We start from the raw sequence: 138,768 nt of genomic DNA, 5'->3' as shown, positions 1-138,768 counted from the left end.
GTGACTCTGTGTGTGTGTGTGTGTGTGAGTCAGTGTGTGAATTGCCGGTCATGCCTAGAGTAGCAGATGGGCATTCTGTATGACTGATGGTCTTGTGAAACATGAAGGTGTTGTGTCAATAAACGATGTTCCACCCCATCCATCAGCTGCCACCGACAGCAACATGTGCACATTTTTATCCGTTATACCTTGTGCATACCAGGCACACACACACACACACACACACACACACACACACACACACACACACACACACACGTTGACCTACACACACACACACACACACACACACACACACACACACCCTCTTACAGTACCTGTGCAGTATATACACAGGAAACGCCCGTGCAGACCAGATGCAGCACACACACATTCACCTCCTCCTGTACTCTCCTGTACTGCGCTGCGACTGTGTCGCTGCATCGATACTGTTGCATACGTGTGGAAAATAAAGCCCCGAGAGGTAAATCTTGTCCAACAGAGCGTGAAGGTATAGACTTCTCCACGTGTTCTTGTATAGTTTCAGCAGCGAGGGGACTTGGACACCTTTACAGCGTTGAATCTCCTGAGAGAATCAATTGTGTTGGTTTTCCCTGCGTCGGAGCTGTTTCTCTTGTTTCGAGACAGAAATGAATCCTGTGCCGTACATCAGTGTCTTCAGGGTTTTCATGTTTTGGTGTGTAAATGATTCATACCAAGCAAAAGTTTTGGAATCGCTCCAGCAGATCTCGTCAGCTGGGCAGATGCAACACAGCTGTAACGTGCTGCTGCTGAGTCCTTCGGGGCAACTCCGACGTGTAAAGTTACGTCCACAAAAAATGGCTGGTTTAAAGGAGAAGTCTCGCTCTGAAAACTGGCCATGTGAGCTGTTGCCTCATCTAGATCGCCAAAATCAGCTGTAAAAGGTCAAAACTCTTAAAACACCGGCCCCTTTTTAGATAGAAAAGGTGGCACATTTGCAGCAAGGTAAAGCCTGCAATGTGCTGCTTTTTCTCTCTAAATGTGACGTGTCTGTCTCTTCCAAAAAGCCGCCACTGGGGTAGGCGCCTTTTAATTTGAAAGTAGCGACCGTTAGTAGCTTACCGCTACAACAACAAGCGAACAATGAAGACAGCTACAGAGACCGAGGAGATGCTACATTTCCTGGATCTCAGCGGCTGTCCAGTTGCTCATCTTGACATCTGTGGATGAAGTGATGGACTGACTGCTGTGATCAGCTGTTTCCTGGTTTTTAACACCTCCGACCATCTCATGCAGACTTATAGCAATGGAGGTGGAAGAAAGCGTACCCTCCGAGGCGGCAAACTGGTGGACCAAAACAGACCCCCAATATTCCACCTTCTGTCTAAATCAAGCAAAAAAGACGGCAAATTAGTGGCTTGCTGCCCAGAATAAAAATGGCTACTGTCTCATGTCTCATGAGATTTAAAAGTGAGACTTCTCCTTGAACTCCATTTTTGTTTCTGGCTACAAAAAGGAAATTATTATCGAACAAAAGTTCTATATCTGCAGAAGTTGTTTCCGTTAATGTCGGACAGTTAAAATATGAAACCTCAGCTTCTCTGTGGCAAAAACAAACACAAGCACTAGTGGATGTAACTTTGATAGTTGTAGTTGCCCCAAAGGATTACACTGCTGCCAGCTGAGGCGATCAACTGGACCGCCTCCAGAACCTTTGGAGTCGTGTGAATCATTTACAGAGCAACAAATGTAAATACAGGGCCCAGGTTTAAAAACAACCAGAATTCCCTCTAAGCTTGTTTTGTGGTGCCTAGTCACTGTTAACTCATGCATTTAAAATTAAAGGAACATAAAATCTGTCCTCAGATCAGCACATCATGGAGTCCAACTGTGATCCAAGAGAAACGTGTCCAGAAGCATTAAAAACATCTCATGGACGCTTTAATCCGGCCGTGGATTGATTTTCACCGAAGTGGTCCATTAAGACTATTTCTGCTGCACAAAGCAGAATAAGTATTAAGATTTGTTGGTGTGAGGACAAACTTTGAAGCTCACTGCTGAAAGCAGAACTGTAAGCTGAATTTAATTGTATTAAATTGAATGCAAAAATATTTCTTAAGCTTCCTCTTAAAGGCCGACTACAAAGACTTCAGTGGACTTTATTTCCTGGTCGTAATGACTTCTGTGCACATTCCTCAGACGACTTCTCGACTGTAACAAACGGAGCTTCGTTTGCGGTTAAAGAAAACAGAAAACTCAATATTCTCTGAGGTCGTTTAAATCTCTCGACTGTCTGTCTCTGCAGATTAAATCATCCTCCACATTAGACAATGCCTGTCTGTTTGCTGTTTCCCCCCGTGTGTTTCAGACAAAAATACACCCACAGCCCCGTGACATTATTACTATTATCTGTGGAAGTCTACTTCCAAATGTCAGCCCCATCCCTGGAGGAATGTCATACGACCTCTGGCCGAATATTAGATGAGGAGGAGAGCGTTTGTCCGACTGTACAGACGACCCTCTGACTGTTAATAAAGACCAGACAATGCAGTCGGCTGCTGCTGGATTCTGACTGAATGTTTTCAGCGCGCTGCCAGTCGAGATTACAGCCAGAGATTGTTGGACAAACCACAGCAGACACACACACACACACACACACACACACACACGAACATGAACAACTTCCATTTCTGCTTTCTAGAAGAAAAGCTGCAGATCAATTTTGCCGTTACATGCTTTTGTTGTGGTTTCACTGCTCGTCTGGACCGCGTCTTAGCACCTCGCCGACCACACACACACACACACACACACACACACACACACACACACACGCACACACGCACACAGCCGACATGTTCAGACAGACGGCTCAGTAATATTCCCAGCGATTATCACTAACAGCATTACTTCCATTACACCTCCATGTATCATCCGCTCTAACTTCATCCCTCTTGCCCGTCCACATTAGCAGCCATATTGATCACCTGCGATCCCTCAGTGTCTCCTTCCTGCCCTAATGGTCATACTTCATGATGGAGGGCTCACCTGAGTGCTTTGAATGGGTTTGTACATAAAAGAAAAAAAAAGAAAAAAAAACCTCTCTAATTTTCTGCAAATACCCACAATGTCTCATAATACCACAACAGAGTGTGAGTAAAGGTAAATGTTCTCGTGTTGTGTGCAGACGGTTATCACAGCGGTTTCTGGGAAAGTCTGGTGATTCAGACAGAATTCAGATGTAGCCATTTATCCGACACAGCTTTGGGTTTGTGGCGTAGAATATGAAATGTTTTCATTCCAATCAGAAAATGAAGATGTCATCGCGGTTTGGTATTAATATTTAATCCTCCCGTGGTGCTTGTTGTTGTTGTACTCTTGGTTGTGAGAACAAAAATGTTGGTTTGATCAAAGTGGTGTAAAAATAAAAAGAGCACAGTAACAATATCAATCAGGGTACAAACCCTGGTTTTCTTGCTTTCTCATAATAATAATAATAATGATGTAAAAATATCAAACATGACTAGGTCAGTGCTCGTCCCAAACCTGATCTGCACAGATTATCTGGTAACGTGACGGTTTACAGATCCAGTCTTAAGCCTCCTGAGCTGCTCACAGATTCATCCTGCTGCCTCGACAAGATCAGACCTGTTTGATATTTACTATGTAACCTGGTTGATTACGTCGGTACTTCCCGACCACAAACGATGAATCAACTCATGAAGCTGCCAAGCAAAGATTAAACCTTCTAATTTTGAGGCTAACATTAACTAGCATGCTGCTGTTGATAGAAACCTAAAATATTAAGTATAGACCTCTTTGTTACGTGAGCACATTACTTCCTGGAGTTGTTGCACCATGCTGATGTCCATCTTGTTTATGTCTGCTTCCCCGTGAGATCTTCTGAGGCCTTAGCAATTAGCCTGCCAAGTGTGAAGTAGATCAGCTGAGCCAGTCTTCCAGGAACAACACCAATACAAGCTGGACTGGATCAGTACTGTTCTCTGAATGTTTTCTAGCAAGACCCAAAAAAAGAGCAATGTAAAAAAAAAACCTTATTATATAAATTTATAGGCCATTGTTGGCTACACCCTGTAACCCAACACAGTCAAGGTGAGGTTAGCAGTCTGTCATCACCAGCTCTCATAATTCAGCAGCACACGAAACCTGCGAGGACACGGCTGCACCTGAACGCTGCTCAGAAATCCCCCTCAGTCATGTGAGTCAGGTTACCGACTCCGTCTCTCTCAGTGTCGGTGCAGTGGGAGTTTGTCTTGCAATAAAAAAAAAAAAAAAAAATCAACTCACCTTGGCTCATTCTTCACCTCAACACTATGAGACTTTATCCGCCAAGAGCTGAGGTGGCCAATCAAAATGGGTGAGAATGCACATTCCTGTTAGATTAACGTGTAACCTGAACGCTGTAATTCTACTGTTTAACTTGAAGATTGTCATGACAGAAGATAACATCGCCCAGCTTTTCCCGTCTCTCGTCTTATAAACTGTGCTGGCGACGGGGGCTCGTGGTTCCGCTACTCAAACTGGACACCGTGCCAGGGTTGCCAGATTTGGGGGGGGTTTGACCAAATGGTAATCCAATAAATCTGCCTCTCAGTTTTCTTGAGTAATGACTGAATACAACTTATGAATACAAATTACATAAATACATATAACGAAAAAGTTTAGCCATAGCACTGTAAAAGCCAGTATGTGCTCGGCTACGTTATGCAGCTCCATCCCTCGTTATCAGTGTTTCTTATTTTCAATTAGCTTAGCATTGTTTGCCCGTGAATTGAAGCCTACACGACCAATTATAACAAGTGCACTGCTTCAACTACTGGTAATATGAAGGAATATGAATTTGAAAACCCAGCTCTGAAAGGCCTTGGTCTTCCTGCTTTTATTCCTCAAAGCGCTTCCTGTTTTACCTTGACTCGCCGAGGTGAAGTGTGCTGCTTAGTGATGCATTTACACACCTCATTGGGCAGCACCATTGGTCCAGTGCTGCTCCCAGCCTCACAAATGTGTGACATGTAGAAGCAGAGCGAGCAGACAGATGGACACCCAGACTGTTTGGACGATCCCCCCCCTCCTCCTCATTAAATCCTCTTCGTGCAGTTGACCCTGTGTGGCCGAGAGGACTCTATTCTGGCACTGGCAGTTTATGCAGCAGGACTGGGCTGCCATTCATCACTCATGGCAGGTTAAACCATGTGCACAATCTGTTTATATCCATAATTATAAGGCATCAACCTGCCCATGGACTGTAAAGGGGTTCAAGAACATCTGCTTGGAGTGCCTCAGTAGGAGGACGGGCGGGAGCCGGTGAGGGTCTGTGGGTTATATACAGTGTCCGGTGGGAATAAATCTACTGTGATACGTGTGTGTGTGTGTGTGTGTGTGTGTGTGTGTGTGTGTGTGTGTGTGTGTGTGTGTGTGTGTGTGTGTGTGGTCAGACCAGCTGAAAGACAGAGTGAACATCTCTATCTGGCCACATGGAGAGAGAGCAGAGTCCTCCGGAGGCGTAATGATTCTTCTGGAAGGTCGGCGACAAACTGGGTCGTCTTCTTCACTGTTTTCACGACTCGGTTTCTCTCCAGTGATTCTGTCTCTCGTCTTAGTTAGTGTGTCTTTCCTCGAGTGTGATGATGGACTCCCAGTGGACGCTAACAGTGGCTGCAGCTTCCAACATGATCATCTGGTTTTCAGTGGCTTTTTATACTTTAAGTAATGTTTTGTTACTGCTTCTTAAAAGAACCCGACACCTTGCAGTACCTAATGTATCCTCGAGCTGCGACCCAATACCAAGAATGAGTGTTGGCACTGCATGAACAATGGATATGTGGAACTATGTTTGAAATATTGTACAAGACTTTACATTTCAACGTTACGTTATTTTTTGCAGGTTTAACCACATTTACAAAACCTGCATAAACGCACCTTAGATTTGGTGCAAAAACAAATGGTATTTAAAGTGTAAAGCGTGTGCTGCTCGTCTGCGTGAGCGTGCAGCCTTGGCTTCTCTGTTTCAGCTGCATTTTAATCAGGCAGTAATTTATTCCTCCCTTTGCTAACAGAATACATGACTAAGCAAGTCAACAGACAGACTGACTTTAAAAAGTGTGTTTTTCAGATAAAAGCCACATAAATATCTAAAAAAAATGAATAAAAATCAAGGTCCCGCGGCACGCTTGTTAAGAACACATCACACCATGGCAGAGCTCCACTTGTAACACGGACGCCCTGATTCTGCAGCTGTAAAAGTCCTGCATGTTGTGAACCTACATCCAGTGTTTCTTTGGTCATGTGATCGGCATTCAGAGCTCCTCCAGCTGGCAGAGAAAGAGTGGAAATAGGAGGAGAGGCCGAGGGATGTGAACGGTAAATGCTAAACAGAATAACACCGAGAGAAACGAAACTCAGAGGAAACAAAGCCACTTAATGCACGAGCCAGCGACTACATATGCATCCTGGAGGTGGAGCGGAGTGAGAGAGAGACGCAGCCTAATAGCATAATGATATTAATGAGGGACCATTCATCATGCAGACTCATCACTTAAGTTGATGAATACCAGCAATTTAAAGTAGAGACTCAAGTGGAACATGCCTCTCGCTGCTCCACTAGCTAACCTTTCAGTCTATTATGCCACGTGTCTCCCTGGACTCAGCGCTGAATGAACCGACGCGGCGGCTGCTCGGCGTTCACCCGAACGAATCGGCAAACAAAATAAAACAAAAGCCAAAAAAAAAAGAGAGAGAGAGTAGCAAAGCATCGGTGGAGCAAACTCAGAAATTACTCCAAGTGCTTTTTTTCTTCTCAAAGACAATCAGGAATCCAATTAAATGCGGGCGTGCAAGCTCTCGTGTTCTGGTGCACGAGCCTCCCGCGCCGATTCAGAAACAACGAAACAAACACCTCCACCCCCCCCATCTCCCTTCTAAATGCATTTTAATTAGATATAGTTAATTAATTACTCCCATCCGTGAACCCTTACTGTGCGATCGCTAAACGCTGATATATTCATTACTATGGAGGAATGGTAAACAGATGCACAAAGTTCAGAAGAGATAGAAATCTAAAACGATGGAGGCCTGGCTAATTAAAGGGATCTGACGTTAGCTGATTAGGGAGGAAACTTGAACCCTTATCTGGAAACTTCAGTGGTGGAGAAAAAGAGAGAAAACACGTGGGATAAAAAAAAAAAAAAAGAAGAGTGCTGTGTTCGGCCCTTGTAGCAATCAAGAGTTCAGTCGTACATGAATTATTCATCCATAAAAAGCACTTGTTTGTGAGTCAGTTGTAATATTTAAGGGATCTAAGTGTTGTTGTGTTTCTAGTCTCCCTCCTCTTTCGTTCTTTCTTTCTTTCTTTCTCTCTCTTCATCTTCCTCTTAGTTAAAAAAGATCACAAGCAGCTGCAGATGTGTTTTTCTGTTTGCGTTAGCTCGAATCCTGTTTGCCTCCACGCGGAGGGATTTAACCGAAATAAGCTTTAATGAATGGGACCGCGTGACAGAAGAGAGACAATTTACATACAAATTGTAAGTTTGTGCTGACACATTTAAAAACAGACAGGAGTTACTGTTTTGTTTTTTTCTTGGGTGGGGGGATGAAGGGATGAGACGCCACACCAGTTCACCAAATAAACAGATGTTTTTCTGTTAAACACGAGCGGAGGAAGAATATTTGTCATCAGCAGAAACGAGCCTGCAGTTTCTTCACCGTATAATAACTTAATTCATTAAAGCACAAAAAATATTTGCATAATTTTACTTTCCAGGCTCCAATTTGCATCCCTAACCCAATCAGCACTAATGTCTCTGCTTTTTTTTTTTTTTTTTTAAACATATTTTGTATTAAACATGCCTGGAGATAATTTCCATTTATTAAATCAGGACTATTAAAGACAAAAAAAAGGAAACTGTCGCTGTGCTAATTTGCTCAGAAATGAGCACATTTGTAGAAATGTAATTTTTTTCCCCAATAATCCAATCACCTCCTCCGAACAATGCGTACGAGGTTGTGTGTGAACAGATAAAGATGAATTCATTCTGAGAAGTGAAACAGTCTCTCTCTCTCTCTCTCTCTCTTTCTCTCTCCGGCAGACGAGAATCCATCAATTCATCCGAAGTCTCAGAAAATAAAAGTCAGGTGGAGAAACTGTTTCCGTCTGGGAGGCAATATTTCAGCGTCGGACCAGTAATAACAGCATGTGGGAAGAATGCGCTTAAATCACTCAAGCTCCGGGGATACACATTTTTGAACACTGGAGTCCGTCCAGACAAGTGTTTTTCTTTTGTGTGTGCAACCGGCGAGACAATGTTGTTTTTTTTATTTTTTCATTTTTATTTTTTCCTTCCCAAGCTCCTCTCAGTCGCTTTCATTTCATCCGACAGCACTTTACTTTGAGCACTGACAAAAAGGCACAAAGACACACAGAAAAAAAAAATAAAAAAAATGTCACAATCAAAAGATCGTGATGTTTAGATTGTACACCGGGGTGCTGACAGCTGAGCAGAGCGCCGTGACTACAGTGAGACGCACTTTCACATTTCCCTTCTGCCGCTGCTTCCTGTCAGTCTGCCGCTGTCATCCCGCCTCTCTCTGCATCTCCGTTTCATCACTCTTCTCTTTCTCTCGCCATCTGTTTTTTTTCCTTCCTCTATCTCCTCTCGGCGCTCTGAGTTTCTTCCTCTAGCAAACACGCACAGATCGTCCTTTATTCCAATGTACCCGGTGATTCTTGCAATTGCAGTGGGCGTGCTATCAGACCCATTAGTCCAATATCCCGGTGTTGAGTGGGGGACGGTGAGGAATGGATCAGCGGTGATGCGGGTTAGCGTGCACTCCTGTGAGGTGTGTGTGTGTGTGTGTGTGTGTGGGCAGCAGTGAATGTGATGAGTGTGTGGTTTAATGGATGGCTTGTGAAGAGTGAGTGGTGGAGAGAGGGACGGAGAGGAAGGAAGAACAAGACAACAGGAAGCTAATACGTGCGGGTGATATAATGGAACATGTATGTATTTCGGTGGTGAGGAGGTGAAGATTAGTCACACAGAGAAGTTTTTAATATTTAACGATGTCAGCCTGAACCCGGCTCATCAAAGACCTTAAAGACCTTAAAAAAAGTCTCTGTTTCAAAGCAAACAAGCTAACTACATCTGGGTTATACAGCTCACTTTGTACTTTAAGACTTTATATACAAACTACCGCGGAGGCCTGCGCTCATGATGGTCATTAGGATTTATTAGCGTGTCCCGAGTGGATCTGTAATGAGTTTTATCATAAGTTTCAGCCTTTTTTTGTTTGACAGAGAACAGAATCCCGCTGCCTATTTGATCCGGTCCGACAGCGCCAGAGCTCCGCTAGTAAAAACGTCTTCAGTCGTGCGAGCGGCTCTGGAAGACTGCACTGATCATTATAAAGGATGTTTTTCAGTCTTCAGAAGTTGCAGAGGTTATGGTTAGAGTTATTGTCATGAGAGCGACGCATAAAAACTTATATTGTTCATGTGTTCGGAGTCAGTTCTGGAGCTGATTTGTTACTAACATGCAAAGTTAGTTAAAAACGGATGAGAGGGCTGACGTGGACAGATTCCTCAGACGTCCTGTGGTGAACAGAGACTTGTTGAGATCCTTTTCTCAGGTCATCAGGAGCTGCTGGGCGCACCTGTGATGTTCCTCAGCTGACTGACTGCAGGCAACTGGGAGTCTTTATAAGATGGCTGGAGTTCTCCTGCTCAGTGTTTCCAGGGAGTCAACGCCATCATTTGACTTTCCTTTGGTTTCTTCTGGAGATTTTGGCCAGTTTCTACACATTTTGTTTCCCCCACTTCACCTTTGGTTTTTGGGTCCAATGTCTTTTGTTGGTTGGTTTGTCATTTTAATAGAATCAGTGGGTGGGTGTGTGTGTGACAGGGTTTTTTCATTCTGAAGGTACATGACATTAACATTTAACAACACATTATAAAACAGGAAACAAACTACTTTCAACCATAAGCCAATCAAGGCCTGTAGGTATGACTTACATTTGTCGACCAACCCGGATGTTGACATGACCCAGACTCCCTCAACAAAATGCCTTTTGAGATTTTGGATTGAAAAAATAAGCTCCATGGCAAACACAAGCTTTTGATACTTACAGGTTTGGTTCAGCAAGAAAATCTTCCCAGGCGAACACATTTATTCTGGTTTTTATGGTGGTAAAAACAGACTAAATTACCACTAAGCTTCTTTCTATCCACATTTTCTAGTTGAAGTTGTGAACTGTGAAACATGTCAGCCACTGATGCGAGCCCACAGTTGAGGTTCAGTCTGATATTTAGAGGCGATTCGTTGCTGCTGCAGACAGATTTGATTACTAAGGAAGGCGAGATTACTCAAACATCAGACATTTAATGTTCATTTGTTCAAGTGCTCTGGTGGGATGAGCTGATGGTGCCACGTCATGGACTGAACCATAGAAGAAGTTCTTGTTCATGAATCCTTTTTTTTTTTTTTTTTTAAGTGGTTTTGATTTGACTGGTGATTCTCTACAGCTCTTTTGTTCTGGTGACCATTTAAAGTAAAATGGCTCCCTCTCACTCTCTCTCCATTCACTTAGATAGGGGCCTTGTCAAAATGGCTGCCAAAGTGACAAGACTTGACTAAAAGCTGCATGAAAACTTAAATTTTGATGTGATCATGAAAGACTGACAGGAAGTTAAGGGATCTTGCTTTTTGAGGTATTTAACTCGATTAGTGGAAACCATGACCTGCCGTCAGCTCCAGAGGGAAAAGTCAGGGGATCATTAAAGTCGTTATGATTCATCCTCTGGCAGCAATTAACATCTATGCAACGTTTAATTGTAGAATCATCCAGTAGATATTCAGATCAACTGACTGGGCAGCACTGCCATCCCCAGAGAGCCCTGCTGGCATGGCTGCTTAAATGATCTGATCCTTTTTTTAAAAGCACTGGAAGTGATTGTAAATGTTTCTAAAGGAAATAATAACAGTTACTGTACAGAGTAAAGCATCACATGCAGCAGCAGCAGCCAGTCTGACCAAATACACAAAGAGAAGAAGACAAGGAACCTACAGAAAACACACAAATCCAGGAACATGGAGCAGATTTCTCTCTGATGGGAAGTGAAGTGCTGATCAGTATTTTCATCAATGAGCAGCATTGAGAGATGAGACGGGAGTGTTTCACACACAGCGACATCAAGCTCACATTCGGTATTTAAAATCAGCTGAAGTCTCTCAAACAACACGAGGAGCCGAGTGCAGTTTTGCTGATGCGTGGAAAAATGCTCTCCAGACGATAACAATATTTATTTCTACACAGACTTTGCTGAACAATCATCTCACCTAACAAAGTCATCCGAGGCAGAAAAGGACTCATTTGGAAAATAATCAACAAGAGAAATAGTTCCTGATCGAACACGTTGTACAAAACAATGAAAGAATTAGAGAAAAATGAGAGTCTTTATGTTTTTCACTGCATTTTCTGATGATGATGATGATGATGATGATGATGATGATGATGATGATGATATCTTTGTCATTTCTGACCACTCGCGGCGCACTTGTTGAACACAGTTTTCACATTATATATTTTTATTTTCATCACACACACTGTCCAGGATTTTCTTCCCTCTCGCCGTTCACGCTCATACAGCTGCGTGCAACATTGCCGTTAACAATGCGGGACTTAAAATATTCAAAAGATCAGCTTGATGAATGTTTTATGAGGAACAACACAAACACTCACTTCAACATGCTAGTTTACAGAATGTCGACACGGCCCGCTTAGCATGAGCGGCACGTTTTTTTTAAGCGGAGCCGCTTCAGCCCTCCGTCTGTGTCTACACGGGATGCATTCAGGCGCGGCGCTGAGCGTTTTCTGGTAGCCGCCGACAGAAAATGGCCGTAGTTCGGCACGTAGAAGTGGGAGAACGTAAAGTTGTAGGCGTGAAAGTATGCCGCAGGTTTGGGTTACACGCCTTGACTGCGAGCGACACAGCAGCCGTGTGTAGACAGCTGTGTTGATTAAATAAAGGCTGATCTGCTCCGTCAGACTTGTGTGAGATGGACATGAGAAAAAAAGAAAACGTGGCTGAGACGTGTCCTGTGGACGAGCCGTCGGAGCTCGACGTTACACAGAGTGAGTCGGTGCAGAACGCCGAATCCAAACACGACTTTTGTTTGCTTATAGAAAAACCTCCACAGGGCGCCTTTAATTTGAAGTCACGTTCTGCAGGAGGCTTTGAAGCTTTTTAAAGAGTCTTTCTGTAGAGGAGTAAAACTTCCGTGACATAATGCGAAACTGTGCAGATTTCTTTTGTGTGTGTAACAGCATACGTATGAACCCGGATAGAACGGCCCTGCGGTGGCACATACCTGCCTCTCTCCGGTCTCTCTGGTGGGCGTCTGCGGCGTCTCGGTCCGACTGAGGAGATTCTGCTTCTCACTTCTTCCTCATTTATCACTTCTTACAGCAATGGAATCTTCCTCTGTGTTCAGACACATCCACCGGCTCCATTACTCACTCTTCAGACGGTTTGACAGCCCGGATGAGTGTGTGTGTGTGTGTGTGTGGCTGTGTTGTGTGTGTGAATTTGTGTGGGCCATCTCTCAGCTGTGTGTGAGGGTCTGGATCTGTGTGGATGTCTGTGCATTAAGCTCCCCTCTCACCACACACATGCACACAAAGGCCTTTCTGTTCCAAAAATGTATCACAGTTTCCTTTAGCGAGGACGTGACGGGACAGGTGTAAAAGGCTGGAGGCTGCGTCTGGCATCAGGGAGAAGAGGGGGGGGAATAATGTAAACCGCCAGGAATGTGATCCACATCACAGCGACTGATTTAAGAGAGGGGCTTGGCGGGGTGAGAGGTCACCCACTGCACTGCAACAAAAGAAATGAAACATTATCCCCGTGACAATCAAACCCTACTTAAGGGACTCTGTTTTTTTTTTTCAGCCAATTGCCATTGTCTGTCAACTTCCCGGGCGAGTAATGGCTGCTTTTAGCTTCGCTGCTGATTTATGTTGGCTGATGGTGTTACTGAGAGCTCACCAGAACAGAACATGAAGGTTCTTGTCAAACACAGTGGGGGGGAAAAGAATTGGCAGTATAATAAAAGATCAGCTCATCCAAATTCCAATGAAAACATATTTTGACTCATCTCTTGTGCAGTCTGGTCCTGTAAATGATTTTACTTTAACAGGTCTAGATTCTGAATTAACAATGTCTGACACTGGAGGATCACAACATTTAAAATACGGTACTTCAAAATAAATCTACTTATTATACCTCATTATGAACAGAGTTAACTGGAATAACTCTCCTCACTGCAGAGGAAATAAATCCACAGACTTTTTACAGAAGCAGTAGTTTATCTGCAGTAGCTCAGATTGTTTCTTGAACGGTGTGGCTGTTTTTTTGAATCTCTTCTGATTTGATCTTTTTGTTTTAAGACATTGAGATGTGGAACTAAATCAAGCAAAATGCTGCATTACACTTTGTTCATGTCTTTTAAAAATATTGCAACTGAAGGAACAGCACCATGAAAACACACAAAAAAAGAATAAAAATCATTTAAATAAAAAATCTGCACATTAAGGCCACTCGAGGTTTACTTGCTTTAGCAGATGTTATTCTGCGTCACGTCTCTGTTGACCTGATGCAGAAGACGCATATCTGATGGAATCGCAGGGTAACATTCACATGCTTCAAGCTCTGTTTTTGTCTCCACCAACTTTTGAAAGAAATATATTTAACAGCGTAATGTTCACTGTGTTCTTTAGCTAACTTTATCTCCTACAGCGGGTCATCAAGTTAAGTTCTGAAACATCATATATTATTATGATATTGACAAAGACGGTTTTAATTTGAATATTTTTCAGTTTGGTGCGACAAACACACACACACACACACACACACACACACACACACACACACACACACACACACACACACACACACACACACACATCCGTCTTCAGTTAAGGAGGAGTTCAGTGGAATCAGTACATTAGCAATGACCAAAGACCCTGCCTTGATGAATCTCCTTGCCCTGCTAGCTCATCTGTTTAGACTGACAGACCAAAAGGGCAGGAGGATTAGTCGCTTATTAAGCAGGGCGAACTCGCTCTTTAATCACTGCCGTTGTTTAGCAGACAGGAAAGTGTTGCCGCTTCTTGGTGCCTGCAGCAACAGAACTAAACTAAACACTAAACATCTAAACAAATGTGTGTGTGTGTGTGTGTGACAGAATAAGTTGCACATTTTTGGTGTTTGGATGCAGCTGCAGCTTTATGTGTTCATCTCAGTTCTCACCTGCCTGCTTTAGATGCCGCTGCAGCCCATTATCACTTTGCATCCCGGAGCTGGTGAGAAATAAGTGTCTGAGGAAGAAAAAGCCACATATAAGGCGATAAAAAGGATGTGCAGATCTTTTAGCTCATTACCTTCTGCACCTTTAGATTTCTGCCTCCTTAGCACTGACAATGTGTTGTTAGGAACAGACCTCCTGCTGCGGTGAAGTGACTGCAGCCCTCCCACATATATCCTGGATGCATCTGGAGAAGGATTCCTGTGCACTAAACATCTAATTACCACTAAGAAGATAATACAATCTGTGGCAGTTGAGGGTGTTTGGAAAGCACTGCACTGAGAACATCTGCCGTGCAAAGGTGTCTCTCGGTGTAATGAGGACCTGGTTGTCACAGTTACAGAAATTACGTATGCGGATGGATACATTTTTGTTGGATCCTCATCTGGATGGTTCTTATTTGCTAAAATAAATGCGAGGGACATGATATCTCCAGAAATGGAAATATGAATTAAAAAAATAGTCACAGGAAACAGCAGGAAGGGAAAAAAAAATGACGTAAATGCTAAAAGAGCAAGTTCAGTGTTGTGATACTAAACGAAAAGCACGACAACTCAGTTCCTCTCTGAGATGAACCGCAGCGGCTCGACGGTGTCTGTTAATGCTCGCTGTCCTAACTCATTTGACTGAGACGAATATGAGAAGTTTGTCATTATTTTAAATTCTGGGATATTTTTCTACAATATTTAACATCATTCTCCGTGCAGGTAATTACTGACAGCCATCTGGTTGGAGCTGGATTGAGACTAATCGCAGTGGAGTGTACAGCAGGATGTTTGGTCGAAAGCATCTGCTGCGGTTCACTAAAGTTGGGTCGCTTACAAGACAATGATTTATTTTATTTTTCAGAGATTCTTTAAAGTCGCTTGTCTTTGAGAACATCACTCCTCCACCTGAATTCTACATGATCCATGTTCGGTCCGTTTCTGTAGCTACTCCGCTGCAGCTCCACACACAGAAACAGCAACATAACATCCGGGTAATTTTCAGAATAAAACACTAAAAAATGAGACAAAATTCAAGCACTCCTCCGGTTAGGAACACTCACCTTTTGTCTGTTGTATTTATAACAACATGGCACCATTTCTATCTGCTGTCACGTCTCCATTCTGGACCAAATATATTGTGTTGCTGGTCGTTGTGACTCTGAGGAACATGAGGAACACTCCAGGCGTCTTTGCAACAGTGACGCTAACAATAACACAACTTGTGCTGAAGGGAAAGTTGTCCACATTTTAACCTCTTGCTCAAATATAGGTCGCAGTCCACTGTGTGAAATATGAACGGTCATCATCACAGTACGGTGTGTTTGACTGCACAGAGGGTTGTGGGTCTGGTGCAGGAAGGAAAGCGTACTGGCTTGCACACTGCAAAATGCTACTGCATGCAGTAGGATATCATGTATTGGGACATACTCAGTCTTTTCCTGGCACAGTGAATGGTAGTGTTGGTACTGGAACACAGCCTGGGGAGACGCTGCAGCATGTTCCCTGTTTTACTTTTGTGATAAAACCATTAAGTTAAGTTAAGTAAAGCAGATGTAAGACCTTATCAGTGTCAGTTTAACAATATAAATCCTCTGAAATCTGGTAAGGTAAGCTAACACTAGCCATTCCAAGACAGTTGCAGCGAAACCACTGAGTGTATCAACTTGAATATTTAGCTTAATTATAGCTTAAATTAAGCCAATGATCTCATCAAATGGAGAAAGTTTAGTTCTCCATGAAACAGAAAACTTCCGATGGTCGGAGATAACTAGATGCAGCACACAGAGAAGCTTTGTACAAGCTTTAAAATAATAATTAGAAAAGTATGCAGCACTTACGTTAGAATGACAACTTGACAACTCCCTAATTGCAAAGGGCCTGAGAACTGTGAGACCTACAGAAACGAGGTCAAGGGCCACAAACGGTGAAGAAGTCTTGCGCTGCAGCGACGTGAGGTTCAAGCCCAGGTTAAGACTTAGTGAGTTATGACTGGCAGGGCGATGTCAAGTTTCAACAGATCTGTGTGCGGTGAAACTGTATCAGCCCTTGTCACAGATGAGAACAGGTTGCCTTGGGTTTGGACGTGTACGGTACTGTAACTCTACCCTGATGGCACTTTTAAACTTCACAACATTGAGTTTTGTGTGAGACTAAAAACCGGGGAGCAAGTCTCTGCGCGTCTCTGCTCGATGACTAAACTCAGCCTGCGAACACGCCGCTGACATTTTACATGTGAATCCACTGATGAGTTCCTGCTCAGGTGTGCTGGTGGAACATGTCATGAAGTCCAAAAGAAAAAAAAAACAAAAAAAAAAGAAGCAGTATGTACTTAATGGAAGCTTAAAATTCTGATAATTATTCCCGGTGCATCCAGAACAGAATCGGGGCAACTCGGCTTTCTGTTGGCATTGCTGACAGCGTGATGACAGCTGAGGCGGAGCCGGGACATCAAAGCGCAGGTGGAGAGTCGGTAACATAGGGGCTGAGCAGGATGAAGGGATCACATCACCTGAGATAAAAGGCCAGGCGTCGCACACACACACACACCGAAAAACAAGACCACCGCATCACCAAGGCCCCCAATATCTCTCACCTGTTGCCTGCCGACCTTCAAAAGGTCTTGTTTTATCTTTTGTCTACAGCGTGTCTGGCAGTTTGACTGAGGAGGGATGTGTGCTGCCTGCAAGTGTGTGTGTGTGTGTGTGTGTGTGTGTGTGTGTGTTCGGCGTGTCTGACGCATGCAAGTTTGTGCTTTTTCATGCCGCAGATGAAACGTCAGAAAATCTGAGAAGTGCGACTGAGCTCGCGGTGCATGTTCTCAGACTCCTTCTCTTTGTTTGTGCATATGTTAATGGATTTTTTTGCCTTCACCTGTGAAGCTTTCCCCAGCCGCTCTGCCTTTTTTATTTTTTTATTTTTTTTTATTTAAGGTGACTCTGAGGCTCAGAAGCCCCTTTGAGGCCAGACGAAAGCAAACCATCACACAGACAAGCCAGGATAAGCTGGGAGCTGTGTGGAAGCAGATCTGATCCCACCTCTGCCCTCGCCGTGACTCCATCTCAGCACTTTGATGTTCGGCTGGACATGGTAACAAAATGTTAAGATCATTTTAAATTCTGAACCAGGCTTTCTATTAGTTCATACATATATATATTTTTTCCCCCCGGTTGGATGCCGTAGTGGACCGAGCTGATCGTCTCACCTCCTCTCAATCATTAATCACTCAGGAGTCTTGCTGCTGAAGATAGCTCAATCTCGAAATGTATTAAAGTTAAAACCCAGTCTGGCAGGTTGATGAATTAATAATAATGTTCATATGAAGGTCTATTCAAAGTGGGATGGGGAAAGTGGCAAGAATCGAGATCCTCCTCGCTGCTATCACTTTGGACTTATAAGATCCGCGTGAAGTGTCTGAATAAAATATGACCTTGGGAATATTTAGCATGGATCATTTTGCTAATGTAAAAAAAAAAAAAAAAAAAAGTGGCTAGAGTCACATCAAACAGGTTCTACTGGAAATGTATTTTTGGATTGTGAGAAGTGTAATTTTTAATGTGCTTCGATGCTGCTCGGAGCTCCTGAGGTTCTGGATTTACACTCCTCACTGTAGAAATGTTCAACAGAGGGTCGTTTCTGGGTGTTTTATTTGTTTGTCTATCGTGTCCGTGTGGAAGGAAGGGAAGGAAGAACGTCCGCCCATTATCTGGAATATATTGACGACACCGAGCCCGGATCGGACGGTTGCTTCCATGGAATCCATTAATTCCTGATAATGGACACCTTTAAAGGGCCTTACCCTCACTTAGCCAACAGCTTCCGTAGCCTGAGGGGTTTGACTAATTAGCTGGAGCAGTCATTACCATCCCATAAAGTTCAAATGCAATGGAGACGTCGTCCACTGCCTCAGTAAATAGGATGAACCTCAGATGTGATTTAGCAGCAGCTGTAACTTCTGCGTGAATGTAATCCTGCCGTGTGTTTGACAGCTTCCTCCCACTTTACACAGATGAAGCCAAAAAAAAGAGTTTTATACATGAGTTTGTGATGTCATCAGTGACCGGACCACGAAGGTACCGAGTTTCAGTCCAAACACCTGCTTGCTCAGTCAGTCGTGCAACACATCCCCCCTTTTTTTTTTTTTAATAGCATGTGGTGAAAGCCAAACTTTATCAGGAAATATGAGCTTGTCAGAAAGCATCTCTGGGAAGGTTTTCAGTCGGACATGGAAGGAGGCGGGATCCCTGACCTGTACTGCAGACATGTGGGGGGTGATTGAAATGTTTTGGCCTCACTTTTGGGGAGCGCTCATGTCATCCATCTTTATATGCGGTCAGCGGGCTGCTCTCAGGGGTTTATTACAGCTATTTTTGGCTGGATGAGATGTCCGGCGAGCACAGTATCGCTGTAAATGTCACAGCGATCAATCGAATGGTTGTTGAGATATTTCAGCCCTGACAAACGGACTGAGTGACCGGTTTAATGATGGTCGTGAAGATGTGCGTTTGTATCTGATCCACACTGAGGGACCCTAAAGATTGTTTTTGTTCTTACAGTTTTCTAACTGTACGAGCTTGAAACAAGACTACAGAATGAGGCGTACAGCACGAAGGTTATTGCAGCTAGAGGGACGACCCTGCATGGCGTGATTCAGCTTCACAACTTGGTTCATCAGCAGGTACAGGAGACGCAGGGTATGTCGGCTAAACGGTGGGTGACCGACCGTAATGATGCTGCTTTCAGTACGGCTCTGTGTGCAGCTCGAGGCGCCCGACTGCTACAGCCTGTCTCAGCATTTCTTCTCCATCTGTGGGTGGTGCTGCGTAAGAGTCAGTTTGGCGGGGATGAGGAGAGGAGTGAGGTGAGGAGGGAGGCATTAAGTGAGGAAGATGTTTTTCTCCATGGTTGGAGGATTGTTCGGGGGGGGAGAGAAAAATTTCTTGTGAAGGTCAAAAACTTTTTTTACACAAGCCGGAGTCGTTCCAGTGCAGCAGTGTTTTTTTTGTTTTTCTCTCTTTCCGTTGCTTTTCTGAAATGATCATTGTGACTGAAAGGATTTATTTGGCAGACGATGACATACAGCCATCAGAGTTTCACCTTTTGGATATAACATGTCAGAGCACAGAAACGTAATGACATACTGACATAGGTAGCACAAAAAAAGATCAATATCAACTCCATATATTCCTATAAAAAGGCCCCTCCTGTCATGCTTGATGCACATCCAACAGTATGCTGCATACCATCACGTGGACTGGTGGGCGGATGATGTCGGGCTGTAGCAGCTAACCCTGAGCGACGGTGTGTTTTTAATACTTCACTTTAAAGTGCGTCCCTGAGTCTCGGCTTTAGGAGAGAGTGTTTTACCTTTTCAGATTGTATAAACTGGATCGTCTAAGACTGTTAACACGTGACGCATTCTTCAAATGGAACAGCTGGTCCCGTCTCGTAAATTTAAATAATATCACGGTCCTAGTCTGAGCTAGAGGCCCCGGCTTTCTGGTTGCATTTTCCAGTTTTGTATGCACTGCAGAGATGCACTGCTGGAGGCACACGGTTGTTCTACAGGCAGGCTGACAGCTCTGAAAAAACTGTGGATGCTTCTTCTTTTCAGTAAGAGAGCTCTGAAAGCTGCAGCGCCTGCTCCGTTTGAATTGTTCTGGCTTCATACGACTTTCCTCCTGGAACAGGGAAACCTGGGTGCATGTATAAATAATCCTTAATGCTTATTTAAGACATTTTATTAATAAAACTTAAAGTTAGTAAAGTGCCGTACAAAGGTAACACTACACAAGCCAACAATACAGTCTTCCATAAAATGAATCCAGGATTAGAACACGGTCCATCGCTCACCAAACAAAAACACGATTTCTTTCAGAGGGAGCCATGATTTGTTCGTCCTGTCCATTGTTGTCACGCACATTTGTTTTCTTTATGTTCTTGCCTACAACATGAATGGGTCAAGGACGCATGAAGCGCTCTCAGATTTTGAAGGCCAATCGGCTTTAATTGGTTGTCAACAAATCAATAAGCCATTTTTCCTCTCCTGCTCTTTTATATAAGCTGGTCCGTTGGGTTCCTCCGGAGCCGGTTCGTTACGGTGCGAACTCACATGCGATTTTTTGTCGAGGTCCGTGAGACGCCTGCACAGGACGGTACGAGTCAAGAGACCAGATTGATTAAAGGCTAAAGGGGTGAAATGTTTCCCACATTACACAACTGTCCTGTCCAAAATCTGTTTAACCTCCCAAATCCTTTCAATTGTCTCTCTCTACAATTTTATTTGATTCTCCAAATCTTCCCACTAATCCGAAAAAAACAAACTCAGTATTGTTTTTCATTTTTTTTTTTAAAATACCACACAGAAATTCCCAGCAGCAATTTTTAAAGTAATGTTGGAGACCTGAAACAGAACATTTGCACAGTCGGGTTTACGCTGTTAACAAAATTGCACAATAATAGCTGTGTGTGTGTGTGTGTGTGTGTGTGTGTGTGTGTGTGTGTGTGTGTGTGTGTGTCGGAGCTTTTGTAACTTGTTTATCTGAGCACAAAAGTCAGCTCAACTCGGGACGACACAGTGAGCCAGTAAACCGTGATGATTGCGCGCGTTAGTCAGCAAAAATAAAAAAAAAAGAACAAAAAGCGAGCGGAAAGATTACAACGGGGGCTCGAAAAAGTGAAGTGAAAGGCCCCGAGGAAACCAAAAATAGGTGTCTTGTGGAGAGCCTAATGGAGCCCTGCGATAAACAAAATTACAGATCAGCTTGGCGTCGTCTCACATTTTCAGGGGAGCCGCAGAAACCTGATTTCCTGTTTATCTAGATGAGTAGATCAGCGAGAGTGAAGCCGTAATTTGGGTCCATATTTCATGTGAGTTTAACAAGAGGTTTTTCCTGACTTGACATCTGTGTGGTGACATGCACACGGCCACTCATATGACTCATTAGTGTGGTGTGTGTGTGTGTGTGTGTGTGTGTGTGTCATAATGGGTTTGGGGTTAGGCTGCCTGCGTACTGATGTGTGAGCCAGCGTCTGTCAGCTCGTGATGTATGGGTGGATGTGTTTTTGTCCACATTTTGAGCGCTGACATTCAAGGTTTATGGTTGAAGATTGTGTGGACAGGAAGACCTGCAGGGCATTTTTTTTCTTGCGGCTCCCCTGATGAGCTTTTTGCTGCGAGTTTAGATGGAGGAGAGTGACGGGAACAAAGGGGGAAGTTGTCAGAGAGTCGAGGTGAAAGGAAATATACTGTAGGGGAGATAGGAGCTGGGAGAGAAAAGATCAGAGCTGACGTGAACCCGTTGAATAAGGTCAAGGTGGCGGGAACAAAACGCAGCTTCTCAGCGCAGATTTCTTGTCAACAATGGGAAGTTTGAGTGACCGGTGGATCAGCACGGAGAGCGCACTTTATTCACCGCGGCGACGCTGCAGTGCTACACTTCATCGTGCTGTTTGCCACCCACGCTGATTCTCGTCCTTGCAGTCAAATCAAAAAGGTTGCACGTAAGTACTGTCTTGCAAATTGCCGCCTTGAGCTCCACTTATGTTAAAAGTAAAGCCGTAGCCTTTTTTTTTTTTGTTTTTTTTAATTGGTCAAAACACCTGATTTTTATAATCTGCCTCGAAGCTTTTCAAAATTTATCTCAAGAACTTTCAACCCAGGAAAATTCCTTGTTGGAAGTTTTCCAAACCTCACAGGATGGCATGTTGAGCAAATACATGTTCTGAAGGCAAACAACCGCACACATGAACCTCATTAATTAGCCGTGTGCGCCGCAGAGGACGTGAATGCTCCATAAACTGCAACCTTGGAGTTGGTGTGAAAATAATCTGCAGAGGCAAAGAGTTAATTACAGTTTGGGGGGGAGGCCTCACAGAGCCGCTTGTGTTGTGTGACAGAGGTTTACGCAATCAGTCAGAAATGCAAAAAGGTGAGTTTCCCCTCAGGCCGAGGCTCTGACAGCTTCAACTCTCACTGCTATCAAAATACATTGGCTTTTTCCTGAGTGTGGGCCCGACGGCTAAACACAAGGCAAAGTCGCCCAGACTCCTGCATGAAACATTATACAATAGCCAATAAATTCTGAACCCAAGGCTTGGCCTTAAAACCCTTAACACATGAATGTAAAACGACCTGACTTGTCAGGAAACACCCTTTTAGCACCGGCGGGATGGAGTGGGTGGGTGGGACGGGGTTGTTGAAGTCAATCAAATGGACTTGGAAAGGATTAGACCTCTACAGGAGGAAAACAGCCAGTCTCCTTAGTGTTCATTAATAAGTGAGCCAGACAGTTGAAGGGTATCTGCTATAGTCGTGTACAGTAAGTTAATACGGCGGTTCACCACATGAAGAGTCCTGCAAATTAATTGTGTGTTCGTTTTGATTGTTTTTGAGGTGGATTTTTTCAAGTATCGCTAAATTTAAGCTAATGTGTTTATTGCCCCAGTGTTTTATGAAAGTCAATGTGCATGTAAAACTTCTTAAAAGATAAAAAGGTTAAATCTGCCCCAACAGAAGCTCATCTCTCCCACAGAAAACACAGGTCCTGAAACGCCTCGTCAGCAGTCCTGGTGGCTCTGCGACATCGGTCTACATCACCAGTAATGCCTAGTTTTGCATGTAAGAATTGATTTAGCACAGCAGCTCTGTGGTCGTTAATGTTGCTGGGTCAGGCATGTGTGAGCTGACCAATCAGAGGGGGGGACCACAGAGCTGCAGCAGTGGACGGAGAGAGAAACGCGATGTGGTTTTTTTGAGCATTAAAGCTCGTAAAACTGTTCTAGTACTGACTCCAAATAAAATCAATAACCTGGAAATGAGCACTGAGTCTCTAAAACCTGTTTTCATGATGCTTTTTTCAGGGCCGATACTGATTTATTTATTCATCTTCCACCTCACTTCATCGTTTTGATTAGTTTAGTTACCACTAACTGTGCAGACTTTTATTTGTGACATTTATCAGATATTATTGTGGCCGCTGATTTAAGACTAAAGAATGCCATACTTTAAACTAGTGAACTAGCTAAAACTTTCCAGTGGTTTCCTGTTAGCTGACCAATCCATGACTTGTGTTTAACAGTGTTTGATTTCTCCTCATCTTTCACGTGTCACTCAGGTGAGTAGAGGAAGTGACTCTGCTCAGTCGGCCTGTTGTAGCTGGTGATCCTGACACTATTCTATTCTTATCTGGATGTTTATATTCTCTCTTAACTACAAATGTTGTGGAAATATTAATCAAATCACAGTTTATGTATTTCTAAGTGGGCTGAGCTGCTCCAGTCTTCCCACGTGCCCCCCTGGCAGCTGCAGGAGTTCCCCCCCGGGGTACGAGCGCCCCTGGTGCCGTATCACTAATCTATCCACCAACTGAGTAAACTGAACCTGATTCGTAGCTTCGCCCTCTGGGAAGATCGGCAAACAGCAAACGACATCAAATCGCTTTGTACCACATGCTCCATGAACTCGACACCATTGATTGGTTTATTAGACACAGCCGTTCTTTAAGACTCTAAGATGGGAGCGGTGCAGCAGCGTGCTGCCGCAGGGCAGCGCTCGCTGTGAGAACAGCGACAATAAATCAGCTGCCCGCTCTGTATCTCCGCGCTGCAACAGCAGTTAACAGGATTGGAGAGTGACAATATTCCATGTAGCATAATTACATCAATCTGATTAGAAATGATGCTAATCCTGTTACAAAAGAGTGGTAATTGAGCAAAACGGAGATACTGTGACAGTCATTTGACACATTCAGAGAGCTGCAGACATGTTAGCTGTGATGTTGACAGGACCATTCGGATAATACTCAGAAAACTCGAAGATTTTGATGATTAATCTTTTTGCCTTTTTAGACCTTTTTTTTTTTCTCTTCAAACCACCTGCCAATATAAGAGAAATGCACCGCTGCTGAACCGGAGTGATCTAATAATCTCGGTGCCAAGTAATGTTTTAGCAGGTAGCAGCAATAAATTTCATTCGGAGAGATGACCTTGCCCTGTTTCAGCCCAGCCAGCAGCTGCTCAGTCTGTCAGGCTTTTCTCCGTGTGCCACAGCAGCAGCTGAGGAGCCATTTTGGGGCCTGATGCATTCAACAGCTGGTGGTGCCAAGCCCAGGTTGGGCGTAGGAGCAGGAGGAGGAGAGAAGGAGAGGGGAGCACAAGGTTGTCTGTCTGTCGAGCCGTGCAAACATGGGACACGGAGCGTATCGGACGACAGGCACGCAGCCAAATGGCAAAACAAGGAACGGCACTTGACTCTCGGCGCTCCTCTCAGGGCTGACCGAAAATCACATTTAAACTGCAGCTTTAAGCATCCCATCACTCAGACGGCTGTGTAATGCATGCCATGAGAACACTGCATGTAACTCGGCCATATGCTGCGTGTTTTTAAGAACTGGACCTCCGCGGCTGGCGTCGGTTTGTGGCCTAACGTGTGTGTGTGTGTGTGTGTATGTGTGTGTCTGGACATAACGCAGCGTTTGTGAGACTCGAGCTTCACTTTACAGCAGTGCGAAAAAGAAAGGAAAACGTGGATGGATTCCCATTTTTTTCTTACGATCCCCGGATGTGTTTACATAAAATCAACCTTGGCGGTGTCAGGTAATGGAAAAATCTCTGCCGGTTTGACTGTTTACAGACACTGGAGGATACGAGCGGGGAATCATTTAGCCGGTGACCTTTTTTGTCATGAAAACTCTCAGACCTCTAACTGCACTTCCTTGTAGCTCGCTCACCCTGTGATGACGATACAAAAAAACTCCACAGCCAGATGTTCAAAGTGCTTTTCTTCCCCCTTTTTCTTTCTCCGTTGCCATTTGGACTGCTGCGGCGTGCACAGAGGATAGGTTCGGTTAAGATGGAGTAGAGAGGACGCCACATGAAGGTGGAGTTTCCTGTAAAGTTGTTCTCACATGTAAATCATCCTGCATCTCTCAGCTGACACTCACAGACGAAGCCAACTCCAGCTTTGTGTTTCGCTCGTGTGTGTTTAGTGTTTCTCCTCACTAATTATATGCATCCTTTGTGACGTCTGTGTGTTTTCTGGAGAAACTACAGCGATGACAAGACAGCTGAACAAATGAAGGAAGAGATAAACATTTGGACAGGACACACCAGGTGGATGGCAAGTAGTATCCAGATGGCTCTGTGACGAATCACCCTGTGTGTCAACTTCTCACCATCTCCTGCTCTCAATTCAGGTCTCTGCAATTCAGAATTTCAGGGGAAAATTCTTAATTAGGATGTTTTTTTTATAAGACATGTGTTACCATCAAATGTATAGCGTGTCATAATTTCATCTCCTGCATCCGTCTGTGTGATTATCTGAGCACAAGACGTCCTGAAAATCAAAAACCAAGCCTGTAATTTCACTCCACAAACAAACGTCTCAGATGATGATGCACCAGTGGCCCCTGTGGTAAATACCACGTCACACAAGCATTTATCCAGAGCGCACACACAGTCATACACATGGTGACAGAAGTACATTTACTCAAGTACTGTACATTTTTACTCGAGTACTAATCGTACTTGATGGCAACGTCGGAGTGTGAAGATGCAGCGTCAGGCTACATTCTAGTTTTTTTTTAAATCCGTCATTTTGTTTTAGCTTCATGCTGAAACACTTACTGCATATGGCAGAAAAAAAATAATAAAATCTCATCAGCATTGGAGAAGACAAGCGAGTGTTTTGGATCAAGAGCAGTGGACCAACCTGACCAGCTGGGCCGCCCCGGGGAGGAAGAGAGTCGGGACGAGAGCCACAACTTATCCAGCCTGGTTTAAGGCTGCTGCTGGCTAATCGCAGGAAATGGACCGACTTGGACTCTGGCTGGTGAAAACATAATGAAATGGGACTGTTGTGCTCCCGTCTTCACTGAAACCCGTCTCCATCTCATATCCTGGATCAAGCTGTTGCACTGGACGCTGCTCTCACAGTCAAATGTGATGGATGGTGTCGAACTTTGAATATGAAGACACCCACAGACTGACGTAAACCAGCGGACCTGCGCTGCTAGCAAACCTCTCTTCTATAAGGAAATGAAAGTGAAATTCCAGACACATCTTTTCCCATTATGATCAAATTCTTTTCATCAGACAGATGAGCAGTGCAGCTGTATACAGATATAAACCTCACTGAACTGGTGTCAGACGAGAGGTGAGACGTGTGTCACGGTCGACATGAATAACACAGAACTTTCCTTCCCTGCACGATGACTAATCCGCTCTGATATGTGATTGTGTTTGAGTGGGTTTCAGTATAGCTCCCGTTTTTTAAATGTAGCTGGAATGAAAAGAAGGTGTCGGCGCATACGAGAATAATAATGAGTGCAGTAGGAGGTCAGCTGGAGCTCTCTGCACTGATCTTATAGCAAACACAGCACATGTTTTAGTTCATAATATTGTGCATTTGTATGGACTGTTAGATCAACCCCTCAAAGCGATTACTGAATCATAATCGGTCCTCTCTGTTTTCTCCATTCAGCCCGGTAACACAGTCGTGTCTGGGTTTCGATGATTCACTGATTAACCTGCGTTTCAGTCAGGCTGGATGAACAATGCTGCCATATCCTTATTTGACACACTATACACCTCCTCTGGTGCACCCAAGGTGTGCCAATGAATATTTCAGCAAATCTAAATGGATATTACTCCTGAGTCAGACGTGCTGGCACAGGCTGCAGCGCTACAGGTGGGGCATTAGTGCCAGGCACGCTCGGAGCGCAGGGTAATGTATCGAGACATCCCGGGCTCGGGTCACTGTGGGTTTTTTTCTCTCCTATTCTGATAAGAGAAGGTTTGCGTGTGGACAGTTCAAGCTGCTGACTTCTTCTAAAAGGTTACGGCGGCTTTTTGCTCAGCAACCACGAGCAGCTTTAGCTCTGACAGATGGTTCAGCTGCATCAGTCTGGAGCTCCGTCACTGGATGTTTCGATCCGAACACTTATGACCTTTATATCACATTAAGAGGGAGAGAAGTCTGAGTCAGGGTGTTGTTGCAAGTGCAAGTTAATGTATGTAAATGATGTAGCTTCCATTACGTAAGTCACGTGACTGGATGTTTTCATGAGCCTAACTGAGTGTTTTCTGTGTTTAACATTTTTAGATTAACAGTCCAAAAGTCACAATATTTTAAACTGTTTGTCAGCAAGCTTTATTTTGAAAGTCTCCCTCAGTGTGTTGCATGTTTGACTAGACTGCTGAGCCGTTCTGGTGCAAATCTGACTCTGGAGGTGTTGGTGGAGCGTCATAATTTGAAGACATCTGAATATTCAGCACCGACGTCTCTTCTCAGAAATCAGGATCCACTTCCTGAAGATAATCCAGTGACCTAGCTGTAAACATTTATCATGTCGGAACTATTTTGTTTCAGCTGAACTACGTCCACCAAGCACATCCCTGGCAGAGGAAGCGTGCGTTGACTCACAGACAAGAGGCTGGTTATCTTACCTAACTAAGCTAGCAAACATTACAGCTCAGCTGAGCAGGACACCGACGTTAATGTTTGTTTGCATCCCGCTGCGTCACAAGCTTCTCATCAAGTCCTGTTTACTCCAGCGAGATGGAAAAACAGCTCTTCACGTCAGAGGAAACACTAAACAAAGAGTTCATTGTGTGTTATTAGTATACTTAAGCTATGACTTTACTTTTCAGAGATATACTTAGCAAAATTATGTACATACATTGATATGTTTACTTGGCAAAATTAACATGAGGTATACGTCTTGTATTTGGGGGTGAACTGTCGAGGACTGTGCTGAGATCCATCCCTCTATGTTGATATAAATGTTAAATGTCCAAATTTTACTGGGTCACATCCATTCATCCACCTGCGTATGATTAAAATATGCTGTTATGAACATGCTGACACTGACTTCAAGCGAGCCTGCAGGTCACTCCAGATTCCAGCTCCAGATGTTTGTGTGTCTTCCAGAAAAGCTTCAGGCAACAGATTCCTCTCATGGCTCATCAAAAGATAAGCTCCTCTTACAATTCCCGTATTATAGCCGAGACCTCTCTTCCCACAAGTATAAAGCCGAGCGCAGGAATTGCCTTTAACCAGTCACTGTATAAATACTTTGACTTCAGCCACGCATGAAGGAGCTTACTTCTTCCCCCAGCAGTGTTTCATGAAACAGAACGCACGTAGAAAATGTCACACTGTGCTTTTTATATAAACCCCCCGAAAAAATCAATGCAGGCTTAACCAGTGCTAACACTGGACTGGCTAAACTGTGCAGCCGTGATCTTTATAAGGACGTGCAGGAAAAAAAAACCCCACACAGCAGCCAGAGTCTTTTGACAGGAGATGCACATGATTCTTTGCTTCTGGGTCTGAATTTGCTGCCGCTACAAAGAGGCTACAAACCCTATTCAGTGTTTCACTCATCCCTTCCCCTCTCATTCATGACAATACTTCATATTGTTGCGTATCCGTCTCCTTTCATGTCTCTCCTCAGGGACCAAACCAGTATCATAAGAAATGCATCAAATGTGGTTCTGCCCATTTATTTTCCATAAGACTGTGTCAGTCAGGCTCAAAAGTAATAAGCCAACGCTGCTGCTGCTGCTGCTGCTAAAGACATCTGCAAAAGACATCTGCAAAGTAAATAAAGACGCCTTCCTGACACCACAAACGTGTGTCTATGACTGCTGTCGCCATGGTACCGGCTGTCAGCATCGTTGTCGCCAGTCTCGTCACGGCGCTGTGGACTGATGTTAATCTTTTCTGCGAGTGTGACAGTTTGCGGTCGGGCAGAGAGTCGAACTCCAGGAGCAGGAGGAGTGTGGTCAGTGTGTCAGACGGCTACTGTTGAGGCAACAGATCAGGAGCAAGTCGGAGGGCCGAGGACGGATTCTCTTTGATTTACAAACATTTAATGTCACCATACTACTGATGGTAATGTAGGGTGTTTGGTCGGTCTGTCATTTCTGACTAGACTGAAATCTCTCTGCAGGTATGATTCTCAAAGTATACATGATCTTTTTCTAAACGTTACCAAGCAGTTTTGGAGCCCTAACCTGACTGCAACAGCTTTATTTTGAGGGATTAACCAGCTGTAGTACATCACGTATTATTGCTGTTGGCGATATTGACGGTGTAGGCAGAGCGTCACTTGTTTGCAGCCTGAGGCCACGGACTGAGCTCTGCTGTACTCAACCAGTTGGATTAGCTGTGCTTACAGTGAGCAAGAGCAAATGTCAGACTGCTGATACGCTAAACTGAGATGGGAATCGTTATGCCATCACGCTCACCGTAACATCGGCACGGCCTCAGCATTCAGCTCGGTACAGTGCAGCTTCTTGGAGCAGCCTTGTACTGAATCGATCCATTCAGAGCTCCGTATTATAACACAAGCGTCCCTTGTAAACCATGTTCAGCGATCGGTTGGTGTTCTGGAGGAGCCAGTGAAGAATATGAAAGACATATTTTCTTTCTATTTGTTGAGTTGAGCATGGGACACATCTGGGACGGGACAGGTCTGGACCGGTCTGAGCATGTGTGTGTTGGATGGGGGGGACCCACTGCAGGGAGGACTGGGTGCTGGAGAGACTCATTATTGTTTTCTTTTTCACAAGCGTGGCCCCGAGCAGGTTTACATTGCAGCTGTGCCACACGCTCTACCGAGGAAATGGGCTTTATTAATACGTTTAAGAGCACGTCAGGCTTTGGTGACTTATGGGCTGTGTAAGCCGATGTGAAGGTGCATTGTCGGCAACTTTTCACAAATAAAGACGGGGTAAAAGGGGAAAAAAAAAAAAGATGGAAAGAAAAACATTCTCTGGGGGCCTCTGAGGAGCAGGGGACCGGCCGGTTTCAGGGAGGAGGGGGGAGGCTGTTTTTAGCCGAGCCTCTGTGTTCCAGGTGTTGCTTTTTAATTGGCAATTCTGTGAGCAATAAAGCATTTCACTTACTTTCGCTTGTAAAGTGCTTTCATTCCATCTCCAAATGATGTAATTACCCCGCTGTCCCTGGCGAGAGGGCGCCGGAGAGGAGAGGTGCTCGCTCTCCCAGCAAGAAGCCTGGCGAAGGGTTTCCTGCAGTATGCTTTCGTTTAGGAACCCAAACACCATAAAGTGAGGTGGTGGTGGTTTGCACGGTAAATGTACACTTTTTTTTTTTTTAATTTCATTCCCCCCGCTCTGTGTGTGTGTAATATTTATGAAAACACAGAAAACATGTAGGTTTGGTTGTTTGATGTGTGAAGGGCGGCGGGAGATGTTCTTTGTTCCTGGAAACAGATGGTCATTGATTTTGTTTGTCCAACATTAATCTTTCGGTGGTTTTCATGAAGCTGCAGGAGCATATTTTTGTTTTCATCACAGTTTGTGCTTGGCTCCATTTTTAAAAGAATATTTCAATGCTCAAACACGTTTTTGCTTTGCTTTTTTTTTTTGTGCATTTTTTTTCTTGCAGCGACACAATTCGTGTTCACAACTTCGGCTGATCCAGTGCCAATGCAAATAAGTTTGAAAAGTTCCCTGTTCTTCACCCTTGCAGACAAGAGGTTTACGATTACAATTATGCTAATGAAGTCAGCTAACCCACGGAGTGATGTTATCATTTGAATTTTTATGGGAAGAGGAGATTTTTAAGGAACTTATTTTCCTGTTTGTGTAGCGTGGAATTCCCCTCGAGACCCAGAGAGGTCAGAACCAGCCGGCCAAGCGTGCAGAGACTGTAACACTAACCTGAAGTCATTTCACTAAAACGGATCTCCAGGTCCACCTGAGGATTGTGAACCCTGAAGAACAAGTTCAGCCTGTCAGCTCGTGGCACTGAGCGAGCTCTGAAACATAAACTCCATGTGATCAGCATCGCCCAGCGACGGATGAAGCACAGTGAATTCCACTGAAGCTGTGTGCCCACATAACTCAGCGTGGATGTAACAACACACAGGAGAAAGTCAAAGGGAAAACATTCTTCTCACATAAGGTCTACCTGGCAACGGTTTTGCATATCAGACCTCCCCAGTGCCTGTCAGTATTCCAGCAGCGGCAACATTGCCAAAAAACACAAAAACAAGCTGTTCGCTATCACTGCGGTTCCCATGGGAACAGGCCCGCAGAGGGTGTGCCCGCTCCGACACTCATCTGCACAAACAGTGTGCAAGCCGACTCCCCAGCATGCCGCACAAACCTGGAGGGGGGCGAGGGAGATGTGGAGAGCGCTGCTGGCCTCTTTCTCCCAGAACCGGGGCCTCCTACAGAACCCTGGTATCAGTGTAAGCGATTAGCAGGGCCCCGCTTGTGAAAAGTGCCACAAGGGGGGAAAAGGGATCAAGATTCCTGAGATGTCGGGCCTGCAGAGCTCGTTCGCACACTTCCTCTCCTTTTTAATAAAGACCACACATTCCCAGCGGCTGGAGCAGCGCCGGGCCGGCAGAGCTGCAGTTCAAAGCCAGCCGGAGCTGCAGACGTCAGGGGGAGTAAACAGCAGAGCGATGGCCGGCGTCACAATAAACAAACACATGCCGAGCAATTCAATTAACCACAGCTATTCTTGTGACGCAGACAAAACCATTGACGGTGGTATCATTCGAGGCACAACTGTGTTCTCTGCCTCAGTTTGTTATTGGCTCGTGTTTTCAGGTGCCATGAGTTGGAATGAGCGGCCCCCCTGCTCACACCTCCGCTGCATCGCCACAGGTGGTGCTAACACCATATAATTAGTATAGAGTGTACCTGCTATATTTTTGCATTGCGTTACAGGAGCGCATGCAAATGAACAAAAAAACAGGTGTCAGTGACAGGAACAGTTCTGCATTTACATATTACAGCTCGGAATCACATCTAAGCACAAAGTTTCTTTTTGTGAACTTTTGACCTTAAAGTTGAGTTTTTTTTCTATAGTATTTACATAAAGATGGAATGAAACAAAACAGTGAGGAGGGCAGCGAACATGAAGCGATACAGGACAAACTGTGCAGAGTGTGAAGAGAGGGACCTTCATCAGGTGTTTATCAGGGTCATTTCTCTGCAGTATACTCTAGTGAGTATAAGCATGTTCATTAACAGGGCGTTTTGTTAATTCTATTACCTATATTTCATGCTGTAGTTCCAATGAACTTCACACAAATGCAGAGACCAGCCTTTCCTTTTTAAGTCCATTTAACAAGGCCAGTGTTGCCAGATCAGGCAATTTTCTGCTCAGTTGCTCAGTTTTTTGATTACATTGTTAGAATTGTTTAAAAAATGTATTCTCAGTATTATGTAATAAAATATGATTTGAGCTTTACCTTTTTTATTATCATTCTCCATTTTTAAGGCAGTTTTGTTGCACAATGTAGCCGTCTATGTTCTGTGTTAACCCTCAAATTATTAAGATGAGCCAAAATACTATTAATTAATTTGTATAGTTTATTATAGATCCTGTTTGGGTAGTTATTTGGCTGGAAAGCATCAAACTAATCTGGCAACATGAACAAAACTACAGATGTGACCCACGTAGCCCCACAAGCCACCGACGACAAGCTCCGGGCGTTCAGACATAGTGGCCAAACTGTGTAATTACAACATCCACAATGCACTGGGGCCCGAAAATACTATTTCCCACAGGCTTACATCATGAGAGAAGTGGCTGTAAAATGGTGCTACTCGGGCAACGACACACACGCAGCTCTCCTTGTTAATACTTCAATTAATTTGTGCAGCCAAACCAATTAATGCCTAACCTTAACCTGACCCCAATTAATAGCTCAGCCCTGAACCTAATGAGGACCTCAGACATGTTGCCGTACCAGGACATCACTTTGGTCTCCATGACGACCACTGGCCCTGACACGGTCGGTGTTTTATGCCAGAAATGGTCCCCAACACACACACACACACACACACACACACACACACACACACACACACACACACACACACACACACACACACTGGTTGCTGTTGCCACCAGGATCACACTAACGACAGCTAGCGTGGCCAGTTGTGCTCTGGACGGTTGAGGCTGACACAACTGCACCGCCGTGAAGAAAAAGAAAACAACATTTTGAAGGAAAAACAGACTTTTGACAAAAGAAATTAAACTCTGAAGCTCTACAAAGAGGTTCCCGATTGCACATTGTTAGCTCGCTGTTTCCTGCACATGGCAGAGCTGCTGTCCTGTATTAGATCTGCTGGGTCAGAACCAGCTTGATCGTCTTTATCCTGCTCTGTGCTCCCTGCAGGAGCGTTTACTGAGACTATTCGTTTTTTTTAAAACTTGCATTTTACCGATTTGATCCTCCTGATTTCAGGCCTGAAGCACCGTGTCACAATCCGTCCACGTGTTATGTAAATACGAGCATTATGATTCCTGTGATTGTGGTCACCCTCATTAGTTATGTATGTGTTTTGATTTGTATAATTCATATCTCTAACCCCAGACTGCTGAAATGTTGAAACAGCAGGCTTTCTCCCCGAGGACAACACCCTGCTCTCTAAGTGAGCAATAAATCTAGCACTTAAGAGAGGTTGTCCGTGTGTGTGAGTGTGTGAGTGTGTATTTGAGCGTGTAAATGTACTCGGTGTCCTCGAGTCTGTGGCCTCCAGAGCCGTCAAACGTTGCCCGGCCCCTGCAACTTCCGTAACCCGTGACCCCTGTGACTCCTGTTTTGTTCTCGGCTCTCCAGGCCCCTCAGATATCCCTCCACTGGAACTCCCCCTTAGATGACAGACACCTCCTCTCCTCTCTGTTCCTGCACACTAGCCCAGTAGCCTTTGACCTCCCTGGCACCTCTGCCTCTCCGTGAGCCTTGCCCTCGCATTCCAGCAAAGGCGCTGAAACCCGAGCCAGCGGTGAGCTCATCGCCGGGCCCTGGAATCAAGAGTTAAGTGATACCAAAAAACAGAGAGAGGAGAGAAAACTGAGAGAGAAGGGGGGGAGAGGCAGCCGCTGGTTGGTGCAGGACAGGTCTGGAACTGGTTCTGTGCGTCTGCTCGCCGGGGCTCTCCGAGGGGTTAAGTTACACCGGAGAAAACGAGGAGGAAGAGGAAGGAGAAACTGCTGGCATCTCTGAATCCTCCCTGCTTTTGTCTGTCTCATTCTCGCCCTCTCGCTGCTCTCTCAGCGGCCTGACCGACTGCCGCCTGCAGTTTCCCCTCTTGACACACTCCAGCGAGCCGGCCGCCCTCCATCCGCGCTTTCAAGTTAACGAGCCCCGTCGGTCTCGTCCTCGTGTCTGGGAGCCCGGGATGTGAGTGTAATGCCGCGAGGTCGCGCTCTCCCCTCTGTCTGCGTCTCTGTTCGTCTCTGACCCGGCCATGACCGCTAAGTGTCCAAAGACGGTAAGTGTCCCTCTTCTAAACTGCCGGAGTGTGTGTGTGTTTGTGTGGAGCGTTCGGGGACTGTGTGGCTTTTTTTTTTTTTGTCTGTGAGTGAAAGAAAAAGTGAGAAAATAAGAGGAATTTCTGCTCTCTTTCTAAATGTCACATCTCAGAATCATTGTGATTCATGTCTCATATTGTGACGAGTGCCATTTAGACGCTTAATCACAGCAAACATAATTAAACCAATCAGAGTTTCTCTCAAGCTGAGTTCTGAGGACGACTAGAGCGAGTTAGCGAAAGGGGTTTTTTCTTTCTTTTTTTTTTCCTCAGCTGAGAGCGTCTCCAGCTGAAAGCAAAGATCAACTTTTAAAAGTTTTAAGAGTGCCATTAGATAAACCTTTCATCCATGCATTATTCATGGCTGCCATGTTTCTTTCTAGTTCACTGCCTGTTGTTCAGCGCGCCTCTCTCTGACCTTGTGCAGTCGTCTCGTCAACCTCCGGGGTGACAAATCCCTTTAAAACAAAGTTTTGAACGCGGTAATGACTTTAATGGGTGGCCTACAGGAGACGCCAAATAAAAGGTTGAGTACACTGTATTTAAAAGAGAAATAATAACAATAAAAAAAGAGAAGAGAAACAGTCTTCAGGGGTTGTTTTTTTTTAAAAAACCCAGAACAATGTAAGGGCCAGTTTACATTCTGCCACCTGCTCTTCCTTTCAGAGCAGAAAAGCAATTTAAAATAATTGTGAGCGTTTCCAGCAATAACTTTAAAAATGTCTAAGGTGAAACAGTTACAATTATCTCCGACATCTTGTGCGATGGTCTCATTATTTAAATGGGTGTGAAGTGCTCCATGGCTCCTCACAGGTAAACACACCACGCGTCTTGGGAAATAATGACATCTCTATGATCAAAAGCTTTTTTCTTTTTTTTTTCTTTCTCCAGCCGGGGACCGCTGCCCTGCATGCACTTAATTTACAAAGCTGTTTTATTCACAGGTTTTTTACTTAACAAACAGCCAGCCATGCCAAATCCCAGAGCATGACTGCCAATGGATGGAGACTAATGAGTAAACATTACGACTTATAGAACAATCGCAAATATCCTGCCGGCATTGACACAAGCGCTAACATTTCATTAGCTTAATAAATGCCTTTATTTTCAAGAGATGTACAGGCTGTTAGCTGAGGGCCTGCGAGGAGCAGATGTGCTGAAATGATTTCTGGGTAACACTATGAAGGAACATATCATATACGTACACTAACTTATGATTTAATGCGCGCATTCTTGCAGGATGTGTCATGACTTCCTGTTGCTCGCCGTGAACAAATGATGGAGTTTCTGTGACTTTATGTGTTGAGTTCACACTCGATGAATCATGCAGTGAAGGAATGTTAATTCACAGATGCTTCATACATTCATTTATATGCATCAAGTTAACAATTTCACTTCATTTGTGCGGCTGTGTTTATGCGTCTTAATGTGTAAGTGTTTGCATCTGACGGCCAGCGGGATAAAAAAAAAGAATAGCTTCGTGTTTCTATGAGAACACCGACACCGAGCCTGAGAAAATACTGGAATCCGGCTAATTTGGTCGCATATCAATTATCGTTTGAAGTAACTGTGAATTAACATTCCTGATCTGATTAACTGTGAACTAATCACACAAAGTCTTTAACTTCATCACTTGTTAACGCTGAGCAACAGGAATCTGCTCGTCCTGCATGAATTCACGCATCGCGCCTCATGAGTTCTGCATTAGTCGAGCATCACTGAGGAGTTTTTGATTTGATTCCCTTTTTATAAGTAAAGTTTGTTCCGATAGACAGGAAGCTAAAGGTCACCCTTGTTGTGCGTTGTCAGGGAACATTAGCGGCTCCCGACCTGCTCAGTTTGATGTTCCTGTCGCTGCTGTCAGGTGAAGTCAAGCGCCTCCTCGTCAGCTCCGACCAGCGCGTCCTCTCTGAGCTCGCTTCACGGGACTGTAAAGTGGACGTTAAGTGACGCGGCAGAAGAACTGTATCTGGTTAAAAATGCTTGGATTGTTGAGATGGACTTGTTTGCACTATTTTTTCTACTACTTTAGTTTACAATTTCACCAATTTATCTCGTAAATTAGACGGTTTCAACCATTTGTCTCTGACGTTAAGCTGATTATTAAAACTGCTTTCAGTATGGTGGCACTTAAAATGAGCAACATGAGGCTGTAATGATGAGACAACTTCTCCACAAGTAAAATTCCTCTATTGAAGAGAGCGTAAAGTAAAAATACTTGTCATGACATTAGAATTGCTTCTGTTCAATGTTTAAATCAACATTTATCAGAGTTTCATTACTGACAGATTAATATGTGAGAAGCATTTTAATGTTGCTGTTGATGCTGGAGTTATTTTTACTACTTTAAAGACTTGTTCTAGTCTAGTCTAACTGACCGTCTGACTGCTGGTCAGATAGAAACAGATGCTCCTCATTTTTTATGTTAAATAAACCAATACTGTGATAATTCTCAGATAAATAAGTATTCTGTAGTTGCACCCTTAATTTATAACATCTCATATTAAAGGTTAACAGTCTTCATCGGTAAAGTAGCTAGCAGTCACAGCAGTATAAAAAATGCAGGAGAGTATGTCTTTCTTTTTTTTTTTGTTTTAATGCCTTGCAGTTGAATTGTGTGAGCTGACATTCACCGATCCTTCAAAATCACTGCAATTTTCACGCTTCATCATTCGTGAATCAGTTCTGAAAATATGTCACTGAAGTGTCGGAGTGGGTGACAGCTCAACATGCACCTTTTCTTTTTCATTTTTTTTTTTTTTTTTTTGGGTTCAAGTGCTGAAAAGGAGCTCCTTCACCTATAATTGCTTTAGGGGACAGGCAGGTAGTCAGCAGCGGTTTCATACGGAGGCACATGAATGAGCGTATTCGACAGCTGGAATGTGTTTTTGTGCAGCGCTGGGGAAGAAAAAGAGCCGCAGATCCGAGCCTCTGTTTCCAACTGTCCGCTTTAAGACGTCCAGTCGCCAGATTTGACATCATTATTTTGACAGCAATCATAACTCACTTTGTCTGAATGTATCAGATTTAAATTATAAAGACAGATGTGATAAGAGGATTTTTTTTGTGGAATTCTTGGCTTTTATATATTAAACTGTTCATTGAAATTACCTTCTTATTTAGGCACACTTACAGGATGCTGGAATCAATTAGGCGTCGGTTGGCGGGAATCAATCCCCCCCCAACAGTCCTATAGTACTATAGAGTCAGCTGACCCGGGAGCAGACTGAAGGCATGAATCAGACGTTGTCTGGCGCTGGACGCGGCCCGAGGGCAGAGCTCAGATATGCAGCGACAGAGCAGAAGGAAAAGAGGCTAAAAAGGGACCGTGAGGAGAGCATTGAGAAGGATCCGAGGGTGAGGAGGGGGGAGACAGACAGACAGAGAGAGAGAGAGAGAGGAGACCATCGACTGGGTCTCTGGCCAACTGGGAGATCCAGCACAAGGAGAAGCTTGTTCCTGCGCTGCCTCGCCGTTCTGTGGGCATGTAGCAGGACACGGCCTCCCTTGGATGAAAGAAAAATAGACTCGAATACCAGAGGATAATGTGATTACAGGCAAAGAGGAGAATGGGGGTTAATTGGAGTTAAGTGTCTATTTAAAAAAAAAAAAGAACAAGCCTATATATACATCTGCAAGTTAACCCGCGTTCTGCCTACGAGGCTTGAGTTCCTCGTGCCTCCTTTTTAAAATAAACACAAAGCTAAAGAATGTCACAAATGTATATTTTCGGAAGATAATACCTGGACGTTCAGAGTCCAATCATTAGATTATAGTCAACGGCTCAGACACGTGATTGAAACAACACAAGGACCAGCGAGAGGAAAAAAAAAAAAAAAAAAAGCCGACCTCGCTTCAAGTATCTCACACGTGTCCGGAGGCCTCGACAGAGCGATCCAACACCACACATGATTAATCCCAGCAGTAGCTGTTTTCATCAAACCCTCGTAATCTCCCACTCGTGACCCACTCAGGCTCGGTTTGTGTCGGACCTGTCATTCACAGACGCAGAACGCCCTCGCAAGGGTGAACAAGAACACTTCACCAGGACAAGACCTTGACCTCTGAGCAAAACACGGAAAAAGGAAAAAAAACCCTTTACTTTACTTTCCCTTCGTCTGCCAGAGTGTTTTTTATTTTCATAGCGAGTGCGTTAACATTCAGTTTCATGGTAAACGCCTCCCAACACGAGAGGTGACAAATGATTCCTTTTTTCTTCAAATGAGGCTCTGAACATTTACGCACACCTCCTGATTGTTCTTTACACAGCGGCATAAAAAGGAAAATCACAGCTTTGATTGCTGCGGTAACAATGTTCTGAAAGCGCTCTGCAATTCAAGCCACTTAAGAGACGAAGAAAGCCCATAAACATACAAAACAGCCATTTAAAACCCGACTCGCGTTGCCCTTCTGCATGGAACCAGAACCAGGAGCTGCCACTCCGTAAATATGACATTAACCGACTGGCGTGTAATTGGGCTGGTTTTGAAATTTGTTTTTATGATGGCAATTGTGGAAAAGACATGACTGTAACAAGAACGAGCCTGTCGAAGTGAAATCTCTCCTTGTTGCTAATAACTACATTTCCCTGATTTCAGTCTGGACTTGTCTTGTTATTTAGTACCTTTTCTCAGTTTGGTAGTTTCAGTCTTTCTGCGGGTGTTTTTCGCGATATCACTTCAGGTGCAGTGGACACACAGGTAGATAACCAGCCGCTGTTGATTCAGAACTTCAGAGACATTTCAGAAACACATCCAGTCTCTTTCTGAGCAGACGTCAGCTCCTCTCTCTCGTACACAGTCAGGAAGATGTTTCAGGGAATGTGCCGTCATGTGGCCGTCGCTCAGGAGATACACGAGCATCTTAGTCAACTTGTTTTGTGACCTGCTGTTTCAGTCAGATGCTTGAATTAGATCGTGTTGTTGCTACAGCAGCTAAATGAGACGACAGAACTCAGTCTGAGATATTAAAAGTCATCATGATGAACACAGATAATCATCTTCTCACTACTCTGACTTTCCCACTTCTAGAATGATCGATTTATAGTATTATAGAAATATTCAGACACATTTTTGCACTCCTGGTTCCCTCGTCTCAAAGTCAGCGGGTTTTTTTGAACAAGGTTTTCGATTAAATGCCTGAAATAAGATGTGTAGTTACTACAGGCTGAAGATGTTTTGGTGTACAACACAAAATACATCATTAAATGTCCCACAGTTTGATTGGAAAGGCTTTATGTTGTCTTTAAAACAGCGGTTGCTAACGAGTGGCTTAACGCGACGACAGAAGTTGTCCTTTTCACTTCTGATGTTTGCGTTTCCAAAATCATAAAAGTGGTTTCTGAAGATAGTCTATATGTTGAAGGTCCGAGGGAGATGCTAACTTCCAGGTTCTGCTTTGAAAACAAGTTGAAAACACTAACTTTAGATTTTGACTGGTATCATGGAGGAGCGTTTACAAGACTACTTTCACATTAAAGAAAGACCAGAACTGCTGCTTTCAGGTGAACACAGCTGTTTAAGTGTGTGCGTTAGCGAGCTTGGCTAACAAGCGTACCCATTCTGAGTGGATGTTAGTTAGCCTGGCTGGCTAGATTCAACTTTCTGGCTGAATTTTCATCGAAACGTGTCCTTAGAGCCAGTTGTCGTGACTTAAAAGTCTATGGGTTTAGACAAAGAAGGGAAAACTGTCATGTATCAACGCTCGCAGGCTACAAATGGCAGGATTGTGCTCCGGTCAGTCGTATATCAGGCCTGACAGCGTGTCTCAGATATCAGTTAGCAGCTGCCATGTCTACACAGCAGTCTGAACCTGAGACGTGTCCACACATATCGAAAAACTATTGTTCTATATTTATTTGCTAACTGAAAAGCTAAAAAAAGTTACGCACTGCAGCCACAGTGCTCACTTTAAATGTCCTTACACTAAGATTAAAGATGGCCTCCTGTACATTTCCCTCAAACGTATCATCATAACTTGGAATCACTCGAACGTTCTGTATCAGTTTCAAAAGCGAATGTAAACACTTCATGCCATTTTGAGAAGTACAGTGCTGTGTGTGATGGAGTGAGCTGACGCACAAGTTTTACGGCCCATAAGCAGGGCACTTCTTGTTTGCTTTGGAGCCCTCTGAAAGCAGCCAAAAGAGCGATGGCGAATGCCAGCCGCAGCAGCTGCCAGCAGGCGTACGAGCAAACAACACAGAACTCTGCCTCCTTGATTTTCTGCTCCAGCCACACTGAACTTTTAGGAGGCTTCTTGCTGCTAACGCATTTTGGAGCCAACCGACCCCGCCGAGCTCACCTCGACCCCCCCCCTTATCTTAAATTTTATGTTCACACCTCATAAAAACTCAATTTGTCTCGTAAGTCTGATCTTTCGGACTGAAAAACCTTTTTTGTCATTTACGAGCGATGGCGCATTTTGTGTTGGGGCATTGTAAACCTATCGGGATTAGTTCTCGTGGCAACGACGCTGCTGCACACACAGGGAACTTTTTTTTTTATTTTTAGAATGAAACCAAACAGAGAACTGCAGATCAGACGAGGAGTGGAAGGAAAAGCAGCGGCGTGCAGGCAGCGTCAGAGGCGAGGAGGCTGATGTGGGCCGCCATGTTTCATGTGGAGAGCAAACTACATTTACACCAGCACTGTATTTGTACTTTTAGTCGTGCATTTCCAGTATATTTCAGAGGGATCGCTGCTTTTCAGATTACAATCAAAACCTTTTAGGGCTCACGACTCCGTCCAGAAAGCGTCGGCTGGGCCTCCTGATCATGTTTCATGCATCCGCGAGTTGTTAGCGGAGTGATTCTTCCACTTCTCCTGCAGGTTTCAGATGGTTTTCGTTCTAGTGACTCGTTTTAAAATAAAGGGTTCATTGGCAACTAAACATATCTCCATTTTTCCCCAATCAAATTGCTGATTGTTCCAGGGAGTATCAATCAAACTGGCACTGCGCTGTTGTGCTAACATATCTTATTTAAATGTAATCATATTTTGTTTTATTGAGCACTTAAAGGAATATCTTTCAACCTCGTGTCGCCTTTTTTTTTTTTATTATTATTTTAAGCGTGGCATAAATTAACTCAATCAGAGAGAAGAATGGGAATGAAATGATAAATGAATACAGCTGCGAACGATTACAATCAACACTTGCGCCTTTTAAACATTATTTGTTACGGACCGCTGATAGTGCATGCAGTGTATCCTTGGCTGCTTTGACTTTCATACGCACATCATCATCATCATCATCATCATCATCACTGTGCAGCGGCTACACGACTGATTTAAATTCTAATTCATTTTTCTCCTGTCGCACGCTAAAAGTGAGCAACATGTTGACATCACAGTCGTCTCTTCACCCTCACTGTCTCGATATGCTGCTTAACACATGGATGCTTCCGTATTAAAGAAACAGTTCACCCTTAAAAAGATCACGTTCAGTCATCACAGTATCTACTCACCTCCAGGCTTCACAGCAAGTGTTGCAGCATTCTTCCACACACCTCGAAGTAGACGAGCACAGAGATAACATCTAAAACAAACAAACTTTAAATGCGTCTGTACAGCTCGTCAGGTATCGTCCTCATCTGGTGAATCCCCCAACATCCTAAACTGATGTGAAACAACGTTATCGACATTGTTTTCGCACAACGAAGCCTTAAATAACATTTTTTTCTCAAATTAGTTTTGGATCTCGAGGCTTCACAAGGCTTGAGTCAAGCTGCCTGAACTGCTTAGAAAGATTTTATGTTCTTTTTTTGAAAAATCTTTATGATTTTTTTTTTTTTAAATTTAAAACAAATTTCTTCCTACTTCAGTTGTTCTAACAGTATCTACAGACGTTTATCTGTCACAGAAGACGCTACTTCATGATTTAAATACATTTCTCTGATACACTTTCTGTACTTCTTCTCACTATAAACAGGATTTTCAGTGCGTTTTCACTTTGTGTAACTGGTTCTCAACCTAAGTGGTGACTGTAGGCACCTCCTCCACTGTCGGCCAGATGTTATGTCACCGTCATGTGTTCTGTGTTATTGCCTGACGTAAAGGACAGTTTAAAACCTGATTTGCGTGGCTCGCCTCCATCGTTTTAGGATCTGATTGAGTCAGATTTCGTACCACCTACGGTTCCACTTCTACGCGTTCCTCGCCGTCCGCGCTTGATAAAAAGGCAATCTGATTGCAATCTGGATACGGCGAGGAATAAGATTCGAGCTGCCAGCGTCCGTCTTCACCCATTTCTCCATCTTATCTCCCCTGAGGATCCGTCCTCAACCCTGCTCTCTCAGGCTTTGTCTCACCAGACGCTGTCAGTTTCGCTGCTGCGTTACTCAAACACATGACTCACGGACGTGGGTTTGGATCACAAGTCTAGTCACAACAACACAATTCCAAAACCATCCAGCTTATAGACGTTATGCAACTCCCTGGACTTCCTGTTATTGCTCACCTTAAACTTTCTTTTCCTTTTTATTAAAACTCTCTCAACCGAATAAAAATACACTGCATAATATCAAGAAATGGACTCATCCTTTTCATATGGGAACACATTTAATCATTTTGTTTATATGTACTGCTTTAACACCGCCTGGTTCATGATTCACCCTCAGCAGAACAGCTCAGAACATGTTCTGTCCGGGTCTGAGGCTTCCCTGCCCGACCTGTTTTCAGTCATCCAGGCTCTGAGGCTTTGACGGCGCTCACTGGAGAGGCTGAATATGTGTTCACTTCTCTTTGGATACATCTCTTTTTGTCTGTGTGTGCTGCTTTCACCTGTCTACACGAATTTGTTTTTCCCCCTTCCTCGCGTTGCCCTCTCCTCCTTGTTTATTCTGCGCTTTGCACGGACGATCTTCTCTTCTGGCACTCAACACCGTTATTTTCCTATTTTGCATGTCGCTTGCTGAGTTAGCTCACGCTGTCAGCTGCCCTGCTGAGTGATGCATTCCCCCTCTATCTCAAAAAGCTTCACAGTAATTGCCGGGTAATTGTTTGTCCAGTAGTGCAGCATGAAAAAAGCCCCGGCCGTTCATTACGTCGCTCGAATGTTTTCTTGAAACAACACACGGTCGGACGGTCTCTGCCTCGCGGCGCGGTACATGTCACGTGTTTCCAAAAACCCAATTATTTAAATAACCTGGAGTGTATTGAAACCGGGAGGAATAATCTCTCCCAGGTGACGTACAGTTTTCACTTTGTTTTTAAGAAAAATAATCTTTCTTGACTCTCACAGCCTCTGGCAAGCGTCCAGCTCAGCCACATTCCACGTTCACATGACCTTCTCTCAGACCCGGCCCGGAGCGGGAGCAGCACCGTCCGTCCCCGACCACACCTCCGTTTGACTGGCCTAGTTATTTTAAGACCTGCTTATCTCAGCTTCTTCTTCTTCTCCTCCTTCTGCCTCTGCCGCCTCCTCCAGTGTTTACAAGTTTGAATCAACTCCAGATATGTAATTGGCTTGTAAATTTCATTTATGTGTATTTACGGTTGTGTTTTACAAGGACAGATACATCCCCCCCATCCCGCTCAGACACTGGGAGCCATTGAAACGGATCGTGGTGTCGAGATATTTTCAGCCCGTCTGAACACAAACGGACAGTTTTAACGTCGGGAATCAATCACACATAATGCTGAAACAACTCGTGGATGTTTGTCTAATTAACTTTGCTGCTTAAAGGATTACCTTGATGTTTAAGGGAAAAAAAAGCCCGTGTTTGCTTTCTACTGTAGCTGAGAGTGAAACGACAGGATCGATGCCTCTCTCATGTTTGTCTGCTGTTTAAATATGAAGCTACCACCAGCAGCTGGTTAGCTTAGCCAGTGGGAAACAGCTAGCATGGCTCTCACAGGTGAGAAAACCTGCCAAGCACCAGGTTTAAAACCTGCTGATGAACACACTGTATCACATAAATATAATACTCTGTGGCTTTACAGTGTTTATGCTACGCTAAGCTAAGATAATCAGCTCCTGGCTGTAGTTTTAATGGTCCACTATGAAGATTTCAGGGGATTAGTTGCAGAGATTAAATATGATATACATGATTATGTTTTAATTAGTGTAAAATCACCTGAAACTAAGAATCGTGGGTTTGTTAAGAGTTTACGAACGTTATATCTGCAGCAGGGCGTCGAAAGCCAAAACTGTTCAGTGGCACATAAAGCCAGAAACGTTTCACTTCATGGGTATAAAAGTACCCCGATCTTCAGCTGGTCTGCGCCGCCCTCAGAATTTCTTTTTATTGGGGGTCCATGGAGTCCAACACCATCTTTCTATGATAGCCCAGAGCGGACAAACCAAACACTTTAGATTCTTCTTTTTTTTTGTATTGTATTTAGCAGCCACTGTAGGAGAGGGTGGGGGTGGATGAGGGATGTATAGTTGGTTCCAATCTGCAGCCTCTCTGCCGACAACTCGAACATACCGGACCTTTTAATATTTATTCTACCGGGTGGCAGTGACCCTGTTTCACTCTCGTGTGTGCACATTGCAAAATGTAGAAGTAGCAGCTTCAGATTTGCAGCTTTTTCTGTTTTATTAATTAATTCAAGGCTTATTTAAATCTCACTGAAAACAGAAATACGCCAGCAACAACAACAGCACCCAGTCAAAAACAGTCACAGTTACATAAAGGTACAGCTGCGTTACGTTTCATGTGTGGCTTTATTTTAAAACCCTAATATTATCAGTAATTTAGCAGATAATGAATATGATTATTATTAATAACCTCACTACACCAGCAGCCCTCCTCTGCTCTGATGTTCCTGGACTGAGATTATATTTACTTTTCCGAACAACAGAGCGGCGCGACGAGGCGAGCTTCCAAAGCAGGAAATGGAATTGGCTTCTGCAAACGATGCTGTGTGTGTTTGTATTAAGGAGTCGGAGAGACAGAGCCACGCAGCACTTTAATATCCCCAGTAACAGTGGAGAGACGGGGCATCTGAGAATCCCACATCAAACGAGACGCCATGTCAGCGGAGGGTTATGCATATATTTCCCCTCGCTGTTCCCATCCAGCGGGAACAGGCGGGCGTGGAGGGGAGCGCTTGATGAGTGGAACGAGACACACTTTTGATCAGGACTAGAAAAGTAAGGACAGAAGAAACCCAACAAGACAGGACACACGAGTAAATAGAAAGATATGGAGTCCAAACATCCGCGGCGGAAACTCGCAAATCAATTACGTTATCAAGGTTTGCCGTTCTGTTCTGGTTCTGTGTGCGATTGCAGGCGGGGATGTTGTTTTCCCGCGAGGGCATCTGGAGGAGATTAGGGTCCAACCTGACACTGCAGCCCCGTGAAACATGACTCAGGGATGAATGGAGGCTTTTAGACTGGTGTCTGTCTTCCCACACGTTGTTCTGCTATTCTTTATTTGTCCGTCACCCAATAAAACACGCCTGGCGTTATCTGATACCCTCACGCTCGCCCGAGCAAACAAGGTTCTTCCAATCTGGTCCCCTCGCTTTCGAAACAAGCCTTTATCTCCGGCTCGAAGCACAAAGATGTTGTTTTATCATGCGAGAGAGAAAAAAACAAGACGTCACTGGCTGTATTTTTAAAATTTCAAATCAGCTGTGTGCGCAGACTGTACATCACTGTGAGAGAATGCGAGTCGGAAGGTCAGCGAATGTCTGTTTTCTCTCTTGTTAAAAAAAAAGGAAAAAAAAAAGTGGCGAACCAGAGAGCAGGACAGGGCGCAGAGCAGGCGGCGTGAGGGAATGTAACAGAATAACATGAGTTCGGACCCAGCTGAGGCCAAATTACCTGCAAAGAGAAGCGTATTCAGAGCCCTTTGTTTTGATACAGTCTACAGGCAGCGGGTCGGACTCCTGTTAGACTCGGCTCAGACGAGGCCCTCCGACTGCCTTTATCCGGTTACGGCTGGCCCTTCCGGCGGTCCGGGGAGCTCGCTGTTTGCTCTCCGCCTTACGGGGGCGGAGGGGGGCTAATGCATGTCGCCGACGCCACCTGCAGTTTGAGCAAACAGAGCCGACCGCCACGCAGCTGGGCACTAATAGAGCAGGAGAAGATGGGAGGCGAGACGCCGACCGGCCCAGGTTACATGGCTGAAGGATACACCTCCACGTTTCAGCCGCTCTCAGGACTTCCTGCGGGCGCTTCGTGCTGCAGCTCCACATCTCTCTGAGAAAGCTCTTTTGTCGACTTCATCATAATTGCGGCGGCTGCTGCTGCTGCTGTCAGTCGTGTTATTTCTGTTTTATTGTGAGGAAATATGCGAGCCGAGGTGGTGACAACTTAACATGAAGGTTTGACAAACACTTTCTGTGTGAGAGGGAGAGAGAGATTCAGCCCAGTGAGCATTTATTCCCCTGAAACGACGTTCGACAGGTTTGAAAGTGAAGGTTTTCTTTCACTGACGATGTTCATTAAATGTTCACATTTGGACTGTGTTTCGCTGGGATCTGCTGAACTGAGAAATCTGAATGTGGTTTCTTTTCAGTCGGCCTCTCAGATGACGATATGCTCTTATTTGCAAATTATAGATGATGATTATCCTGTCAAGCCACCGCGAACGCTGCCATTGTTCTGGTTGAAACCTTGTATTTATTTCGGCAGCTCGTGAAGTCTGCCCCACCAGTCGCGGTTCGGAGGAGTCGGAGCTGCAACGCTCTGAGAACTTTTGCATGAGCCTCATGGCAAGCAAGCGCAACGTCTTATTTTACATGAATGTCCAAAATTGCTCCCATCCTGATGTCCTGGAAGCTTTGCAGGTTCAGTATGACGTTTGAGACACACCTTGACAGAAACCGAACAAATTATCAGAATAATTAGAACATTTGTGTTTTGTGATAAGTTGTTTTGAGGCCTTCAGACCCGAAATGAGCCAGATTACAAAGTTGAACTCCCAGTTTGTGCTCACTGGGAGGATTCATGTGGTTTTTTTTTCTCCATTTCACCAGCTACTAAAATGGCAAACTATGTGGCGCTGTTCTGCTGGAGAGCATGCCACCGTCCCCGCATGGGTTTCAGTTTCAACACCCTCAGCACATCAACGACGCAATTGCTTCCTACTGCAATTTATTACAGGCAAATTGAGAAATTCCAAGGTGTGAGTCAGTTTGTGTTGGCCGGGAACGTGCAGGTCTGGGTACTTACTTACTTACTTACTTACTTACTTACTTACTTACGCTCCTTCTCTCCGTGTCTTCACATGGCCGGAGCTCCGGCTCGTCCCCCATCTGGGTTTGTGAGAGCTGTAGTTCTTGTAACCGAGGAAGGAGAAAAAAAAAAAAGAAATTGCTGCTTTTTTTTTTTTCCAAAGCAAATAGCGAGGATGGCAGTGGTCCCATTAGTTGACCCCCTAGGCGAGCTCTCTGGAGGCATATAGACTTACCGGTGTCAAAGCATAAGAGTATGCAGCAGGCTGCATCAAAGCGCAGCGTCGGGGCAGATGATAGCTTGTGGTGACATTGTGCTGCAGGGACGGAGCACTCTCCGCCATCATTACCGTGGATCCCTCACATCGTCTATTTATAATCAATTTTCCATTCGGAAACATGCCGAGTCTCTGTCTCCCATATGGCGTCTGGGGGGGAAAAACGGAGTAGAGGGACAAAGAGGAGGAGGAGGGTGAACAGGGAGCTGTATGGCTAACACCGGGGAGGAATGACACAACAGGGACCGCTCACATAAATGGACCCAGACGTGTAAAAGCAACAGCGGTTTCGCAAGGCCGTTTCTTTAAAAACCAGAGCTCAGACGAGGAATAAAACCACTCAATTTGCACTGGGTCATATTTGGGAATGATCCCCCCCTTTTTCTAAATTAGCCAGTAAACTGGGTGAAGCCGCATCATTATTCACAACAAAACAGCCTCATTTACAGGCACAAATATCAGCAGTCAGTCAGTCAGTCAGTCAGTGTTGTTCTGCTGCCTCCATCCTCCTTTTTATTACCGGGGGGCTTTTTTACACTCTGATTACTCCGAGTGTAGTCTTACACATTTATTCTTGTCCATTGTAAAGCACTCATGAGTGGAATTTGTTTTGCTTTGGTTAAATGTCAGAGGAGGCGACTGTCGAGGGAGGCGCGCTGCTAAGACATGCACAGGGTGAGGAATGGAAACGTAGCCGTGTGGGAGTGTGTGTCCTCACTCCCCCTTCCTGAAAGGATGAGCTGCAGCATTCTTGATGGAGGTGATGAACCCACACTGCAATGACATTCTGTCTGAGTGTGTGTGTGTATGTGTGTGTGTCTGCATGCCCGCGGTGTTATGTTTTGTCTTTGACACACACTGATTTGCTAAAGGAAGTGGGGGATCAGCCCGGGCACATGACGGCGACAGGGAAATATGACCAAACGCGGAGACAATAGAGGTTAAGTGTTCTCCTTTCCCCCCCTCTCCACCCGCTGCATCCTAATACCTAAGGCTGTCTCAGGGACACGTGGATGACGTTCGTGGCCTTGCATCGCCACTTTGCGCCCAATTCTCCCGCAGTGACGGTAATAGGCCCGCAAGTGTAACCGGCTTCAGAATTGATGCGGGTTAAAGGAAAGAAACGGTGGGACCGACCTTTGTGGTAATCTCTCTCATTTTTCTGCTGCTTCAGGTCCTCAGACATGCAGCTCACAGCGGCATCACCCTGACCTCCGAGGCTCGCAGTGTTTCATTAATGTTAAAGTAAGAATCTGTGACATTTGCTGTGGATTTTGCAGCATTCACTGATGTAAACATGGTGTGACGAGAGCGCTCGCCACACCCGCTACACTTCCAACTGTCCCGCAGATACCAGCAGCAGGTCGGAGCCAGGGCTTCAAAATATATCAATATTATATCATTATCATGCTATAAGGTTATTTAGTGTCTAAGATTTTGGGATCATTATATCAGAATTATGTCATAATAAATGTTCTGGTTTTTAAGGCGCCATTACAGTAAATTGATGTTATTTTCCAAATTTATCAGACATAAATTACACAAATACATAAATGTATTATTTATCAGAAATCTAATGGTGTTAATATTTTGATATAGTACCAACAGTCATCTCCACAACACTATCACATTATTCTTTACATATAAATATATATATTTAATTTTGTCGCCCAGTCCTCGTGTTTACAAAGAGCTTTTGAGGAGATTTTAAAAGATCGAGATATAACTGTGTGTTATTTGAAGACCATATTTCTCAGTCGTAGTAGAAATTAAACTTACATTAAACTCACACAAAGAGTAGTAACAGTTTTACTTAATGATATTTAGTATGATTACTAATTAAAGGTGCAATATGTAAGAAGTAACACAATAAAGTAACATAAAAAAATAGCTCATGTTGAAAAAATAACAATCTGTGTATTGTGTTGCAGAAGTTAGCATGCTAGCCAGCTAGCCCTAGCCTGTTGCTGTGCTAGCTGTGTAAATACCAACAATCCTCCACTGGGCTGCCAGCTGCACAGCAGCTACGATTAGCAGTAACTCTGTTCATATGTTGCTGCCTGTTTATTTTGAGTATGACCTCAAAAGGATCTGCAGCTTTTATCTGTGTTTTAGGGTGAAGGTAGAGTTTAGCTTTTTTGGTTAATACACATTTGGTGTTTGGAGAACTGTGATGAGCATTTTGGTTTTTTTTTTCTGACGTTTTACAGACAAAAAGTAAGTAAAAAAAATAGACAAATTAGCTATGAAAATGAAGAAGTGTATAACTGTTGAAGTAAAAAAAAAGAAAATGTACGTGTGTTTATCTGCAGTTAGAACATTTAAAACGCTAAAATACAAAAAAAAAAAAAAAAATAAGGGAGTTGAAGTCACAGTTGGGATGCATTAACTCACAGCTGCAGGAATGTAAATGGAGGAGAGAGGCTGAGGCTTCAGTTGAAGTGACGAGAGCTGAAAGGATTTAAACATTCGGGGTGAAACTGAAGCACTGGGAAGCGTTTAAAACAGGGTAAGTGATGGATCGGGCTGGAGGCATCGAGTCCTGGGAGAAATCCACGTGGGTTCAAGTGTATATAAACTGAACGATGTCTCTGAGTGTGAAAAAAAAAAAAAAGGAGCTGAAGCAACCGGTGTGTAAACGGTGAAGGTCGCTCGAGCAGGGAGAGGCTGAAAGACGCTCCTGACCCCGAAAGAGTTTGAAGCGTTTGAAACGTAAGCAACACGAGCAGATGGAATGTAATGATAATGAAAAAATAACATGTGCAGCAACACTAATGAAGATCATCACAGCTCCTCACAGCTGTTTCAACTGCTCCTCATAAGCGTCTTTTACTGGTGAAGGTCAACGCTTCAAACTGTTTCTGCTTCAAATATAACACGTTACCACAAAGTATTGTTACACAATATAAAGGGTGAGATAAACACAAGAAAGCTGTAGTGAATGCAGCCTGCAGCAGAGGGACGAGCACGTCTGTCACCATCAGAAAAAAAAACAAAAAACCAGTAAAGTCAGAAACGGATCAAAGACGTCACAGAGCTGAACATGTTTGACTGATTGACAAGTGATCTCTGAGGTATTGGAGGGGAAAAACAAACAGTGGTGTTCCTTCAAAGACATTACTGAAATAAAAATACGACAACAAAAATAAGGATTATTATTTTTAAAACTCAATCAAACCCTTCAAAAGAGTCGATGCCAAACCGCAGTCCAACATGGGAGCAGAAAGAAAAAGAGCATGAATGTGACAGCCGAGACCGAAACAAACTCGAAACCGAAGAAGAAAAAAAAAATAATAATAATAATAATCTGTGAAAACTTCTGCTGTGTGAGTAGAAGAAGAACAGAAGAAAACTGAAGACAATGGAGAATAAGATCAACACAGAAACGTTCTAAAACAGGGGAAACTATTGGATTAATACACAAAAAAAATGTTTTAAATTTAGTAAATGTCTCTATTCTCTGACAGGATTTATTATAAATAATTTAAAAAGTTTCCTGAGTCTTAAGTTTTACACAGACAGGCTGGAAGCATCCACCTGAATGAGAAAGCGTTGAGGTTACCTGCTAACACCTGAGGACAGCTTCACCACTAATTCCTCTCTTATAGGGGACCATTAATATTTTTGACAAGGAGCTCATTATACATGGGATAAATTTGCATTCACAACGTAAAACTTCTTAGAGGGTTTTCCCTTCAGATCTCTCCCTCAGGACGGCAGAGGTCTGACTTAAATATGTTCCAATAATGAAGATGAACCTGTGAAGATATAAACACTCGTCTTAACGTCGCAGTTTTCATGTTAAACATGGTGAAACTCAAGTGAGACTTTTCCTCCTTTTTTCTCTCGAACCTTCTCCGTGAAAAGAAGCAACAAATCAGCATCTGCTAACACTCGTCACGGCCGGGCTTCCTGGACTCGGAGGCCCCCCCCCAAACCTGCCCTAAACTCTAGAATTATGTGACTGCTTGATGAGTAGTTGTGTCGAGTTGGAAGGTCCTTGGCGAGAAGCCTTGGGCACCACTGGAAGACTATCAGAGTGCAGAGTCATTAGAAATCCCTCACTCTCTCTCTCCGCTGTGTGAAACGGGCCGGCGGCCTCCAGCCGAACGAGCCCTGAGGAAGGATCACCTCCGTCTGGCTGAAACTGGATTGTGCACGGAAGAGGGGAGCCGGAGCGAGCGAGGGAGCGCCGGGGAAGAAAAAAAACGCTATGTGGTCCTATTTATTGACTCTGCCGCAGAGATCACTAAACTGTTTCAAAGGAGAGTAAAGTTTGGGGAGTTTTTCCCATAAGCACTGCAGACATTAGGGGGAGAGACGAGTCGCCTTCAGAGGAGCCTTAAATAACTCTGGAGACGAGGAGTTGGATTGAAAGTGAGCTTAAACCCACATCAGGTCAACAAATTAGATTTTTCTTGTTGTGTTTTTATATAGTCAGTTGATCCGAGGACTGCAGGTCCCTCAACACGAGTGTAATTGCAAACTACTCATACTGCTGGAATAATGTCTTAAGCTTATTATTTTTTTTTTTTAAAAAAGAAACATGACCCACAATAATAACCATCAGCAACATCTGCAGATGTTCTCACAGATATTAAACCACGATGGGATAAGTCTTTAAGTATATCTTCTACGTAACGTCCTCTGATTCAGCGTTACCTCAGAGGAAGCTGACTGGAGCAAGAAACCCTCATTTACACTGAAACAAATAAAAAAACCTCATACATCAGATCTAATGTGTTTGTGAGGACTGAGAAATGTTCTGTACCTCTGCAAAAGAGTCAGAGTCGCTCAGCAGCTTTACACTCACAGCTGTTTTGAATTATTTACAGATTTGACTGATTTCAGAGAAGATGCCTGATAATTAATTGGCAAATAAATTTACATTAATTCAATAAGTCCAAGGTGCATTGAAAGACCATACATTTAAAAATGCACTGATTGTATTTAATATATAAAAAAATTAAAAAGTATAGATTTTAACATGAAGTCAGGTGATTGTAGAGCAGCTAACATTAGCACAGCCACGAGTCATTACACCGCCCCACTCAGAACAAACCCAGTTTATTCCTCAATTCATGAAGTAAATAAATCTGTGGAAACACTTTTATCATATCGAGAGTTTCTGATTGTTTTTATAATTTTTTGGCTGATGCTAGCCGACTTCCTCCACCTTCAGTCCCTTCTCTTCGCTGAGCAGAGATCAGTTTTACTCCCTGTCAGCTGGACGAGAAGCCTGAACCTTGAGTGGTTAATGTGACCGAGCATCGCCTGGAGAAGTGTCTGCGACTCTTTCACTGAACATTGTATACACAAAAACTATTACTCTGAATAACAGCAACTATAACTATAACTACAACAGGTGGTGTGGTCACCTGACTGATGTCTCCTCTCGGACACAGAACCAAACATTTGGTTTCTACTTCTTGTTTTTCGCTCTAACGTGAATGAAAAGCAGCAGGCCTGTCGGTAGAGAGAGGAGTTCTCTCGTGTGATCACTCCTTTTTCTTTAGTTTTCTGCTTCGCTGCCGCCGAGGGCCTGACGTTGACATAATCTTTTGTGGAGAGTGTCGAGCAGACGAGCGCACCGCCGTATTTTCCTCCAGCACAAAAACTCCGGAGCCGGTTCTTAGATCCCAGAGACACGGCTCCCGCTCGGAAGCTGTTATTTCTGCGAGAGGAATGTCTGCTTTCATACGGCATTTACAGTAACACATGTCCACGCGTGACCACAATAACTGCACTTACAATAACTTCAAACCCACATCCCACGTCCCAACAATAGAACTGGAAGTGGAATCTGCAGCGACTGCGTGTGATCGCCTCTCACTGGATGTTTCGTTTCGCCAGAGTTACTGAAACCATGTGCGTCGTAAAAGCTGCTCGGCACCGGCAGAAGTGAAAGTCGTCCTCGCTGGAGACGACAGCGGCCTGCGTGATGAAATCACATGAGGAGAGAAAAGATACAGTACGTGTGTTGTTTTATAAATGATGGAGTGTGTCGGCAGGCGCTGTCATGTTTTAATGTCCTGCGTGCTGCTTTTAATGGACTCCTGGAGACAACAGGATCTTGTGACTTGGTGAACAGATAAAGCTTCTGACGGCGGCAAACAAACAAACACACACACACACACACACACACACACACACACACACACACACACCGCTGAGCTTTTTAGATTTCTCCGGCAATAATGGCAGGTTTGGTTTTCACACAGAACTGAACTCTTTGTTTAGCCGCGTGCCGAGAGCGTGAGTAATGCTCGTCCTCAGGAGCTGTATTTTACACATACTGGATATGCGATTATGTTTAAGATGTGCACGGCCGGCCAAGTTAGCAAGAAATGAGTGCGTGCATGAGTGGAAGGGTGATCGCTGCCCTGCAGGAGAGCAAGTGTGAGAGGTCTGCAAGACAAAGACGAGGCAGAGAAACAAGTACCTACCTAATGCTGTTTGTAATTAAATTCTGTCAAAAAGCCTTTTCATTTCTGAAGGCCATGCTGAGAGAGTAGCAGGGGAAGGGCCGGGCGCTGCACTTTGTTCAAGCTTCACCACAGAGTCAGCAGAGAGCGGCAGCCAAGGAGGTGACAGAGCTCTCACCTCCTCGTCTGCTCCTGCTGCTTACTGCCCTCACTGCCATCAACGATCAGGATCAGTGATCAGGATCAGTGATCAGGATCAGTGATCAGGATCAGTGATCAGGATCAGTGATCAGGCTCCGGCCTCTGCTCCCTTTCACCTGAATTTGCTTCCCTTCATCCACTTTACGACCACCTATAAATATCCAGATTTATGCATCTGCGTATGCGATTCCATCTAGTCGTCGAGCAAATTTCAAGCAGACTTCAAGCAGAAAGAAGGAGAAAAATTGTAACTAGATACATTTCCATAAAGTGGTTTTGGAGTGACTGAACTTGTCGACACAAAGCATAGTTCTGTTTGAAGATCGCAGCGTTCGCCAACCTTACGCAGGATTTTAATACACAGAGCAGAAGAATCGGAGGTCACAGACCGAGACAGAAAATCAGTTGTTTGCCAAACACCAATACAGGAAAAAAAAAGAGAAAAGAAACCTGGCCGCGGCCATCGTGGGAATGAGTCTGGGGATGGGAATCTTCTCCTTCACCTTCGTCTCCTTGCTCTCCTTCTCCTCCCAGTTTCTATCAGTTATTTGTTCGGACCATGAACTCAACAGACGGCAGCTTTAAGCCTGATCTCTGGCTCCTGTATCTGTAAGCTTCGTGGAGCTGACTAACAGTGCGCAAACACAGATGTGAAGAAAAATAACCAGACTACTTTATTCAGCTCGTCCTCAAGAACAAACTGTCAACAACCACGACAGTCACAAGGATCTCCAGACGGAGACCATTAGTCGTCCTGATGGCGGACGGCAGGTTCACAAGTGTTGTCGATCAATGCCACTCAAGCTGCTGTCATCTCAACAGGTGCTGGGATTAAAGCCGCGCTAACAAGCAAGGCGGCCAATTCTCTGTGATTTAGTGTGTGAAATCTACGGGGGGTGGACGATCGATAGTCTTTGCTTTAGTATCAATAAGAGCTCTCGGATCAGAAGAAAAGAAAAGAAATTCTTTCGTGCTGTGCACACGAATATGTCACAGAAAATACAACTGTAACACGTCTGTAGGAGAGGAAGTTAAGTCATAAAACACAGTGAAATAACAGAACTGCCCGATGTTTGACAAGTCATCCTTTAAGTCGTGGGGTTCTGGGTGGCTGGGGTTCATGTGCCCACCCACCGGGGACACGCCTAAACTTAGACAAACACACACAAATCTCCTGCATCTCTCTCTCTCTCTCTGCTGTCCTGTATTTCTGTGCATAATTTCCTCCTGGTCGAAAGAGTCAGTTTCCTCTTACTAGGAATAATAACAAGCTGGCTGTGTGTGTGTGTGTGTGTGTGTGTGTGTGTGTGTGTGTGTGTGTGTGTGTGTGTGTGTGTGTGTGAGGTGCTGCGATGAGAATCTGGAGGAGCATTCCTGATGTCAGCACTGCTTTTGTACCTTGTGGGCTGTGTGTGTCCATTTGTGTGTGTGTGTGTGTGTGTGTGTGTGTGTGTGTGTGTGTGTGTGTGTGTGTGTGTGTTTATTGCTCTCTGGCTGCTGTGTTTGTCTGTTTGACTGTGGGCTTATTGGTCGCCGTGTGTGTTCGTATTTGCATTCGAGTGTGTTTGTCTGCCAGTCGATTGTGTGTGTGTGAGTTTATTGGGATATTTGATGTTTTCATTCCTGTGTCTGTTCTGCCGTCTGTGTGTCTGTTGATGTTTCGGTGTGTGTGTGTGTGTGTGTGTGTGTGTACAGCAGGAATAAAGCGCCCCATTGATAAGAACAAGTTCTTCTTGTTAACGTATCAGTCGAGCTGGACCGAAGCCAGCGCTGAAGTCCCAGGGGCGTATTTCTACACAACCCCCGCTATGACATGGCAGTTACTATACTGCAACCCCACACACACACACATATTCACACACACACACACACACACACACACACGCACACACATGCTGGGCTAGATAGCCAGGGAACTGAACATGTGTTAACACTCTCTTTGCAAGAGATACATTGAAGAGGACGTTGAGCAATGTTTCGTCTTACATCTCTCCAGCGGCCGCCTGCTCTGCAGTCGTCTAAAATGCTTCCATGTGCCGTTTCTGCATTCCGACTACCTTTCTGAGGCATTTCGAGACTCTCCCTGAAGATACCCGACACCCAGGGGAAAGCAGATAGTCATGAGAAATACCTGCTAGCTCTTAGCAGTTTTAAATAACAGGAGGGGGAATTTCTGCCATCCCCTCGCTCTTCTTTTTTTTTTTTTCTTCTTTTTTTGCAGCACATGTGCCAGCTATTGTTTTCATCCTCTTATACACTGAGGAGATGGAGCCAAGGCTGTTTTATGACAGTCATAATCACCACCCCTGGCTGCTGCATAGGGACATCAGCTCCAATCGGCTGTTGCGGGGCACACCTCGATGTCAAATAAAAGTGTCTGGATGAAGGTCGGTGAGAGAACAAAGGGGTTCAGTGTGTGTGGAACGAGCACCTACAAACCTCTCACCGCTCGGGCGCGTGCACGCTCCGCCTCTCGCCTGTTTGTTTAAGCACTGCACACAGCACGGTGGATGTTGTGGAGCCAGGCCGCACACCCTCTCTCTGACAGCCGGGCCTATCGTAGTAAATCTGTGCAGAACCACACAATTAATCACTACAGTGGGTCGAGCGAGTGGCTCGGCGTGACAAATGCGTGTGGGCAGTGCACGCTGGGAGCCCGAAAGAAAACGCTGCATTTAGCGTGAGAATTACATACATCAAGATTGCATTTAATAAAAAACAGGTCACTGCATTGAAAAGTAAGGCGCACACACGCCACGGTGTCGTTAACATCTGTTTTCGTAGATAGATCAGGAAATGTGAGGGCGTTCAGGGATGAACACAACCACAATGATAGACAAGGGTTTTAGTTTACTGCGTCTAAATTTAAAGTCATCATCCCCGAGCCATTTGAAGTGCAATCGCATAGAACATTTGCATGAGCTGATTCACTGACTTGCCCCCTCAACACAGGATGTAATGTGGAAATCCAAGAAACGGGTTTTAAAGAGGCCGAACACGCTGTTTAAAGACAAGCGGGGACTTTTATACTCCAGATGGCTTTGATATAGATCATTGCGGTGTCACCACCAGAGCATGCTTTCCATTATGACGATTGTTTAAAAGCTTTACCTCGTAAAGTAAATGCGAAGTGACAATCCAAAGGGGTTCGGACAAAAAAAAAAAAAAAGGGTGCTCGGTCTTACAAATGGAATTGTCCCCCTGGGCAAACCGCATTATATTCGTATCAAACCTGATACATCAACCACTTGAATTTCTAACCGTGCAATCAGGGGCTCGGCCAAGTGAGTGAACGCACCCCTGATCAATGTGACGATAAGCGCGGACCAACAGGGCACCGCGGCTTTGTTCGCTATCAGACAGCCTGAGTCGGTTCAGATGTACAGCGAGCCTGCGAACGCCTCGTGTGATGTAAAGCCAAAAAATACAGAAAAATAAGAAAATCATTCCAACGAGCGCTACAAACTCCACTCAGCTCTCACATCAACGGTCTTCTAGTAGGAACATGTCGGGGATTCAAACACAAGTGGAGCGTTAAGACACACCGAGCATCACATCGATATCCTGGAAGTTCAAAAATGCCCCAACACACATTTATGACATCAGCTGATATGATGTGGAGTCATCTAGTTAAACTAGTGGTGGAATTTGGGAATCTGGTTTTACTTTCACTCCGACCACATTCATCCGTGATGCTCCAACAGTGTTAACATGCTCTTTGAATTATGATGAGCTTAACCTTTCATGTTGTTTACATCCAGGAAGCTGGCTCGTAGAATTTATGGAGTCTTTTTTTTATAGATAATCATATTTTTACTACTCATACGAACATGGATGGCAATTTCGGTCTGTTGGTTGGAACCCAAAGATCTGAACGCTCATGTTTCCCTGACTGTACAACATGTCAGCATGCTGACACACTAAACACCTGGTTAAACATGATACTGTACCTTTAACATTAGCTTGTTGGTATTGTCACCATGGGAACATTAGCATGTTGGTGTTAGCATTTAGCGCGTTCCTCAGGGAGCGGTGAGCGTGACTGCAGCCTCTCAGTCTCGTTTGACTTGCTTCCATTTCCAAGATTGTACACGCTGATTAAAACTGGAGGGATAATTCTTCAAAACTGAATATTGTCATGAATCCAATTATGATTTGTCAGATGTTTTCAATAAAGACATGGAGAATAATCTGCATGTTATTACTAAGAAATGATTGTTGTGGACAATCTGCAAACATTTTACAACGCTTTGTTTTTGTATTCATTAACATAACATAAAAGAAATCTTATTTAAAAGGTTTATTGCTTGTCCATAAACATAGAATAAGGAGAAATGCAAAAAACCATTAAACCATCACTGGGTTACATCAACATGTGCCAAGATCCATGAAGACGAGCACACCTTCCTCACGCTGCCTCCACTGTGCATGTTGTTTACATGGCAACCTGGCTGCGCTGACAGCGAGCTGCCCGGGAGAGCAGGACACTGATGCTGATGTCACTTTGCTCAACATTCATCACTCCTTCATGTTACTTCCCCAAGAGCGCCGGTGCCAAAAACCCACCACTGCCGACGGTTCACCACGTCCCTTTTTGTTTTAGTGCTGTTATTCTGGGCAGTGGGCCTTATAAATAACTAATAAAGACCAAAGCTCTGACGCATTCATCTTAATGCTCCACGGCATCGTGGGACAGGTGTGCCGGCTTCTTTTTCCTACCTTTTTGTACGACACCGCGATTAATCTGCTTTGTGCCAAGTTAAGAGCAAAAAAAAAAAAAAACGTGGGGGGAGGAGGTGGTGGACTGTGGAGGGAGACAAATGGAAAAAACCAAAAGGGAAAGTCATGAATTTTACAGTGAACCCAAAGCGATGAGCAGCTGACCTTGACTACATTTACACTTTCTTCTCTCTCTCTCTCTCTTTTGTGTTGAGCAGTACTTCCTTTAAAAATAAAAGGGGGGCGGAGAAGGACGAGACGTGAGTGAGGTGGTCTGTTCCTGAAAATAGAGCTCAGGCGAGGATAGGTGATGCTCGCGTGCGCCCGGAGAGAGAGAGAGAGGGGGGAAGTGGGGAGATATTAGCCATATGTGATTCATTTACAACAGCATGCTTCAATTAATCTGGGCAGGGTGGCAGGCGCCAGGGCTGGGCCCTCGCCACCTGAGCGAGCGCGAGGGAGGAAGAGTGATCTGCTGCTCGGTGAGGGATGAGCAATGAAAGCAGATCCCCTCTGAATCGATACGCCTTACATTATTGCTCACACCAAACTCATCCCCGCCACTTTCCCTCCCCTCTCGCTGACTCTCCTTACCACGGAACCTCTCTTGCTCTTTTTTTTTTTCCCTTTCGCGGAACGTAAAATGCTGAACAAGGGCGAGAGGAGCAGCGTCCCACCTAGAGACGCCCTCGGGATGTTTTGCGAGACGTTTCTCTAACTGGGGCGGCATGCTGCGGCAGTAAGTGAAAGCAAATGGGGGGGACAAACTGGCAAGGGGCAAAAACCACAGTGACCAGATGGAACCGCAGATTGTTTTAAAGGGGGCGACTGCCTCAGCAAAACCATATGGGGGCAAAAATGCTATTTAGCAAAAATCTAATTTTCTGTTTTTCACGACATGGTGAGCAGCGCTGGAGGATCCTGTAAACAGAAGATAAAGTACTGACGCTGTCGACATGTGATGGAAATAATAATAACAATAACAATAACAATAATGATAATAATACTCCAGCAGCTTCATCTGCATCCGTGTCTCCGCGGGGCATGTGGCGGCGAGGAGTTCTATTTCAACTCGTGAGCAATATTCCAAAATAAGAGCAGATGAACACGCGCCAGGCTTGAATACCGCGAGGCATCAAGTTACAGCCGAGCTTGCCAAGGCTAATACTGCGATTGTTACTAGAAGGAGTCACCTGGAGGAAAAAAAGAAGAAAAAAAAGCGATGATGATGAATTAACCAGAGAAGAGAAACGTATATGAAGGCGGCTGATAAGAATATTAAATAACGACACAAAGACAAAGAATGGCATCAGTATGGCAGAGGATCAAACGCTAGCTTAGCGACGTCTGACGCTATGATTATATTTTTAGCCGGTCTGTTTTGGGAGCTGTTTCACCTGGCTTCTGATGTAATCTGGATTTATCCAAAATTCCTGCCTCGTGCACCGGAGGGGGATTTTTCACACTGAGAAAGACAAAGAGGGGGAGGGCTGAGACAGATAACGCACGCCTCTCACACATCCATTACGCCGCACGCCGTCTGCCGCGCTGCAAAAACCAAAAAAAATGTCTCTTTGCTTCCCAGGCAATTAAAACTTTCCGCGAGGAATAAAGATTGGCACAGCGTTTAATCTGAGAGCAAAAGACACGGGAGTATAGACGTAAAAGCGAAAATGAACAGCCTCCATCTTTCCTCCCCAGAGTGAGTCTGTCTGTTCCGAGCAACTCTTTAAATTAAAAAAAGCAAACATTAATAAAGATAACAGCGATCGTCGCCTCTTTACTTTGATTCAGGGTCAAATAAACAAGCAGGGGTTTTTAAATTATATCCCTCTCTATATGACGGTACATTAAAATGCACCACATTGTAATCGTCTCTAATTAAAATCTAATAATTAATAAGTGTCTCAGGTCATGTGAGTGTAAATTGTTGTGAGACGTTCTCCACTCAGCCCTAATTTGAAATCATGCAATAATAAATCAGCTGCAGGGAGAAGCTGTCAGAGAGAGAGAGGTTCAGGGGAGCGTGGTGTTTCGGTGTTTCAGGGCTTAGTTAATTAGCCGGAGGAGGGGGAGTCGAAGATAAACACAGACTGTCGTTGGAGCGCCGATGCTTTCAACAGCTGTCCACAGCTGTACGGGCCCGATCCAGTCAAGGTGCTGGTCGGACCCGGACGACCGTGCAGGGTCAGGACGTTCACCGCAGCGTGCATGTGTTTAATAACTGCGCTTTCTTTATTTCAAATGAAATAATACATGGGTTTTTTTTTTTACTACTTCTGTTTACCATCTAATTACTCTCTGAATGTCTTTTATCTGCTCTGTGCGACATCTGTTTCTTGTCTTCATCTGTTTCTTTTTCGACTATAAAGCACTGACTTGTATGAAAGGGTTCTGTAACAGATGAATGAACGGCTCCAAAGCTGCTCCGAAACTTTAATTTAATGAAAATATTCTTCAAAAAAGCAAACAAACAAGGGGAAATGATAGCATGTGGCTGCATTTCACAGCGTCACGATCACAATGGCCATTGTGCGAGCTGAATAAACATTTCATGTCAAATACGCAAATCTATGAGAACTATTTCTGTCTTTCCTTTTTATTTTCATGATGCTAGTTTGAACAAAACAGCCTGCAGCAGCGGTTTACAGAGGGGTTTTTTAGTTTTCTTTTTGGTCGGGCTGGATTTAAGATCCAAGAAGCTTTATTGTCTATCACATGGAGACAGATAACTACCTTTGGTCAGGGCTCGAACGACATGAGATAAAAACATGAGACACTTGTAAAAATCACACGACAGTTAAAAGCACACGTGTGCAACACGACGGTAAAAGAGGAATAAAAGAGTTCTTGTAAGTTCTGCTTTTCGGTCAGACGTGCTGTGAAGCTCTGGGGCTGTGACGGATTTGAGCGGTGCCAGTGATCTTCGCTGCGTGTCTGATGATTCTGGTGAGTTTGGGGTTATTTTTTTTTGGTGCTTTTTTCTTTTTTTTTTTTTTTATCCGACTAAGCTGTGCATGTAAACATACTGACCGTGTCCATCGGGTTCAGCTGGCGCTCTCAACTCCCCACCTGCACTGGTCCAAACTCTCGCCCACTGCGGCGCTGAAGCTCCTCAGCGACCACCCGCTCCGTGCACTTGCAGAGGACGGAGGTGGTGTTTCCATTTCCACAAAGTTTGGGGAAAATAATGGAGAGAAACTGAGACAGCAGAGGGTTGTGGGTCGACAGCACCAGGGTTATTTTCTATTTCTCTCAGATTTATAAGACCAATAAAGCAGCAAAGCACCGACTCGTATCAACGACTCTATAACAAACGAACGAATGCCTCAGAGCCACGTCTGAAACTTTAACTCGTGTTGAATATTCTTCGAACGCAAAAAGAGACAATTAAAGAAGTAAGGAGAGCTTGGTACTCTGTGAATCCTCCAGCAAATTACCACAATACTCATCATCTTAATAAATACCTGCACACGGCAAGATTATTTTGGTGAAACATGAACTGTGTCTCTGCGGTTGTACTGATGTCATGTTTGAACAGAAAAGCCTTTAGCAGCAGCACCAACATGTTTGGGTTGAACTTCCATGAAGTTTAGGGACTCAGAGGAAGCAAAGGTCAAACCGGAGGCAGCGGAGACGTCCTGACTTGTTGTCCTCAGAGCGGGTCGATGGATCCTCCTCATACAGAGATAACTGATGATATCATCAGGGTTATCTTCTGACTGTGATTCTGTAACAGCTGGATGAATGACTCAGAATCTGCTCCGAACCTTTTATCTGATTAAAGCTCAATGTTCTCGTACTTCACTTCAGCAAAGTAACAGGAAGTAACACTCGAGATCGATGCGGCGGAGGCCGAGGTGTCCTGACTTTTAGCCTCCAGCCTGGGTCAATGACTGATGACATCATCAGGGTTGGAGGACTTTACACGGCTGCTACGTAACGTGTTGTAAATCTGCAAAAACAACCATTTTACAGGATGTGCAGTCAAACATCATATATTAAATACTTTAAACATTTTGTATCTTTACTGTAAAATGTGTTTTTGATTGTGTTTTGGCAAGGCTGATGAGAATTTATGGGCTTTAACAAAACACCTCTGGATCAGTGGTTCTGCACCTTTATTTGTTTTCTTCACGTGTGACCTGGAGACACAAAGCAGCTCCGACTGTGGGGAGAGAGATTTTTGTTTCATCGGAACAATTTTCAGGCCTGAGTTGGAGAAACTGCTTAATAATTCACTGTGAAGAAATTAGAGAGATTAGAGCAAAACTCTAAATGAAAAATAAACATCATTTTTTTCGCGGCAAAATGAGATTTTCTTTCTTATTTCCTCTTCCTTTAATCATCCCGTGACCTGCTGACTGGGGCTAATTCTGCACTGAATGTAAACATTGTTTCCGAGTCAGCAGAGTAATGAGCCGCTGGTCGGGAGGTGGTGTGAGAACGAGTTTATCTGGACGTGTTTTGTGTTTCTCGCGGCCGACACCTCACACCTCCAGCTGGTCGGACAGGATGAAACTTACCTACTTGCTCACATGTTGTGTCTGAGTGACTGATGGTGATAAGACGATGGTGTCAGTGCAGCAGTCGGCAAAGATCCACCGTGACGAGCTCTGACTCAGGGCCCGGCTATATGTTTGTTCACTCCTTGGTCTACTGACTCACAGATCTACAGTATTTGTACTGTTTAGCCTGGGAGGCAGGAGCGGCCCGCAGCCCCCGTCCACCCACCCAGAAGACTTCCTTTTTGCTCAACTCAGAAGGGGAAATTTAGCCCAGATGTGACTTCAAACAGAAGAAAAGCTGCAGGGATTGGAGGTGGGATCAGGCCCATCTTTCGCCTGACCCTGAGACCTGCTCCTTCCTGGCATCTGTCTATTTTCTCTCCTCTCCTCTTCTCTTCTCTTCTTCCTCTGATGATCTCTTGTAAAGTTGCCGTCTCACGGGTCCTTTCGCTTTTACTCCTCAACAGCACAGCTGTTTTTAGCACATCTTTAGCACTCTGTCATTCTAACTTCAGCCGTGTAGTTACCCAGCGTACAAACCTGATAAGGAAAATTCTGTGTTTCACCAAATAAGGTGAAATTCTGGGATTTCTAAAGCTCTCAGGACGAAACAGTAAAGCCTCCAGATAGTAAAAACAACCACAAGGTGTTTCACATCTCTCAGCCCTGTGTCGTATCGCTCTCTGATAAATATATTACCAAATGCAGACGACATGATGACGCGGCACTTCTTCCAGGGAAAAGCTTCGGTGAGGATTAGACTGAGAAATGTTTCGCTGTAAAAACATCAGCGCTAATTAAAACAACAGGTCAGAACAGATAACGCCTGGGGACTGTTTCTCTCGCCACACTTGTTTTTTAAACTTCCCAATGAACAGCACACAGATCTGTTCCCAAGAAAAGGACTAAACTCATCCTGGAAAACAGAGGATACGATTCGAATGAAGCAGAGTTACAGATGTTGACTGAAAGCATATATGACAGCGTGTTGCATAGCAGTGCTTTAAGCTAAAGGCTAACGTCAAAACGTTGAGCAGCGCTTTAATGTTGATCATATTCATTGTTTCACTTTTGAATGTCAGCTTGCTAATGAGGGCTGAACAAAGCTCAGTACTGCAGGTATTTAGTGGAAAAAGTTACCTGTTTGTGTCGCTCGAGGCAAAGTCAGGTCATCGCAGATCAAACGATGGATGTCCGCATTAAAATTAATGGTCGTCCATCAAGTACAGACGCTGAGAAATTTCCCTGAATGAGCAAACTTTTAAACTTTAAAAGTCAGGAAATCACCTAGAAAAGTTGCCAGGATTCATCCTCTGGTCACCATGAACGAGAACCAAATGTAATATTAATCCATCCAACATTTATCAGGACGTGTTACTGTAACAAACACAAACATCAGGCTCACTGTGATGATACTGGAAAAATCATAACGAGAGAGTCAGAAGGGCTCATCCTCTGGGGACGATGAATGTTCAGCTACAGCTGAAAAAATGCACAACTTAAAGGGTTAAATATGAGATTTAAACATGAACACAGCAGCTAGCGACTGTTTCACTTTTTAACATACATTCTATGAAGCATTATACTTCAAAAGTAATGGATTACATATGGATTACTTTTATGTAAAGTACTTGAAACATTGCATCGAATCAATTCAAGCAGTCTGAGTGATTTAAATCGACTCAACATGATAGAAATACTTTAAATGATACTTTACGTACCACTTAAGTAATTGAATATATAATTTATGTACCTGAAATAGATAAAGTCAGTGTTTAATGAGGGATTGTTTCTTAAATGTTAATTAAAACAAGTACCAGAATCGTCATTCATACCTGAGCAGTTTGACTTCCTAGTTTGACAGTTTAATCCAAAATCACAATCACAATCAGCCTCGATGGGCTTTAAAACGACGCTGTCTGCTTTATGTTTTCCACCTCTACTGAGTGAGCCGTGTTGGCTTTGTTTTGGTCTGAGATGCTGCTGGTCGAGTCCAATATCTGCTGGTGATGAATATTTAATATTTAACCTTTAACAGACAGAATATTTCCTCATCAGAGAGGTTTTAGCATCAGGTCCTCAGCTTTGAGCCCCGCAGATGTTTATATTAAAGTGAGACCTTCCGACGGAGGATCTCTCCCCGGAGCTGCTTTATTTTTTTTCGTAGCAGAGAGCGGCACGTCAGCACAAAATGGCCTCCACTTATCTAAACAATTACACGTTGCTAAGCAGTTTGTCTGAGTTGTTAAATCTGAAGAGGACGAGGGTGACACGGCAGCCGCATGTCAGACACGACAGTAATCCTCCATCCCCTCGTCCTGTCCTCTTCTGAGTGATATTAAACCTCGTCTTCTGCCTCCATGTTCCCCTCTCCCCCTCCTCCCACGCTGCCTCGCTCTCCCCCATCCCTCCCTCAGCAGAACTACAGGGGCTTGCTTGTTGTCAAGTCAGTGTTTTTACAGCCTGGCATTAGCACAGGGCAGCATTCAGGCAGGACACTGCATTCACTTTGCCTCCCCTATAATTCACATGCTCACGTGAGAACGCGCTGCCACAGCTACGACTCGTGAAATGACCCTGATTGAGCATCGCCGGCCTTCTGACAGCCCGACGGACCATTTTAATCTTCTTATAAAAGCAACTTGGAGCCCACAAATAAATCTTTTATACATTTTAAATGCCACGTATAACACCCAACGTGACGTTAGGAACCCCGAGACGCTGCAGGACCCTGTTGAGCTCTCTTATACGACAGTGTGGGCTCGATTTGTTCGACTTTAACAAGGAGGGAAGCCGAGGAGGAAAATGTTTAATCTGACTCCGTAGCTCTCACGAGTGTTTTATTTCATTTTTGTTGTGTCTCTGCTGTGTGTGTTGTGTCTGTCAATCACAATATGTTTACATAGAGACAGAGCAATAAAAAAGAAAAAACAAAATCTGAAAGAGGAAAGAAGAAATGAATTTTTGGTCCAGAGGGGCTGTGGAGCCGCTGCGATCCTCTTCCTCCTTCGTCTCCTCGCGGCTCCATGAGTAAAATATACAGTTTGTTGTCGGCTGACTAGTTTCCCGAGCTGTGAAAACGCTCCGCTCTCGTCTGAGATCCCCGCTGCGACATCAGATGCATGTAGATTGATAATCGACGGGGGTAAACATAATTACATTGCCTTGGAAATTAATGAAGGCATTGATCGCCCACTCTAAACATTATCAGCATATTTCTCTTTAAGCCACTGAATTCTCGAGGGGAAGGGCTCGATTATATCACGGCTTCAGCGATTTCTTTTTTTTTTTTTTGTGCAGGGTTACTGTGGCTTCCCCGCAGGCGGTTCGCTCAAAAGATTCCTGCCAATACTGGCGGGGAGGATTTTCTTTTTTTTAAACACTAATGTTGTTGGCGCCTTTTGAAGTGCTTTTTCAGTGTCCAGATGTAAATTCGAGCAGAAGGGAGAAATGTGATAAGCTAATGATGTCTCCGAGGAGTAGAATACACATATCTGCATATCTGAGTCGACCGTCTCCCCCCCCGCGCCCTTCGCCGCCCCGTCCTTTAACGCCGTTCGGGCGCCTGAGCGAGGAGGGGGCAGATGGACGGACCGGGCTTTGATGTGCTCTGGGGTCATGTGTATCTGCAGTTTTTATCAAGGTACACAAGCGTGCAGAGTAAATACGCCACGCCCAGAAAACACTGTGGTAAAGGTCTCTGGGTGAAAGTGAGGGGGGAAAAAGGGAATTTCCTCTCTGAGATTCAAGAGCGGGCGTGGACTGAAGTATTTTGCTGTGTTCATGTAACATTGATGTTGGAAAATAAGCTTCAAACTCTGCTCTGGAGGACCTTATTTTCCATGATCCGTGTTGGAGCCACGGAGATGATCATGAGGACTCAGTCAGTGACGATCTCTCAGTGCCCCCTTATTTAAAAGTCGTTCTGCAATTTCATGTCCGACTCTCTCTCAGTCATTTTGCACCGAACAATATCAATTTAACACGCTGAAATAGTGGTTTGAGCAAATTCCCCCTATATAACCGCCGCCCCTCGCCCATTTAAGTGTCTTGTCATTTTATCCTCCGTCCGCCCGCCTGAATAAGAGACATTCCATAATGCGGCGGCAGCGACCGGGGGGAACAGAGAGCGCTACTGCAAAAAACATGTCCATCAAGGAAGGGAAATAAAAATAGGCTGTTTCCCTTCTAAATTCACTCAATCAATAATTCATGGCGCGCACAGAAGCTTGATTTATGAAGGAATTAAATGTTGTGGACTGGGCCTAGCAACAGCCGTCCATCTTGGCGACGTGGCAGCCCAAATTAAACATGAAAGGCAAACACTGAGAACAACCAAATCATCTCGACGGAGAGAGTCGACGGACGAGAGGACTTCAACGGGCGAGCACGCCGGACTGGTGATTTCGAGAGACGGACGCGTAATTTGTTCGGGGAAATTTTCTCGACTGATGTGCAGGACGCGGGTCACCGAAGGCCAAAAGGCGACATTAATACAGTTTGGCGAGCGGAGGTGGAGATGAAAGACAAACGTGCACCTGCTGACCTGCTGAGGGATCCCGTGACTCCGACCTCGACTGTGGCTATAAACCAAACGTGGACAACGCAAGAAAACATGACAGTTTTAGCATCGCTCAGTCAAAACTGAAATCTGAATCCTCCTCGCTGAATCCTCCCTGAAGTCGTATTTTCTTCCCCCTGTGTAGGAAAGTAGGCCATACCAACTGTAAAACAATGCTGCGGGTGTTGTAAATATTAGAGGAGGATATAAAGTTTTGGACATATTGAAGCTTCGAGCCTCTGGGGAGGGATCTCCCACGAGAGGGACGACAGACAGCATGTGACGGCCATCGCTGCTACGCTCTGTCAGCCTCCATGTCACACTGTTGACTCGCACCTTGAAACGGTGATATAACCAGTTGGTTTTTCCCTCTTTTTCAACATGCACCCCCAATTTCAACTGTCAGCTCTTCTCTCTTGATAACATGCAACATTTGGAAGGAAGTGTTTCATGCAAGCTAATGGAAGCCACCTGCAGTTAGTCTGGATTTTAAATGTACGTCCTCGAGGAAGAACAAAGTTGGGCGTTATTTTACCGTAACTCTGATCAGGTAACAGGCCGGATGTCACTGAACGGCAACTGACGAGACCGCAAGATAAAAGTAGGAAGAGTCACAAAGTTATAAAGTTATAAAGTTATAAAGTTAATTCGTCAGTGTTGGAAATACAGCAATATCTAGTTCTGTCTTATGTTTGCTAACAGTAGCCACACTGTGCTAGTGGTGGCACCAGTTGTAAGAGCAAAACTACCAGTTCAGCATTTCATGAGGATGACGCTGTTGTGTTCCTCTTTCAAAGGTCACACAATCTTATTTCAATTTCCCTTTAACGTTCCAGCTCAGAGTGGCTCAGTGGAGTGTTGCTCTGCGTTGGAAACCAGTAGTTAGTTTATTAGTTAGCTACTGTCGCTATCTGTTAGCGGAGCACTGGGCTGAGGCACTCGAGACCGAGTCCTCCACGAAGAGATCCACAATCCAGCCGCTTTAAACAACTTCAACAAACCGTCCACAGCCGAGAGGGAAACGGGGAAGGTCTCATTTTCGTCACCTGGCTTTTTAATCTAGCGAGTGCTTGTGTTTAAATATCCTCAGGTGAAGGCTGAAACCTCTACTCGCATACCTGAGTGTTTGTGTGTGAGAAGCAGGAGCACGGTGCCGCTGAGATCCGACCCGGGAAACTCACAGTCAGATGTGTCTCCTCTGAGGAGGAGTGTGGGCAGAGCTGCTGAATCAGTATTAGCACCAACCGAGCAACGTAGTCGGATGAAATTACTTTGGCTGCGTCTAAATGCTTCAAATCACTGGAAGAAAGAGGGGACGGAGGAGGGGAAGTGAAGACGAGCCCGTGCTTTCCACTCGGGGCTAATTATCCAGCTGTAATTAAACAAAAAAAAAACACACAACCATTCCGAAAATAAGTGGGGCGAGTGGTCCTTAAAGAATCTCAACGCAGGCCTGCAAATATTCCAACAAAACTGAAGCTAATGAGGCCCTGCAGGGTCCCTGTGTGGCCCCGGGGACCCCCTCACACAGCCGGAACCACAGGAGCAGTAAAGGTCTGTGGCCTGTTTCTGTTGACTGTCTGACTTCAAGACCTATTCCTTGGATTTTTTTTTTTTTTTTTGATTAAAATGCAAATGAGAGATCAGACATGGGGGGCAGGCGGCGGGCAGGGCGCACATAGCATGTAGGAATGAAGTGAGCAGAGAGACAAAGTATTTTCTGCAGTGTGCGGGCAGCGGGGAGGATCTGTGGCTTAAAGCCATCACGGAGCTGCTGGAGGAGATGCATTCTTTATTCTGAGGAGGGGAGGAGGGACAGAGGGAGGGAGAGAGGGAGGGAGAGAGGGAGAGAGAGAGAGAGAGAGAGAGAGAGAGAGAGAGGTGAGCAGAGCACACACGTCGCACTATCAACTGAATCCATCTAAGAAAACAACTCGCAGGGAGTCCGGCTCTGAGCTGCGTTCACACACACTGAAGGCAAGTTTTGAGCTCCCCATCGGTGAAAAAAAAACCAGAGCGCACCGGACGGACGCAGCTGGCCGTCATGGCCCGAGGCGGATCAGGCGGCGGACACTTCGGCGAGTGCGTCCTCACCGTTCGGTCAGAGTGTGGAAGAGGAAGCGGGCTCTGCTCTCACCCTGCCGCCGGTTTCTTCGGTCCTCATGCGCCGCAGACGGTGCTGAGTTAAAGCGGAGGAGCTCCGGGAGCTGGAAACACCAAAAAAAAAAAAAAAGAAAAGAAAAGGAGGAGAGAAAAAAAAGAAAAAGTGGTGGACAGCGGTGCGGACGGACGCGCAGAGAAAGGGGGAACCCATGCAGGGAAATATGCTGTTCCGTAGTCTCACCGGGTTCACGCTGCTGTTCGGAACCGACTCGCGCCAGCTGCTTTGCCGAACGGACCTTTACGCACGGGCTTCTTACAGCAGGACCGCATGAAGGACGGAGGCTCGGAGGAAAAAAAGGGGGAAAAGTTGAACGCGGTCGCGGGTGTGTAACGGATGAAGGCTCGCTGAAGGTACAGTGGCTGCTTCTTTCTAACGCAGGACGGAGTCAGAGGGGGAGAAATCTCAGGCCTGAGCTGAATATCAAGCGGCTACTTTTCCCAAATTATTTATGAGGCGATCTCCTCCAAACAGATCCACAAACACTGTTTTCACCTCGAAACTCAGAGCTCACAGCATCCTGCGAGCCCAGACAGCCACACACCGGCATTAATCCGTCGATTCCCTCTGACTTACCCTTATTTTTATTGTTTTTAAAGATGAATTAAGTAAAGAAGAAGGTTGGTTCATTTATCTGTAGGTTAATGAGATGTTGGAGATTACTGCGCCGCAGCGCACAGCTCCACATTCCTCAGCCCGGAGAGAGGCAGACTTTTCTTTCTTTTTTTTTTTTTCCTCCTTCTTATTATTTGGGGTGGGGGGGCTTCTTCCTCTTCTTCTTCCTCTTCTTCTTCTTCACTCTCAATGCTCTGCACGCTCTTCATTCCCTCCTCCTTTGAAATAATCCATCCAGATGAACAGCGCTCAGTGGGCAGCGTGTTTGAAGTCTACCTGATCCGCCTCTTACCGCCTCTGAAATACCCCCTCTCTCCATTTTAAACTTTTTAATTGCGTTTTCTTTTCTTTTCTTTTTTTCTTTCTGTCGCTAAATCCAGTTTCTAATCGGATTGTGGTCCTGGCCACATATCACAGCGTTCATCTTGTGCTCCGTCGGCTGGAAATTAAATAATAAAAAAAAAAAAAGAGAGAGACAGAGGGGGGGAAAGGGAAAAAGAGAGAGAGAGAGAAAGTCTTTCTATCAGTTTGCCTCCTTCATCTGCCCACAACCACCATTCATCACCTCGTCAACTTGACGTCATCCTTCTCTTGTATTCTAAGGTTATCATTTGGGGCTTCTCACTGACATTTTATTTATGCAGCCATAATAATTTTGATGCTGCTGCCTTCTGCTGTTGACTCTGCTGCTGTGGCAGCAACATTTTATCGCCTCATGTGGTTGCTCATACTCTTCCTCCCCCTCCACCTCCTCCTCCTCCTCCTCCTCCTCAAGCTTATTTGATTAAATTTAGCTCTTTCAATTTAGAGAAGTAGATCACAGATGTGTGTCAGAGGATTGTGTCTCCATCTCTGCCACAAAGAGCCCCGATGCACGGAGTCAACACACAGGCAGCAGGGGCAGGAAGGCAAACAGAGGGATTATTTTAATTGCTGTTTTTTTAAATTTCACTGCTTAATTCGATGTCACGGCTGCCAGGCATGACCAAAAAAAAAACACAGGAAGAATCAAAATTTAGCAGGGAGTCTGATTATTTCCCTGTGGCTGCACCTCGTCCCCTGCAGGACACCTTCACTCCACGCTCACGGCTGTTTCTCTGTGTTTAACATTCAGCCTGTCGTTCCTGTTATTATGTGTCATCCAGCAGCGTCTCGGTGCGAAAGCTTCGGTTAAGATGAAAGCTACCGATGACAACACGTATCTTTCAATCATGTGAGAGAGGAGAGGAGGAAGGAGGGAGGAGGAGGAGGAGGAGGGGGTGAAAATGTTTGATGGCTCATAAAACTTAGAATAATGGATGTGGTGGTTCTACTGTAATCCAATGGCCTTGTGCTTTACTACAAGGCTCTCCATGTTGAAAAATAGCCTGTATCGATCATTTATCGCAGGTGGAGGGACTAAATTATTTTCCAATCCCATTTCGTTTGACAGCTCATGTATGTCACTCCCGGCGAGAGGAGGAGCTGATATGCAGGGTTTTTATTCCTCGACTGCCTCTCCTTTTGTTTTCTGATTCCACTCTTCACGGCCCTTAACTCTCGGCATGGTGGTGCTGCTGCTCAGGCCTGCACCTAATAACGAGCACGTCCTCAGGCCTGCAGCAAACACAACTGGCTGTGTTTACAGTAAGCACTCGTGTGTTTACCTCCGACCCTGACGTCTGCTTCACGGACAGACAGACAGAAAGACGGTCGTAACTTATTTTCTCTTCCATATTTATTTTTTTGTCCTCCTTGAAATATTTTCTGCTCCCGTGTCGCCGAACAAAGAGGTGATGTCTGTATTAGCCTTATCTCTTCTCGGCCTGTTTGCCATTAAGCAGAATTGACGTTTTTTGCTCCGAACCTCTGCGAGTCCATGAGAGTGTGTCCTTGCAGTCCTTCTATTCCCTCCTTTGATAGAGCGGATCGGGATAAAAGCCTTCTTTATGTCTGTGAAACCGGATGTGCAGGGCTGTTCTGAATATTTATCAGATGGTTTGACTCTCTTTCTTTTTTTTGTTTTTTTGTAATAGCCAGCGTATAATTTGACATGAGCAGTGAACGATATGTTCTGTGACACTGTCTCTCTGTTTGAGAGAGAGAGAGCGAGAGAGGGAACGACAGTTGGTGTCTGTGTGTTTGTATTTCAAATAGAGAGACGGAGGAAGAGAGGCCTCTTTTTTCCGAGAACAGGCCACCCCTAAATATACTAATCCGCCGTTTCTTTGTTTTCCCACAGGTCTCTGGATCCAAATGTCACCCCCCTTGGACTCTGCCCCAGCCGGGGACCAGCAGTGTGTGACGGACAGGCAAGTGGAGCCTGCGGTGGCTCTCGACTGCGTGTCTTCAAATTGGCCCTGGCTGAGCTCTGCATGGAGCTACGAGTGAAGAGTCCTGCTATGGTCTGATGTCTCAGCATGGATGGAGTCAGTCAGAGGACCGGCCACCACTAATGAGGCCATCGCTCTTCAGCTGAGGACTAGCATTTACAGGATTACTCCCACGGTTTCCTGCTCGTTTGCAGCTAACTGCATCGTTACCAAACTCTCCTAGGTGGACCTTTCGTGGGTCTGTTTTTTTTTTTTTTTTTTTTTTTTTGGTGGATATATACGTCATTGCCTTTCTGATTTTTGTATTTGTTTCATTCCTTTTTTTTTCTTCCTTTTATTGGCTTCCGTTTTCCTGTTTTGTTTTTCCACTATGGAGTTTCTTGCTGGACCCTGGAATAAAGATTGGGCTTCATTCCTGCAGTTTTGGTTGACTGTCATCCTAAGCCTCCAAATGCAATTCCGCCCGGGTGCCTCTTGCCCGGAGGAGTGTAGATGTGACATCCAGTATGTGTACTGCAATGAACGCAGCCTGACATCAGTGCCTCTGGGGATACAGGAGGGCTTCAAGGTCCTCTTCCTACATAACAACCAGATAAATAATGCTGGCTTCCCTCTGGAGCTTCACAATCTGGCTTCCGTCGAGACTGTGTATCTTTACGGCAATCAGCTGGATGAGTTCCCCATCAATCTGCCCAAAAACACCAGGGTCCTGCATCTCCAGGAGAACAATATCCAAACGATCTCCAAGGCGGCTCTGGCCCAGCTGACTCGGCTAGAGGAGCTGCACCTTGATGATAACTCCATCTCCACAGTGGGGGTGGAGGAAGGAGCCTTTAGGGAGGCGGTAAGCCTTAAACTCCTCTTCCTTACCAAGAACCACTTAAGCAGCGTTCCCATTGGCCTTCCCGAAGACTTAAAAGAGCTGCGGTTGGATGAGAATCGCATTGCTGTCATTGCAGAGGAGGCCTTTCAGAATGTGACACGCCTGCAGCGCCTCTTGCTGGACGGGAACCTGCTTACGGATGAGGGCATTGCACCAGGGACCTTCCAGGACCTGGTCAACCTCCGTGAGCTGGCCCTGGCCCGCAATTCACTCACCTTCCCTCCACCCCTCCTGCCCAGCCAGTCACTGGTCAAACTCAGCCTGCAGGAGAACCAGATCGACAACATCCCTGTGGCAGCCTTCGCTGCTCTAAATAGGCTGGAAAAACTGGATATCTCCAGCAACCAGCTGCAGAGTCTCACGCAGGGCGTGTTCGATGGCCTGTCCAGCCTGAGGCATCTCATGGTGCGAAATAACCCCTGGCGTTGTGACTGTGCTGTGAAGTGGGTGGTGGTGTGGCTCAAATCTTTGCCTTCCGCTATCAATGCCCGAGGTTTTGTGTGCCTGAGTCCAGACAAGGTGCGCGGCATGGCAATCAGAGAGCTCACGCTGGATATTATAGAGTGCCCGGTTGATGCTGACCTGCCGCCCTGGCCCACTCTCCGCTCCACACCACCTCCCCCTCCCACAACCATCCCGATCACCACCATGATCTCCACCCTCATCACCACATCCATCCCTTACTACTTTGACTCACCCTCCCCTCCCTTACCCCCGATCCATAACAACCCTCCCGGTCCTCTCCCTCCTTACGAGGACCCCCTTCAGATCTCCTTCCACGTGGTCAACTCCACGAATATCGAGGTGAGCTGGGCTTCCTATTTCACCGTCACAGCCTACAAAGTCACTTGGGTCAAAAGGGGCCAAAGCCAAATAAACGAAGGAATGCAGGAGAGGACGGTGAGCGGGGACCGGCGGCATGTAAGCCTCACTAACCTGGAGCCCCGGGCTGTGTATCGGATCTGCGTGCATGTGCTGGACACCCTTAACTCCTACAGGCCCGGAGAGGATACTGTATGCTCCGAGGCCAGGACCAAGCCTGCCACGTCTCCCAAGACTCCTGGTAAAGAGCAAGCTCCTCAGGAGAGCATGAACTCCACGCTGCTAATGGCTGGGATCATTGGCGGGGCGGTGCTTATCATCCTGGTGCTGCTGCTCAGCCTGTTCTGCTGGCACATGCACAGGAAGAGCAGGTCATCTTCGACCAAGTGGAAATACAACCGGGGCAGGAGAAAAGACGACTACTGCGAGGCTGGAACCAAGAAGGATAACTCCATTCTGGAGATGACTGAGACCAGTTTCCAGATAGTGGCGCTGAACAATGAGCAGCTGCTCAAGGGAGATTTCCGCATTCAGCCCATCTACACGCCCAACGGGGGCATTGGATTTAGAGACTGTCACCTCAGTAACAACAGCATAGCCTACTGCAAGAGCAGCAACGTGCCCAGTACAGAGTTCTGCCACACGTGATGCAGCGGCAAACAGTACAGAGGCATCCACACACATACACACACACACACACACACACACACACACACACACACACACACACACACCAGAAACAATTAACAACACATGCATAAATACACACACATATACACCATTTGTGTAGACGACAAAAAACATAAAAATTCTAGTCAAATATAACTGTACTATATATATTTCCAAGTTCTGTCTACGATGTAATTTATACTGTGGATAATAATGTGGGATTCTCTGCTATCTTTTTTATCCTTAGAAAAGAGATACAAGTGTTTCTTTTTTTTTATAACCAGCAGGGTTTTGAAAGTTGTTTTAAATGGTCAGTACTGTACATGAAAACATGGATTTGTACAATCACGGCACCCTGGGTGGAGCTTCTGATGGAAAAGCTGTCAGCCTTGGAAATGTAAAGGGCGCTTAGAGGGCTGGGGTCCTTTGCTAACCACAGAAGCAAAAAATATGGCCTTTTATTTTGGTTTTTGTTTTTTTTGTTGCGCTTTGATACACTGCAAACCCTCCCTGGTACAACAGAACAGTAGTAAAGACAACACAGCACAGGGGAAATCCAAACACTGCTGATTAGATCGCGGTGGAAATATAGCGCTGGTTCACTGGTGGCATGTTGTAAAAAAGGAATTGAAGTGCACTTTCTTGTTAATGGAAGCGAGGCAGGAAATGAGCAGAGGTGGTGATCACATGTAAGGGATTGCGAATGGTCGTGTAGGGGAATGTCATCAATGCTGTGGAAAGAAAAAAAAAAGCCCCGGGACTGAGATTTCCCAAAAGTGCCTTAACGCTAAAAGCATCTTTGTTCTGTCGGTGAAGGTGGAACAAAGGTGGGCTTAGTCACAAGACACTTTTTTATTGGAGAGGGGGAATCTGAAAAAGAAGGATGTGGCGTTTTCAGCACATTTGTATTTTTTTCTTCTTAGTGAGGACCTTCAATTATTAACACGAGTTTAAAAAGGCAACAAAGGATTATTGTCTCTAATGAGGTGCGTGGATGTGCTGAGACTTGCAGATCCTTTTGGAAAAGAAAAGAAAAAAAAAATCATTTGTTCTGCTTCTTTTTTTTTTTTTACCCTGTTTTGGCGAGTGAGGCCACAAGGGGGCAGTTTCCCTCAGCGTCGTGTGTGGGACGGAGGAACAAGAGGGCAAGACAGACGGAGTGAAAGAAAGAAAGAAAGAAAGAATGGGAAAAAAAAAAAAAGCTGCAGAGATCACTTTACCCTCACCGTTCCCCCTGGAGTCCATTACCCAGACGCCATTACTCATGCTCAAACGGCGTTGTTTAGAGTATTATTGCTCATCGAGCTACTTAATGATGTGGAATCATTTAAAACTAACAGTGTTTTCTGTGTTTGGCGGTTAAATGATATGGATTTTCACCACTGTGGTGTCTCATGATGGGGGTGGGGGGTTTCTCCTCTTCAGCCCTATGTGTGTGTGTGTGTGTGTGTGTGTGTGTGTTTAGAGTGTGTGATGAGTTTTTACAAAGCACACGCACACACAACGCTCATTATACACCCACTTATTTCAGCCTCGTCCTGGCGTTCATTAGGCATTTTGATAAATTAGGAAATTACAACAGTGAGATGGCCGTCCGCCCCGCGGTCCTCACACTGCGTGGTTGTGACCGAGCAGCTCATCTAACGTCTCATCACTCATCCCTTTGTGTACGTTTACGAGACTGTCTACTTCATTTATGGCTCCATTCACCTGGACAATGCACCTGCTCGCCTCATAACATCGGCCCCTGCGATTGGCGGCTCTCACCCCGTCTGCTCGCCATTTTCTGTCTCAGATCCCTGCATGGGCTCAATTAAAGCAGTTTTTCCTGCCCTTCAGCTTTCCTGGACTGGCGGTGGCAGCTCTTTGCATGTGAGGTGCCAGTGAGAGGTCTTCATTATGCACTTCTTAAGAAGACTTTATTTGATTTGACAAGATTTTATTTGGAGGGGCCAAGCTTAGAGAATTCCCACCGCCGACCCCTGCACCCCTTTCACCTCCCTCCCCCTCCTCGCCTCATAATCCTCGACCAAAAAAGGGAGAAAAATATGTAGACTTTATTTTCACTTGGCTGCGTGGAGCTCACGCTGGGAGGGAGCAAGAGTGTGTGTTAACTCTTTGTGAGGCGCACAGATACAGCCGCTCGAACACACACACGGTAAAAAGGATCGACACAATCCAGGCCGAACGTTTAAAGTCAAACGATTTTCAGGCCTTGTGCTCGAGATGTTCCAGAGGGTCGAGATTATCTCTGTTTGGATTCACCTCCGCAGTCGGAATATCTCGGAGTAGCTGCACTTGCTTAAATTCCAGCAATAGCTCAGATCACAATCACATGGGGCCTCTTTGTTGGAGTTTCATTGAACGCTACTTCAAAAGCCAAAATCTCTATTATCTAGAAAACATTTAAAGAAATCTTTGAACTTTTTTTGGGGAGAGAGATACGCTCATTTGCTTTCTTGCCGAGAGGATATATGAGAAGTTTGGTGCCACAGCCAACCTCTTCAAAGGGGCTCTGTTGAACTTCTGTGTTGCGCTGGAAGCCGGATCGTTAGTTAATGTTAGCGGACTCAAAATTAAATTAACCATAGCTACTTTTGCGGAGAGAGTTGGTAAGACGAAGCACTTGGGAACGTGCAGGTCACATCGTTTGAACTGTTGAAACAATTTAACAACTGAGCCTGGAGATCTATTTTCATTCAGCTTCCTTTGCTGCTGCCTGTAGCTTAATGTTTTCCAAACACATTTATGAGAGTGGGATCAGTCTTCTCAGCTAACTCTTTGCAAAGTGTGATTAAGCATATTCCTTTAAAGATGCAATATGTTGGAATTGGCCACCTGTCAAATTCATACTCCAACAACTAGGGGGCAACACATCACCAGTGTAATCGCTAACTGCTTCTAACTGTAGCCGCCGTTAGCTAGTAGGTTCAGTTAACTGTGTAGCTAGCAGTCATATTAGCCGCACCAGGAGCTCTGAGGAGTGCTGTTTAATATCAGACTATCACCTCTCGGGGTACAAACTGGCCAAGGATCAGCTGATTATCATGCTAAGCTGTAACACAGTTCATTGTCGTCTTTGAATTAACGTCACAACTGTTATTACTTCACATTCTGTTGATGGTTTAAGTTCATTTTTAAATGTTTTTCAACCAAACTTTCTACATATTCCACCTTCATGTGGAAGCTTCTGTGAAATACATTTTATGTTGCAACAAAAATCAATGATAAATATATTTATCTAAGCAAAATAAGACCTTAAGACTCAGTAACTCTGAGACAGGACTTGACAAGATGGATATTTTTTTTCACGTCGGGCTGATAAACATAAAGATCTTCTGTGGTTATCAAAGCATCTCCACTTTTTATTTTAACCTTTTTCTACTAATATCCCCAGCGGACCATGAGACACTTGAACATTTACATACGATGTTGTCTACACTATTGTTTGTTAAAGAGGAAAAGCCCTATTTTAAGTCATGTGCTGATCAAACAAAACGGGGGGGAGGTCAGACTAGTGCAACATATAGTATCTCTTCCGTCTGTGAATGTGTAACGGAGACAGATATTTGCCTTACCTTTTATGCAGGACTGAATGATAAGCAGCAGAGAGGGAGTTAAGTGGGAGGAAGGAAAGGAGAGCGAAAAAAAGAAGCGGCGACGAGAAAGCTGAACAGAAAGCACATTTTTCTCCAAACGGATTGCAGCCGCGGCAGGCAACAATAACAGTATTAACAGGAAGGACAACACTTAGCGTGGCGCGCGGTAGCTAACGAGAGACTGTTCGTCTGTAGTGCCAGACCTTAAGAGGCGCATGGTTAATGATCCAAGCAGGCGAGGACGCTGCTTTAGTGGTTGTTTTGCAGCGTGCATTACTCTTAATTTCCTGAACACTTGGTAAAAGAACGCGGCTGTGACCAATGGAGTCACAAAAGACGTGTCACAGACTCCGAGCAGTGGATTAGTACTGTTTCAGGGTGCAGAGAAGTAATTTCCCCCCTTAAATCCAATTGAATGACATTTGAAATAATTCATCACTGAGAGGTAAATTCAGACTAAACAGGAGTGGCTGAACCAGGATAATGTTTGGAATCATCTTTTTTCTTCCTGTAGGCAAAAAAAAACCCTTCACTGCAAATATCTATTAGCCAGTCAACATTCAATCAAGGATTTCTGCATGAACTGTACTTTCTTTTTGTCATGTCGGGTTTTCAAGTTGTTTTTTTTTTTTTTTCAAGCAATCACCCAGCGGTGGTTGAGGGACAGCTTGAGCAACCGCACAGAAAAAAGGTTCTCACGTGGTTTTTAGAGAGAGAGGAGGCTGGAAATTCACAGTTGCATGTAAAACGGCTATGTTGGAATACTTCGCCATCCTGGCTTCTCATCGAGACACTGCTGTGCTCCGTTAGCCACCCACACCAAGTTTTTCTTAGGAACCAAAGTTTAAAATTTCTGTTCTCATGATGAAATATTGATGTTGTTCCATGTATGTGCCTTGAGGTTGAACTTACAATGTAAAGTCCTTGAAACCTTTAAATGTTTTTGCACAAACTGTAAATACTTCAGTGAAGCTTTTTGAAAATAAAAGAGCCATTGGATTTGAGCGATCACTCCCTTTTTTATTTTAGAAAAAATGAAAAAAGTTCCGTGTTCTGCTGTGCTTCATACGAGCGATCCTGCATTCTCTGTCTCCTGCACGTTTCAGTTTTGAGTGCTGGCATAATTTATCTGTGGGGAGAGTTTGTACAGAAACACGGGCCTTGGCTAAATCTATTTTGGGTCAGACACTAGTAATTCTGGGTCAAAGATCTGTGCTGTACACACCGTGCCAAGTTATCCTCTTATTTCTATACGGGAAGCTTGAGACATCTTAGCGTAACCACCACAGCTTAGCGTTTAGCTGGGGAAAATCCAGGATCCTCTCTCATTCTACTTGTATGGCACAACTAAATCCCAGACTGGGCTCTTTTTTTTTCCAGAATCCCGTCTTCTGCCAGAGTCCAACTTTTTTATTTTTTTTCCTCCCCGTGACCACATCCCAGTGTCGCCTTTGTAACCTCCAGAAAACCCACATTAGCCAAATCCTAATTCACTGTGACAATTAACCACATGAATTCAGCTGAAACACCAGAGGGTGTGCCACTCTGGTATTTTTTGGAGGCGGGAAAGTGGTATTTTTCTCAAAATCCCCAAATGTCAGAATGTGATTTGTTATTGTAGAATCATGGGCTTTTTGGGGATGAAGAGAACTGAGGCTTTGGCACTAAAATCATCTACTTTGCGATTTCTCTCCCTCCTCCTTGTGTGTTGTGTAATGAGTGACCATAAAATATTCAGAGACCCCTTTTGCATCCATCAGAATTCAGTTGGACGCCCGTGAGAAAGTTTGTGCACAAGATCCTTCATGATTTTTTTTTTTTTAGTAACTGCTGCCCAGTTTCTAACAAGGGATCAATCCAGTGAGGTTGCACAAGTGAAACTTGAAGAATAAGTGCAACCAAAAATGAAAATATAATCATTATCTACTCATCTCCCATGTTGGTGGAAAGTCAGGTGATATTTGATATGCCACAAAACATTTCTGGAGCTTCACTGCAAAACAACTTTGCTGCATTCTGTTAAACAGCTGAAGTAGATGGGAACTGAAGAAAACATAACATGTTCTCCAGACTGTTATCTACAGCTGAAGCCTTCACTTTAGCTGCTAAGCTAAAAGCATCTGAAGTGGGTGCTAGAGCTCGGCCCTGTGCTGAGGATGTGAATACTGTCTTTGGATCTCAGGGCTGGACGAGCTGCAGGAAGCCATTTTGTTTTTATTCTTTTTTCCACAGTTTTTCTTGCGTTTTAAAACAAGTCCCCGTCTACTTCAGTTGTTAGGGAGGATGCTGTGTCACTGTGCTGTGAAGCTCCTGGAATGTTTTGTGGACTAAGAAACCTTCACCCAACTCTCTGTGGACATGAGGGTGAATAGATAATGACTGAATTTTCATGTTTTTGGGTGAACTTACTCTTTAACAAATGTCTTATCTGCTGCGGACTTTATTAATGTGAAAATCAGCTTCTGGAAAACATCTGCAACACTAAGGCACAAGTTTAGCTTTGCTCACCAGAATTATTTGTAGCATCAGCCACAAATGACAGTTCACGGCAGCAGTAATGGAGGTGTGACTAGTGTTTTATTTAAAAATGCTCACACAGGTGTCAACATGTCCTGTATTCTCATATCCTCTCTTACTGTTCAATGCCCAGCCCAGTCACAACCTCTTATATTCCGCTGGACCGCCGCTAGCTTTGATTACGTAACGTGGCATCGTTTTGATGCCACAGCTTTTGAGTTGCTTTAATGTTTCGCCAAGATCTTGTATTGATGACGGGAGAGTCGCTGAGTAAAGTGTTCTCCAGAACATCCAGAAGACCCTCAACTCTGTCTCAATCCTCTGAATAGCTGTGTTGTCATCTTGGAATATGCCCGTGCCATCAGGGAAGAACAAAATTAACTGATGTAAAAACCTGGTCATTCAGTTTCATGCAGGTTGTCAGCTGGCCTCATTTTTTGTGCACGTGAAGTTGCTGAACCTCGACCTGACCAACTGAATCAACCCCAGGTCATAGCACTGCCCCCTCAGGCTCGTACAGTAGGCACTAGGGTGTAACAGGGTGAATCTGGACTCGTCATCAGACCACATGACCTTTCTCCATCCCTCCAGAGTCCAATCTTTCTGCTCTCGAGCAAGCCGAAGCCTTTTCTTTTCCGATTAGCCTCTCTGATAAGTGGTTTTCTTAAGGCTACACAGCTGTTTAGTCCCAATCCCCTGAGTCCTCTTCACATTGTGCGTGTGGAAAATGCTCTCACTCTCACGATTAAACACAGCCGTGGTTCTACTGTTTTGCGATTTGATTTCACCAACCGTTTAAGTCATCTCCGATCGCGATCATTCAAAGAATGTTTCCGACCACATCTCCCCTATTTGACCCTTCTGAAACATCTTCTCCGCAACCACAGGATGTGTTTTCAGACGTGGTGGTTACAGAAATGAGAAGCTCCTCGCTGCATCAGGCAGGGTTTAAAAAACGTGTTGCCAGCTGAAACATATTAATCACTGCAGTTATTATCTAATAGAAGGCTGATACATACTTGATTAGTTAAATCCAGGTGGTGACTTAATTTTAAATGCGTCGTATTACCAAGCTAACATTACTCTCGCCAGATAATTCAGTTGAAGTTCAGAACTGTTCCACTTGCAGAGGTGTAATTATTCCATAACAAAACATTATAGAAAGGAATTAAGTAAATGTACTGAGGTTTTATACTTCAGTACAAATCTGTGGTACCTGTAACTTGATTATTTTCTTTTTATGAGGCGTAACTTGCAACAGTTCACTGGGAAATAGTCACAAAATGAATTCTGACAAACAAATTAAACTATAATCCATCGGAATAGATTAAAATACCCAAACTAGCTATACCTCAACCAAGTACTGTAAAATGCTTGTTACAGATTAATGCAGCTGTATTATTAATTCACTCAAATGGACCATTTTTTAAAAATTGCTCTACAGTGTGAGATCTTTTATGTCTGATTCTTTCAGTACAGTAAGTTAAGGTCCAGTTAAAGACTTGATAAAATTTATGATACACATCTTTATGTGAGGACGAGTCTGTGTGTCACAACCTGTTTTAATTTAGTGATAATCTCCACTAAATTAACACTTATGTTATAACGACTACATTATTTGCCATAAGGTATTGAGAGACTGTGTCATAGCAGCGGTTTTCCCCAACACGATCGCTATCCTAACATTTGTGAGTGTTGTGAATCATTCAGACATAAAGTGGTTGTGTTTGTCGTTTTCCATCTGGCAGGACGTATTAAAACGAGGATCTCTTTGCCTTTGAATTGTTCGCTGAACAGGTGTTGGCTCTAAGTGGCTGCTTTTTAAATCTTTCCTTCCTAAAAGAACATTTAATTTTCTGCTTAGCACAAGATCTCGAACAGCTTCACTATGTGATCCTCATTTGAGTATTTTCTTATCGGCCTTGATGTGGAGGAAAAGTCATTAAAAGGATGCAATTTAAAGCAATCTAATTCCAGGTATTACAAACATCGATGTCTAGCAGACTTAACACTGAAGAGGGTGATTTAAGGCTGCGCTCTGTTGTTATTCCTATTTCCAGCCGCCCTCGGTGGCCTTTAATTAAAGCTTGAATGCAGGTGAGGCCTTTGCCTCGAACAGTACTTCAGGTTAATGTGTGCCAGGATGGGTCACTGGATTTCTGCCCATTTGCTGCCATCAGTGAATGCCACGAGCATTAAGTAAAAAGCACACTGAATCAATTTAGGATCACCTTTTGCTGGTCTTTGAAATAATAATGGAAGATTGGTCCAAACAGGCTTGAACAGGTTTGAATTTATTCTCGTGGCAAAAAAGAAAATAGCCTTTCGTGTTGCCTTTTTCTCTTTTTTGAGCGCTGCAGTTTCCTGAAGGTGCTTACTCTATTTGATGCAAGTCATTAAAATTTGATGTTGTGAGCTGAGAGGGATAAAAAAACAGCACAGGCTCTATAAGAATTCCTCTGACAGCATTAAACACTGAACACACGGGGTATTTTAAGCAATCATCAATCAGGGGACAGTGTTTGAGATGCAAATTCAATTTGTCCTCCCAATTTTAGACTCCTGAGCTGAAGATTACCGTCTGAGGGTAACACACAGAACTCTTGGCTGTTGTTCTGTTGCTGCAGTAGAGAAAATTGTGCTTTGTGCCACTGAAATAAGCGACATGTTTTCTGCACTGAAATGAATACTGTGAATACTGCCTGACAAGCCCTCAGTGTCTGCAAGGAGACTTGCTTTCAGACACCATAAGCCACAGCGCTTTCTCCAAAAAAACATTTACACAATATACACAATTTTCTCCTCTTTTAAAACTTATGAAAAGTGACTCACCAGTTGCACAGAGTCCTAATTGGTGACAAAATGTTTTTTACACTGAAAACTGCCATCTGACTGCTGTGAATCCTCTCAGGCCTGTGAGGCATTTACAGGTGTCGACACAATAAAGCCGCCCCGGCTGTATGCAGCATGATGCAACCAGCCAACACAGTCCTGCAACACATACTGCCACTGTGAAGCCTGCAGTTGTCAGTTTTGTGTTGCCGCTGTGTCCTGAGGGCATTGATTCAACTATTTGGTCATTTAAAGGCTGCAGTTTGTGGTCTTCTGAATTCCATTATAACCCTAAGTGAGCCTAACATTTAGGGCGGGCGAGCACAGTTTAATAACAGTAAAAGCCGATAAAAGCCGCGGCCATACAACTGAATCAACACCGCTCCCTTCACAAAGGTAATGTTCTTCACATAGCTCGTCTTGTATTTTACATTTTCTATCCTGTCCACTCCCTAAATTTCCATCTCCTTTTTATCCTTGCTTGATGCACAGACTACAATTGTGTCGGTGTTCTAAGGAGACTGTGGAGGTACATACATGAAGCGTTCAGTATTTGTGTTTTTAAGAAACTGAACGTGTGAATGAAGCTGCAGACTTTGTGTTGCCATCACACTGCACTCCCTGCAGCGTACGACAGACTGAGAAACAGACTGTGAGGAGGTGAGATGGTAGCAAGTAAAAGCAGTGAAGCCACAATATAAAAAAAACACTAGAGCGAGCACTCAAAATATTTCCTGAGGAAAAAAACGACAAAAGTGTTATCAGTTAACTGTCCACACAAATCAAGTAAAAGTACTTGGTGATGCAGGAAAATGGGCCCTGTGTATCATCCCAACATCTTCTCATTTCCAGCTCGGCAAATACAGCAGCGAAGCAATGATAGATATGCAACGTTCAGTTAGACTTTCAAAGTTCAGCTTGCTGAAAAACATTTCAAATATTATAACATAAAATGCAACCTGGTTAGGTCAAGGTTCAACAACTACCTGGTTAGGTTTAGACACAAAAACTACTTAGTTAGGTTTAGGCTCCAAATCTACCTGGTTAGGTTAAGGATCTAAAACTACTTGGTTAGGTTTAGGCCCCAAAACTACTTTCTTCGGTCAGCTTAACAGTGAGCAAGTTTTAGCAGTTCTGGAGATATTTCTCTGTACATGCGTCAGGACGTAATTGACCCCTTAAAATCTGAAAATTGTTTCAAGGTTTCTCAGTTTCTACATTCAGATTATAAAGATATCTGTTACTGGGTGTATGATTGAATACTTGTTTGTCATATATTATTATTAGTTTAAACGTAACAAACAAACAGTCTCCAATAAATATGGCAGTTCTAACAGCTACTTCTCCAAATGTGCATCCATCTGTCAGCTTTAAATATACATTCTGGATTCCTTTATCTTATCTGGTGCAGGATCTGCTCAGTGCTGCGAGGTCGTGTCAGAGATATCCAGTGAGATCTCGGGGTAGATCATTACAGAGTTCAGTAACAAAACAAAAAACAAAAAACAAACAAGCAGTTATATAACTCAATGTTTTGTTTTTTCCAGATGATATCGCACAATTTCCCCTCATCTGTTTTCCAAAAGTGGCCTAAATAGGTCTTAATTAGCACATCCATGACTGAGTGGCACTGTGGCAGAGCAGACTCAGTTCATTAGTCCCGTGAATATCAAGTCGTCCTTGCACTTTCATTTGTTTTCATTCTAACAACGTATATACTGTGTCTTCACCGTCTATGACACATTTCTTCTCCGATATAGAACCCATCTTTTGTTCCTTCTACACGAAGCTACAGAGCGAAACTTGTGCGTATTTGTATGCTAATTGGTGATTTCTCTGTGCGGCATATATTGCGCTGTTAGCTGCCTTCCAGAGACTGTTATCATGGGAAAGGTGATTTCAGTATAGAGAAATAATTGGTATGGATCTAAACAACACCTCCTCACCGTCTGGTTTCCATGATTGAAAGCACTTGTGCTCCGACAACAGCTACTTGAATTTTCAAAAACATACAATATTAATGTTGTAAAAGGGCAAGCTGGATTAGATTTTTCCTTGAAAAGATGATTATGCATGCGCAACACATAAAAGCACAACGGGGAGAATTCTTACCCTGTTTCTGGCTGCAAGTTGTTCTTCTTGATGAGAAAGTTATTCATGGCTAAACTACATATGAACTGAGCAATTTCAATAATTAAAAACACCACCTGTCGGGGGAAACTTTGAGCAAATTCCCCAGTAGCTGGCCAGATTAAAGTTTAACTTTCTCCCCTGGACCACATGGAGCAAGGCAGCGCCTCCATATGTCGGGCCAGTAGGTCAGAGGAGTCACTATTCCAGGTGGAGCAGAGCAGCTGTGACCTAGAGCTAGACTCGCCGTCTGGTGAGGCCCGTAATGAATGAAGACGGTGATGAATAGCGAAGGTAAAAGGCTCAAGGCTTTCTGGAGGTGACCAGGAGGAAACTCAGAAAACGGTCGCCCTTTTCTTTATTTCCATGTCAGACACGAGCTCAGACTGTGCAAGGCCTCGGCCCGGGGAGATTTATTGACATCGCTAAAGCTTTGAGATTTAAAACGTAGAAAGGTGGATTACAGGGGCTAATCATGATCATGCTCCTGTTTTCAGAGGGAACATTTCCAGGCTAAAAGTTAAATCATGAGCTTGTTTCGGTGCTTTTATTTGTAAAATTGTCGGATAGATAAGAGGATGAATCCAAGGTGGCAACAAATGACTAACTTAGACAGAACAGACAGGAGAATAATTCTGGATTCGAGAGCAGAACTCTGGTCCATCATGTCACGATGAAGACGTGAACCATTTGGGATGTCACTGGAAATTAATTCATCACACGACAAGGCCTCTGCGGATGTATTTATGACAATGACAATGACTTCCTCATTGAGGGTCAAGTATTCCAAACATGAGTTATGAGGAACCTTGATAATAGACAATGAAGTCTGCACTGTAAAAATGCCACCTTAAATTATTTGGCATAAATAAGTACCACCGGTGGGTCCGACCCACAGACCCGGTGCTTTATGGTTGTGGAATGCAGGTTGACGTTATCTTTCTATCAGACTCTTCTTCCCTATTAAACTGTGTTAATGCTAAATGAACTCTTCATCCACTCAATGTAAAGAGGAACCTCCAGATTCAAGTCGGTTGAATTTCAGAATTTTTAATTGAGACTAAATTCAATTTATATTGTATCTTAGAATTAACTACATAGAAGCTACATGCTGGAGGCTTCGCTCATAAATGAAATTGACTGAAACAAAGTATTTTGATTACATGTACATTTTTCGTCCAATTATTTTACATTAAATACATTTTTTCAAACACACTGAGTCAGTGTGTGTAAATTAAAGCAGACCCATTATTTTTTATTCCCCTCCCCTTCAGTGTTTAATAAAGGTTCTTCTGCATGTGAGTTACAGATCTTGACAGGTAAAAAGGTCAAAGTCCTAAAGAAGCTTCTCTCTCCCACAGAAAACACTGCTCCTGAAACGCCTCGTCAGTCGTCTGCCTTTCCATTTCGTGACGTGGTGACATCATTCTATGTCACCACGTCACATATTAGCATAATTTATAGCAAGTGGCTATTTTGGATTGTATTTAATTAATTTAGCACAGCTGCTATATTGTTTTTAGCCGTGCTGGGCTGGGAGTGTAAGAGTTGACCGATCAGAGCAGGCCGGGTATTCTGGGGGGAGGATTTAAAGAGACAGGAGCTAAAACAGAGCGTCTCAACTTGATAGACGTTGCATTAAAGACGACCCTTTACATCAGCAGAGTTAGATGGAAAATGTACATGTAACTGTGCGTCTGTGTCGACTTATCGTTCTCAGTTCAAATGCTGCGATCAGATGTTATGACATCACCCTCTGTTCTCTCTCTTGCTCTGTAATTAATTTGAGCCATACGAGTCGTATCTGTCAGTTCATACGGTCTCATTCACAGAGCTGGAAAGTCATTTTTTCCAACATCCGTGTGTTCATGAGCGTTTAGTCATCATGTGGAAACAAAATGGACGCTACAAAGTAGATTTGGTTCCAAACTGATTCTTATGAGCTGCACTGGTACATTCACTCAACCCACTATAATAGAGATTTACCTGAATTTTTACCACTTGTTAATGCTTATAAATAACTCTTCTGTCTGATGCAGGTCCGTTTCACAGTCTGTCAGACTTGTTTCATGGTTTCAGATTGAATATCTTCCGTTTGTTTGGGGCTGATTTTCAGAGTCCCTCTGGACTGATTGCAGGAGATTCAGATCACCTGTGTGCAGGTGAAGACAGACTGACTCCTGATTGAGGAGTGGAGGCAGCTTGGGGAGTTTCCCTCTCAGCCAATCAGGGTGTGACGACGCCCTTTCCTGAAGGCTTAAAAGAGGTGAGGAATGACACACACAGGTGGCTCTGAATCTCATTCTGAATCTGTCCCTGACTCACTGAGAACCTTGTCCCACTAGACTGCCAGTCAGAAACTCTGCTCTGTTGGGGCCCTGTTGTGTTTTCTTGGCTGCTCCACGTCAGTTCAGTGAGGAAACTGTGTTCAGTCTTGAACCTCTTGAAACCCAAAGCCCCTTACACAGCTTCAGTTTGACACTTTATTTCACTGGGACTTGTAGGTACATATTTCAGTTTGATTAGATGCATCTGTTTATTGGTTGACATTGGGGCATCTCCTCTAGATTAAACTGTTTTGTTCTGGTCTGTAAGCATTTTACTGCCAGTAGCACCACATCGGACATTTTCCTCGGGAACACATTTTTCTGCAGTTAAACCGACTATGATGTTTATCTAAATATGTCTGATAGCAGCAGCGCTCCGACGTGACGCTCTATAAAAACACAATGTTGAGATTTCTCAGCTTGTCCGGTTCATTCATGTGATGTTGCTGGATGATGATGATTTTTAGGTATGCTGTTGACTCCGGTTTCAACATACTTCCATTGTTTGAGCGTCCCTCTTCTGTCTCGTGTTGATATGGGAAATCCTGCAATTGTAATCTGAGAGCAGAACGTGGACCGTCCTGAGTCACAAAGTCTCCTCGAGTCATGAAGCGCATTCTTTGCACCGAAGTCATAAAAGACCCTCGTTAGCGAAAGTAAAGTCTGTGGTAGTGCAGGCTTCAGAACAAGGCTTTCATGAGCAAAACATATTCTCCCATTTATGATGAAAAGACTCTCTAAGTGTCTGTTTGTTGCCTCACAAACATCTGCATCTGATGTCACTCTGGAAATGTCTTTTGATGTGCGTTCATTTATAGTCAGACTGCAATTAAAATTCTTTTTTTTTTTGTGGAGAAAATAAGCATATACAGTTTATTCTTGAATGGTTTGACTTTGGCTGTTATTTGTTCCAAATTGTACAAGAGGAATAGCTCAGATTCAAAGCAGCTACAAGGAACTGTTATTGGTTTTTTGATCCTCTTGACCTCTTGATCTGAATGCTGAGTGCATTTGTGAAAAACAGGCTATTTTTAACACAATTTCTCTATCTCTCTTTCTCTGTATGCTGCTTAGATGCGTATCTATTCATGGCTATGTAAATGTGATGGCCATAATGTGACGATGGCGACACAAAGCAAACTTTGTTTTTGGTGTCGTCCACAGACTTCGCCTACAATTATTGACCCAATCAAAAATAATATACAGGAACAGACAATTAAAATTTCAACTGAGAATGTTTCATGACCAATTTTTAAAAACTCCCCAGCCACAAACTGATGTTTGTTTTGGGCATTAGAGCGTGAAAACCTGTTCTAGTAGTGACACACCTTAAATTTTAAATGTGTATAAATAATAAAAAAGGCTAGAAACTTTCTGAGATGACGCATTTTGCTCATCCAATTCCCACGTTCACTCTCCTGTTGGTGAATCCTGCACCATGCGCTGTATAATTTTAATTGCACTGCAGAAGGAGTGTAATTCCTGTATGTTAATTAAAAATTAGCTTTGTTCATTCACAGTAATGTACTTTTTTTCTTGCTCATGGAGTTTGCACTAGTTTTCTAATGAGCCCCAAACTCCGTACATGGTTTTGTGTGTGTGTGTGTGTGTGTTCGTGTGTGTGTGTGTGTGTGTGTGTGTGTGTGTGTGTGTGTGATAAGTGTTTTTTATCACAGATGATCCGTGTGCGTGAGAGGCAAACAGGAAATGCACTGCTGTACTCTCCAACTGCCTATTAACAACATCAAACTCCACATTTTTTTTTTTTTTTTTTGACTTCTTGAAAATTCGAGTGCTTGTCTCATCATCTTGAACTCCCGTTTCCAGTTTCATGTCTTCCCTGCTGAACCTGCTCCACTTCCTCTTAGAATATTCTCGCGGTCCCAAACAAACATTCGGTCTAAATTTGGAGCTCGTTAGAGTCTCACACATCCGCTGAGAGCGCGGAAAAAGTGAGAGATTATGAATTGATTTCTCCATATCTGGACCATAAAAGCCGAGTGCATTAGCATTAGAGAAGATGAACGTCGCATTTGAAAATCAGCAGAGGGGTAAGAGCGGTGTTGAATTAAACAGACATGTTTAACAAGCTGTTAACAACTCCCCCTGTCCTGCTCGCTCGCTTTTTTTTTTTTTTTTTTTCCCCCTCCTCCTTTCTGCTGTGAGTAGAAGAGATGAAGACCAGTCGCCGACCCAAACGGCAGAGAGATCCCACGAGAACATGGCGAGGAGGAAAAAAACGGGCCGCTGTGGAGAGGTGGTGACAGTTCACACAGCCGGGCTGAGAGGAGTCGGCCCGAGACAAAAAGCAGAAGCCCTTTTTGTCTCACAGCTGGGGAAAGTGTGGCCCAGAGCTGTTTAAATGTTATGGCGGCTAGGAATGGTTCTTATGAGCCCCGGGTCCGGAGTGCACATTACATGTTAATGACTTGGAACACAGACAGCAGAGCAGCGGCTCAAACTGCCAATTAAGCATATGCTGCAGACGCCACTGGTGTTCAGACACAACCATCTGATAGCGCTCAAGCTTGGCCTGCAGATCTGAATCTCTCCATGGGACGTGGAGGCTCTCCAATGGTGACTCATTTAGCCACAGCCATCCCTGAAAACCACCGAGGAACATAAGCAGCTGCTGATTGGTTATCAGTCATTCAGCTCCGTCCTCGGCCAACGCTTTATTCTCGTGCTGGGGTTCACCACTGTCTCTTTGCGTTCAGCGTGGCGCTCTGCGATGATGTTTGCCTGCGAACAAGTAAACAGACTTTACTCCGACGATTTAGCAACTCAATCATTCTGTTAAAGTGCCGAGCAGCTGAGGAATGGCCTGTTATTAAAGTGACATTTAGTTGGTAAAGTGTTATGACTTAAGTGGAAGGAATTCCATAGTTATTGAAATGCCATCGTTTTTACTGTAATGTTTACACAGTGCCTCCGAGTCCTTCATGTTTTATTGTTTTGCAGCGGGGGAGGGGAGGGGGGGCACATTTGTATAATGAGTGAAAATGTTGGCTGGTTCTCGGCAATAATAAACTGTACATTAAGATTTACACTGTTTATCCAGTGCAACAGATGAACGACAATAAAACAACTTTTAAATAATCCAATAAATAGTTGCTCTTTGTAAACTGGCGAAAGACAACTTTTTGCTTCGACTAATCATTCTTAAGGAAACACTGACTGCACCTCGTGATGGCTTTATAAAAATGATTCACATGTAAATTGGTTCTCTAGAAGACTTTCTTTCAGGGCTGGATGTTTCCCAGCTAAACAAAGGACGCTGATGAAGAGGGAGAGTGATAGAACGGACGGGCATTCACTCAACGGCGACTGCTGCAGTGTTGTTGTCCAAGGACGTTACTTTAAAACCTGGACACAGTGTCGGAGACGGAGCCTCGTTCCTTCCTATGAAAGCTGCTCAGTGCTGCATGAAGCCAAAAAAGCTTAACTTTTAAAAAAGCGCTAAAATGACGCAGATCTTCCATGTTGTGGAGCTCACAGAGAACTCGTGGTTTAGCGCCTGGCTAACATGAGCACGGATCAAAAAATGTAATCCTGCAGCTCTTCTAGAATTTGTTTATTTTACCGGAGTGAAACAATTATTATTTTGCAGGAGTTGTGATGCTAGAAAAAAATATGAGGGAAAAAATGTATTTTTGGAAGTAGACTTCAAAGCCCGATGCTCTTCCTTGGGGCTCGGTGTCGTGTCAAAGTCTGTTCCCCCGCTGATATGTTTCCCCCTTAATACTTGGACTTGAGACAGTTCAAAAACCAGCCTTCTCTATACTGGATCAGTAAGTAACACAATCTGACAAGACAACAGGACACGACAAATTGATGCACAACAACATCAGAGCTGCCAAAATAAAAATAATTCTAACATACCGGACCAGCCGCTGACACAATACATGCACATGTAAGAAAGAAGAATACGTTTATTATTTTAGGTCAAGTTCAGGTTGTATTTTGCTTTGGACTGTAGCGAGGCTGCTACGAGGCAATACTTGTTGCTATCGTGTGTGTGTGTGTGTGTGTTTGACCTTCAAACCAGAAATGTTAAGTGTCACTTCATACAGCAGCTCTGGTCCAGTGGCTCTTGGCCTTTTTAACTGGTTGGTGTGTTCAGTAATCCATCCATGATACTAATTAGCTACTACCAAGCTGGGCTCCAGGGGTCCAATCGGCTTCAAGAGGGAGGCTCAGGCCACGCCGGGCCGACCCCTCCAGCCCCGCTTCTGTGCCCAGTTTTGAGTGCGAGGAATAAATCTCCACAAATTGATCTAAATTTAAGGCCGAGGATAAAACACAAAGCACAAAACGATTGATTGCATAATTCATCCTCTTCTGGTCAATATTTAGTCGAGACACCTTTTGGCAGCAGCTGCAGACTTGGTTCTGTGTGGACGGGTCCATCTCAGTTTACATGTCTGGGCACCTCACCATGTCTGAATTCCAGCCACAGATTCTGGATCTGATTGAGGTCTGACTTGGCTACTTCAGGACAATTACTTACTGTGTGGATATGTCTTTTTTTTTCATTCCTTCTCAGAGGTGCTTTTGAACACTCGCAGCGATGATTTCTCTGAATGTTTGTTCCAGTCAACTGATCTTTTCTTACAAAAGTTGTCCATCGCCTCCTGCTGAGATGTTTCCCCACAGCATGATGCTGCCACTTTTACTTTGTGGTGGAGTCGGTGCTTTTGCTGGCCCGATTTCCTGAGAAAGTACGGGTTCCTGTAGACGAAGAGCTCGTAGGCACAGTGCAGACGTCACCAAGTTCAGGAAATAGATTATAACGTAGTTATCTCGGTAACCAAATATTGTTTTTGGCCTCTAACTTGAGATAAACTGTAGGTATTGATTCAAATTAAATTGAGTTCATTTTAAATCAAATTAAAGGTGCAATGGAGGAGGTGATACACGACAAATTAAAGATGCATAAGAGAACACAGAAAGCAGCACAGCGAGAGGAGAGAGCGTGAGCAGCCGTGGAGGTGGAGATGACATGAACGTGTATCAAAAATAATAAGACTATTTTACCAAAACAAAGACGCGCTTATATTCAGCCTGTAGTGATTTCAGAGTTCACCGCCGGTCATGTTCAAATTAGTGTTTTCATGAACAAACCAAAACATCCGCCCACTACTCATTTGTGTTACAGCAATCAGATAGTGCTTGTTAATAAACACATAATTGCTTGTTTTCTGTGTGTTATCAACAGTTTATGAGCTTGTATCTGTTGCATGTGGGCGGCTGCAGCCCAGGAGGTCAGGCGGTCATCCAGTAATCAGAAGGTCGTGATTCGCTCTCCGGCCCCTGCAGTCTGCCGAAGACTGTCCAGTCTGTGTGTGTGTGTGTGTGTGTGTGTGTGTGTGTGAGACTTGTGTTGCTCTGTATAAATTCAGTTAATTTACCATTTCCACTACGATCTTCCTCGCTGCTCCTGTGCTGCGTTCACGTGTCCTTTTTATAAAGGGCAGAGTATTCTCGCCGCAAAACTGACCGCTGCAAATGGCGTGACCTCCAGTAAATCCAGCAGCATGCATAATTAACCTCCGCTGACACGTGTCCTCTCATTATTTTTCGCTTCCTTAAATGCATATTTGCGATAAGGGAGGAGGTGCACCCTGCAGACACTCACGCAAGCGACACACAAACTGAGACTCCAGCCAGCTTGATGAATGCTGCAAGTGTTCTGGGCCAGAAGGCATCACATGCGTCTGAAAACAGGCGTGAAAGCTTCAGTAACTCTGACCCCCATGTGCTCATATCAGATCTCTCTCTGGTCCATAAAATAATCATGCAAGTTTTATTCAGCAGTGCTCGTCTTGTCTTGTCTCTTTGCCTGCAACTGTTTCTCTCACATTTCACCGTGAGGCTGTTAAAGACGCCGCAGACCTTCCCCACTGACGCCCTTCTCAAACAGACACATCATCTGCGACGACTGCCACCTCCAGGTAGATTTACAGCCGCACTCTATTATTACACGTTCTCTGATTGACCTTTTCTGTCCTCTGAGAGATAATCACCGTCTTGGGATATTTAACTTGCACATCCTGGTAACCGTGTTGTGGATTCATCTGGAATTCTTCCCGTCATTGTGATGTGGTTTTAATGGAGAAAGCCCTGCCAGTAAAACTCACTGTCCAATTATTGGACCTTTTTTCTAGATAGTATGTGTGTATTTAACCATAAAAAAAAGTATATTGCAAAACACTTATGCAGCCCATTACTTTGATTTTCATATTGGTGCTTAAAAGTTATAATCCTTAAAGGGCCACTCCAACAATTTTACACATGCAGGTCAGTTAATGTCCTCTGTGGCTCTGGAAGGAGCTTTGTAGAGTCTGAAAAGAAAATTAAGAATATGGACTATGTGCACGCATGCAGGTATTTCATTTGAATCCAGTGTTGGATGACAGACCCCGCCACAAACGATGACAACAACTATAACTTAATATGTATCTAACTATCAAGCAAGGAATGTCTGTCTGTTATTCACATATCAGAACAGTACATCTGATCTACTTCACACTTGGCAGGGTTGTCAGGGAGGAGGTGTTGAATTAAATACAATTTGTACATGTGACATGTTCAGTATTTCGTATATCTCATGGGGAAGCAGACATAAACAAAACAGAAGTGAGCGCGGTGCAACAACTTGCCGTAGTAATGCGTCGCCGAAGCTTAACGAGCCTGGACAACGCAGGTTTTCTACTCTTCAGCAAGAACTGGAGGTGATATGTTAATTTCCTGTATGCTAGCTTACCTCAAGGTTAACCGTTGTGTTGCAGCACCGTCGGCTGCTTCTGGATGCTTCTTTCATTGGTTGTTCAGCTCAGAACATACTGTAAATATCAAACATGTTTGATGTTATTGAGGCGGCCCTGATGAGTCTCCGAGCACATCAGGAGGCTTAAGACTGAATCTGTAAACCACTCACATTACCAGATAATCTGTGCCCAACAGCACAACTTCATTTTACTTTTAAATTGCGAGGATTAAAACTAGGGATGAGTGAGCACACACTATCTGTCTCTGTTCATCCAACAAAATCATTATTATCTGTTTATTATTATTATCATCCAAACTCAAAACGGGCTGGGCTTAACCCGAGGTAGCTATGGGCTGATCAGAAGTTGCTATATTTCAAAATGTATTCAACAACTAATTGCAGAACAGCTTTATAACTGAGCTTCAGATCAATGTTTTTGATAACAGGAGAACTACTTTCAGAAGTGTTTTTCAGAAACTTGAATGAATGAACATCAGTCAGCTGCAGAATGAGGACGTTCCTTCATCGTGAGTACAGATATCTGCACGTTGTACTCGGATGATACTCGTATTATGTTTACCTTGTTTCAGTCGAGTGGTCTTTTAACCTGATATAACAACCTAAAGTTTTTTGTTTTTGCTGAGACATTAAGCGTTCATTAAAATAAATAAAACTCCTACATGCGTCCAGATGCCTCAGGAACTCCCTCATTTGCTGTTTCGGATGACGGTGTCGGAGAGCGCTGTCAGGCACGTCGCTCTCACAAAGGTGTTTAATTGGGCCGAGCTCTGTGCGACTGTAATGGCCACAGCATGTGATTCTCATCATTTTATTCTCATTAAACCACTCACTGACCCTTTGTGCCCCTGCGTGGAAGCATCTGCATTCATTAAACATAGTCAGTGACGTGATATATCTCATCTGGCTGAGACTGTAATCAAAAGACTGTCTGCTCATCTGAGACAAACACACTGAATCTCAGTGAGGGAGGCGAGCAGGCAGCGGTGCCGTTCTCTCAGGCTGCCTGGGATCTTTGTCGTACAAGACACAGGACCAGGACCTCATATTGTGCTATTGTTGAAAGTTCATTTTCTCCCTGATGTGCAAGCAGCAAAATCAACAGTGACAATTCAATTTTCCACGTTCTTCGACTGTTCAGCCACTCCTGAACCTAAACCACACACATCTGCTGATAAGCGTCTCCACACACCGAGGAAAGTTGGTGCCAAAAGCAGTTTGCACAGCATCTCTTTGACCTTGGCATGATTGCCTGTGAGGCACTTTAATTTAATCAGCTTCCCCAAGCTTGAAGCTGTGCTCATTGTTAAGGAGAGCAGGACCAGCGAGTGCTATCCACACATGTACACACACACATGCACACGCGTACACACACACACACAGGCACATGAAGGCATACTCCTCCTCGTGCCGAGGCAAGGTTAGCGACAGACCAAAGCTCCGGGGACCGAGGGCCTCACATCCACACAAAGGCCAGCAGACAGAGGAGTTTGCCAGGCATCTCCATCAAACAGGCCCGTCTCTAATTATGTCATCAATCAGGGACGGGATGACGGGCAGGTACTCAATTAATGGCCATTGGAATGCAGCGCAGGGTCCTTGGGCACCGTGCCATCTCTGTCATCTTAGGCAGGCAACAGGACCTACACATCAATGCACTTGGAAAATGCACGACGGCCGGGGATAGGACAAACACACGCAGCCATTGTACGAGAGCCGGAGAATGTTCAGGCCGCATTCCAGCTGCACCGCTGCTGAATTAATCTTCTGCCTCTGAGAGAATTTGTAAATGCATGTCGTGACGATCATTATGCCGTATTTGCTAGTTAGTGCTCTTCTTTTGTTGTCCTGTTTTTAACCTCCGCCAAGGACGTTGTGTTTTCCACTCGAGTCCATTTATTTGTTGGTTCGTCAGCAGAATTACGCAAAATCCACGCAACAGATTTTCTTTTCTCTCACTTTCTTTGACATTGTGAGATACAGTCTTGATGGAGATCAGGTGTATTGAGGTGATTTGGTTTCTGTGAGTGAGTTCGATAAGATGCAGATCCTAGAAGTGGTGATTTTAAATGACGTTATGGGTGGTTTTAAAGTTTAAAGTCATACAGACTTATCCTGTTCGATGTTGAATTAAGCTTGATTGAATTAAAGGGGACTGTTGGGCCTTGGCAGGTCTTCAACCTATTGATGTATCTGCTGGTCCATCTGTTCCTCAGACTCGGCTGGATGAAGAGATGGCATTTAAATAAAAGAGGTCACTCATACATTCGGGGCTTTGTTTTGGCAATCGCACATAATCTGCATTAGACTGATGTGAGTGCTGCTTTTGCAGTTTTAATAATACCTGTCCCTGTTTGCATCCCTCACTCTACTAGCATGCACACAAAGACGCTTTAGAGTTATTGAGACAACTGGATGCCGTTTTCCCAGATGCCCATTTGTTTCAGACCAAAGGTTGACGGCATGATAAGAAAAATAAGTGAATGATACAAATATCTGAGTGCTTTTCAAATTCTAGCAGCCAGATTGGCTAAAATTCAGATTCTTGTTTGGGGTTGATGCAATGTTAATAAATATCTACTCGTAATCATACAGCAGTTTCTTTTTTTAAATTACTGTGTATGAGAAAATGAGGTCAGCATTTTTCTTTTAACCTGTGTTTCCAAAAACTCTCTTTTCAGCCTGCAGACACACGAGCTCACACATTCCAAATGCAGAGGGTGGAAATGTGAATGTGTCGTCTGTGCACGACACGATATTTCACTGACTTGACAGTTGGCAGCCAATAAATATGGATGTAAACAATGTACGTTTCGACAACTCAAAAGAATTATCTCTGTGCTCTTTTTGACGCAGGGAATAAATTCAACTCAATGCATTTTGATGAGTGTAAACAACTGTGTACAAGAAGGCCCAGGAGGCATCCTAATTGTTCAGCTGCAGGCCCGGGGGAATAAGGGAACACGTGGAACGGTGGCACATAATAAGTTTACATAAAACGGTGACTATATTCCATTAAAGATGCAGAAAATAGACGTCATCACATTACCTATTCGCTTTGCTAAAAATGGGGATTATTACCAGGATTGAACATTTTTAACACGGCTGCCAACTCTCACGTTTTGACCGCGAGCCTCGACCAGTCAACACTTATCACACGCTCCCAGAGCCGCACGTCCAGAAACAAATTTATAACTGACGACGGCTCAAAAGGAGGAAACTGACAGCTCACAGACAGACGAGAGTCGGCATCTCTCCTCTGCACCAAGGTGCAGGCGGGAGAGACATTTGGTTACCGTGGTTACAGAGACAGAGACTCTTAAGATCCCCAACAACAGGTTATTAAGATAGTATGTCTATGCAAAACCATCAGTGAATAAAATCCACAAATACCCTGCTAAAGTATCTGGTATGTAAATAAAACTTCTGTCTATCTATGATGCGTGGCGGTTTGCAGGTATGCTTGATCAACCAAACTTATTTATCGTCAGCCATGATTATTGTCTTGACACGATTATTATCACCTCGACCTCTGGGATGGATACTGAATCTCCCTCCAAACCAAATTGAAAAGTTGGCAGCTCTAATTAAAATATGTATATTGGACAATATATCACCGTGCAGATGCACACGTTACTACAACAACGGATGATGTTGCTGGCTACATTTTCTAACAGGTAATTAGCAGTCGTTAGTCATATTGGAATAGTTATTAAAGTCACCCTCTCAGCTCTCTTGAGCTGCAAATGTCAGTGAATCACAGCTGGTGCAATGTGATTCACATGATTTCTATAAAGTTTCAAGATACATATTTATATTGACCGCCTTATTCAATTAAAACTTTGATGACAGACTGGTTTATCTTTATTTTTATTATGTTTGTTTTTTTTAAAATAACACGGGTAAACCTGTGAACCAACAGGCTTTAATACTTTAGCATTCATGTGCTTGCACTGGAGGATGTGAAGCCATTACACGCTGTAACAGTTCCTTAAACCAATCACCGAATGAGATTCATCATTTCATTCACATTTGGAAGATAATATTGAACCTTACATGTAATCATTGCATTTAATCACGGATACGGACACATATGGAATGCACATAATTTGTTTACTGAGACACGGAGGCCCGTCATCAGTTTTTTTTGTTTTTTTTTCCATCAGAGCCATCACAGTGAGCTCGAAATGGACTTTGATCAGTGATTTGGTTACAAAATGAATCGCACTGGAATTAATGATGTTCGATTACTGTGCTAGCCCACTTGTGAGATGCTAACTGCACTCATTAGCCCCTGAACTGGGCAGGCGTGAAATGGGCGCCCACAGTGTGTCAATGCTAGCCTCTGCCTCAATGTGCACCGCACAGCATTATCAGCTGCTGTTTAGACAGAGGCAGCTGATAAATAGGAGGGCAGAAATGCACTCAAACTGATTCATTTGATTAGTATTGGATGTGGGTTTTTTTTTCTTTCCTGGTGGAGGCTACCTGTGCTTTTCTGTGAGGGGGTTGAGTGTGTGTGTGTGTTGGCTGACAGATGTTCTTTCAGTCAAACCATGAAAATACCTCCCCAACAGGAGAATTAAGGTGAAGCCGATACACATGCCCACACCAACAGATTCTTTATACCAGCTGGATCAATAGTTTCTCCTGCGGAGGACAGATCCTAGCAGCAACAACAGGGCGAGACATTCCTTTATTTTTTTTTTCGCCTCTGCAGCTTTAAATCATTGCAGCAGTGGGATTAAAATGAATTTTCACACAATTTTTTTCATCACACTCGACATTTCTTCTGTGAAACTTCTCGCATGGCACAAAAACACAACATTAAGAGCGGCAGACTTATCACTCTGACCTCTTTTAAGTCATTTTCTAAAACAACAGGTCATTTGATTTTTTGGGGGGTAAATGGTGAAGGTAGCTCCACACCCACCGGGACGGCACAAAATCTTACAGAGTCTCACCAGCGGCTAGCTGCCTGTAGCTGCAGTCGACTGGGACTCAGTCAACCTCTGAGACGGACAGATTGCAGGTTTTAAGATGGGTGATACAGTACAGAGGTGATTTACAGAGCTGATTGCAGAAAACCAAACAAAGAGATTTTGTGAGTGTCATTGCGTCTGTACTCGATGAATGAAGTGTGTTTTGCCATGAGTGAACAAGTCAAAGCTTGTCTCATCCTATGGCTAGTTAGCATGCTAACTTCAGTACAGAAACACTGTCTGCAAACAAATATCAACACTGTTAATAATATTGATTCTGTTTGCAGATTTTAGTGGTTGTCAAAAGCAATGTTAGTAATTGTATAATGTCTTTTTTAGATGCTTCCTGCTGAACATTACCGCTGTAGGTACTTAGCCAGAAATGCTAACATTTGCACCAGCATCCAGCCCATGTGATGTATTGTTCAGCTGCTTCAAAATGTGGAGCAATCCAAAGATTGACAGGCCTGATGGACCCAGTAGTTAAGCTATAACTGCTGTGTAGGAGAGGGTTTTGCAAATAGTCAGTCAATGTTACATAGAATTAATTCTTAGCTTTCAAAAGCATTTCAGTACAATAAAAATCTTACGTCACTCCTGGGAGCAGTCTTATGTGATTTTCTGCAAATTACAGAGGCCATTTCCAGGTATTGTAGGTGCATGTTTGTGTCCCGTATTATACATTTAATTCAAGCATGGAAGTAAATGGCAGCTAAGAGCAACAATGCGCATTTGTGCACAAGAAATCAGAAAACCTTTTATCCTCAGCCCTCTCAAAATCCTTTCGACAGATAATAACATACTTCAGTCTCAAGTGTTTAACAAGTGGCAGCCTCATTCTTTCAGCTTCTCCTTTCCTATAACTAGAATGTAAGGAACTATTAAGAAAAAAATAGAAGAAAAGGTATTCCAGTGAAAAACTGAAGTAATGCAGAGAGGTGTTTTACACATCTGAGGGTGTAAAACGAACGTTCAACCCTCGGCTGCTTTGCTCCCAGGGCTTTTCACTCATCCTTTAATATATCTGTGCTACCGCAAAACTCATATGATCATCTTCATTTATTTCCCCCTTCTCAGCCCGTGTCAGTCAACATATCGTAGCCTTAGACTGCTTCCACTGCAGAGGACGGCATGTCGAGGGGTTGACTTAACCTTTAATTACAGCCTTATAGTACAAAGTGCTGAAAGGCAGCCATTCATGGGCTTAATATCTTATGCATTAAAGGGATAGTGGGGTATTCAGACACACGCTAACGGGGGCATCATCAGAGACTGAAATGAAAATGACCTGATTGTTTCTACTTACAGTCTGGCCTGCAGCACTTTTATATATTCAAAACATAGTGATGAACGTGCTCCAGAGCTCCAGAGCCGAAGTCCCCCTGATAACATCCCGGTGCTCCGTCGCCTGACTTGTCCAGCGCAGGTTGAATTTAAGGGTTCAGAGGTCCGCTCCTACCAGTATGATTGATCACCTGCATCCTTGCTGAACTAGCACAAACTATTGATGTGCTGCATCGACTGGTATTGACCCAAGCATCTTCCTTCAAGCATACGAGACCTTATAGAAAATCGTGATGTTTGGTTAGATTCTGTAGTGTAATTTTAGTTTCTTAATCATCAAAGAAAACAAGAAGATATTAATTGCCTTAGTGATTAATTTTAGAATTCCAACAAGAACAAGAGGTATTTTTGTAGAGACAGCTGATGGGGGTAGGTTGGATGTAGTTATCTGTATTTTGTTGGAACTATCCAAGCGTACTTTTGCCAGATTCTACCTTCGTTACCCTTTTTCTCTGTAGTTATTCCCTTGCATGATTGTTAAGTCCCACCTGTTTGTACATAAAGCTCCCGTTTGGTAGAATAGTAATACTGATGCTTTGGGAGTGAATCCAAAAGCACCAATTTGATGGGAAAGGTTCGGATCATAACTTTGGGATGATTCATTAGTGCTTTATCGAACTAATTTTTACCCAAAAAGGCTAATTATAGTGAAACATGCTTGCCAAAGAGGAAATGGTCATAATGGAAGATTCCCAAATATTATATTCAGTTAAGTATTTTTTATGTTAAATGTCAATGTTTTTAATAATTCTTGCTCTGTAATCTCTGTACACTGCAATTATGGTCCAAATGGGTGAATTACCATGACAAAAAAACTGCGGTTACAGGTCCAATTTGTAATAAAAATGGATTCTTGGGAGGTCGGGTTGGCCACTAACCCAGTGAGTCGGCATTTGACGAGTTGGGAATGAGACTCAAAAATCCAATTTCTTAAAAATTGGCCTTTTTTTTTTTTTTTTTTTTTAAGGTTAAGCAACTAAAACACTTGGTTGAGGTTAGGGGGAAAGATTGATGTGAGACATAATACACACCTCAGTCGAAGAGGCCCCTGGTAGCTGCTTGGAAAAGAGCAGGACATTCAGAAAAAATACTTAGAAAGTGATTCAACTATTCATCTGTTTCTCACGTGCCACCGACATTCAACCGATCAGATCAACCAAGCACATGACAGCAGGGAGAGCTACCAATGAAGCCAAGTGGTAAATCAAACTCGTGTCTGAATCAGTCAGGAGAAGAGCGATCATCTTTATCTTTTACATCTATAAAAGCCTTCTGTAGTGTCCTTGGCTCTGAACGCAATAGAAATAGACTCTGATACAACGCTGCTGTTGCAGCATTTAGGCTCACCTCCCGTTTTCTATACAAACTGCCACTTCTCTCGCTGGTCGTCATGTAACACTGACATCAAATGTTAATTTCGAGGTGTGGGACTTCCCTATACATAAACATTGTGGAGGTAACAAAACTCAGTATTGGTACATATCAGGCATACACATAGGCCAGCTGTATTATAACGTACAGCCACAGTACATGCAAACACGTCCTGATTCCCCACAGTCGAGCTCCTGACAATACAGCTGCAGTATGACATTTAGAAATGATGGCCTGAAGGCACGAGCTGCTCTCCAGCACATGATAATTCATCAGTTACTCTAAACAGCTGTCACTGTTAGTTATACTTTGGATCGCGGTTCCATAAGTCATATGAATGAGGCACTGAGGCCTTTAACGTGACATTTATTTATTTCTGGGATGTAATAGCCCTGAAAAGTGTAGGTGGCATGTTTATGTTATAGTCATGTTACATTGTCTGAGCTCATCTCATTTTGCTTATGAATAAAAGACATGTAATACTCGCAGTCCTGGCGCCATTCACTTGAAAATGCAAAAAGCTTCTTAATGAGGAATTTTCTATCTTCTACAAAGATCCTAAATGGCAGATAATCATGGCCAAAGCTTTCTTACCAAATTTTTGTGTCCCTCGAAGACGAATAGAGCATTATGCTTACCTCATCTGTTGCTGAATGGCAATCAGTATGTGCTCGTATATACCCATTAATGAGCAGTGTAGTGCTCTTTACTCATTGCTGCAAACTACTCAGGTTGTTTTTTGCATGGCTTACTGTAGTTCTGAATCAGTCCATCACGAATTCTGGATCTCCTGCAAAAGGAATGTTGCGGTAGAGGCTAATGAAGGCTGGGTGAAAGAGCAGAATGGCGCCAGGGAGCTCGCCTGGCCTCAACCCCTCCAGGGAATCACAAAAGACCTGCAAGTAGAAGAGATCATGGCCCTGCCAATCCCTGATACCCTTTGAAAAGGACAGACATTGTCTGGCCTGTGCTCTGATGGCTGAAAATAAGCATTCCTCTGGGCAATTTGAGCTGTTGAGGGTGCCAGGGAGGAAAAAAAGAACCTGGTGATGCAAGGTTAACTTTGGCAGATTAAGAATACTCTCACAGCTGGTTTCATTTTTGTAAAGTTTTATTCAACCTTTCTTTAAAATACAGATATGTATACACCAGTGCTGCGCAAGGTCAGAAATATAATATGAATATGTCACTACGTTTCTTGTTACTCAGTACAGCTCAGACGCCTTGTGACACCTCCAATGCTTCCAAACCCACACAACATGTTATTTTTATTTAACACATGAAACTAGTATTGGTATTTACTGACTATCAACAGCTCCCTAAATGTTGGTTTAACATGATAGCAGACAGAAGTCCAAGATTCGATGAACAAAACCAGGTGAATGTAGGCTGAACATCTGCAAATTAGCAATCCAAGTTTAACTAAGATCCTAGAATGAGTACCAAATTTTACATAGTGGCCAATTTGTTTTTTACGTGATGCAGAGGGGCCCTAAAAGACTTCCTCCATTGCGAGTGAAGCTGCTGTCAAAGTGATGGATGCAGTTTCTTTAATATTAGAACCGCTTTGCAAAGTCTTGTGTACTATTAGAATCTAATCCATTCAGTCTGATAACATTTGGGAGATCGAGAAGAGCCGCTGAATAAATCATTTCATCCACACTCAGGTTAGCCGGGGGGCTAAACCAGAAGTTGGTCTTCTTGGGCCGAGGAAGTCTCTAGTTCACAGATGGCTGATTATTTTAACAGTGTGGCAGTAAATGTCAAATATAGGAGCATGTCACAATATCTATTACTGCTGCTCAGGGGCTCTCAATTGGAAGAAAAGTAGTGTGGAATTACAGGAGCTGTTGTGTTCATTGTTGAACAAACACCACTGCTCTCTCCCGGAGGTTAAAAGGAGAGTAAACCAAAGAACATTAATTCATGGATGAAATTAGAATTTCTTTGAGTTAGATCACTGGTGAAAAGTCAACTGGATGCAGAAAGTCCAAACTGATATCGACCCTCCATCAAACTCCTGGTGTCACAGCAAACAGGTGGACCACCAGCATCTTCACTGTGATCACTAAGTACTACTGTAATGTAAAAAGTGTAATCACTAACATTTCAAGAACGTACACAAAACTCGCAACAATATAAAGACAACGCAGGTGTGAGAATTAAACTATACCAATAATTAACACCACATACTTAATGGTAAGTACCTACAATTTAGCTCCTTATAAAATATTAATAACTTTGTACAGTCATGTACATTATTTTTTTAGTTGTAATAGTGTCATGTACAACATTAAGAGAAGAAAATAGCAGTACTTGTATTTACTTAGATGGGCGTTATGTTTTCTGCTGCAACCCACTGGGCTGTAATAAGGGGTTTGAAAGTGACGAAGAGTTTAAGATTTTCGATGTACTGAACGTGTTTTACTTTGGAAGAAGACATGAAAAGGCAATTCTGGTATCAAATAATCAGTGTTTAATGTCACATCTGACAGTTATCAGAGAGAACATGACATTTCACATAATAAAAGTGGTCATTTGGAAGCAGAACTTATCAGTACTGCCATCTTGTTGCAATTCCACTGCAACATGGATTTTCACCAAATGGGCCAGCTGGAGGAAGTATAACTGCATAGTAAAAGTGCTTCAATAATTGCCGTAATCGCTGCGAACATGTTTCAATCAGTGCGAGTCGCTTACTCAGAAACTTGACCAAAGCGGTTAGCAGGTTAGAACAGCTGGCTTGCCTCTGACTGCAGCAGCTGAGAGGATTTACATAGAGAAGATAAAAACACTGCAGACACCATCCACGTATCAATCACGTCTCTGAGTGCTTTCACATGTAATCATGAGCTATGGATGAGCCGGGATGTCAGGGGAAATTGTCCGGGCCAAATGAAAATGGAAACACTCATCACAGGCGTCAAAAAAATGGTGGAATAATTTTATCGAGGGTGTCGGGAATATATTCAACACAATGTCTGCTGTTTGTGTTATCTCTTTTGCCTATTTTGTAAAGGGACATTGAGCACCATCCATCAGAATAAAGATCTAGGTTTATGAGTTTACCGCTCCTTCTTTCTCTCTTTTTCCTCTTCCTGGCATATTGGGCCATAGATCTCCAAAGCCTGACACTTCGATGAGCCCATTCCAAGGGAGTGATATTGCACCATAGATTTTAACAACGTGACAGAAACACCAATACAGTGCTGAACAAAGAGGCATTAAGGCAAAGATAAACCTCTGTGAAATGCACATAAATCTGCAGGGCCCCGGTTTAAGATGGAGCCCAGAGGGGGTGATGGCCACCCTTAATCAATAAGAAGCTCATCAAGAAAGGTTTCCGTCACACCAATGGAACGTGGACGGGAAGGGGGATCTGCTTAAAGACTACACTTCTCTGTGCTGCTCCAATTAGTTACCAATTGTGCAATTACAATTCTGCAGTTTTCCTCGATCGTTACAGCAAAATGACCTGGTTGATAGTTTGTCAAATGTTGCAAAGTCTTCTTCTTCCGAGTGGGTCACTTTATACATCTTTCGAGTTTTTGTTTCTCCTTGTGCAATGTGATGGAGCTCCTGTCAAAGGTTAAGCTGGGGAAAAAAAATGAGAAATTCAATATCAGGTCATAAGAAAAGTATCTGCAACTGTTTTTGATAGTCCTTTGCTGACTTTCTACAATATGTCCATGGGCTGTCAACAGGTTTTCACTCAATAGACAAGTGACAAGTACTGAGCTAACCACTTGAACACGAGGAAGGTCATCTCAAGTGCTAATCCCCCCAGACTCCATCAGTTAAGTGGACAGTGGCTGAGCAATAAGCTGAAAGTTCACTACAGGTTGATGATGTAGAGACCAGGAGATCAGCTGACTCCCCTTTTTCACTCGGTATAAGGCCTGAAGGGTCATCGACATTATTTGAGTGTGTTTGGAGTGCTGTTATTTCTTTTTCTAATCTTCCAACAAAGTCCTGGTCAGTGTAAGATGTTAAGTCAGAGATGGAGCTGACGATGAAGTGGCCTGTCATCAACCTAAATGAGCATAGTTGTCGTGACGGGGCCGGCTGTGATCAGACTGTTTGACTGGTGATCAGTATTGTTCAGGACTCCTTGACTCCTTTAAGTGTACAGCCACCTTCCTATTAGACTTTGTAGCTGGCAACAGTTATGTGGTCTGCTAGCTGCACAGCTCTACGGATGGCAACGTCGCTCTGTAACTCCACCACTTTGGTCCAGAATGAAATATCCTAACAGTTACTGGATGACATTAATGGTTCCCAGTGGATGAATCCTGCTGAGTTTGGTGATACTTCTGCTTTTTCCTCTGGCACCATTATGAGGTTGACATGACTGTATACAAAGTGCTCACAAAGATATTTCATTTCTTTAGGTGAAATTTTTTGGTTTTTTTTGTTTTTGTTTTTAATCATATAACAGTGTTGCACTTATTGTCCTCTTACATGGTTGGGGTTAGGAAAAGGTTGATGTCACAAGGTCTCTTTAAAAAATATCCTGTGGTGACAAACAGACTTATGTTGACTTGCCGTCAGGAAATGTCATCGGGTGCCTGGCAGCTTTCTTGCTTGACTCCAACACCACGATCCCCGTCCACCTCCCCACATGAAAGTCAGGTCGTAACATGTAATGTGACCTTCTCTGGAGACACATACAAGTATGAACCCATCAGTGGTTTGCAGAAACATTTTATTTCATGGTGGCTGCAGCTCAGGAGGTACAGCAGGTGGACCAGTAATCGGAACGGTTGCTGGCTCGAACCCCAGGCTGCATGTTGAAGTATCCTTGAGCAAGATTCTGAACCACATTGTTCCTGGTGTGCAGTTGGCACCTTGCATGGCAGCCTCTTCCATCAGCGTATGAATGTGTCTGTGATTGGGTGATTGTGACAAGCGTTGTAAAGCACTTTGAGCGGTCAGTAGACTGGAAGAAGGCGCTATAGAAATGCACCTCCATTTATTTTGACAACTGGGTTGGATGAACACTTTACACTGAAGAAATCAAAACTGTGTATAGTTACAAAATGTTAGGACAGCAGTTGCTCAGCTGTCATCTCTCTATTTTCTTTAGCTCAGTGTCAATAATTTCCATATGCTTCAGCCAGGTCACAATATACATATAGGACAGCCTTCAGACAGATGTGAATATGGTTTGAAACAGGAGCGTTCCAACTGCACCACTGTCTTATTAAAGTCCTTGTTGCATGAGCTTAAGACAACAGTGGAAACCTGACAGACCTTCAGACATGCCCGTGTCCTTGACATTTCACTGCTACACTGCTGAAATAATTACACAGCTGCAGACATCAAGTTGACAGCATACAAAGAGGGAAATAAAGAAGCAAGTGAAGTTAGGCCAATTGCAGATGAATAAATGTTCCAAAAAGCTCTCCACTCTGCCACCCCTGAGGTGCTGTATTATTTTGCTTTTCAAGTACAGCTACAATGTTTTAGAATGTTAAGTACGGAGAGAGTTATTCAAAATAGCTGTTTCTGTTCGGCAAGCTCGCTGCAGTCATTACCACAGTAAATAAGTAAGAATACGGCTTCAAATGAACAGAAAAATAAAAGGGAAAACACGCTGGAGTATGAACTACCACTGATCTCTGTGGAAAAGTCAAAATATTTGCTCGTTCCCATTCACAGACTCCCTCCTGGAGTGTTTTTAGGTCTTTTTGGCCTGTGGTCAATTGTCATGTTATATTAAACATGTGAAAGACCTTTCATGTGAGAGAATCATCTGAAGGAGACCTTTGAAGATGCCTTCAGTCACACCTTTGAAGGCACATTGATCTGGAAAGGCAGGCAAAGGGAGAGAAATCCCAAGTCACCTTCCTTCAGCCTGGAAATAAATATGTATGAAATCTAATCATCCATTACGGTAATCAAACAGTAATTACCACCTTCGTTAGCTCTTTGTGACACTAGAGATCGTAGATACATTAACATAAGAAGCATTAAAGTGCCGCATGACTCACTAGTTGTCAGATAACCTAATTTTATTTCCCCCATGTGGGTCCATGTTATCTAAGATGGCATTACTAAAACTGTCCATTCTGGCATTCTGTATAAAGATCTACTTACAGCTCCTGGCTTCTTTGTGATGAGCCAGTAGGAACACGAAAAAGACTTTGCCACAAGGCCTTTTCTCCTTCTTGGTTTGGATCAAATAAACACAACTACCAACTACAGTAGTTTTTTTTTTTGTGCCATTCAGCCCACCAGAGCTCTTGAACAAATACACGTTTAAAGTCAAATGTTTAAATAATCTCACCTTTCTTAATAATCCTGGGTGTCTGCACAATATCCTCCTCTTCCACGCCAATTAGTCAGTCTGCACAACTGGTTGAATCTGTCTTGACTCTCGACAGTTCACACCACATCTGTGCAACAATGCAGCTGGCCGATATCTTACTATCTGTTTTATTCTCTTTTCTGTTCAAACTGTCTCAAACCAACTGTATGATGGAGGCAGGGATGGACCAGCGACTCCCGTGTTTCATACAGTAAAATGACTGTTTTCATCAAAGTAGTCTGGTGGATTTGAAGAAAAGCACAGGTGGATATTAACAGCTTCAGTTTCCCCCGCTGGTAAATCCCACATATACAGCAATCTGTGTGTGCATGGAGTGATCAAGGTCACCCATCCCGAGTCACCTTCGTCACATTGTCTTTATAGTCTCGTGTCCTCTGTCATGTAACGACAAACCAGTGGAATGACGTCCGTGACTAACTGATGCCTTCATTAGCTGTGCAGAAGCTCAGAAAAATTGACCTTGTTTTGAAGAACTGTGTAGTATTTTTGTGTGATTGTACTGGTGGCAAAAACACCACAACAAAAATATCAATCACAGAAAGAAGTCTTTGTCAAAGGAGACATATTGTGCTAGTTTTCAAGTTCAGAATTTTATTTTGGGTTCCTACTAGAATAACTAGAATAATGTTCTTTAATGTTAAAACCTTTTGTTTGTTTCTTTTGCAGCACTGTAACAGCAACAACAGAGCAGCTGTGCTAAATTCATCCTTACATGCCAAACTAGCTGCTAGGTATTAAACTATGCAAAATGTGTGGCAGTCTGATGTCACAAAGTCACAGAATGAAAGGCGGGACTACTGACGAGGCGTTTCAGGAGCAGTATTTTCTGTGGGAGAGAGGAGCTTCAATAACGCTGAAGGAAAGGAAACAAAACTAAAAGACTAAGTAGGTCTCCTTGAAGACTTTAAGGTTTGGGTAATCAGTTTAGTCTTCATACTGAACTACTGTTGCTCCAAATCCCTGCAAAGCTTTTTTGTAATCTATTACTGTAAGATTTGCCGTAGTGAAGCAGCATTTATAAGACTATAAAGGAGAAACATTGGACGATGAGACCACTGGTGAGGCGGAGAGAGCCGAGGCACAGCGCTGACCAAATTACATTCCATATCTAATTATTACTGTTTTGATTCTTAATTAACTTCCACAATGGAGTCCCTGAGAAATGAAGCACTTGCAGCAGATGACATCTAATTCCTTCATTATGACCATAAAGCTGTTATACGGCTACATTCAGAGGAGTTTAAAAAATATATCATCTCACATCGTCTTGGAATTAAGTTTTAAATCATTCAAGCAAAATTCAACTGAGCCTCACTTTCAAGTGCAGTTTGTTTTTTTTGTTTTTTTTTCTTTCTATGCTGTTTTTGAGGAGAGAAATAACAAGATGGAGATACTGTACATGCAGAAGGTCGAGGTCGTGGACATTTCTCTGACAGATGCATGTTTTTCTTAGTTTGACGGCACAGTAAGCTTTGACAGCTGTGGGACTCCCGTGCATCTTCAGTATTACATGTAACCCCACAGGGTGACGCAGCCCTCTGAAGCCTGGTGCCGCCTGAGCCCAGTGCACACGGGCTGCAAACACCTCGCCGCTGAGGTGACCTTTTCCACCGGCTTCAAACAGGAGCGGGTCATAAAAGGCCAGGAACCGCAGATAAATCAGAGATGCAGGAAGCGACAACGGCCTGTCGACAGGCGAGTCTTGTGTTGCTTTGACAAGACTGGAGAGATTACACAAACGTATTTTTATCCTCATCAATCGGATTAAGTTTCACCTTTCTGGCGGTGGAGTGATGGCGGTGTGGCGTATCGCGGCTGAAGGCTTTCATAATGAATGTTTCAGCATCTCTCTGATAGAAAAAGAAAAAACAGTGTCATTTCTGATTTCTGTCTGGGTTCCTCTTTCCTCAGTTGTTAAATCCCTCCATGTCTGCATGCTTATTGTCTCGAAAAGCTGCCTGGCACAGATCTAATATCAACAGTACACCAGTGAAGTAAACACGGAGGAGAGAGATCTTTGTGACACATGATGAAAGATCTCTGACAGCAGCAGGTGGCTCTGCTGCAAACTCCCACAATCCAACTAATGGTTCTGTAGAGCCCGGTATCAGCCTCGAGTTGCTGTCAGACTGGACTGAGACTATACATCGGCACACTCTTTCATATCTATTGCTGCAATGTGAACAAAACTACATTTGTAATGTTATATGAAAGAGATTAAAGGAGCAGTCTTTGATGAATACTCATTGGCATTGTAATACAAATGATAAAAGAAGAGGTTGGTTTTATTTTCCACCCCGGCAGAACAGGAGGGAGTCATTCAACACCAATCTGATGGTCTGTAATTATCAGCATGCAAATATCACCCATCTGCACTTTAATGTACTTTTTTTCCCCCTCCAACCAAAGGGTAACATTTCTAAAAAGACAGTAATTACTCAGCTGAGAATGTGGGTCCCATTAATTTCTGCCTTGGCACATCCTCTGTGAGCACATCCTATACACACTCTCACTGCTGCGCCGGAGATTTATTAAGGTTCAGCTGGTCCTGCTCCGCCATGGTGCTGTGTTAGGCTGCACGCTGTCAGTGGTCTTTTAGAAATAATCATCAGATATATTGGTATACAGTTTCAGAACATATGGCGAGTCAATTTCAGCACATACGGCGTCTATAAGGGAGATACTCGAGAATTATCTGGTGTAACTGTACAATGAAGGAGAAGTAAAAGTGGCGGTTTACGGCGAGTCATTACGAGCACCATGGCGCCATCTATACACCTTATATCTTACCCTGCGTTTACTGTTTGCTAAGTCCTGCTCCGCTTAGTGTTTCTACACCTGTTCCTACAGTTATGGACACTACTGCCGGTCAATATCACTCAAAATGGATTCAAGTATTCAAATTTCTAGCCAGCAACTGTTGATTAATCCGACACAACCTTGTCCCCAAACGACTTAGTAACTTAGGTCAACTACCATCACCTCTCAAGATGACATACAGAAACACAAAACGACCGCTGCACTGTAACAGCAGCCATCCATTTAGTCCCAGGGTACACCGTGGACAAGTCCCCAGTTCATCACAGTCACACCGAAGAACCCGGAGAACACCCACACAAGGAGAACATGCTTGAACACTAGCCTAAACTCTGATAGCATCAGATCCTGAGAGAACACAGTGGATGTGCTAGTTTTGAACAAAATCTCCTTTAATGTCAACCAGTAACCTGAGAAACACAGATATTTCCTGGCTGCTCTGGATACCTGTGTGAGGAGTAACCTTTCATATGGATTCGCCATCGATCACATTGTAGGTTAAACTAGATAAACACACATTGTTGAATTGATCCCTCACACTTCTGCTTGTGTTTTTTGGTTTTCGAAAGAGAGAAAAAAAGACTTCTTCTCACACTGTTGGCTGTTTTGTTTTGTTTTTTTTGCTCTTACCACAGCCCCATTAGTGAGTGTTCACTTCTGGCTCTGTACACGAAAATATTGGATTCACAGCGAGTAAAACCAGGAGTCCGTGTTGTTCGTGTGTTGTTGTTGTTGTTTTGTGTGCTTCAGCATTTTGTGTACATATTCCTATAAGCTGGTTTACATGCTGTCGTCCCTCAAAATGCACCGGCATGTTTGATGTAAGTGTCAAACTGAAGACCTAATCTAAGAACATACAGCACAATCGCCCACTCGTTTTCGACTGTCTGTCAAGCAAGATCGGGCTTTTGCGCAATAAATCATTCACTGACACACAATGTAATTGGCCATGTGATGCAATGAAGTATGCCTGAGTATCTGATGGCCAGAGGGCCAGTTCTTAAGACATCTCTCACTTTGCTTCCCCGGCACATCATAATTACTCTGTTTCCCTACTGGCTTGCAATCCGTCTCCATAGTGATCCATCTTTTACATTCAGGCAGTGTAGATTCACGCACACACATTTACTCACAAGCACACTCCTCCCTTCGCTTTCCTCTAAGCCCCCAATTAATCTCTCTAGCAGACCTTTCGCATTCATTTTTCACACGTGTTCACATTCACACATTCATTACATCGAGTAAAGGAGTATCAACATCGTGCTCCGCTCATGTAAATGAAACATTGACGACTGGAACTGGCAATAATTGAAGGTAATTCATTATGAATGTTTTTTTTTTTTCTTTCTTCTTCTTCTATCGGGTTGAATCTGAACTTTAATGGCACTGAACCCTCCTGGAGAAACCTCTGGGACGGGGTGGATGCTGCAGTGTTTTAATTCATAATGCATCACGGTCCATGTCGGGGTCCCAGTGATCACATCGGATCCGATCATTTCCACTTGACACATCTTGAATATTCAAAGGACAAAAACGGTGTAATCATAACCTCATGAATAAAATAGAAGACCATTACAACCTTATGAAGACTGTAATTTACATTTCATGGTGAGATAACTTGAATGATAGCCGAGGGACAGGCTTAGCACTCCCAGTCATCATTTATAAGACTATATAGACTTTTAAGGGAAACTTTTTGGAGTCATTTTGTTAATTTTGTTCCTCTCTTTAAAAAATGATTCCTTAAGGCTTTTCCCATTACATGGTTTCATTGTCACGGTTTTGGGATTGGCTCTCTTTTAATGATAGGTCATTTACTGGTGATATCCCGAGGTTGTGGACGCCGGGAGGACTAGCAGTCATTTCAATGACAGTCGTAGCGAGCCTCGTATAATTACTGCCAGTTATGTAGTAAAAATAAAGACTGTTAATAACAAAAAGCAGTCAAAGAAATGGGAAGGTAAGTCAGGTGAATGGAGGACTGTTTGAAATCAAGCTCTTTATACGATCTAGTTTTTCTTAATGCGACGTTTCCGAGTATAAACACTGCACATGAAGCATTTATCTCAGAATAAATACAACATTTACAATTTTTTTTTCTGCAGCTCTTCATCCTCAGCCACTGGATTAGCTGTGTGATAAAGAAAAGAGAAAGATATAAAGAGGGGAAAAAAATGAAAAGTGAATACATGAAGTCTGAGCCAGTTATGGTTATAAAACCAAAAAGAGAGGAGATAAAAAATCAGAGTTAATTGCAGCAGAAAATGAGCATAATAACATTAAATTTGTAGTTTTTGGAAAGGCTTTCTGGTTTAGAGAGTCAACACATTTAACTGACACAATGTTTGATGGAGTCCCAGACTGAGGGAAACTGCATGAAAAGGCTTGAATGATGCAAAATAGCTGCAAAGTGTCAGATGTTGCTCTACACTCAGTTAGGCAACATATCCGGTAACAGCACTGCTGCACTTTACCTCTTGTTTTTTTTTCCACAGCTGCCGCGGCTTAAATCCTGAAAATAGAGGTCATGAAAAAAAAAAGTGAAATTGAAATAGAAGAGGAGGATGTGTGGGTTTTGGCAAACCTCAACAAATTCACTCTCCTTGCGAGGCCTTGGAGATGTGACAGTTTGACAAGTGGAAACCTCTGGGGAGCTGCTTCCCGTAACCCTGCAGGAAATGAAATATGGATGATCAGGAACTGTCCATGAAGGACACCCCTGACCAGATGTGTGTGCACGGAGACATTAATTGTATTATTGCAGAAAATATCTAAACCTGAACTAGTCATGCTTGTACAGTCATGCAGGGTTTTTTTTGTTTTTTGTTTTAATACATGATCACAGCCTGTCAATCCCGATTTACATCACACAGCCACTGTAATTGGACAGCGTTGAGCACATTCCTCATCCACCAAGCCTTCAGCAGATAGCGAGATGGCAGAGGGCACTAAAACTGGAGGTGACGTGTGTTGTCTAAACGTTTGTATTGTTTTCTGTGTTGCAGATAGTTTTGTAGTGATTCCAGAAACGGTACATTTCAGCCATGCTAGCGTTCACGAGGATAAACTGAGCTGACTTTTATGATCCCTGGACCTTTCATGTAGCACCGTCATCAGGTCTAAAAATTGCGGTTTGTCAAAAAGTTTGGTTTATGATCAGTTAAATTCCCATCAGTCTAAGCTGTCTTTTTTGTTTATTGCTAATTATCAAATGCCAACACGAGTTTCCAGTCGGCAATTTCAACCGGAAGCCAGTGGGAGTCTGATTTTTATCACCACCTCACCAACCCTGACATCAAAATCCAAGATGGCTGCTCTGCAGAATACAGAGAGCTGAAGTCCTGCTCCATCCGGTCGACCTCACAGGACTTTATTATTGGAAAAATTCATGCAGTAGTCAGTCAGGAGAGACAAATATACATTTTGATCCTGTTTGGATTGTGCCATGACTCACACGTTTATCCATTAAAAAGATAATTTTTCTGGTCAACAAAGTCAATATTCCCAGCTGCTCTCTCTGCCCTCCTGACACCGACACTACAACTTCTTTCCCTACTGATCCCGTCTAAGTGGGCCACCTCTCGGGGAGCCAGTCACAGTGTTCTGCAAGGAGGGGAGAAGGTGAACAGCACCCACTCTTAGTCAGAAGTCTGAGCGACCGTTAGCGAGCGGCACGTCAGCTCCGACTCATCGCCGAGGTGAGAGGAGTGGGACGGCTTCATCCTTATCACAAGTCCCAAGATGAATCACAAGTTCAGTCCTGAAACATCATGTACTTTACTTTAATTCCAGCAGAATGTCAGAACAAGCATCACTTTGGTAAAATGATGTGTCATCCCCACACTTGGCTCACAGGGAAGGCTTCTGTCCTGTAAAACTCAGCAATTCAGAAATAAAAGTGTTTTTTTTTTTTTCTCCAGTTTTGATGCCATCACTTTGTTTTTGATTTCTGTTGCGTGTTGTTGCCCTGATGTCATCCACTCCACTGTTACTGAACGTGTGCAGCCACACAGGAAGTGCAAGGCTTTCTTACAAAAGCTAAAATCTAGTTTAGTGCTCTACTGCTGTGGTCCATAGAAAATCAAGACATATGACACATTCAGCCTTCACGGTAATCACTACGGCAAAAAAGCAGAAAGTAAGGTGAAGTGGGATGAAGGACGGGGTCGACGCTCAGGTGGAACAATCACAGGAATCTTAGTCAGGAGATCGCTGTTCATGTCCAGTATGAAGCTGAAAGTTAAGTTTCTTTTCCTAATTTAGCTAAAACACAGCTCCCTATATGATATAAATAATATCAAATGTATTTCTGCAGCCATTAATACAATTATTTCTAATGTTCCTTAATCAGATTCATCAGAAATGCAAAGAACATCTGGTCTGTTTAAAGTGCAGCCAGCAGCAGTACAGATGTTGCGGTGGCATCAGCAGGACCTTGATGATAAAACGTCAGGATCATCCAGTAACTTCTCTGTGAATTCTGCATGTGAAATCACATTTAAAACGACTCTCCAGAGTTGCTGTTATTTTACAGCTCTTCACAACTTCATGTAAAATATTTGACTTGTTTCCATTTTGCCTTTTTGTTCTTTGAGATAAATGTCACAGCTCACTCTGATGCCCTCTGGCTGAGTATCACTGGTCGCCTGTACTGAACGTCCCACTGCTCCTCTCTGCATCACTGGACAACATCTGGCTCGGTGACCTCTGAGACGGCACCTTCTGCTGCTGTTTGTGCGAGTGTGTGAAAGAGTGCCTGCTCTCACCCTTATATGTCTGCCTCTTGTCATGCATGCCTGCAGCCGGCTGGTAAAACACTCGACATGAGACCTCACGTTCGCTCATCTTCACACTCCCCTTCTCCCTCCAGGCCCTTCGCGTCCCTGCCTCTAGAACCTGCAGATGAAACAGAATATTAACTCGGTGTAAATTGTCATTTCTCCCCCATCGTCTCACTGCATTCCCGACCCTCCACGCCTGCGTTTTCCCTTCAGCCTCAGATACTGAATGTGTCAAAAAACGCGCAGCACAGGAGGACGGATCGGAGTAAGAAAACGTGCGTGAGAAATGTGGAACGCTGTGCAGCGGTTAGCGAGATAAGTGGCATTTGTGTTTCCTCCCGTGGCTAATTATGCTATTTATACCCCAGCAATGGAGGAGATGCTCTGAGCTGGTACACCGAGATTAGTATTCTCACTAACATTGTTTATCCTCCTGAAAATGATAACAGCGCACACCTCTTGCTTTAGGGGTGTTAGCTGTGTTTGTGCCTGTGTGAATATTTGAGTGCAGGGTTTACGTGTGCCTCTGTCTGGATGTGCCTGCATTTATCTTCTGAGTTTTAGATATAATAAAGTAATATGAGCCAGTTAACAATGAGAGAGTTTTCTTTTTTTCATGTACAATATCTCTAAGAGCATCCTGAAAAATACATATTTTATAATTTCATAATTTGCTCTCTGTCAGTGCTATGCTGCAAGGATCACATGTGGTTAATCCAAAAGGTGGTTGTCAGCGTCCCTGAAACACAGCCCAAAATTAATTTATCTTAGTGGCAAAAAAGGATTAATTTCTACTGAAGTCTTGTTTTCTATGCTGCTCACCCTTCTCATGAGCGGTGCCAGACAGTTTGATGCAAACCCACCGTGCAGACATGGCCGCCAGAAATGGTAGTGGTCATGGTAGAAAATCTGTGAAGGACAGCCTCACTTGTAGAGTAAAATATTACTTTTAACTGTTTCAGTGGAGGAAAAATACAACGTGCAATACTGTACAATTGAAGTTGATGGGTTTATAGCTCCTATTTATAAGAAAAGTTAATTTTTGAATGGCTCAGTCACAAACAAACAAGGATGGAGCATGGGCAAATAGTCAACTTCACCACCAAAGACAAAGAACAGCCAGAGAAATCTCGTAAGAGGCCAAAATAGGAAAAAAAAAAAAACCAAAAACCCAACAACAACATGGAGTGCCCATGTCTGTCTTTACCTTTTTAGAGGTGCTGCATTAAAACCAACATGACTGCATTAAGGATATCACTACACGAGAGTCTTGAACACATATTGTCGCTGTAAGTTAAGTCTACCATGCAAAGTTAAAAGCCATACATCCACAACAACTTCCCCGGGCTCCAGCTTATTCTAGATGGACCGAAGCAACGTGAAAAATTCGTGCTGTGGTCTGAGGAATCCACGTTTCAAGTTGTTTCTGGACATTAAAGTGATGGACCATAACACCAAACAGTGAGACTAAAGCTGCTATAAAGTTTTTTTGAGAAACCGCAGAGTTGGATGATGATTATCTGTGATCATGCAGCCCCCTATAACATTACACGTAGTCATCTGATCCACTGTGACATCAAAATAGTTATTATTGCAGCTTAAGTGTTCTGGATCATAACGGCGCTATAGAACATTATTCACTTCATCCTATTTCCCCTCACAGCAGCCAATGATGATGATCTGTGGTAGGAACAAGTTGCAGTCAAGTTGCAAAAGCAGGGTGTGATAAAACTGGCTTCAGGCTGTTCAGAATAAATATCACGCCTCATCTGCAGTATATCTTATGGACATCTGTACTTACTGCATATTTCTGCTGCAGTGTCCCTCCATTCCTCAAAAGGACAAATTGGAAAAATTCATATTTTGTTCCTTCCTTTTTCACACAGTATGCTAAAAAGCTGCTGGAGTAACCTGACAACTGGTCTAAATAAATTCTACGTCGTTGTTACTATGAAGAACTCTGCATTAATATTTTCAGTGGTTATACTGCAGTAGATGCAGGAAGCACAAGACACAGCTACATTAACAATATTCCTGAAGCAAATCATCGCCTTATTTATGATTCAGTCAATATGCAGGGTCAGTGAAAATGAAGCCAAGGTAGCTCTCTCCGTGATGGGCCATCTGAAACACTTTCTCAACTCTGACAGGAAGGTATATTCTAATCTCTACTGTGGTGCAGGCTAGCTTTATGCAATGAGTGTCAAGAACTAGGAACAAATTAACATATTGTTATTCCTCTCCTGTATTCTGTTAGACCCGAACCAACGCACAGTCTCCCAGGAGGATGGTTGCCCCTTAGTTAATCCATTTTTCTATCATACAGAGTATATTCTATGTGTTTGACTAAGAGTCTACTGCCATGCTAACGGCTCTCAGAGATCCTGCTAAGAGACAGCAGGGCTTTGAGCTAAAGGCATTATACTAACGTGCTCACAGGGCTAATTCTATTTAGGCATATTGTGCCACTGCTTGTGCTCACATAAATACAAATACATCTTGAAGAAGCTCTGTGAGGCTGCACCCAGAGACGGTGGTGCTTTGAGTTAGATGCTCTCGCAAACAGCATTACTATGGATTTGACTGGCTTTGATGCATCCTACCCCGACTCAGACTGTCTCGCGTTTTGTATGAAGAAAGTCTTGGTAGCTTTGTGGTCCTCTGATACTGATAGGTACCTGCCTCAGATTGAAAATCGAATAAATCTGACAGATTTCATGACCCTGGGCAATTTCTGCTGGATAACAAACTGCTTCTGCTCCTCAGATGCCAACCTCCTGCCTCCAACACTGTAGGTAGACTCCAATGACCTGACCACATGTAAATCACTGAGCAAAACCCATTCACTGATCCAATGAGGTTGGTGTGTTTACCAGGGAAACTACATTATATCAACTCCCTGACAACAACATGCTAATGTTTAGCTTGTAGCATGTTTACTATGTTCACCATCTTAGCTTTAGCCTGCTAACCTTTGGAAAACTACGGCTGAGGATTCGTTTTGCTCATATTTGGTCACATTATTTTTATTTTCACATCATTCCTGGATTAAAAGTGAATTGTTTACCTGAGTCATTACAGTAAATCCTGAGGGGAACGTCCATGTCTGTATTAAAGGTCCAAGCGATGCATTCAATAGTTGGAGACATTTCACTTGTATGAAATGAAAAGTGAAAGCCTCACCAAAGTCCTAGATTTTAAAGAAAGACACCATGACTGCCTGCAGATAAATCCACATCCATCATCCAGTTGATGAGATACTTCAGTTTGGATTGAAATGTTGGACTGACCCCAAAAAAGTACATAGCCATGCTTGGATCCATGCCACTAGCAAGGCTAAATCATGCAAAACATGCTAGAAAATACCAGAAGTTGGGATGCATGTTTTGAGTAATGCTATCTCGCCCTCGCTTTTTCCATACTGATGTAGAAGTGGCTACCAGTGGGCATGACTAACAGGCTGATATTATGCGTGAGTCTGAGATTTAACAGATAGCGAAGAAGCTGTGCCAGATATGGGCCCTTTGAGAGTGTCCTGTTATGTAAATTGGAACAGACTTGTTTTTTAATTTCTCACATATATTGCTCATGTGTTGGAAAGAAACCTCTACATTGCCCAGCAATAAGCTACACTGCAGCTTTAATGAGTGTTGCTTCACTGTGGTTGCATCTTGGATTAGGAAACAGATAGCCGGAACCATATGTTTCACATTATCTCACAGCTGGAGACCTGAGACATGCAACCACAGCACAAGCCAGGACAGGAGACTTTTCGGTCGAAATCAATCCAACTGTTTGCCTCTCACCCTCATCTTTGCTTCAGTTTCTCATTCTGTCATAGATGGTGTCATAGAAGGTAGATAATGGATTCCCTCGCAGCTCACTGTGATAAAAGGCGACACAGCTGAGTCATGTGGTCTTATCAGCTCTTTGTGTTCGATGTGCAGGACAGATCATCCCACAGCCACAAAAGAAGCCATTGTCTCTTCTCCCCTCCTCTGAAAATGAATTCTGATTAGCAGTTCTGCAGATACAGAATGGGTTACTGTGCGAGACTTAAAACTAAATTCCATTTTTCCCCCTAAAACCCCTCCTGCAAATGAATCATGCCAAAGTTATCATTCCATTCCCCCGTTCCTCCCCCTGCCTTTTTTTTTATTTGAATGTTACGGAAGAGTTAAGCCTATGAATGCCTTTTTAAAAAGGAAAACATTACAGGGTCTGGCTCAGGCAAACCAGAATTATAGCAAATCGTTCGTAAAATTAAACTGTAACAATATAGCAAACACAATTTCATTTTGTGTCAGGGCCATAAATCGTGTCTACCCTAAAAGAGCTGGTTTGTTTTTTATGTTGTTTGGGCTTGTTTCAGGTTCTAAGCACAATTTAATCAACCATTGCAGGTGCATAAAATGTAGACGACTGCGGTTTGTGAGACAATAGCAGAAACACAAATTGGATTTTCCATTTGCTTGTGCAATTAAACAGCTGAGCTGCTGATTAACAACACTTTTCCCCAGCTGCAGCATCTATCTATCTATCTATCTATCTATCTATCTATCTATCTATCTATCTATCTTAAATCTAATGCAGCCACCTGTGCTCAGTCATGGAAAAGGCTCATTTATATTCTCATAAACTCGAGTGTTGTTCCTTTCAGTGCTAAATCCAATCATTACAGTATCGCCAATGGCCCCGCATGGCTGATTTGTGTGACACAGGACAATTTTGTCGCTTCTATTGCTCACGATTGATGCAAGTAACAAAAATCCATTTAGTTGTTTTCACAGACAATATGAAAAAGCAGGAGGTGTTGTATTGAGTGCCGTCCAGTAGACAATGTTATTGGAAGTGCAATAATTCTTAGTTGGCATGTGTGTAACTGATTAAATTAGTTTTCTGTCAATTGTTCCTTTCTCATTCTGGTCTCACGCTGCTCCAAAGCAATGCAGATTGTTATTATTTATTAAAAAACCAAATCAATTTGGTTATTCTCTTTGTCTTGGTGTTATTGCTTCTTGAAATCCAAAAGCTTTCCCTTGGTAAGGAAGTGGTAATACTGTCTCATAATTGCATTTTTCAGTGTAGACACTATTGACAAACATATACAGGGTATGACTTGAATTTTAATAAATCAAGATTCTAGTGTGACAGTTTTATAACGCTGACAGAGAGTCAAAGGAATTAAATATCACTTTCTCTTAAGCAATATATGATGCTCTGGTGAACATACTAAAATATGTGTTACAGTTATACTACTGGTTACAATATGATCAAAAACCTGGAAATATGGCATCATCATCTATTTTAATAATACAAAACATACACAGACACATTTCAAACCTCTTTCAAAGACAGGGCATGTACAAAATATGGCCCTTAAACTAGAGCTAATCAATATGACCTTAAAGTTTATGTTACTATATTTTTGGGTCTTATTGCGACACATGATATCTCCCCAAAAGCACCTCACAAGGGACTGGGAGACATAATCAAACATCATGAGTTTTTTTGTTTTGTTTATTTATTTATTCATGTATTAACCAAAAAGCCCTTCAATATCGATCGAAACTGTATTTTAGGAATGACTATTGGTACAAAATATTAGCAAAATGAGATTTCTGATCAATAATAATCAGTAATGTGGATTTAATGAATATGTGGTTAAAGACAAGAGAACGAGACAAGAACAAGTAGAACAATATAGTAAGTTCAGACAATGACATCACTTTCCTGTAATGCAGCTGTTAAAACCAGGAAAAGACAAAGCTGTGAATTTTTTCCTGCCAAAACTTTTAGATACCTGTCAATAAAAAAAACATTTTACCAGGAACTTGTTTTTCCTGAAAACAAACCCTGGTGTGAGGAGCATGATTGAAGTAACACTGCAGGGTGGCAGCAGAGGTTTGAGGGATGGATAACACAGCCCGTCTTTAAAGTATTTTTTTTGTTCCCCTGTTCATCAGTTTAGCTTCAAATTAAGCCAACGCATGTGAGAGTGTCATTGATCTTCTCCTCTAACTCATCCAGAAACTGTACTGATCTTACACTACTGAGAAAAAACCCACACTCGAGACATTGGCAAGTAAGTAGCTCAAATCCATATTTACCCCTCATCAGTTAATTTTCTTTGCCATTTGGTTTGCCATTTTTCTTTTGCCATCACTCTCCAGTCTTAAAGGTTACATCTGGAGCCAGCCCAAAATAAATGAGCCGAAAGACCAAACTGTCAGGTACAAAAGTTATGGCTCCTTCAGCTTCTAATCTCCGTGTTAAGCTAAGCTAACGGTATCTTGGCTACAACTTACAGACATGAGAGCGGTATTGATCTTCTCATCCGATTCTCGGCCAGAAAGTGATCGACTTATTTTTCAAACATCTTCAAACTATCTCTTTCAAACGCTCTGCACACAAAAACTAACACCGTCGACATTTCCTACCTCCAGCAGCAAGCTGCAAAAATCTGTGTGTTTTTTCTATGTGTTCTTTAAAAAGATGCCTCTGGGGCTGCATGTTTTCTTGTGGCGATAGAAATGAGGCAATTAAAGAGTGGAGGGCAAATACAACATTCAAACTGTACTATGTAGGCCACCAACACGCACACATACACACACACGCATGCTTAAAAGCCTTTGACAGCCTTCCTAACGATCTCCGCAGTTCAAACACACCCACGACTTTACATTCACTGGCTCGCACACTCCAACACACACTCAGTTTTTTTTTTTTTTTGTCCAAGCGAGATAAGGATCTGGTGAAGGTCGTGAGAGGGATCTCATTCTCAGCAGAGATGAGACCGGAGATAGCATCAGTCCTGCAGGCAGATTAGCCCAGTCTGATTCCACCACCGCCCCAGTCGTCCCAGTGGTGTCATAGCTGCAGCACTGATGCTATCGCGTCCAGCCAGCCACCGATGACCCTTGAAGTCCATTAAAGATTCCATTTAACTCGGTGCCGTGCACAGGAATGGTGTGAAGAGGATCAGGCGAGGTGTGTGCATGTCTAAGTGAGAGCTTGTGGTTTTGTGTGTGCATGTGTTTGTGTATTTTTAAGAAACGGGATGAATAAAATCTGAACCTGCTCCACATTTACTCAACTGGGAGCTGCCAAATACTACCAAAGTTTTTGGAGCAGCTCGAGTGGAGTAATTCAGAGATCGTGTCTCGCTCAAGGCACAAATCAAGGCTGGTTGCAGAGGGAGGGGAGAGTGCTCCTCTCTCAGTTCCACGTCCTCACAGCCCGTCCAGAGCTCAAGAATAATAATCCGGAGGTCAGAGCGATGGTAACGCTGACAGCCTGAAGGTGAAACGACACACCAAAAAAGAAAAAAAATGGGAGAAATGTCTTGTCTGCAGTTTTTCTAGCTATTACATCATGGAGTTAGAAAGAGAGGTTGTTTTTCTTTGTTGTCACTTCGGAGATTCAAGCTTGACAAGTCGATCTATTTTAATCGCGGAGATCTTTTGAATATCAAATTATTCACAACGCACCCGCAAGTTGTTGTTCATTTGCACACCAGAAAAATGTGTTTTTGTGCGCGAGTGACAAAAAGCCAAGTTTTAAAAATAAAGTAGTGACTAGAGGGTGCTTATTAGAGCTGTTGCCACTGAAACGATTTATGAAAAAATAAGACCCCCCTTCACTCTTTGTCAATAATTAGAATGCTTTTATTGTGGTGTCACGCTGACATGAATATTTAAAGCCCTCTTCGGGTACAAATGCTTGTTTTGGCTGAGGAAGAATCATCAGCGTCAAGCATATTTTTATGTTGTTATTAAGGATGGATATTATAGGGGATATAACTAATCATCCTTTGAGTATGAAAGACCTCTGGTTAATGGATTACACAGGTTTATAGAGTGAATTATTAAAAAGGGGTTTTTCTGGTATTTATGAATTGGCGCAGGATTGAACTGGAAGGAAGTGCTCTTAATTATATTTACATTTAGCAGGACTGCAGTGTCAGATTGTGATTATTCATTTGGTGGATCAGGTCTTGTTTGTGGTGCTTTTTCCTTATTTGCACATTGCTGCAGCCTGATTGGTGTTAAACAGCGTTTCTAATGGTGTCAGGTGAATCTCTGAACGCTATTAAAATGATATGAAACTAAACTCAAGGCAACCTGAGTGCATGTCAAGAAGACTGACCTCAAACTGATTAACTTAAAATAACTAAAGTAGAATTAAATGTCGAGGAGCTGAGATATTCTTTGGGTTTGTTTGTTTTTTGTGATCACATTGAAATGTTGTTAAGTATATTCTATGTAATCAGTCTTACTTGAGTACTGGGACTTCATCTGACGATCAAACGATGCTATGGAAGGACCAATCTGCACCATCCAACTGAAAAAGCTCAGCGGACACGCTGATAACCAGATGTTCATTTGCCAAACTAATCAATTAGTCAAAACTTGCTCTCTTCATGTAAAGAATATTCGACTCACATGAAATACAGGAAACCTGTAGTGCTGCTTCCTCTACAGAATCACTGGAAAAGAGCGGCTCCATTCAACAGTGAATACATTTTTTCGAGCATCATGAAAATCCCCACATGTATATGGGCAGTATCAGAATTTGATCCTCTTGGTTGATTAACTTTAATCATTTTTAGACCATTTATTTGTGTACGGGGCCAATAAGAAGTCAGATGGCTTGACCGGGTGAAATCTCACCGATGTGGGCCTGAAAACACAGAAGTGAGCAACATTCATAAGAACGACCAGGGCGCCATCTTTGAATAGAAACACATCCTGATGTCTCAACGACAGAATAAGTCGCCCTAACCCAAAAATGACAGATATAACTGTTCCCCAAACAACATGACTGCTCCGGCGTACCATCGTCAGGCGTGTTGGACCCCGAACCTTTGCTATGTTAGTAAGTTGTCATCACGCGCCGCTGAATTCTGGTTTCTTATCAAACATGACCAGCAGTTTCCTGAATGAAAGTCCTTTGCTTGTTCAGTTTGTTTACTCCCTCATTTCCTGTACTTGTAGCAGGTATCCAGTAAGAGTTTTATTAGTATCCCCTACGTAGAAAATATTTACACTCTGTGTATGCCTTGAAAAGTTAAAGCTGTGTGGTTCACTATCCAGCCCCTGGTTCTTTAAACAGAAATGTCTTTTATTATTTCTACTTCTGAAGAAAATCCCAAGTTAAATGAGAATACGACCTAAAGGTATATAGGCCTGGAGTCTGTGCAGCGTTTTGTAATCTATTACATGTGTATAGACTGTATAATCAGGGCAGAGGTCTTCTGTCTTCAGCAAGATATTCGAAAGGATGTATTAGCGCTGAAAAACACTCAATGAAGGCAAATCTGAATCATTTGTGCGAGAGCAGCGAGACATACGACCGAACCTTCTCTACAGTTCTTACCTCAAAGGACTCGCGGCTGATAGCAGCATCTCGCGACCGAAGCGACCACCACAGAAAAGGTCATCTCAGCTAAAAAAAAAAAAAGAAAAAAAGAGTGATATATTCTCAGCAGTCTGTATTGTTGTTGCTTTATTTATTTTTTATTCATTGGAACTTTTTCATTTTGCAACGAAACACTGTCATGGTTCCCTCCCCCAGGATGTGTGCCCTCTGCGTGTATCAAATACCACTCGTATTCACAAGGCATCTGGCCTTCTCTGAGAAAACATTCTCAAATAATGCATTCTGTTATGAAACCTCCTTCCTTTCATGCACACACACTACAGTCTGTGTGACCTCTGTGCATTTCCAACCTTCAGCGGTGACAGTCGAGGGAAAAACACATTTGTGAACTGTCATCTCTGAAGGTTGGAAATATAATTGACTGTTGTCTACTGCCGCATATTCATATTTCTTCAATTTTTTTTTTGTACACGTGTAACTGCAGTTTGTCCTGATAGCTCCCCCACTGTTAGAGGAAAAACTACCGTTCCTGAATCGGAGTTAATTAGTTTCAAGCAATGGAAAACACATTGTCTAACGATGCCCACTGAGCATTATTAACAGGTAATCACCTCGTGTGCCAACATCTTCATTTATGTCAGCTATAGAGATGACTGACAAGGAAATCTGTCCCCTGCTGTTTTTCAGAGGTAATTTGCTGGTAAAACAAAAATCATCTCAGATGTGCGGAGCTGTGTTGATCGAAGGGAAAAACTCTGGTTCCATTTTTCTTGCGCTGATGATGTCAACTCCAGCGAGCAATTTGTGAAGTGGTAATCAAAACATCGTGTCAGTGATGACTTTCCCAGTGTTTCCAGTTAACTGTGTGGCGGTAGACTACTGTTTGCTTTTTGCTTTACACAGCTACTACAGGCACCAAAAAAAAAAAAAAAAAAGATTTAATTTCACAAAACGATACAAATATTTTCACTTGCTTAAAAGCCTGAGTCAAGGATGCTCCCCACTGTAATTGTAGTATTACTACCTGGTTAAACGCCCAAGATATGGAGGACACTGGCTGTTGTCTCCTGTTGTAAGAAGAATCAAGTAGTATCAAGCTTAATCCACTCATAATAAAACAGGCTTATAGTGCAACTCTCACAGGCTCATCGTCTATGACCTGACAGGTTGAATGTGATTGTTTGTGCCTGAGTGAAAGTTTCCATCTTATTTTGCAACACAGATTCTAACAAATCTGTTATCAAATCCCTTCTCTCCCTCCTGTTTTGTTGCTCGGCGTCTCTGTAGAGTTGTCTTCCACGCCGCCTCAGAAAGGAATAATCCACAGAGCACTCGGGGAAAGACAAAACTTTGCTTTTCCAGCTACGCTAGATGGGAATTGTTTTCTTTTCCTGCAGGGTTTCACATCTCGACGTGGCATGCTAAACACTCAAGCTGTTAGCAAGCCAAGAAGGTGTGAATAAGTGTTGTTTCTTTTGCAAGTAAGGTTTAACAAGTATCTGCTTAGAGAACGTGGCTTGTTAGCGCGCTTAACAAGCTCAGCGCACTGTGCAAATGGACGCATTGCTGAAGCACAACCCATCCCTGTCCTCTGTTAGCTTCCAAGTACATCTGTCAGAATTCTGTAATAATCTCCCAAGTCACTTTGCCCTGTTTTCTCTGCATGCTGAATGTTTCATGTAAAAAAAAAAAAAAAAGACATGATGCATGTTAAATAATTAACTGTGCCCCTTCAACTTAGCCTTCTTAATTCAAGTGTAAAGGTCTGATTAGCTGCTTGTTCACTACACTGCACGTTGTGCTTCGCTGGCCGTCTCCGACTTTGTCCTTTTTAGCAGACAATTAATTCAGACTGTGGCTTCTTCGAGAGGTAAAAAAAAAATAATTGCCATTAAAAAAAGCGGATGCACATTGAAGGACACACACAATATATGGCTTACTGCCAAACAGCCATCACATCTGACTCCAACTACCAAACACAGACATGGAGGGAGGAACCGGAGCTGTTGAGTATGAGCAGCACCACCACAACAAACAGCCCCGTGACTCGCTAACACAGACTTAAGATTAGTTAGTGTAAGGGAAGAAAAAACCTTGTAAACTCAGAGCAAATATGCAAATTTGCAGCAGGTGACATAAATGAGCTGTGTTGGGAAGGTCTGTCAGGGTTGAGATTCTCCAGACATCGCTGAAATCCTGACGCTAAATCTGAAACGACTCACAAAACGTACGTGTGAGCACCCAGCGCTCGCCTACTACATCTTAATTTAGGGAGCCAACAAGAAAAAGGTGAGGGCTTATAGAAAGGTAAGCAACATGATACGCTGTTACTTGTTTCCAGCTGTCATTTGTACTTTACTTTGAGCCCACTGAGCACTAGCATTAGCCCCAGGTAGCACAACCGGCTGGCTTTCCTGGCTTACTTGTCCGGTCTAAACAAGCTCTGTAGATTCAGCAGTTCATGTTTCTTGTCAGAGGAGAAATGCTGCAGGAAGCTGAAGTGCTCGCGGGACCCCTACGTCAAGGAAAAGAAAACAATGGGACAGAAAGAAAGAGTGAGTCAGCAGCAGGGCTAACAAGAAAAAGGTGGGAGTATCCCGCGGTCCTGTCTTTGCTCTAAGGGCGAGCTGAGACACGGGGCGGGGGGACGACCAGACCACGGTCCGAACCCTTTAGTTTGAAGCCGAAAAACAGGCCCAGTCGAGGACCAGGGCTCAGAGGCAACAGGTGAGCTGTCAGAGGATGCCAGAAAACTTGTACGACTGACGACACGGCCGAAAGTGGAAACAACCAAAAATAATCGGCATCTGTAAACTCGCCTGTATGCAAACTGTGAGAGAGAAACTACAACAGCTACACAAGCTACAGGTGAGAATACACTATTGAAATGAACTGTAATGATGTGTGGACACAGGTGCATTTGATTAATGCTTTTAACAAATATTAACCAACTATCATACTGATGAAATTCAGTAGTTTTATGTGGTGTTTCCCTGTCATACAGTGAGGAGGAGGACGAGGGAGAGTGTGGAAGAGAAACTCCTATCTGAAGCTTTGAAGAGGTCTGCTCCACCTGCTCCACCTGCTCCACCTGCTCCACCTGCTCCACCTCCCCCCTCAGAGGAATGAGCTCTTTTGCTCCTCAGCCTGGCTCCCTCCCTGGAGAGATTGCCGCCCCAGAGGAAGGAAATATGTTAAATTTCATAATCACAAACTCATGTGTGAATCCAGCTCTGTGGTGCTCAGTTTGAACCGGCAGGAACAGGCGACAGTGTGTGCAGGAAAAGAAACCAAGCTTATTGATTAAATTGTTAAAAAATGTATTGATGCTCATTTTTGCTGCTTTTGAATTTTTAATTTTTACAGAAAATGTGTATTAATTGAAGTGTTTTTGCCAGAATAAGAGCGTATTTATAAATGATGACTGTGACTTACTTCATCTTATTTATTACACAAATGAAACAAGCATATGTGCATCTCTTTGTCTCTCTATCGTTAGTGAGACAGACCTGCACGTCTGATACTATCACAGCTTTTCTGCATCGTACAAATGGTTTTGTGTTGAGTTGGCTGATACGACTCTACTGCAACAAGGTTTGATTGTGCTGGATATAATTATATATAAAAGAATCGGGTCTAGAAATAGAATGGGCACTGATTTCAACACAATTAAAACTTAATTTCACCTCTTATTAAAAAAAAAAAAGAAATTATATAAATCACAAAGTAGGCCACTTTTATAAGATTAATTATTCACAGAACAAAACAATAAAACACAGGCTTCAGAACATTTTCCATCTTGAAAAATGTTTCGTCTTTCCATTCTGCTCAACCAGCCAAGCTCGTGACAGACGGTAGTTAAAGATCCGGCGCTCCCTTGGCAGGTTGCGTCCAGGGAACGGCCTCATCAGGTTTTTTTTTCTGGAAACACTTCATACTCGACAAAGACGCGTGGCTGGGGGTCTTCAGCTGTCAGCTCCTGGTAGTGGGCAGGTCAGCAGGCAGTTGGAGGGTTTGACCAAAAAAAAACTGTGCTGGCTGGAACCCCACCATCACTCCATCAGCCAGTCAATCAATCAATCAATCAATCATCATTCAGCCAGAGACAAAAACTGCCAGGAGAACTAAGAGTTACGTTTCCTTGTATTTAAAGAAGTGAGGTCCTGAGTAAGCAGGAGCTTTCACAAACAATATGCTTGCCATCTCATGCTCCACGGCACAGAGGAGGACCGGACTGCGTCTCCTCAAACCTCTCTCGCAACTGACCTTCACTTCTCTGCGGTGGTCTTGAAACCCTCCTCGAGCCGGTCCGAAATAGCAGCAGCAAACATCTGGCACCATCTTGGAGGCAGTGGAGACCTCAACAGGGAAGCAGTTAGTGATGGTTCAGAATGAGTCATCAGCGGCTGAATATCTGCAGCAAAGAAAACACCTGATTTAACTGAGCTGTGGTGAATAAACTGTGGCTGGAAGTCTATGTAAAATGTTATTTAAACTTTTGGGATTTAAAAATTGATTCATCTTTTCTCATTTCTAAGCCTGGTGGATATCTATGTGCATTAACAATTACACTACTGTGGTCTTAATGCCTAATTTAGATGACAACATTATTGTTTGGCATGTTGATGGAGAACAAACAGTATTTGTTGAGCAAATTAGATTAAAAAAACTCCATTAAAAAAACAAGAATTTAGTCATTTGTAGTGTTGCGGACACACCTAACAATGTATGAGATCATTGTGTGAACAAATCGGCATCGTGATGTTCTTTGGCCATCCTTCTGATCCATCTATTATAATAAAATCAAGTCAATCCTGGATGGAAGCCACCGTAGACAGCCAGATTAATTTAATGCCTCATGTCAAGTTCATGGTATCTTTATTATAAAATGTGTTGTGCAGCCAGCAATCTCCACATGACAATCAGCCGACAACAGCCAGGAGACAAAAATAAAGAGAATGCAACTATAAAAATAGAAGATCCTCATATTAAAGCCATTTAAAAGGCCACTGACAGCAGGGAAAAATGACTTATTGAGTGTGTTGGTCCTGCATCCTGGCAAAATGTGCCTGCAGCCAGACGTTAAGAGACATAAACTGTGTCCCTCAAAGAAATCCTGGCACTGATCCGAACAAACAGGTCATCAGACATGAGCGCTGGTCAGCCTCAAGCACCGGAAGAGGCAGCCATCCAGACGCAGCTCTTGGAGAAAGGCAGAGAGAATATTCACCCAGCTGTGAGTCGACTTATAAGGTTTACTGATGAGGTCGAGCTGGGAGGTCCGAACACGGCAGCAGATCCTAAAACATCAGCAAAATACTGATTTAAAAAAAAAACAAACATTTTTTTATTCAAATGAGAACAAGTTCTGAGTGAGTCCAGCAAAAGTCTTTGTAAATACAAACTTTTCTAATCACTGCAGGATATTAGTGGATGACAAGCTGCAGCTTCATATGAAAAACTAGCACGAGTCACTAAGTTTACAGATACAGGGATGAAATGACAGGAGTGCTTGTATTGAAAGGAAGAAAAAAAAAAAAACACACTCTCTAAAATCGCCCATGCATAAAGCATACTCATATTCTTCCTCACATTAATCATGCTGTCAGAGTTTAGATCAAGTACATTTATCATTAATAAATTAGTCAGTGATGGTGATGAGGTGGGGTTTTTTTTTTTTTTTGCTAATTAGATCCTGGAGCACATGAAGGCCTTGAGATGTAACACCGTAATACGTCTGATTCTCTGTTCCAGCCAGTTTACAGAAGCTAAATCCTCAGCAGGACACAGGTGACATTTGAGAACAGCTGGCTGGCCTTTTCTGAGCTTTGTGCTCCGCTTCATAGGTGTCACAGAGCAAAATATCCACCGGCCATCTGTCCAACAGATTTACAGTTTATGCGAGGTGAGGTTGGAGAAGTTTTAATTCAACAATCAGAAGTTTTATCTTGCGTGCCGATGTACAATGTCCACAACCAACCGGTGCTGTTGGCAGAGCGTCTGGTTCTGCAGGAGGAATGCAAAGTTCACGCTTCAGTGTTTCTGCTTATTTTGTGAAATTTAATGAGACTGTTTTTGTTTCCTTGCTCCGGGCGAGACCACCTCTGTTGAGTTTTTTTTTTTACAATCCAGTCCAGTGTTGTTTGAGTCCAGGCCATGACCTAAGAAAATGATTTGCATTTGTTATATCGCTAAGTGAAGCAAACATAACTTTGAAAAACACGAATCTGCAGAAAGTTCAGGGTGTTCGTTTTGTTCAACTGTATTTGAGGCGAAAATTAAAAAAAACACACCTTGATATGATGAAAATCCAACAGCAACAAAAATCACCATGAGGTTTAATCAGGACATACGTAGGTGTTTCTAATAAACAGGTAACTCTGTGTTTATTTTCACTGTCAGCAGCTCAGTGCTCAAAGATCTTCCCCGCAACAGAACTGATATTTCACAGATGAAGGCATCGCAAGTGTAGAATGAAATGCAAAACAAATATCAACACTACATCTATTATACATCTCAATTGTATTTGTTTATGTCTCTATTTCCCTTCGGGGTGATTTTTCTTTTGATCGGTGATGGAGATGTGTGAGCCTCATATTATTCTCAGACTTGCTGTTGCGTACAGACGGGATTTTGTCGAAAGTTTGCTGATTCAGTGACGACTGAACGGCAGACAAAAGGATCGGGGGGAGTTATCTTCAATCCCAGCGCAGCCTCACTGACCATTATCTCTCGATTGGTAATTACCAAGCAACGACCAAAAACCACAGGCCGAGGCTGAAGCCACGGACTGCTAATCGCCCAACGCAATTAAACTTCCCACCAGAAATACTGGGTCAGTGACTCCTTCCCTCACATCTTTATTGATTAAATTATTCATCTGAAAATAAAATCTGCTGCTTCCCTCGGCTTCTCAAGCTTCTGTTTACAGACAGACAGACTTCATTTCACACAGCGTTATACTGTGGTTGTGGTCAAGGATTACACCAACACATAACCGCTGCATGGGAGGGGGGCCAAACTGACCTTTCTGAGGGGGTCTTAAACCGAAAACTCTCGCCAAAATGCAACCTAGGCTTCATGTGAAATCATAATTACGACAAAAGAGCCACTTTTTAGATTTACCGTGTTTTTGTTTTCGGGTCAAACTCATTTTCAATGGAGTGCTACGGGCACTTTTACGTAATTATGCTTTTAAACGAATGTTTAACTCTTGTAAAAACTTGAGATGTGGGCACATTTTTGGTCCCTGAAGGGAGGCAATGTTACCTTGTCTGTGAACATTTGTGCCTGAGTCGTAAGCTAGCGAACATCGGCCAACATCGAGGATGTTCCAGGTCAACTCTCACTGAATTCAGCACTCACCAGAGAATCTGATTTTCTCTCTTTTTATTCCCCTTCTTCTCTCTGAGTTAAGGCACATTTGCCCCTCAGCTGTCAACATCATGACAGTGGACGTCCTCTCTGTGGGTCGCTGCTGCAGTCAGGTTAATAAACCTTACTGAAGATAAATTCTCTTTTAAATCCCAGAAGTTAAAAAAAGCGATTGCTGAGTTCTGCTCCCGTCTGGATCAGAGAAGAATCCAACTTGACTCTGGGTGTTTATTCCACCAGAGGGTCTGGCTCTGCACCCGACTCTCTCCTCCAGCTGAGCAGCGACCCATCCCCCTCTGACAGAATGCTAGTGGGCAGGTATTTAATTATTGATGGTCTAACAGCACCTGTATTTGATGGTGTAGTAGCTGCAGATTGGTATGTGGCTGGCAGACTTGAAATGTGTTGATCTGCTGGTGTTTTCAGTACCTCTGGTCCATCAGGACGTGGAGCTGCAGCTCTGGGGCTTCACACATACAGGCTACAGTTATTTCATAGATTTTATCAGATCAAAATAGCAGGTATGAACTCACACATACTTTTTGAATGTAACAGTGACATATACTTTTATTTTCAGAGGCCTGACAGCTGCCTCATTATGTCTGCTTATTAAAAAATGCAGACACATTTGCTGCCTCCACTAATGAAAAGACAGACAAAATAAAATAAATAAATGAATAAAAAAACATGATATGACTGTGAGCAGAATGCATGTTTCTACTCTGTTGGAAAAGTCAAAATCCAGAAGGCAACGTGGATGAAAGCGCGGTGGAAAATTGACAGCTCCTCCTCTAATAACGGCGCCGCTCGGCACCCGTGTGCTGTTGTGCTGGTTGGAGAATCAGATGATTGTAGAAAATCAGCATCCAGATAATGAGGGCATCAACAACAACACAAATCTTTCACTCTCTGTCCTGGTTTTACCTCTTCGCTTTCTTCCTTCTTGAATCCTTCTTTCACATACTTTATATACTTCCTGCTCCTTAACAATCAAAAAAACTCTGGCTTTCAAAAATCCCATTCCTTTGTTTTAGCGAATGCACTTGTCTAGTTATCTTAAAAATACATGAGGTTGTAACAGAAATACACCACAAATCCAGGTAATTCAACTACTTTTGAAAGGTACTTTTAACAGAATAATAAAATCACAAACTAGCTTTTAGGATGTTGCTAGGAAACAAGAAGAAGCAGAAGAAGAAGATGCAGAAGAAGAAGAAGCTTGGCTGTCAGTTTCCATAAAGCCATTTCACAACTCGCTCATTGATGTCTTCTGCCAGCTGACAGTCAAACAGGATAAGCCCATCATCAGATGTCCCACTGCCAGAGTTAATTATTTAACAGTTAATAATTTGTACCCTTTTAACTGAATCAAGCAGTCAGCGTGCATGAATATTAATTCTAGCAACCATGAAGTTATTCATTCTGAGCAGCTTTGCAAACATTTGCAGGCGTTCTGTCCTCACGTTCTCTTTCTATACGACAAAATAGATGCAGGTTTGGATTTAACTGTGCCGCAGGAAAATAATAATCCCAGGCTCTCGACTGCAACAGTGTCAGACTCTCTAAAAAATAATTTGTATGTATCTTTGAAGTACGACATGCAAGTTAAAGGTCTACAGGTAGAGATAAATAAATGTAGACACCTGCACCACCATTAGCATGTTTGTATTGATGCTTTAGGATTAATCACAAAACACTAAATTGAGTTGATTCATCGGTACATGAAGCTGAAGCCTTTATTCTTTATTTTTAATTCAGCTGCAGTGGAAACAGGATGAATTATTGGAGGTAGAGTAGCTCAGACGCTGGTTCGTACAGCGTACAGCACAATATGTTTCAGGGAGCCATCTGCTCACCTTGTTAGCGGAGTTACACCTGCGCACCGATACGACACCACGGCACTGTGACATTTCGAATGTGACTGTGTGCTGCTGCCAAGAAGTCGAGGAGAAACAAACAGCTCGACTGCATCGCGGGATTTTCTTTTCTACTTTTGCGGCTGTCATGGTTTGAGTTTGTGCTTTTATTTCCCGTTTTATTTTGAAGTTTTGCTTTTCATTTCCTCCCGTTGTCTGTTTTTCTTGCCTTTATCACAGCTCACCTGTGTTCTGTTAGCTGATCACCTCTTGTGTATTTCAGTTCTTTATCTCCTCCTTTGTCTATTTGTTATCATCATCTGTTCTTGTTCCCGTGTCTCCTTCTCCCATTGTGTTTTATTTTCCCAACTTTTGCTTCCTGATTCCTCACGTTATTTCAGCTTTGCACTTCGCTTTTGTTTGGTACTTTGCTGTTTCTGGTTTGTGCTTTTGTTGGCTTTTGTTTTTTTGTGTTTGTCCTGTTGTGTTTTCTGCCTTTTGTTGGCAAATTTGGGGATTTTGGAACAAAGTTTGCCTTTTGTTAAGTGACCATTGACACTGGCAATGAAAAGAAAAGGGAAGTACATTGAAATTTTAATAACAACAGGTTACTATTTTAAAACTAAAAACTTCCTGAATAGCTAAACAGCCCAACGCTGTGCAGAGAGCGTTTAAAATTCAGTGCAAATGAATTTACATGAACTGTTGATGACATCACCCTCACAAAGGCAACATAACACGTGTGTTTCGACAGGTTAAGCAGCGCTCCTGACTCGCACACATCTCACAGTGGTTCTTATATCACCCAACTTAATGGTACATGCGCTTGTGATGAAGCGGCGTGTGGAGAAATAATGTTCTCTCTAATAACATAGAAAGTATCCCACACATTTATCATGACAACCTCCATTAGCCTATAGAAGAGCTCTGAGGAAATAAAGAGGGAAGATCCAGAGCTGCGTGCGACAGCGCTCTGACAGAGGACGCTCGCTCCGTTCCGGGGGGAGTCATTATTTATGCATTAGCAACGTGAAACTAATTGTATTCATCACCACCTCGCAAGAGCTCGCAGAGCTGACATGTCATTTGAATTTAACATGCGGAGACATTTACATATACCTACCAAGTGAGCAAGAAGAAGAAGAAGGAGGAGGAGGAGGAAGAGTTCACGCACGGGCGCTCGCATTGAAATTTTGAAACTGGCCGCTGTTTTCTCACGCTCATTTTCCGCTCATGCAAGGTTTATTAGTATCATACAGTTTGGCATGAATATCAGAGGACGGGAGATGTTTACAAGCACCGATGTGTGCAGGAAGTTTAATAGATGGTGTGAATTAAGTAAACAAAAGGACAAAAAGCACCACGAACCGTGAACATTGGACCCGTGCACACACGCTCTCCTTCTTTTATCGTTTCGCTGCTCTCTTGGCCTGCGCAGCATTGAAATATTAATACAGTGGAAGTCTTTGCCCTTGTTTGCTCAAACAACATAAAACCAGGAAAATAATACTGTGGCAATTTTGGCAAAAACCGGCATCACACACTTGGCAGGCGGGCGCGTGCATTAGCCTTATATCTCCTCCAAACTAGCGGCCCAGAGCTTCATCTGGGCGACGGACTGTGACTGGCAAAGCTCGTTGAAAAGAGGGGAGAAAAGACAAAAGGATGAAATGTGCTGGCACCATGCGGGAGCAAGTTTGGCTCTGCATCTCCTCCCCTCTGTTCTGCTTTCAGCTCCAGCCCCCCACCCTCTGTCATCCCACTTGTATCTGGCTCTTTGTCTCTTCTTCCCTCCTGATACTACACCTCCGTGCCTCCTCTCCCCCCTGCTCCCCTCCTGCAGCACAATCTAATCTGAGCAGCTTCGCTCCCCTTTGAACCGCCTCACAATTAGGCAAAGAGGACTGTTGCCCTTGATGCATTGTAGTTACAACCACTCTGCTCTGCTGGAGTTTGACTTTGATCCCTTAAAGGCTGGAGCAAAAAAAAAAAAAAGCAGGGCAGCAACTACAGTGCAGGATGCCCTCGCTTCGTCAGGCGCCGCCACGCAGTTGTGCTCCATTCAGATCGATCTGACAGCACCCCCACCCCCCCGCCGCCCCTGAGGCCTGGTGTCAAACAGATATGGAGAGGAAATCACTGTATCACTCCCACGCCCACTCTTTAAAAAGAAAAAAAAAAAAAAATACGGTTAAAAGTGTGAAGGAACAAAACAAATGGCGGCATCAATTTTTTAAAGCGCTGTCATTTTAGGGGGAGTTCACTTGACACAGGCTGTAATCTAGCACTTTACCTGACACACTGTGGCAGGACGGGCCGGATAAACTCTGTGCGGATAGAGAGCGATGTAAGCGGTGCAATAACAGCATCCTTTGAAGATTAGAGTGACTGGTGAGCGTAGTAAATTGCTCTCCCCATGTTCCTC

At 43.5% G+C, this 138,768-nt stretch overlaps 1 protein-coding gene across 2 annotated transcripts; it reads left to right on the top strand.

The window, feature by feature from the left end:
• Positions 1–34,240: 34,240 nt before the first annotated feature.
• Positions 34,241–80,514, top strand: flrt2 (fibronectin leucine rich transmembrane protein 2). Of its 2 annotated transcripts, none has more exons than XM_037087111.1 (2): positions 34,241–34,588; positions 73,447–80,514. In XM_037087111.1, the coding sequence occupies exon 2, from the start codon at positions 73,908–73,910 to the stop codon at positions 75,888–75,890; it is 1,983 nt and encodes a 660-aa protein (XP_036943006.1). In that variant the 5' UTR covers positions 34,241–34,588; positions 73,447–73,907; the 3' UTR covers positions 75,891–80,514. The 2 variants fall into 2 exon arrangements, with proteins under 2 accessions (XP_036943006.1, XP_036943004.1); XM_037087109.1 differs by lacking the exon at positions 34,241–34,588 and adding an exon at positions 70,320–70,963.
• The last annotated feature ends 58,254 nt before the right edge of the window (positions 80,515–138,768 follow it).

Source organism: Acanthopagrus latus, chromosome 22, assembly GCF_904848185.1.
Source record: "Acanthopagrus latus isolate v.2019 chromosome 22, fAcaLat1.1, whole genome shotgun sequence".
NCBI lineage: Eukaryota > Metazoa > Chordata > Actinopteri > Spariformes > Sparidae > Acanthopagrus > Acanthopagrus latus.
The sequence above is the reverse complement of the archived record's forward strand: the minus strand, read 5'-3'. Positions and strand labels throughout refer to the sequence as shown.

Excerpts from the sequence above, each read along its gene's own strand:
- flrt2 (XM_037087111.1), top strand. The coding sequence starts at position 73,908 with ATGGAGTTTCTTGCTGGACCCTGGAATAAAGATTGGGCTTCATTCCTG.